The sequence below is a fragment of the Salvelinus alpinus genome, chromosome 31 (assembly GCF_045679555.1).
Source record: "Salvelinus alpinus chromosome 31, SLU_Salpinus.1, whole genome shotgun sequence".
NCBI classification, from domain to species: domain Eukaryota; kingdom Metazoa; phylum Chordata; class Actinopteri; order Salmoniformes; family Salmonidae; genus Salvelinus; species Salvelinus alpinus.
In genome coordinates, this window is record NC_092116.1 from 15,335,567 (window position 1) to 15,479,401 (window position 143,835).

Genomic DNA, 143,835 nt, shown 5'->3' on the forward strand with positions numbered 1-143,835 from the left:
TATTATTCTGACATTTCACATTCTTAAAATAAAGTGGTGATCCTGACCTAAGACTGGGAATTTTTATTAGGATTAAATGTCAGGAATTGTGAAATACTGAGTTTAAATGTATTTGGCAAAGGTGTATGTAAACTTCAACTGTATGTGTACATATAACTAGGAATTAAACAACAGATAAACAGTGGCAGCAGCGTATGTGATGAGTTGAAAAAAGTTACTGCAATGCAGATAGTCTGAGTAGCTATTTCATAAATTAGGTACTGTATTTAACTATTTAGGAGTCTTATGGCTTGGGGTAGAAGCTGTTCAGGGTCCGATTCGTTCCAGACTTGGTGCATCGGTACCGTTTGCCGTGGGAACAGTCTATGATTTGGGTGGCTGGAGTCCTTGACAATTTTTAGGTCCTTCCTCTTTCACAGCCTGGTATAGAGTTCCTGGATGGCAAGTAGCTCGGCCCCAGTGATGTACCGGGCCATACACACTACCCTCTGTTGCGCCTTGTGGTCTGGTCCTTAGTGATGCGCTTGGAGGGCACTATTGTGTTGAACGCTGAGCTGTATTCAATAAACAGCAGTCTCACATAGGTGTTCCGCAGCCCGTCTGGTGTTCAACCTTCCCAAGTTCTCTCACGTCACCCCGCTCCTCCGCTCTCTCCACTGGCTTCCAGTTGAAGCTCGCATCCGCTACAAGACCATGGTGCTTGCCTACGGAGCTGTGAGGGGAACGGCACCTCCGTACCTTCAGGCTCTGATCAGGCCCTACACCCAAACAAGGGCACTGCGTTCATCCACCTCTGGCCTGCTCGCCTCCCTACCTCTGAGGAAGTACAGTTCCCGCTCAGCCCAGTCAAAACTGTTCGCTGCTCTGGCACCCCAATGGTGGAACAAACTCCCTCACGACGCCAGGTCAGCGGAGTCAATCACCACCTTCCGGAGACACCTGAAACCCCACCTCTTTAAGGAATACCTAGGATAGGATAAAGTAATCCTCCTAACCCCCCCCTCCCCCTTAAAAGAGTTAGATGCACTATTGTAAAGTGGTTGTTCCACTGGATATCATAAGGTGAATGCACCAATTTGTAAGTCGCTCTGGATAAGAGCGTCTGCTAAATGACTTAAATGTAAATGTAAATGTGTTCCTTTTATCCAGGTGGGAAAGTACAATAGAGATTGCGTCATCTGTGGATCTGTTGGGGCAGTATGCAAATTGGTGTGGGTCCAGGATGATGGTGTTGATGTGAGCCATGACCAGTTTTTCAAAGCATTTCATAGCTACAGATGTGAGTGCTACGGGACGATCGTCATTTAGACAGGTTACCTTTGCGTTCTTGGGCACAAGGACTATGGTTGTCTGCTTGAAACATGTACAGTACATTGTGCATGTTCATTCATACTATAATTATTATCCATGTCCTCACCTGGGATTTGAACTCACAACCTCTTATGCCAATCTTCCTGCTACACCACCATATTTGTGCCAATGATCAGTTAATCTGACTATTCTCCATAATTGATTAGATTTTCTTATTTCAGCAATTTTCAATTTTTTTCTGTATAGTTGTCTAATGTGGGTGTGGCATATTACTTACTTTGTTTTAATGTTACACCTTAATCACTGTGATAAATACAATTGTTTTTCTTGAGTGTTCTTTTAACAGAGCTGATGTATTTCACAAACACATACTTCTATTTTTACATTCCACATAAAACCTCTGTAGGAGTATCACTTCTGCTTTCTGTAGACATTGTGGTCCAATGCCAACTACAACGCCCCCTACCACTGAGATCCCCCTTGACTCAGTCTGATCTCAGAGTGAATTAAGAGATATTCTCTGATTCACAGCCAGACGAGGCAGAACAGATCTAAACACATAATGGTGAGAACCTATATACCAGCTCTACTGGTCTATGGATTGAGTAAGTAAGCTACACATGTTAAAGATTTAATGCATCCGTCATAGAAGCTACATATCTTACCAGATGTTTAGCACAGCATGCACTGGTGCTCATTGTTTTTAAATGGACATGTAATATAAACTGTTGCAATCACTAACTTAGTTCTTATGTGTTTCACGTTTGGTAACTCAGTCTCGGACTATAGTGGTTCGTACTGGGGATACCATCACCTTGCAGTGCTCGAATATTTCAATGGTTGTGGGACACACAGCCTGGTTCAAACAAGTCAATGGATCAGAGCCTGTGTGCTTCCTCAAAATCACACACGTGGATTCATCGGAATGTTTCCACAAAGCTACATGGTCTTTGTCAATGCAACGTTTCTAAAGGTTCAAGGTATGTTTTCAACTATTTATCTGGATTTTGATATACACTGAGTGTACAAAACATTAACAATACCTTCCTAATACTGAGTTGCACCACCCCCTTTTGCCTTATGAATAGTTTCAATTCTTCGGGGCATGGACTCTACAAGGTGTCGAAAGCATTCCACAGGGATTCTGGCCCTGCTGACTCCAATGCTTTCCATAGTTGTATCAAGTTGGCTGGATGTCCTTTGGGTGGTGGACCATTCTTGATACACACGGGAACTGTGGAGCGTGAAAAACCCAGCAGCGTTGCAGTTCTTGACACAAACCGGTGCACCTGGCACCTACTACCATACCCCGTTCAAAGACACTTACATTTTTTGTCTTGCCCGTTCAACCTACGAATGGCACACATACACAATCCATGTCTCAATTGTCTCAAGGCTTTAAAATCCTTCTTTAACCTGTCTCCTCCCTTTCATCTACACTGACTGAAGGGGATTTAACAGGTGACATCAATAAGGGATCATAACTTTCAAATGGATTCACCTTGTCAGTCTATGTCATGGAAAGAGCAGGTGTTGATAATATTTTGGACACAGTGTATGTTAGGTATTTTGATGTAACGCTTAAAAATATGTATTAATCCAATCAGGAGTTAATGAAAGTGTAACCGGTTGTCACGCCCTGACCATAGAGAGCATTTGTTTCTCTATGGTGTAGTAGGTCAGGGTGTGACTGGGGGGTATTCTAGTTTATTATTTCTATGTGGGGTTCTAGTTTATTATTTCTATGTTGGTGATTTGTATGATTCCCAATTAGAGGCAGCTGGTAATTGTTGTCTCTAATTGGGGATCATATTTAAGTAGTTATTGTTCCCACCTGTGTTTGTGGGATATTATTTTGTGTTTTGTGCATGTGCACCACGTAGTCACGTTTCATTGTTAGTTTATTAATTTGTTTTGTTCTTGCTAAGTTTCACTTTATAATAAATATGTGGAACTCAACATCCGCTGTGCCTTGTCCGTCTCTCCTCACGTACGTGAAAGAATATCCCACCAACAAAGGACCAAGCAGCGTGAACATGAGTTGAGGAAGTTTTGGACTTGGGAGGACATGAAAGGATGCAAAACCCTTCCTTGGTGGCAGAGGGAAAGGAAAAAATGGAGGACAGCGACAAAGCCAGGGTTCGCGCCCACAGAAAGCCCAAGGACAACCCCAATAATTTTTATAGTTGTAAAAGTGTGTCAAATTAATTTCCCCCCGGGGGCCACGTACTGTTTTCACTGAGGTCCGGAGGGCAGCACTGAAAATGTGTTATATTTCCTCGCTGTCAAAATGTGCCCTCTATCCATCATTTTAAAAAATTCCGATGCTCCCTGACTGTCTAGCTTTCATTTCGGTGATAGTTAGTGAGATGAACAGATTTTCATGCATAGTTGCATCGCTTGGCCTTGTTTCCACGTCGGAGGTATGGCTTTTTGGCCGCAAGTCTTCCATGAAGAGACTGTATATACAGTGGGGAGAACAAGTATTTGATACACTGCCGATTTTGCAGGTTTTCCTACTTACAAAGCATGTAGAGGTCTGTAATTTTTATCATAGGTACACTTCAACTGTGAGAGACGGAATCTAAAACAAAAATCCAGAAAATCACATTGTATGATTTTTAAGTAATTAATTCGCATTTTATTGCATGACATAAGTATTTGATCACCTACCAACCAGTAAGAATTCCGGCTCTCACAGACCTGTTAGTTTTTCTTTAAGAAGCCCTCCTGTTCTCCACTCATTACCTGTATTAACTGCACCTGTTTGAACTCGTTACCTGTATAAAAGACACCTGTCCACCCACTTAATCAAACAGACTCCAACCTCTCCACAATGGCCAAGACCAGAGAGCTGTGTAAGGACATCAGGGATAAAATTATAGACCTGCACAAGGTTGGGATGGGCTACAGGACAATAGGTAAGCAGCTTGGTGAGAAGGCAACAACTGTTGGCGCAATTATTAGAAAATGGAAGAAGTTCAAGATGACGGTCAATCACCCTCGGTCTGGGGCTCCATGCAAGATCTCACCTCGTGGGGCATCAATGATCATGAGGAAGGTGAGGGATCAGCCCAGAACTACACGGCAGGACCTGGTCAATGACCTGAAGAGAGCTGGGACCACAGTCTCAAAGAAAACCATTAGTAACACACTACGCCGTCATGGATTAAAATCCTGCAGCGCACGCAAGGTCCCCCTGCTCAAGCCAGCGCATGTCCAGGCCCGTCTGAAGTTTGCCAATGACCATCTGGATGATCCAGAGGAGGAATTGGAGAAGGTCATGTGGTCTGATGAGACAAAAATAGAGCTTTTTGGTCTAAACTCCACTCGCCGTGTTTGGAGGAAGAAGAAGGATTAGTACAACCCCAAGAACACCATCCTAACCGTGAAGCTTGGAGGTGGAAACATCATTCTTTGGGGATGTTTTTCTGCAAAGGGGACAGGACGACTGCACCGTATTGAGGGGAGGATGGATGGGGCCATGTATCGCGAGATCTTGGCCAACAACCTTCTTCCCTCAGTAAGAGCATTGAAGATAGGTCGTGGCTGGGTCTTCCAGCATGACAACGACCCGAAACACACAGCCAGGGCAACTAAGGAGTGGCTCCGTAAGAAGCATCTCAAGGTCCTGGAGTGGCCTTGCCAGTCTCCAGACCTGAACCCAATAGAAAATCTTTGAAGGGAGCTGAAAGTCCGTATTGCCCAGCGACAGCCCCGAAACCTGAAGGATCTGGAGAAGGTCTGTATGGAGGAGTGGGCCAAAATCCCTGCTGCAGTGTGTGCAAACCTGGTCAAGAACTACAGGAAACGTATGATCTCTGTAATTGCAAACAAAGGTTTCTGTACCAAATATTAAGTTCTGCTTTTCTGATGTATCAAATACTTATGTCATGCAATAAAATGCAAATTAATTACTTAAAAATCATACAATGTGATTTTCTGGATTTTTGTTTTAGATTCCGTCTCTCACAGTTGAAGTGTACCTGTGATAAAAATTACAGACCTCTACATGCTTTGTAAGTAGGAAAACCTGCAAAATCGGCAGTGTATCAAATACTTGTTCTCCCCACTGTATGTACATCCATTATCATTCCTAGACAGCTTCAATTTAGTTTAAGAAATGTCCCACTGGGACAGACATCAGTTCAGTCTAGTTTTGATTTTCACTTGGTTGAATTGTCAACTAATGTGAATTCAACATGAAATCAACAAAACATTTTACCATGTCATTCTCTTAAGTTTGACTTCTTTCAAATCCAATAAGTTTTCCACGTCGATTCAACATCATCACTGAATTTTTGGCTTGAAATTACGTGGAAACAACGTTGAGTCAACCAGTTTGCCCAGTAGGTTAAATGTTTTCTTTTTCTTATTTAAACTCAAACCATCCACGGGCCGAATCCGGCCATATGTTTGACACCTCTGATCTAATAGGACATTGTAATGAAACTGTCTGTCTCTTAGGAAAGGTTGATGGAACCATGAGCCTCTTCCTATTGGTTGTGATCCTGGGTGTTGTAACTGCTGTTCTATTGATAATCATCCTCATCCTGGTCCTCAAGGTCAGACGAGATTCAAACAGACTAAACACAGGTACAGTAGAGGACCACAAGCCTTATACAGTCACCTCCAAAATTGTCACCCTTGATAACGATGAGCAAAGAAGATTGTTTAAAACAAATCATTCAAATACTGTGAAAATTACATTATTTTATACAAACACAATTGATCAGAGAAATAGATTTTGTGTAACAAGTCATAATTATTGGCACCCCTGTTTTCAATACTCCAGCATCCTCCCCTGGCGAGGATAACAACACTGAGCCTTTTTCTAAAATGTTTTATGAGATTGGAGGACATATAATGAGGGATCTAAGAACATTCCTCCAGACAGAATATTTCCAGAACCTTGATTCCTTTCATCTGCGCTTATGGACTGCCTTCTTCGATTAAAACTGCAGGTTTTCAATGGTGTTCAAGTCCAGAGACAATTATTATATATTTTTTGTGGTGAATTAACCATTTCTTTAATGCCTCCTGGCAGAGGCAGACTATGGCAGAGGCAACCTGGTTTTTGGCTAAAAATAGTCCTGGTACTTGATAACGTTCATGATGTTGACCTTAACACGGATCTGAGGACCAGTGGAGGCAAAATAGACCCAATAACATCAACGATACACAACGTAACATGAATGTTTGAATAACTGTTTGTGTACTGACTGAAATTACTCTTTCCTTATTCAGATATCGTGTCTCAACTGCAACCACAAAGTAGCCAGGTAATAGAAAATGTTATATTTACTTGATTTGTGTACATGACCTAAAGATAACAGTACTTGGACTAAGCTATTTTTTAGAAGTGTCTGTTTTGTTGATACAGTATTTGCATGTTTTGTGTAATATTACTATTTGTTTTCTACAGGATCCGGGTCAGGACCTAGACTCTCTAAACTACACAGCGTTGAGATTCCGTCAGATGAGAACAAGGAATATGAAAACAGCTAAAGGTCTAATAATGTAGATGGAACATGTTGTGTACACTGCCACAAGATCATGTCTAAATGTTTTCATGTTGATTTCAGTGTAGCACTGATGAAGAACTAATGCAGCTGCTTTTCCCATGACATAGACTGACCAGGTGAATCCAGGTGAAAGCTATGATCCCTTATTGATGTCACTTGTTAAATTCGCTTCAATCTGTGTAGCTAAAGGGGAAGAGAAAGGTTAACCCTTAGCCTACAATTTCCGGCCACTGCGGAAATCTAGTTTAACATAATACAAAAATCGCCATCAAAACCTGTGTTTAAGATAGAAATATCTTTGTTTTTGTTGCATGGGCTGCGAAACCTAAAAGGGCTCTTAAAATTTAAAATCAAATAGCTAAATTATCTTTGGTAAGACCATCTTAAAACTCTAGAGGGTTGAAGAAGGATTTTAAAGCCTTGGAGACATGGATTGTGTATGTGTGCCATTCAGCGGGTGAATGGGCAAGACAAAATATTTAAGTGTCTTGGAACGGGATACGGTAGTAGGTGCCAGGCGCACCGGTTTGTGTCAAGAACTGCAACACTGCTGGGTTTTTCAGACTCAACAGCTTCCTGTGTACATCAAGACCACCCAAAGGACATCCAGCCAACTCGATACAACTGTGGAAAGCATTGGCGTCAACATAGGCCAGCATCCCTGTGGAACATTTTCGACACCTTGTAGTCCATACCCCGACGAATAAATATACACTGAGTGTACAAAACATTAGGAACATGAGGATGTTCTGAGGGCAAAAGGGGGTTCAACTAAATATTAGGAAGGTGTTCTTAATGTTTTGATCACTCAGTGTATATTGAATAGTTATTTTAGAGTTGACTGTTGTTGTTGTGCTCTCCCCCCGCTATTCCAAGTAGTCAAAAATCCTCTTGTGACGGGCATCATGGTTGCGGCCCGAGGTAGAGTAGGAGGGAGCAGTGAGCAACGCATCACTTCCTGTAGTGTGGGAGACAGGAAGGAGCAGCTCAGTGTTGAGGGAGACCTGGGGAGAATCTCAATAGCATATTCCTCGCGTCCTCTCTCCTTCTCAAAACCCATTGGAGGACAAAGTCAGAGGGGAGGAACCTCTGGCTTTCTCATCCAAATGGCTTTGAGAAGGAGGTGAGGGGAGAGAACTTGAGGAGTATGCAATTGAGATTTTCTTATGCTGAGGTGAACAACACTGGACCTCTCATGATAACATTTGTCTGAGAGGCAGTGGAATCTTTTTTATTTTTAAGAACAACTGTAGAATTGATTCCCAGTATATCACCATCTCTTAAAATTAAAGATGACACAGGCCGGGACATAAATATCAAATTCTGTGTAAATAATATTAAAATAAGTATTAGGACACAAACTCCAACAAAACTACCACAAACTGGGCCCTTTAACCAAACTCTGAATAATTGTGGTAATGTACTGTACTGTATATTTAAGGGGAAATAACCAATAAATAAATAAAACTTTGTACAAAACACTTTTTTATAGTTTGTGTGTATAATGTTATCACTGATAGGCCTAGTTATATTCCATTATCTCTCTCTGCTGAAGACAAGCAACCTGAACCACAGGAAGACTGACCTGGAGCTCTCAACACTCACCACACTGATCTGTTGTTCTAGTCAACTATCTCTCGCTCTCGCTCTCGCTCCTCTCTCTAAACCACACAATCTCTTCTCACCAATCAGGCCCCACATCTCTTTCCATCCATACTACCAGACTATAAATACTTGACCAAAACCAAAATAAAACAGGCTCTAGACTAGATGTGTGCACAATGTGGGAGGAGTACAAATAAAGACAAACATTTATCTACTGTTGTTATTATAATACAGTTGAATTTAATTGAATGCATCATGTACAATGATACTGTATGTTGGACACCTGATGTTTGGGACACCTGCACACCACCATCTGCTTTTTATTACAATACTTTAGTGCCCGATGTTCAAAATACCATACCAAATACCAAAATACCATGCATACAACCATGTGTTGTATGCAACATCTTGAACACTTTGGAGCACTTGTAGGCCTACTTCAGTCATAGTGCATCCATTATGTAATTGCATGCAGAGTGAATGCATCCATAAACAATAGACCTACTACTGTAATGTTGAGTGTACAGAGGCAGGTGTCAATCCTCTCTGCAGACTCTCATCTGATGCGTTTGCTGCAGACGTTACATCCTCGGCCTGTGGTCAGTGTCACCTCGCTGCTATGAACAGGGATGGAAAACAACACACACCTCATACAAAGATTTATGTGGTCAGAAGTTTCCACTCAACAACTAAACAAACAGACATCATGCCTTTCCACATTTGGCATAAACGTTTCTTTCTTAGGTACTTTTGATTTCACACCTCATATTTCCTGTGACATTGTGTTTTATGTGTTATAGTTTGCTACCAATGCAGTTTGATTTGCATACAGATAATTTGACTCATTGTATTTCTAAGGCCTGTGATGAGCCTTGTAATGTCTTTGGTCATCATACACTTTTTCAATTTCTGTATTTGTTCTGAACAGAGGGATTCAGATGAAGTTGATAACAAAATGTCTCAGCTGTAATTTGACCTCTTACACTTCTAGCCTACTGTTTTCATGTCCTCATTGTTTATTAGGACAGGAGGGTGCAGTTAGGCCATGCACTTATCAAGGCTTAGTTTACTTTTACCAAAACCGTTATCTACCTAAAGCATCTACCAAATGACAAATGTGCTTCCAAAATGGCACCCTATGTGCCCTGGTCAAAAGAAGTGCACTATGTACTGTATCATCAACTAGGTTCAGCCACGGGCCAAATATTCTTGAGCGCATGGTCGGAGGGTGGAACATAATTACAAATAATTTGTAGACTACAAATTAACCGAAAGAAGCCATAACAGATATAATGTTTGACTAAAACATAATCATTTCAAACTTTGCTTATATTTTTATACTATCATGTCGTGTCCCTTTATTATGCATGGGAATACTTGGGAACAGATTTCATAAATGAAAATCACTTGGAGCTGATTTCCTGGCGTTTTTTTTACTGGTTTTTTGTCCAACAATGACAATTCCACACAGTTTTAATTATATTTTTTATTGCTCAGAAAACTTGGGGGGCCAAATAAAGCCAGATGGGGAACCCTGCTGTAGGGAATATGGTGCTCTTTCAGATGGAACCAAGGTCTCCACCCCCAGTTTCACCAAACCCTCCGTCTGAACAACACTCATCCCACATGTTTACAGAACACAACCTGTTGTTGTCATGACTTTCATCTTCAAGATGAAATAGTATGTTACAAATGGCATAACTGGAGAAAGTATTGGGAGTATAGAATAATTAAGGAGTACCTTTATAAGTGTAAGCTAAAGAGTAGATTTGAGGGAGCATAGAGCAAGATTCCCCCTGTTGGTGAGGGCCTACATTGGTCACTTTGAGATCAATGGAATGATAAATCATGTAAGGACAAGTGGAAACACTCCTCAATGTATGCATTCAATCATACAATATCACAAAAAAAGTGCATGAATAGTATTGTTTCTGTCTGATAGAAAATAATTTGCCGCAATGTCCAAGACTCTTGAATTAAAGTACTGGAGAAGGCATTCATAAGCAGTTGTCATTCTGATGAATAATGTTAATGCTACTGATACATCTATGAGTGAGTAGATAGGAGCTTGCCAATCATAATCATGTCGTATTACTGTAAAAAAGTGAAATTAAAGAACTGAAATGAGGACCAGGATGTTTCATATGGTCCATATGGTGTGTATATCTCGGTAGCATTTCTGAAGAAAATTGAAACTTGTTGTGTAACATGAGGACAGAAAAAGGTCAGAGGGGAGGGTAAAGTTGTCCTGTTACGTGTCTTTACAGTTCACAGAGCAGCCAATCAGGCCTGTGGACCATCACCCAAGCCAAGTATAAAAAGACACCTATAACCCTCTGATTCTCACTCTCATCTGACACACAGGATGACTAGTCTACACATGAGGTGCTATCATCAGAGAAGGAATTATACAATAACCCAACTGTTTCTCATACTTTTACTGATGTTTAAAACAGGTAAGGCTGATCTAACTTAGCGTGTAAGGTTAGGGTTCAAGTCTGATTAGAAACAGCTGAGACAAAACCTGTAAAAAGTTAGTAAGAAAAAGTAAGTCATGAATGTTTTATTATTTTTAAGGGTCTCTTGCTAAAATCAGCCAGAGCGATGTCTTAAAGACTTTCCTGCCTGGAGACAAAGTTAATTTGGAATGCCTCATGTCAGAAGAAGATGGCAACTACTACAACTGGATCAAGATAATAATAGGACAAGCCCCAGTATTGATGCTGTCTCTTTACACTCACTCTAACACTGCAAAGTTCTTTGGAGAGTTTAACAACAACACCCGGTATACGGCAATGAAGAGTGGAACCAGTTTTGTGCTGACTATTTCAGATGCTAGACCATCAGATATGGGGATGTATTACTGTGCTACACGCGATTACGATGCCATGATCTTCGGGAAGGGTGTGTTTCTGATGTATGGGGGTAAGTAACATATATACACTGAGTGTACAAAACATTAGGAACATCTTCCTAATATTGAGTTGCACCCCCTTTTGCCCTCAGAACAGCCTCAATTCATAGGGCATGGACTACAAGGTGTCGAAAGCGTTCCACAGGGATGCTGGCCCATGTTGACTCCAATGATTCCCACAGTTGTGTCAAGTTGGCTGGATGTCCTTTGGGTGGTGGACCATTCTTGATACACACGAGAAACTGTTGCGCATGAAAAACCCATCAGTGTTGCAGTTCTTGACACATTCAAACCGATGCGCCTGGCACCTACTATCATCACCTACTATCACCTACTGCCCATTTTGTCTTACCCCACAATCCATGTCTCAAAGCTTAAAAATCCTTCTTTAACCTGTCTCCTCACCTTCATCTACACTGTTTGAAGTGGATTTAACAGGTGAAATCAATAAGGGATCATAGCTTTCACCTGGTCGGTCTATGTCATGGAAAAAACAAGTGTTGATAATGTTTTGTACACTCAGTGTAAATTTATTAACATGTGACTATCAGGCTCTCCAAGCGGTTCTATTGTAATATAACAAACATTTACTAGAACCTTGGTTTTATTGTGTAAAAGATGTAGATTCCAGGAACCAGCATCTTACTCAACAGTCTGTGTCTGAGTCAGTCCAGCCAGGAGACTCTGTGACTCTGAACTGTACAATACACACTAAGACCTGTTCAGGAGATCACAGTGTCTATTGGTTCAGACATGGCTCAGGAGAATCCCATCCAGGAATCATTTACACCCATGGAGACAGGAGTGATCAGTGTCAGAAGAAGAGCCCTGAGGCTGGGTCTCCTACACAGAGCTGTGTCTACAACCTCCCCAAGAGGAACCTCAGCCTCTCTGATGCTGGGACTTACTACTGTGCTGTGGCCTCATGTGGGGAAATACTGTTTGGGAACGGGACCAAGCTGGATGTTGGAGGTATTTTGATTTTAAACTCTGAATTTAGATTTGTACCTGTCATAATTCAAGAGCAATCAAACTAAATAAATGTGCTGATGCAACTCTAAATTGTTAAAGGGTGTAAGGCTAAGCTTACAAATGTAACATGTACAGCACCAGTCAAAAGTTTGGACACACCTACTCATTCAAGGGTTTATCTTTATTTTACTATTTGCTGCAATGTAGAATAATAATGAAGACATCAAAACTATGAAATAACACATATGGAATCATAAAGTAAGAAAAAAAGTGTTAAACATAGTAGCCACCCGTTGCCTTGATGACAGCTTTGGACACTCTTGGCATTCTCTCAACCAGCTTCACAAGGAATGCTTTTCCAACAGTCTTGAAGGAGTTCCCACGTATGCTGAGCACTTGTTGGCTGCTTTTCCTTCATGCTGCGGTCCAACTCATCCCAAACCATCTCAATTGGGTTGAGATTGGGTGATTGTGGAGGCCAGGTCATCTGATGCAGCACTCCATCACTCTCCTTCTTGGTCAATAGCCCTTACACAGCTTGGAGGTGTGTTTTAGGTCATTGTCCTGTTGAAAAACAAATGATAGACCCACTAAGCCCAAAACAGATGGGATGACGTATCGCTGCAGAATGCTGTGGTATCCATGCTGGTTAAGTATGCCTTGAATTCTAAATAAATCACTGACAGTGTCACCAGCAAAGCACCCCCAAACCATCACACCTCCTCCTCCATGCTTCACGGTGGGAACCACACATGCAGAGATCATCCGTTCACCCACTCTCTCACAAAGACACGGCAGTTGGAACCAAAAATATAACATTTGGACTCATCAGAACAAAGGACCGATATCCACCGGTCTAATGTCCATTGCTTGTGTTTCTTGGCCCAAACAAGTTTCTTCTTCATATTGATGTCCTTTAGTAGTGGTTCTTTGCATCCATTTGACCATGAAGGTCTGATTCACACAGTTTCCTCTGAACAGTTGATGTTGAGATGTGTCTGTTACTTGAACTCTATTAAGCATTTATTTGGGCTGCAATCTGAGGTGGAGTTAACTCTAATGAACTTATCCTCTGCAGCAGAGGTAACTCTGGGTCTTCCTTTCCTGTGTCAGTCCTCAGGAGAGCCAGTTTCATTATGGTGCTTGATGGTTTTTGCGACTGCACTTGAAGAAACTTTCAAAGTTCTTGAAACTTTCCGCATTGACTGACCTTCATGTCTTAAATTAATGATGGACGGTCATTTCCTTTTGCTTATTTGAGTTGTTCTTGCCATAATATGGACTTGGCCATAATATGGACTTCTTGCCATAATATGGACCCTATTTACCAAATAGGGATATCTTCTCTACATCACCCCTACCTTATCACAACACAACTGATTGAAGGAAAGAAATTCCACAAATTAACTTTTAACAAGGAACTCCTGTTAATTGAAATGCATTCCAGGTGACTACCTCATGTAGCTGGTTGAGAGAATACCAACAGTATGCAAAGCTGTCATCAAGGCAAAGGGTGGCTACTTTGAATAAGCTCTTTTTTGGTTAATACGTGATTCCATGTTTTATTTCAGTGTTGATGTCTTCGCTGTTATACAATGTAGAAAATAGTAAAAATAAAGAAACTTTTGACTGGTAATGTATATCTGTTTAACTGAGAATTAATATCAACAGCTTAATTTAAACCACAGGCCCTGCTGATCTGGTGGACACCAAGCTCCTGGCTCTAATCGTATCCAACATCTTGAGCTTGATCGCCGTCGTTGTCCTCCTCATCTGTGTGAGAAGGAAGAAAGGTTCTGTATCATTAAGGCCATATTGTGTTTTCATTCACATACCTTTCCAATATGATTACATACAATGTGAGGATCATTACGGTAAAATGTTGCGGCAATAATAACCATGAAAGTGATTGAGGGGTGTTTTAAGAAAGAGTGTGAATGAATTAGTGGTTTTTATCTCAATATTCCTAATATTGAATTCCACCCCCTTTTGCCCTCAGAACGTCCTCAATTAATCGAGGCATGGACTATACAAGGTGTCGAAAGAGTTCCACAGGGATGCTGGCCCATGTTGACTCCAAAGATTCCCACAGTTGTGTCAAGTTGGCTGGATGTCCTTTGGGTGGTAGACCATTCTTGATGCACACAGGAAATTGTTGAGCGTGAAAAACCCAGCAGTGTTGCAGTTCTTGACACACACAAACCAGCGCACCTGGCACCTTCTACCATACCCTGTTGAAAGGCACTTAAATATTTTGTCTTGCCCATTCACCCTCTGAATGGCACACATACGCAATCCATGTCTCAATTGTCTCAAAGGCTTAAAAATCCTTATTTAACCTGCCTCCTCCCCTTCATCTACACTGATTGAAGTGGATTTAAGAACTGACATCAATAGCGGATCATAGCTTTCACCTGGATTCACATGGTCAGTCTATGTCATGGAAAGAGCAGGTGTTCCTAATGGTTTGTACACTCAGTGTATATAAAACAGAGGAAAATCATATTCTTGACAGCACTAGGCCTTTAATAAATCCACCGGGTATAGCTTCTAGGCTATAATTACATTTTTATAGAGAAGGCAGTGGCACTGGCACATCCTGTCCCCAAAATGCACACTGTTCTAATAATTCTCATTTTTGTCAAGCAGGTTTGCCTCAACAGCCTCAAAGTGGTGTTACAGCCCCTTCCTGTCCTGACAAGGAGGTAGATGATGTTACCTGTGTACCTAAACCTTTATGAACAATTTATCACACTAAAAATAACATTACATCTGAAAAGGATGTGACAACTTGTGTAAAGAACAAAATAATATATTTCCACAACATTGCATTGTATCGTTTAAATGAAAATGGCTAGCAGCCCAGTATTGTAATTCACTTTCACACATCTTTTTCAACTGTACACAGCACTCTACCTTGTGAGGTAGACTATCTGACTAATTCTCATCTACAGAGAGATGAGGGAGAGGAGATGAACTATGCTGCCATGAGTTTCTCCTCGAGGAAGACCAAGAGGAGAGCAGAACCAGAGAGACAGACCAGAGCGACGGACATGAATGTGGTTTACTCTGGGGTGAGAGGTCATCATGAGTGGAACTGGGATTCATGATTTATAATGCAATTTTATAATGCCATTTAGAGTGCATTGTAAAAGTAATATGCTGTGAACATAATTAACAGAAATTCTGCTAAATGTTTTAATAAACGTTAAAATATATCTATATTTAAGATGACTATTAGAGGGAGCATGTGATGTGTGTGTGTGTAAGGGGACTTTGATAAGGACGTGCCATCCTGTGCCAGAGCTGTCTCGACTTCTTTGATCTGTATGTACACAAACTATCCATCAGAGGGCAGTAGCCTTCCACAAAGGGAACAGACCACAGGCCCACCAAAAGGAACTCATCACCAGTCAGTCATATGATGATGGCTAGCTACATCTTAGTAATTTAGCATACACTCTTATCCAGAGCAACTTACAGTAGTGAGTGCATACATTTATCATACTATTTCATTCTGGTCCCCCCCATGGGAATCAAACCCACAACCAACCCTGACATTGCAAGCACCATGCTCTATCAACTGAGCCACATGGGACCTGCTACAATATAGTAGGATGGTATTTGCCATCTATATGGGTTTCTAGATACCCACAAAAGGAAATTATAAATTATCTCGACTCTTGTTTGGAAAGGACACTCAAACCAGCGTGAACAATCAAGATTGTGGTTTAAAATATGTTATTACAGTCTCACTTTTAAAACCAAGTTTTCAAAAGTACAGCCACAACTATTTACAGTATAGGTTTTAATACATATGAATGCTCAATTAATTATATACTGAACAAAAATATAAACGCAACATGTAAAGTGTTGGGCCCATGTATCATGAGCTGAAATAAAAGATCCTGGAATATTCCATAAGCACAAAAATATTATTTCTCTCAGATTTTTTGCACAAATTTGTTCACATCCCTTTTAATGAACATTTCTCCTTTGCTAAAATAATCCATCCACCTGACACGTGTGGCATATCAAGAATCTGATGAAACAGAATGATGATTACATAGGTGCACCTTGTGTTGCTACAATAAAAGGAATAAAATGTTTTGTCACACAACAAAATGCCACAGATGTCTCAAGTGTTGAGGGAGCATGCAATTGGCATGCTGTGACTGTAGGATTTGTCCACCAGAGCTGTTGCCAGAGAATTTAATGTTAATATCTATACCATCAGCCGCCTCCTACGTCGTTTTAGAGAATTTGGCAGTACATCCAACCAGCCTCACAACCGCAGACCACATGTAACCACGCCAGCCCAGGACCTCCACATCCAGGATCATGAGACCAGCCATCCGGACAGCTGATGAAACTGAGGAGTATTTCTGCCTGTAATAAAGCCCTTTTATGGGGCAAAGCTCATTCTGATTGGCTGGGCCTGGCTCCCCAGTGGGTGGGCCTGGCTCCGCCCCTGCCCAGTCATGTGAAATCCATAGATTAGGGCCTAATCTATTTTTAAATTGACTGATTTCTTTATTTCATTTGTAATTCAGTAAAATAGTTGAAATTGTTGCATGTATATTTTTGTTCAGTATACTTTTGTAACTTACCAAGGGCCTATAAAATCGAATCGGGTGCATTCACTAGGAACCAAATGTGCAGAAACACGAACCTGAACTTGTCTAATGACAAACGCTTGTTTTCGTTGCAAAATGTTTTGCTTCTGTGTACACTAATGAATACACCCCCACATCAATATGAATCTGCTGACCTGAAAATACTTGGTCCCTGCTTGCTTATGGATGGAATTATATCTAAAACACCTCTCACAATCACACCACACAAAATTTCAACCAAAATCATGTTTATTTAAAGGGCAATCTGGGATTCAAACAACAAAGATCCCACCACTTTTTTTTGGTTAACAGCTGAGGGATGGGGCTGGAGAAATGTAACCACTGAAATCCAAAGACAAGGGTTTTGACTGACCATCTCAGATCAACATTATAGTTTTGACCATATTTTGAAGCTATAGTTTGTTCACAATTACATTGTTTAAAAACAATGGGGTAAATATATTTGGCTCTGATTTGCTTATATTTTCAGTAGAACAGTAGAACTAAGGTCATGAGGTATTTCAGTTCTATTCCTCAAGAATCAATGGCTATATACAGCGCATTCTTAAAGTATTCAGACCCCTTGATTTTTTCCCACATTTTGTTACGTTACAGCCTTGTTCTAAAATTGATTCAATAAAAAAAATATTCCTCAAGCTACACACAATACCCCATAATGACAAGCAAAAACAGGTTTTTAGTAATTTTTTCAATTTTATTTTAACATAAAAAACAGAGATACTTTATTTACATAAGTATTCAGACCCTTTGCTATGAGACTGTTTACATTGATCATCCTTGAGATTTTTCTACAACTTGATTGGTGTCCACCTGTGGTCAATTCAATTGATTGGACATGATTTTAAAGGATCACGCCTGTCTATATAAGGTCCCACAGTGGACAGTGCATGTCAGAGCAAAAACCAAGCCATGAGGTTGAAGGAATTCTCCTTAGAGCTCCGAGACATGATTGTGTCAAGGCACAGATCTGGGGAAGTGTACCAAAAATGTCTGCAGCATTAAAGGTCCCCAAGAACACAGCCCGGCCAACCTCAGCAATCGGGGGAGGACCTTGGTCAGGGAGGTGACCAAGAACCCGATGGTCTCTGACAGTGCTCCAAAGTTCCTCTGTGGAGATGGGAGAACCTTCTAGAAGGACAACCATCTCTGCAGCCCTCCACCAATCAGGCCTTCATGGTAGAGTCGCCAGACAGAAGCCACTCCTCAGTAAAAGGCATATGACAACCCGCTTGGAGTTTGCAAAAAGACTCCAAAAGACTCTCAGACCATGAGAAACAAGATTCTCTGGTCTGATGAAAACAAGATTGAAGTCTTTGGCCTGAAAGCCAAGTGTCATGCCTGGAGGAAACCTGGCACCACCCCTATGGTGAAGTATGGTGGTGGCAGCATCATGCTGTGGGGATGTTTTTCAGCGGCACGGACTGAGAGACTAGTCAGTATCGGGAAAGATTAACAGAGCAAAGTACAGAGAGATCCTTGATGAAAACATGCTCCAGAGCACTCAGGACCTCAGACCAAATTTTGTTTTGTTGTTGCCTGTTTTGCATGTTATTTTGTCATTAATACGTGTCACATATCAGTTTGCAAACAATGTTAAAAACAACAACATTGACTTAATAAAGCCATATACCAACATGGTCTCTTTTTTCCTTTCTTGATTAAAGCAGCTGCAAAATGCAGATGTTTCAGCCTAGCTCAGTGCTTTCTGTGGTGGTGGGGCAGCCAGCGGAAAAAATAGAGCATAGGGGTTGGTAATGTTCTCTAGTTGCGCAGTGATTGGCTCAGTGTTCTGTCTCATGGGGACACTATGTCACCGCAAAATCTACGGCGGGAGCTTGAAAATTCAAGCCCCTTGGGTGCTGCCATAGATTTACATTAGAAGTGCCCATCCAAGAAGGCTCAAGCTCATTGGCTACAGATAAAATTGTCAAATCACGTTATATCTACCGTAGCTTTGATTGGACTGATCATGTCAACATCATACTTTCAAAATCTTAGCTAGCAAGCTAGACAACCAGTCATCATCATGAATCAAGTTGACAATCTACTGGCAAATCCTCGCCAATCCTTGTCATATGAAGACAACTTATAGATAAAACGTATCGGTGCTCATCGGCCATTGGACATAAACAAGTTGGAAATTGCAAATTTAACAATGAATGATTTGGAAGGAATCAGTGGCTAACTGCAAGCGTTGCAAAGCAATCACTAGCCTGCTATTCAGTGCATTGGATGTGTGGTCCAAGTCTGAGTTTAAGGGTCTCTTTCCAAGCTTAAAAGGATAAACATTCAACACCATGGGCCAGAAAAGGTTGAATACATTGGCCATGCTGTCAATCCAGCATGACTTCTGGCACATTCAAAACAACTGGAAACTTGGAACTGGGAAATCTCAGACTTCAGTGAGTTCAAGACAACTGGCAACTCTGAAAAAAACAAGACATCCAACTCGGAATTCCAAGTCGGTAACACTGGCCTCTTTCTAGAGCTCCGACCTGAAAATCACTGACATCATAATTTGACTTTGGTGTTTCCGAGTTCCCAGTTGTCTTGAAAGAACCATAAATCCAGAGAATGACAAACTTTGATGACAAAATTTGCCCACAAGAAGGACCGTCACACCATCTTCCTGTTCAAGTGAGCACAGCCCAACAAGGGGAGTCCAAAAATGTATTGTATAATGCTGCATAAATTATATAATATGCCAGATATGTATACTGTAGCTAAGCTAAAGTAATACTAAGTGTATGTTATGTAGTAAGCTGTTAGTAGCCCATGTGCCTCACCCTAATAATTAGTCTATTGTTTTGACTTGGTGGTGCACATGTAGCCTATAGCCTGTTTTAGAGAAATGTCATCATCAAATATTGTAAGAGCTTTCATTGTCTGCTTACGTGCCCCCATTATTTATCCTACGGTTCTGACTTGGTCTACAGGGAAAATACTGTAAGAACGGCCCATTTTCTGATTTCTGTTGCTGTACATTTTAAAAGTGCTGAACAAATAGTTATATTTTCTATGTCCGTCTTAGCTCGCTCATTAATGTCTTAATCGAAATGACAGATTTCCTCTTATTTGCTCATTGTTCCCTTATGCCATAGTTTGAGAACAATGCCTGGATTTCATCCTTGTCTGCCTCCTTGAAGCAGTGTTGTAGAAAGCATGAGGTGAGAGGGGGGAAAGATCAAATGATGAGACTAGGAGGCAAAACCCCCCTCCCCAGGGCCACTTATCCAGACAATGTTGTTGGCCCATTTACTAAAACCTTTAAATTACTTACTGACTATAGATAGCTAGCTAGCTAACCGGGCGAGAGGAGTAGGGGACAAAAGTGAGGGAGAGGCTGAAAGCTGTGGCTTGCGATCAATCGTTGATAAAACAGCAATCAAACTTTACTCGTGTGGCAGTGGTTTGGCACAGCTGTGCCGTGACTGGGTCAGAGATGGTAGGAGATAGTGATGGAGAAGAAAGTGAAGCAAGTATGGAGCATAGTGGTACAAATAAAGGGGGAGTAAGAAAGAGAAACAGAAGACGGGAAAGAAAGGGATTAGGAATTTGAAGGGGAGCGAGAGGTCTATGGAGGCAGAAAAGTTTGAGGAGAGCAACATAGTTTCCAATGCTAGCGGCAGTTCGGAGATAGAGTGTGCCGAGGAAGGGACAGATAAGTCGCAAGGGGAGCATGGAGGTGAGGAGGAGCATAAAGTGATTCTGAAGTTTAGGGAGGAAGTGGAGTTGGGGGCGATGAGTTCAATAAGGTTGACGGCTGTGATAAAATAGTTGATTTGGGAAGTTGTCAATGCTGAAGTGTTAAGAGATGGGAGCTTGTTGGTATTCTGTAAGGACATGAAGCAGAGGGAAAAAGCTCTCAGAGTGAAGCAAATAGGGAAGTGTAAGGTGGTGTGGAGCAGCTGGACTGATCAAGCGGTGAGGCAGTGGATTAAAGGGGTGATAACAGGTGTTCCTGTGAGTGTTAGCACTAAAGAGGTAAACAACAACTTGAGAGGTGTTCTTGTGAATGTTCAAAGATTGCAAGTAACAAGGGGTGGAGTTAGGGTAGATAGCACATCTATTCTGTTACACTTTAAGGACAGGGTACTGCCAAATAAAGTAACCATAGGATATATGAGTTATTAGGTGAGGGCTTATGTACCGAAGCCTTTAAGATGTTATACATGCCAGAGGTTTGGGCATGTGGCAACAGTCTGTAAAGAGAAAAAGAGGTGTGCCAGGTGTGGAGGGGAGCATGAGCTTGGGAAGTGTTGGGACGGTGTACAACCAAAGTGCTGCAGCTGTGGGGGTGCTCATAGTGTGACATATAGTGGGTGTGAGGCAATGAAGCAGGCAGTGGAGGTGCTACAAGTGAGAGTTGAGAGAAGGGTGTCATATGCTGAGGCAGTGAGGGTGGTCCAGGTCCAGGGAAATATAGGTTCAAGGGAGAGATGGGTAGGAGCATCTAGATCGGGGATTACGGAGCAGGTGGGCGGCGATATGGTATACATAGATAAGAGAAAGCAGGTGACGTTCATAGCAGGAGCTATCAATAGCACTGCTAAAGTAGAATCTAAAACAGAGAGGATTCAGCTCATAGTGAAAGCGGTTGGGAGACATCTGAGAATGACAGGATTGACATGGGAAGAGGTTCGAGATTACCTCAATCAGCCGAGGGTGGAGTCATGTATTATTGGATTTTAGTTATGATGGTAGTACGGGGGGCAAAGCCTTCCTTACAGTTATGGTCGTAGTAAGGGGGGGAAGCAAAGACTTCCTTACAGGATGCTAGGTAAAGGTATTGAACAGGAATGTGTGGTGGTGGAGGTGTGGTTGAGAGGAGGGGTGATAGTGGTAGTGAACTACTATAATCCGTATTGGACCTGGATGTTCTGGAAATGGTGGAGGGCCAGGATAGAAGTAAGGTAATGTTGTGTGGGGATTTGAATGCCCACAACAAGCTATGGGGGGAAACAGATGGATGGAAAAGGCCAAGTGATGGAAAATCTGATAGAGATGAAAGATCTGGTGAGCCTGAATGATGAAAATGGGGGGGGTGCTCGGTCTTCCTTTTCCTGTGGTCCACAATCATCTCCTTTGTCTTGATCACATTGAGGGAGAGGTTGTTATGCTGGCACCACACGGCCAGATCACTGACCTCCTCCACATTAGCTGTCTCATCGTTATCGGTGATCAGGTCTACCACTGTTGTGTCGTCGGCAAACTTAATGGTGGTGTTGGAGTTGTGCCTGGCCATGCAGTAATGAGTGAACAGGGCGTACAGGAGGGGACTGAGCATGCACCCGAGGGGCCTCCGTGTTGAGGATCAACATGGCAGATGTGTTGTTACCTACCCTTACCACCTGGGGGTGGCCCATCAGGAAGTCCAGGATCCAGTTGCAGAGGGAGGTGTTTACTCCCAGGGTCCTTAGCTTAGTGATGAGCTTTGAGGGCACTATGGTGTTGAACACTGAGCTGTAGTCAATCAATATCATTCTCACATAGGTGTTCCTTTTGTACAGGTGGGATAGGACAGTGTGGAGTGTCGACAGAGAAGTTGGTAATCAGTTTATAATCGCAATAAGGCACCTCAGGGTTTTGTGGTATATTATCAATATACTACCACTAAGGGCTGTATCCAGGCACTTTGCGTTGCGTTGTGCATAAGAACAGCCCTTAGTCGTGGTATATTGGCAATATACCACACCCCCTCGGGCCTTATTGCTTAAATATAGACTTCATGTTGATTTAAAACGTTAATGTACAGTTATTTACAACAAAATTTCGACTAAGAAAGATTGAATGGGACACTTGCCTCAATCAGCTAGCTGACTCACAGGCAAAGACAGTACAGTATGAAGATAAGCTAAAACTGCTTCTCCAATAGAAATCTCACACTTGTTGGCGATAGATTTGGTAAAGGGGTCAGTTGAACTCAACCAAAACAATGGAATTGCCATGGAAACGCATGGGGGATAGGCCTGATCCTGAGACACCTCATTGCCCCCCAGCTAAATTAGCCTAAATTTAGGCTATTGTTTATGTGTTTTTCACACTGTTGTGGTAAAAATAGTATAATGCCTGTATGGACGTCAACCCCAACATATGTTCATGTCATCGTTACCAATCAACTGCATTACAGTTAAAAACAAATTTGACCACCAATTTCTGTATGCTAGCTATGCTAACCAGCTTACACGAATGGGAGTTAGCGTTTAGCAGTAGGCTGGACAATAGAACGAGTCATAATTCACCCAAGGCTGAAAAATGGCAAAAGATCGTTGGCTAAACTGGAACACTAGTGCGAGGCAATAGCAAATGAATGGAATCGAACGTTCGCAGAGCCTGTTTTGACTGGAGTGACACTTAGAATTCCATTTAGCCTAAAAAAAAATATATATCTTTTTATTTTACCACTACAATAGGTTCTTTGGAAGAAACTGAAAAATATCAACTCGTGTAGAAAGTAAACATCCGCACCTCGATGGTGCCAAGTGTGCTTATGTCTGCATAACGAGGAAATAGGGAACTAAAATGGCAACTTTTGACCATTTCTGGTCTAGCGATCGATGATAGCAGAGTACGCTACCCAACCTTATGTAATTAGAAAGAGGAGACTATTATGATTAAAATGGTGTCCGACTTGAAAAAATCCAAATATACACATTGCGAGATATTTGGCAAAATAGACAGACATACCTATATTTCCCTATAGTAAACAATGGGACGACCTCAGAGTTCCATGAGTAATGTTTTGCTGTTGTTTACATTTGAACTACCAGCAACGTGGGCAGGTCTCATTGCCAACAATAGCAAAGCAGGCATTGTGATGTAGAACAATAAACTGGGAATAGAACGTTCGGGAAGGCAAGTTGGTGCCACGGTGCTCAATAGAACTAATAGGAGCTGGCAGGGTGAAAAAATGCCCTAATAAGGCCTGTTTTTCCGTGATTACTTCAAAACTATGGCAAGCAGCTGGGACATATGGTAATATTATGAAACTGGGCTCCAAGACGGATGCAATGAACTAGTTATCAGAAAAAAGCATTGTTAAAATTGACACGTTTAACGTGTCCAGCCTATTAGCAGTCACTTCTTAACCTGAAAAGGGACAACTTCTACATGTTATGCAGCGAAAACAGACAAATAACTCAAAATCAGACTTAAGTACCGACATTGTGTGCCCGTTACAGTAAATAAATTATGACGGATTTGACGAATATCCAGTTAGTTAGATCAGATTTGTTTAATGTGCGCCAATCTGGTTGATGTTTGCGTTCCATTGAGTCCTTCACCACATTTATGGCGACTTTGTATAGCAAAACTAATGTGTAGAAACACGTCATCAGGTCGAACGGGTCTTCTCGCCCGAACTGAGCAAGCCGTCAAATCAAAGGCACTACTTTGATATAAAGTTATTGACGAAAATGTAAACGTGTCAGTTCGTCACTTTCACGAGGTTGGAGTAATTTGATGTTCAACTAGTTAAGATATGGACCGAATCTAGGTTGTGCCTTTAGATTGAGAAATGTAAAGTAAGGAATAATTTTAACTTCTCTCATTGACCTCTCAAACCCCGGTCTGTTCTGTTTGTTTCGCAAGCGTTCCTTAAATCTTGCGATGGCCTCTGGGTTTAGATTATGTGAACATACTATAAGCGAAAGGACAATGAACGTGGTTTACTCTGGGTTGAGACGTCATTATGAGTGGGACTGAGATACTAATTTTAGTTTTATAAAGCAAATTATGTGAGTGCATTATAAAATATGCACGTCTGTAAATATTGTTCAAATATACAGCATGCGATAAAAAATAAAATGATCCTAACATTTTGAAATATATACGTTTTAGATTACTTTTTATTGGGTAAGAGTGGGAGCATGTGTTGGGGTGTAAGTAAGGGTATTTTGAGAAACATACCATCCAGTGCCAGCCACAGCTGTCTTTACTTCTTTGAACTTTATGTACACCATCTACCCAGCAGAGGGCAGTAGGCTTCAAAGGGAACCCGAGACCACAGGCACACCAAAATGATCTCATCACCAGTCAGTCATATGATAATGGATAAATATGGGTTTATAAAAAATGATAGGCTAATAACCAACAGAAATTATACATGACCTGTAACCACATCTGTAGTCTCGTGTGGCCAGCCCTCCCAAAATTGTATGTACAGTACCCTTGTTTGGAAAGGGCACTATCAACCCAGAGTGAACAAACAAGATCATGGTTTTAAGTATTTTATTTGGAAATGAAACAATCAGGGAGGGGGATTAAGGTCAGGGGTCCTTTCCTTAAAAACACAAAAATATAGATCTTGAAAGGGAATGTTACGCATTTTTATCACTTTTTTTCAGTGGATGTAGGCGTTTATGCCACCCCAGGTGTTATTCAACTTCTACGAGAAATATAAACTATTGAATTTAAAATTGTGTGCCCCGATACCACTTTTCACCCTTAGTATGTAGTAATTCTCCGTTAAGAAAACATGCCCTTCCCACAACCACGTTCAGGACATCCCGTTTTGTGGGGGAAAACAATTGTGCCAAATGTAAATAAATATAAACACTCGGTTTTATGCATTTTTCATTATGCTAGTCATACATTTCCTTTGTTAGGCTAAATGAGAGAAAGTTTATCAAATTTCTAAATCTTAAAAAAACATTTCATAAAGAATTTAAAATCCTTTAAGTGTTCACGATTATGCTATCTCAAATCACCCAGAGCTATGGCTAATTTATGCTCCAAATTGCCACCCTGTTAGGATTATGCGATGGACTGTATGGGATCATGAACACAACAGGGATTTTAGTGCCCGAGTTTGACCAATATTTTATGAAAGTCAAACGTGTGCTTTCTGATAAAATACATATACACACACAAACACGTTATTTAAAGTTATGAGGACCAAAAGGCACCGGATAGTAGGAATGAGTCTGTACAAACCAATATAACCATTTCCAGTATAGGTTTCACTACATACGAATGCTCAATTAATTATACATTTGTAATTTAACAGATGCCTAGAACATTGAACGCAGGTTCGCATTCACTAGAACCAATATGTCCAACACGGGGATACTCACTAACCTTTACTTGTCCAATAAACGTTCGTTTTCGTTTTTCTTATATGCACACAACAAAAAATACACCCACACATCACTAGGAACCTGCTGACCTGAAAATACTTGGTCCCTGCTTGCTTATGGAAGGGCAATCTTGGATTCAAATAACAAAGCCCCCGACAATTGTTTGGTTAACAGCTGAGGGATGGGCTGGAGAAATGTAACCACTGAAAATCATAAACTGAGCTATTGAAACGACTATCTATGAGCTCAAAATAATAGTTGACCAGGCTTTGAAGCTATAGTTTGTTTACAATTAAACATTGTTTACAAACAATGGAGTAACATGCTTACGTTTGGGGCTGTGAAACATTTTTTGGGTAGGACAGCTTAACTATGCTCATGAGGCATTAAAGCTATATTCTTTAAGAATCAATGGCTAGGCATATATCATTAATATAATTCCCAAGATGTTGACGAATCCCAGATTGCCCCTTTAAAAGACATTTGATTGACATACTGCTTTTTAGTTTGGAAAGGAATAACAAAACTATATTACCTGTCCACACCTGGCATAAATCAAGCGCACACATCAAAAGGTTGTTTGCCATTTCCCTGTACTAAATTCAGAAAACACCTCTTGGCCAAAACACCTCTACTCCTGTGTACCTAAATTCATCACATCTTTAACCCTTAGATTCATACAACCCACAACTGATCCCGATTCCCATCTTACCTGGTTAGGTTACTGCAGGCTGTGCCAAGAACATCTCTCCAAAGAGTCTTCCAGAGCAAGGGTGCTCAGAACAGTTATGCCAAGTGTAATATGGTGAGAACTGGGGACATGACAATAAAGCCCTATCAATCCAAACCATGACACCTAAATAAATTGATGGGGAGTGAAGGGGTTGATTTAGATAGTTCAATTGTGATTGAGCGCTTGAAGTCGAGGGGAGACATAAGCGATAACGTTATTTCACATTGGTAGAGGACGATTCTTAATTTATTATCAAGCATATATCCCCCGTTCACACGATCACGATTCAATGGTTTAAGTATATTGTGAAGCAACTGATCATCCGCCATTGAATCACTGATAGTGATATAAGAATGTGACACGACTTTGATTTAACAAGAGAAAAAAAATATCCAAATGACTATACAATTCAGTTTATTTTATTTACTAACATCATGTCCTCTGTGATGTCAAACAAGAACGTTACCCACCTTAGTAAAACTAGCTACCATCAGCAAATATTTGTCTAATTAAATTAACCAACTAGTCCATTGTTGTAGTCCGTCGTAGTGGTTTTATTACGCCGTTGTACATTGTCGCAGAGCGCAACCTTTTCATAATCCATAACTTGTCATAATTTCAGACGTAGATTGAACAAACGTGGTGGTTTAATTTCAAAGGAAACACATGATGGTTCGTATTCAAGTCGATATACAGTCACGATTATTTGATATTAATAACATCCTTTTCATAATAACGTGCTGCAGCTTCCATTCATCAAATTTCAGAAATTTGATTTAACAGCAAAAGTTTGTATAATGACACGTTACAGTATATCAAGGACGTAAAATAAAATAAAAACGACTGACTAAAAGGCTTCTGGGAGCCAGAGACTATAAATGTAGCTAAAGCACAATACTAAAATACAAAACAAAAAAGGCCAAAACAATACGAGTGTAATAAAAGTGTTTTAGATGACGAGGGGTCATGCATTACAATTCCTCCTGAGAGTGTTGCAGGAGAACGAAACGCGCTCAACCAGACGGGTGTAAATCGCTGCGTGCATCAGGAGACGACGGCGGTGACGAGGACGCAGATCTTGTTGAAATATTTAAACCTGGAAAGAGAGCAAACCAAACACACACAAGTCAAGCGCCTGTTACACCACTAGCGAACATGTTTCCATTTATAAGCGATCTACATTCATTGTTCAATCATCATCAGCAACTTGAAATATTTCCATCTAAATGGTGAAATTATTACTCTCAGTTCCTCACTTTTACCAATACATGATTTATGTTTAGCTCAATCATTGCCTACAAACCAGCAGTGCCAACGAGAGGATTAAGAATTACGATTTTTCGCAGAGCTCTCTTACACATGCTTTTTCTCCCAGTTCAAGCATTTCAGATAATCTGGAGGTTTAGCGAAGAGCGACTGTCAGACCATTCCTCTCAGAACTGAGGCATGAAGCCCCTCTAAAGAGCACATCAAGTGACCTTGGACCCTCCATATAGAGGATAGGTACTACTTCACCTCCCATTTCCCATTAGAATGTTTGTAGCGCAGGCCTATTCTCACCTTGAGTCAAACGCCGGTGTACGCTGCTTAGTAATAGCGGGCCGGTGGCGGCGGCGGCAACCTGTCGGCGTAGGGGTCCCTGGTACGTGGTAGGTTGTACATCGCGGGCCGAGAGACGGGGGAGAGTCGGGAACGCTCATAGGAGTAACCGTTACCGGCGGGGGGCATGGGGGGAGGAGGGGCCCTCCGAATGGGACTACGGTCCCTGGCGTAGTACGCAGACGGGGGAGGAGGGAGGGGGCGACGCTCATATGGATCGAGGCCAGAGGCCATGAAACGCTCCCTGACCATGGAAGAGGGGGGCGGGGGAGGAGGGGGTAAGGAGCCTACACGCCTCTCATCATAGGACATTATGCCGTAAGCGGCAGGGCGAGCCCTGTATTTCTCATAGTAATCCACCACGGCATAGCTCTCCCTCTCGCGCTCATAAGCACGCTCTGGGTAAGGGGCTCGTCTAGGGGGAGGGGGTGGTGGAGGGGGGGCAGGGTACCCGTGATGAGGGGGTGGGTGACGACCTCTTAGATAGCTAGGGGGTGGAGGATCATGCCTCTCCCCGGGGTAGCCACGGGGGGGCCAGTATCCCCCCCTTTGAGGTGGGGGGTAGTCTTCTTCCTCCTCGTACCTGGGACGGCTCTTTGATATCTGAACATGGATACGTTTCCCTATTAGGGAGAAAAATATCAAAAAACATGATTAGGTGGAAGAGCGGAAGTAGGCAAATGTTTTAATGTGTAACCTTTTAAACAGCATTTAAAAATAAATCTTACCCTGGAATTCAACGTTGTCTAATCCCTTGATGGCATCCAAAGCTTCGTCGGAGTTGTCCATGTGCACAAACGCGAAGTTTTTGACAATAGCACATTCAGAGACTGTGCCATACTCCTCGAACAAAGTGCGGAGCTCATCATCGTTGCCCTTCTCCACGTTTGTCACGTGGAGTTTGACAGCTCCCTGGTTCTTCCCGCGACTAGCCTCAACGTTTATCGCCGTGCCATGCAGCTTGTAGAGGTGCAGGCTGCGGATGGCTTTGGTGGCAGACTTACGGTCATCCATGTGGACGAATGCAAAATTCTTGACGATAGCGCATTCTGTGACGGCACCGTACTGTGAGAAGAGCGCCTGAATTTCATCCTTGTCTGCCTCCCGAGGGACATTCCCAATGAAGATCTTGACCATCCTTGAAGCAGTGTTGTAGAAAGCCTGAGGTGAGAGGGGGGGAAATATCAATGATGAGACAAGACCCCCCCCCCAGGCCACTTATCCAGGCAATGTTGTTGGTCCATTTACTAAAAATCTTTCAAATTACTAACTGACTGGATATGCATCTCAAATATGACTATATAGCTAACCACATTATCATCAAATTTCTTTACTACCTACTTGTAGATGCTAGCTAATTAATATTACAAAGTGCAGTACACTGGTTTTGGGCATTAACAATAGACAGAGCGGAAGTAATTTAGCGATTCATTGTATTCAATGCGATCTATTTCCCTGGGTTTCTTCGTGTCAAATAACTCATTATATTAAAAGTCTGATTTAAACAACAAATACCATTAGTTAGGTGAATTTTTTTTAAGGGTACATGACTGTGTCTATTGGCAAAATCACTACATATCTTAGTCGAGCCAGGCAGGGAGAGGCTGCCCGTTGCCACAGTACCAAGACCAGTCAGAAAAGTCCAGTCCAGCTAACCCTATGCCAATGGATCTCAAAACGTAACTTGGATCCGTGTTAAGTAGCAATGTAAATGATATCCTTCACCACTATCATCATACAACATCTCAAACCAGTCATGACTATTCAACAAAATACACCATTTAAGTTTCTTTCCATGGAATATCTTAGTTATATGAATGTATAACTAGTAAAGCCGTTTAAAAAAGTTGAGGGTGCAATATTTATGAAGTTTGACAATGTGGACGAAAACAAGCATAGTTCAGCTAGCTTAGACGGTAAAGGGTTAAACGAGCTCGGGCCTAGTGCGCATGTGCGCCAATTCAGGAGACCCTAAACCTAGTTGTAATGCCCTGATAGGGAAAGGGAAATACCTAGTCAGTTGTCCAACAATATATTCAACTGAAATGTGTCTTCCGCATTTAACCCAACTCCTCTGAATAAGGAACTGGCGGCAAAAAGACAAACGAATATATCAGATGGCATACTTGAGAGAAGAATCGATATACAACCTCAATATACAACCTCAATCAACTAACTGTTAATAGTAAAACAAAGCTTAAAATTATGTTTTGAGTGAACCCTGAATATAGAAAATGTATGATGAATTCGCGTCCAGACACGGTAGACTCCTCCTCCTCACCATTATGTGGCTAGCTGTCTAGCATGGTAACTAACTACTTTGTCCAGAAACCGGTCTTTTTTTCAAACTTCGAAAACGCAGATAAGCCGCGTATTATTTCCTCAACATGATAATGCCAAGGCAAAACAACTTTCATGCGACCGAAATCAGACATGCCTAGAAAACGGCGAAAAATATTGTACATCTTGTCTAGCTAGATAGCAGCTACGTAGCTTAGCAATTGCTCTAACGTTAGCTTGCCACCCAGCTCACACGTCGTCGTGTCCGTCCGAGAAGAGGGGCACTCTAAAAACAAATTTTGCTACTGCAAAACACTGAGAATATTATTTAGTACTGGTAGGCATTACATTAATATACACTTTGGATCGATTTCAAATGTTTTAGTATAGTTATTTACATTTTTGTTATCGACCAAGAAAGATTGAATGGGACTCTTACCTCAATCTGCCTTACAGTCACACAAGAAAAATGGCTACACCAGCGTTCTAAGAAGCGGATAAATCCCGCCTACTGAGATGCTTCGTCAAAGCTGATTGGTTAGACAAGCAGTGTTGGGCGGTAGGCATGAGTTTCGGTCGTCACTAGTTAACACAGCCACAAAGTCATATTTGTGTCTAAACACCGTACATTTCTACAATTTATGTGAGTGCATTGTAAAAATGTGTTTATATATGAGATAACCATAATTTACTAATACATTCTGCTACACAATAGCGGGCTACATTTGATCTACAGAGCCTGTACAATAATTTCTGTCATGAAAAAGGCCTAGACGTGGATGTCGATTATGGCAGCCCCGTATCTCTCTGATTCAGAGGGGTTGGGTTAAATGCGGAAGACACATTTCAGTTGAATGCATTCAGTTGTAAAACTGACAAGGTATCGCCCTTTCCCGTCGATGCACTGGGATATTACCAACAGGAACGTGAAATGTCACCACTGAGTGAATTAATCTGTGAATTGTCTTCTCTAGTTCTCAAGCTCAACTACTTTGCCTTTGTAAAATAATTTCCCCTTCAAGTTAGTGGAGTTGCGATGGCCTCCACCTTTGCCCCTAATTATTCCAATTTATGTGGGCTATTTTGAGCCAAAGTTTATCGAGGATGAGACCAGGAACCCTTCCTTCTCCAAGATCCTCAAATGGTTCAGGTATATTGATGATATTCTCTATGTGTGGATTGGCATTGAGCAAAAACATAAATCCACTTCCTTTTTTAATATTATGAACACTGACCTGAAGTTCTTTATTGAATACGACCATAAGCGTGTCCATTCTTGGGCATGTGAATGGGGAACTTATCACCACTCTGTATCAGGAAAAGACTGACAAACGCTTTTCTCCTAGCAAGTAGCACTCATCCTAGTGCCCTTAAAAAAGGTTTACCCAAGAGCCAGTTCTATAGGCTCAGTCGTGTGTCATTCGACAGAGGACTTTATTGATAAAGCTGTCAATATGAAACAATGTTTTCTGGACAGGGGTTACTCCACCCTGTGTGTGGAAGAGGCAGACCAAATTGAGCTCTCTAAACCTCGCCAGGATATACAAAAAAAAAGTGTTAAAACTTCAAAAGGAGGTCTCTGTTACTTGCATTACTACATTCACCCCCAAAGCTTTATCGCCCCTAGTGGCATCGGAGACGTGTTGATGGATGTTGAGCATCACGTGTCTTAGTGACGCGTAATTAAAGTTGCCGGAAACCAGAAAAGCAGCTTCTGGGTGTAGGTTTTATAGCCTTGTACAGTTTCTTAAGTGCCAGCTTGTTATTTTCTTATCCTGAGGTGGAATGTATACAAGATTCACGATAACAGCTGAAATCTCCCTCGGGAGGTAGAAAGGTCTGCATTTGACCACCAAGAGGAGTGAACAATAGGTCGACACTTCCACCGCGTTGGAGTTGAAGTAGAGGCAAACCACTTCTTTGACCCCATCTGCTCCTGCCCATACATACCAACAGCCTGGGAGGATGGGACACCACAACTCAACAAACCCTGTAACACTTCTGAAGTCAAATCTCATATACTTCTCAGCAGCTGCCACCACAACATCTATTTTCTGCGATTTACTTTCCATTTCTGCGGTACAGTTTATAACCATTGCTATGAGCGCTAAGAAGCCAACCTTACTGAAACATAACTCAATCGTTACTCTATCCCTCTATACCAGCACAAATCTACTACTCACTGTGATCCTCTCAGGATCCCTCACCCTTAACCCATCCTCCTCCACTTTTTTTCACTGCCCAAGACACTTTCACCAAAAATGTCACTCCTACTGGTCCAGATTCTTCCTCAACACACACTCAGCTCTTCTACCTTGCTGTCCATAGCCATGTCTATCCGTTCACCACTCTATTGCCCAGCTGCATGGCTTACAAAGCACACACTGAAGGCGTTTCTCCAAAACCCAACTTCTGTTCCTTAGCCGACTTTACAAGTCTGTCTATATCTGACTTCACCATACAGGCGCCGTCTCTTTCCAAACCAAAGTTCCTATGACATGCACTGTCAATTGTGGGACCTTATACAGACAGGTGTGTTTCTTTCTAAATCATGTCCAAACAATTGAATTGGCCACAAGTTTACTCCAATCAAGCTATAGCGACATCTCAGGGCAAATCAAAGGAAATTGGATGCACCGGAGCTCAATTTGGAGTATCATAGCAAAGGGGTGTGAATAAAAAAAATCAAATCCAACTGTCACATGTGCCAAATACAAGTCTAGGACCAAAAGGCTGCTTAACATCTTCTACCCCCAAGCCATAAGACTGCTGAACAATTAATCAAATGGCCACGGACACTTTACATTGCCCCCCCCCCCCCCTCCATTTGTTTTGTACACTGCTGCTACTCGCTGTTTATTTTCTATGCATAGTCACTTCACCCCTACCTACATGTACAAATTACCTTAACTAACCTGTACCCCCACACACTGACTCGGTACTGGTACCCCCTGTATATAGCCTCATTATTGTGTTAGTTATTTTATTTATTTTTTAGAAAATATTTTTACTCTTCATGAAAGGCAATGTTGGTTAAGGGCTTGTAAGTAAGCATTTCACTGTAAGGTCTACACTTGTTGTATTTGGCGCATGTGACAAAGTTCGATTTGAATACTTATGTAAATTAGATATTTTTGTATTTCATTTTCAATACATTTGATAACATTTCTAAAACAAGATGTTTTTGCTTTGTCATTATAGTGTGTAGATGGGTGAGAGAAAAAAATCCAGGTAATCCATTTTGAATTCAGGCTGTAACACAACAAAATGTGGAATTGCCAAGGTGTGTGACTACTTCCTGAAGGGACTATGTATAGTGTTCTATATGTGTTTTCCTTTGCTTTCTTTTTTGGGCGCTTTTCAGCTGTAATGCTCCCTTTTTGAGAGTATGGGTTCCTTATACTGACATTTAATTGTTCCATTTTATATGACATCTAGTGACCCTTTGGGATACTTTAGATTACCACACGTGTTGCGGTCATTATCTCTGGCTCACTGTGTGGCCTTACAGTGGCTTCGGAAGGTATTCAGAACACTTGACTTTTTCCACATTTGTTGGGTTACAGCCTTATTCTAAAATTGATTAAATTGTTTTTTTTCTCATCAATCTACACAACAATACCCCATAATGACAAAGAAAAAACAGGTTTGCAGAAAGTTATGCTAATTTATTAAAAATAAAACAGAAATATCACATTTACATAAGTATTCAGACCCTTTACTCAGTACTTTGTTGAAGCACCTCTGGCAGCAATTACAGCCTCGAGTGATCTTGGGTATGACGCTACAAGCTTGGCACACCTGTATTTGGGGAGTTTCTCCCATTCTTCTCTGCAGATCCTCTCAAGCTCTGTAAGGTTGGATGGGGAGCGTTGCTGTACAGCTATTTTCAGGTCTCTCCAGAGATGATCGATTGGGTTCAAGTCCGGGCTCTGGCTGGGCCACTCAAGGATATTCAGAGACTTGCCCCGAAGCCACTCCTGCGTTGTCTTGGCTGTGTGCTTAGGGTCGTTGTCCTGTTGGAAGGTGAACCTTTGCCCCAGTCTGAGGTCCTGAGCGCTCTGGAGCATCACCTACAGTGAAGCATCACCATGCTTCACCGTTAAGATGGTGGCAGGTTTCCTCCAGATGTGATGCTTGGCATTCAGGTCAACGAGTTTCAACAGACCAGAGAATCTTCTTTTTCATGGTCAAGAGTCTTTAGGTGCCTTTTGACAAACTCCAAGTGGGTGGTCATGGCCTTTTACTGAGGAGTGGCTTCCGTCTGGCCACTCTACCATAAAGGCCTGATTGGTGGAGTGCTGCAGAGATGGTTGCCCTTCTTAAAGGTTCTCCCATCTCCACATAGGAACTCTAGAGCAATGTCAGAGTGACCATCAGGTTCTTGGTCACCTCCCTGATAAAGGCCCTTCTCCCCCGATTGCTCAGTTTGGCCAGACAGCCAGCTCTAGGAAGTCTTGGTGGCTCCAGACTTATTCCAATTAAGAATGATGGAGGGCCACTGTGTTCTTGGGGATCTTCAACGCTGCATACATGTTTTGGTACCCTTCACCAGATCTGTGGCTCGACACAATCCTGTCTCGGAGCGCTATGGACAATTCCTTCGACCTCATGGCTTGGTTTTTGCTCTGACATGCACTGTCAACTTTGGGACCTTATATCGACAGTTGTGTGCCATTCCAAATCATGTCCAATCAATTGAATTTACCACAGGTGGACTCCAATCAAGTTGTAGAAACATCTCAAGGATGATCAATGGAAACAGGATGCACCTGAGCTCAATTTTGAGTCTCATAGCAAAGGGTCTGAATACTTGTGTAAATAAGGTATTTTTACCGAAAGCTCAGCGACAATTAAAGACATTTGCATCTGACTGGAAGTATGCTGAGACTTTTTCCCTTTGGCCTCCAGCACCTTCACTAATACATTCTGCTAACACTTGTAACAATCTTTTTAAATACATACAGATGTTTTAGATTACTTTTTATTGGGTAAGTGGGAGCATTGTGGTGCAAGGGGATTTTGAGAAGCACATACAGCTATGTTTTGACTTCTTTGATCGGTGTGTAGATCAACTATCCAGCAGAGGGCAGTAGGCTTCCATAAAGGGAACACACCACAGCCAAACCAAAAGGATCTCAGCTGGATATATATGGGTTTATAGAAAACAATAGATTATCTGTAGGCTACCCCCCAACGGAAATTATATATGATCTGTAAACACATCTGTAGTCTCGTGTGGCCAGCCTTCCAACATTATGTACAGTACCCTCATTTGGAAAGGGCACTAGTAACCCTGAGTGAACAAACAAGATCATGTTTTTTTTAAATATTTTATTAGGGGGGAGTGTACAGCTGTACAGACCAATACAACTATTTTACAGTATAGGTTACAATACATATGAATGCTTAATAAATCCTACTTTTCTAACTTACCAGGGGCCTAGAACTTCAAACAAAGGGGTGCATTCACTAGGAACCAAACGGGCCAAAACAGAGGGGGACTCAGTAGCATTAACTTGTACAATAAGAAACGCTTGTTTTCGTTGCTAAATGTTTCGCTTTGGTGTACACTAATGAATACATCCCCTAAATCAATATGTACCTGCTGACTTTAAGACTTTGTCCATGCTTGCTTATGGACGGAATTACACTGAACAAAAATATAAACAACATGTGAAGTGTTGGTCCCACGTTTCATGAGCTGAAACAAAAGACCAAGACATTTCCCATACACGCAAAAAAAGGCTTATTTCTCAAATTTTGGGCACAAATTTGTTTACATCCCTGTTAGTGATAATTTCTCCTTTGCCAATATAATCCATGCATCTGACAGGTGTGGCATATCAAGGAGCTGATTAAACAGCATTGTCATTACACAGGTACACCTTGTGCTGGAGAAAATAAAAGACCACTCTAAAATGTGCAGATTTGTTACACAACACAATGCCACAGATGTCTCTAGTTGAGGGACTGCGCAACTGGCATGCTGACTGCAGGAATGTCAACTAGAACTGTTGCCAGAGAACTGAATGTTCATTTCTCTACAATAAGCCACCTCCAACGTCGTTTTAGAGAATTTGGCAGTATGTCCAACCGGCCTCACAACCGCAGACCTTGTGTATGGCATCTTGTGGGCTAGCTGTTTGCTGATGTCAACGTTGTGAACAGTGTGCCCCATGGTTGCGGTGGGGTTATGGTATGGGCAGGCATAAGCCAGGGACAACAAACACAACTGCCTTTTATCTATGGCAATTTGAATGCAGAGAGAAACCGTGTCGAGCCCCTGAAGCCCATTGTCGTGCCATTCATCCACAGCCATCACCTCATGTTTCAGCATGATAATTCACGGCTCCATGTCGCAAAGATCTGTACACAATTCTTGGATGCTGAAAATTTCCCAGTTCTTTCATGGCCTGCACATTCAGACATGTCAACGATTGAGCATGTTTGGGATGCTCTGAAATCACGTGTACGACAGCGTGTTCCAGGTCCCGCCAATATCCAGCAACTTCGCACAGCCATTGAAGAGGAGTGGGACAACATTTCACAGACCACAATCAATAGCCTGATCAACTCACTGCGAAGGGGGATGTGTCACACTGCATGAGGCAAATGGTGGTCACACCAGAAACGGACTGGTTTTCTGATCCACGCACCTTTTTTCAAAGGTATCAGTGAACAACAGATGCATATCTGTATTCCCAGTTATGTTAAATTCATAGATTAGGGCCTAATTAATTTAATTTGAGTGATTCCCTTATATGAACTGTTAAACTGTTAAACTGAGTTTATATTTTTGTTCAGTATATATTTAAAACAAATCTGAATCCTTCACAACGACGTAAAACATTTCCACAACCAACATGTTCACAGAGCATTCGGAAAGAGTTCAGACCCCTTGACTTTTTCCACATTTTGTTACATTACAGCCTTATTCTAAAATTCATGAAGTTTTCCCCCCTCAATCTACACACAAAACCCCATAATGACAAAGCAAATACAGGTTTAGACTTTGTTGATGCACCTTTGGAAGCAATTACAGCCTTGAGTCTTAGGTATGACACAACAAGCTTGGCACACCTGTATTAGGGGAGTTTCTCCTATTCTTCTCTGCAGATCCTCTCAAGCTCTGTAAGGTTGGATGGGGAGCGTCGCTGCACAGCTATTTTTAGGTATCTCCAGAGATGTTCGATCGGGTTAAAAGACATTCAGAGACTTGTACCAAAGCCACTCCTGCGTTGTCTTGGCTGTGCGCGCTTAGGGTTGTTGTCCTGTTGGAATGTGAACCCTCACCCCAGTCTAAGGTCCTGAGCACGTTTTCATCAAGGATCTCTGTACTTTGCTTAGTTCGTTTTTCCTTTGATCCTGACTATTCTCCCAGTCCCTGCCGCTGAAAAACATCCCCAAAGCATGATGCTGCCACAACCTTGCTTCACTGTAGGGATGGTGCCAGGTTTCCTTCAAACGTGATGCTTGGCATTCAGGCTAAAGAATTCATTCTTGGTTTCATCAGACCAGAGAAACTTGTTTCTCATGGTCAGTCCTCTAGGTGCCTTTTACTGAAGAGTGGCGGCTTCCGTCTGGCCACTCTACCACAAAGGCTGCAGAGATGGGAGAACCTTCCAGAAGGACAACCATCTCCAGAGGAACTCTGGAGCTCTGTCAGAGTGCCCATCGGGTTCTTGGTCTCCTCCCTGACCAAGGCCTTCTCCTCCGATTGCTCAGTTTGGCCGGCAAGCCAGCTCTAGGAAGTCTTGGTGGTTCCAAACTTCTTCCATTTAAGAATGGAGGCCACTGTGTTCTTGGGGACCTTCAATGTCACAGAAAATGTTTGGTACTCTTCTCCTTTCTCGGCTTTCTACGGACAATTCCTTCAACCTTACAATTGGCTCATTCATCCCCCTCCTCTCCCCTGTAACTATTCCCCAGGTCGTTGCTGCAAATGAGAACGTGTTCTCAGTCAACTTACCTGGTAAAATAACGGTAAAATAAATAAATAAATAAAAACCTCATGGCTTGGTTTTTGCTCTGACATGCACTGTCAAATGTGGTACCTTATTGACAGATGTGTGCCTTTCCAAATTCTGTCCAATCAATTGAATTCACCACAGGTAGACTAATATCAAGTTGTAGAAACATCAAGGATGATAAATGGAAACAGGATGCACCTGATCTCAATTGCGAGTCTCATAGCAAAGGGTCTGAATACTTATGTAAATAAGGTATTCCTCTTGTTTATTCATTTGCAAAACTTTCCAAAAACCTGTTTTCGCTTGGTCATTATGGGGTATTGTGTGTAGATTGATAGAAAAAAATATATATTTTATCCAGTTTAGAATACGGCTACAATGTAACAAAATGTGAAAAAAGTCAAGGGGTCAGAATACTTTCCGAATGCACTGTATGTTTAAAGTGCAATCTGGGATTTTCTTTTAAAGACTCCCCCCCAGCTGTTAACCAAACAAGTGGTGATGAGGCTTGAGAAATCTAGGCTAACCACTCAAATTCATAGACGGAGCGATTGATACAAGGACCGACCATCTATGAGCTAAAAATTGCAGTTTTGAAGCTGCAGTTTGTTTACAAAGAATTGAGTAAGACAAGCTTATATTTGGGGCTCTGATGAACATATTTCTGGGTAGGGCAGTTGAAGGTCATGAGGCATTTAAGTTGTATTCTTCAAGAATCAATGGCTAGGCCTATACATCATTAACTTAAGTCCCAAAATGTTGATGAATCCCAGATTGACCCTTTAGACGTTTGGTTGACAATGGTTGCGTTTATGCACGCAGCCCATATCTGATATTATTTTTACTAAACTGGTCTTTTGACCAATCAGCTCAGCTCTGAAAATGATCAGATGTGCAAAGAACTGATGTGATTGGTCACAATACGAATTAGTGGGGAAAATATATAACATTTGGAATGCCCGTCTAAACGCAGCCATATTGCTTTTTAGTTTAGGAAGTAAAAAAAATAACTTACCTGTTCATGCCCGGCCTAAAATCAAGCAGAGGTAATTTGCCATTCTCCTGTACTAAATTGGAAAAGACCTTGACTCATGTGTACCTAAAATCATCACGTTTAACTCTTAGTTTCATACAACCCACAACTGATCTTGATTCACATCTTTTACCTGGTTAAGTTACTGCAGGCTGTACCAAGAACATCTCTCCAGAGATGCTCTAAGAGCGAGGGTGCTCATAACACCATCATGCCAAGTGTAATATGGTGAGAACTGGGGACATGACAATAAAGCCCTATCAATCCAAACCATGACACCTAAATAAATTGATGGGGAGTGAAGGGGTTGATTTAGATAGTTCAATTGTGATTGAGCGCTTGAAGTTCAGGGGAGACATAAGTGATAACGTTATTTCACATTGGTAGAGGACAATTCTTAATTTATCATCATCATCAGACACATAACCCCCTTCACATGATCACGATTCAATGATTAAAATGTAATGAGAAGCAACTGATCATCTGCCATCGAACCACAATCTGCGATAAGATGTTAAGAGATCAAAAAAGTAAAAAAATTATTATACAATTCAGTTTGTCCTCTGATGACAAAAAAAAGAATGTTATCCACATTGGGGTAACTAGCTACCATAAGCAAATATTTGATGATTTACAAATTAACCAACTGGTCAATTGTTGTAGTCCATCGTAGTGGTTTTATTATGCTGTTGTACATTGTCACATAACTTCAGATTGAACAAGGAAACACAAGATGGTTCGTATTTAAGTCGATATACAGTCACGATTATTTGCTAATAGTAACATCCTACTTGTAACATCCAAACGTGTTGATGCTTCCATTCATCAAATTTAAGAAATGTGACTTATCAGCAAAAGTTTATATCATGACACATTACAGTATATCAAGACTAAATATTGGAACATAAAATAAATATGCACGGCTCAAAGGCTTCTGGGAGCCAGAGACTAAAAAGGTAGCCAAAGCACAATACAAACCAAAAGAGGCCAAAACAATACAAGTATAATAAAAGTGTTTTCGATGACAAGAAGTTAAGCATTACAATTCCTCCTGAGAATGAAACGCGCCACAGATCAGCAACAGATGAACGCTGTGCGCATCAGGATACGATGGCTGTGACGAGGACGCAAATCTTGTTGAAATAAATAAACCTGGAAAGAGGGCGAACCACACACACAAGTCAACTGGCCATTACACCCGCAGGGAACACGTGTTTCATTTATAAACAATTTACATTCATCGTTCCATTCTCATCATCAGCAACGTCACTTGATGCGCTCTTTAGAGGGGCTTCATGCCTCAGTTCTGAGAGGAATGGTCTGACAGTCGCTCTTCGCTAAACCTAGGATACCCGTGATGAGGGGATGGTGACGACCTCTTAGATAGCTAGGGTGTGGAGGGTCATGCCTCTCCCTTGGCCAGTATCCCCCGCTTTGAGGGGGGGGGGGGGGAAGTCTTCTTCCTCCTCCTACCTGGGACAGCTCTTTGATATCTGAACATGGATACTGTAACGACCCTGGGGTTTCCCTATTAGGTAGGGAAATACCAAAGAACAAGATTAGGTGGAAGACCAGTAGTAGCCACATTTCTAAATGTGTAACCTTCTCAAAGAGCATAACCTTAAAAAAAATCTTACCCTGGAATTCAACCTTGTCTAATCCCTTGATGGCATAGCCTCGTCGGAGTTGTCAATGTGCACAAACGCATAGTTTTTAACAATAGCTCATTCAGAGACTGTGCCATACTCCTCGAACGAAGTGCGGAGTTAATCGTTGTTGCCTTTCTCCAAGTTTGACGGATACCTGGTTCTTCCCGCGACTAGCCTCGACGTTTATCGCCATGCAGCTTGTAGAGGTACAGGCTGCGGATGGCTTTGGTGGCAGACTTACGGTCATCCATGTGGACGAAAGCAAAATTCTTGACGATAGCGCATTCTGTGACCGCACCGTACTGGGAGAACAACACCTGAATTTCATCCTCGTCTGCCTCCCGAGGGAGGTTCCCAATGAAGATCTTGACCATCCTTGAAGCAGTGTTGTAGAAAGCCTTAGGTGAGAGGGGGGAAAGATCAATGATGTGACTGAGGCACAACCCCCACCCCCAGGGCCACTTAACCAGACAATGTTGTTGGCCCATTTACTCAAAACCTCTAAAATTACTTAATGACTGATTGGATATGCATGTCAAACTTGACAAGATAGCTAACTAACCATATTATGAAATAGCTAACATGTACAAGTAGCAAAACTCTGACTAGTTAGCGAGCTAGTTTACATGACAAAGTGCAGTGCACTTATGTCTGGCATCAAGTCGGCTAGCCATCTAGAATGCTAGCTAACCACTTTTGCCAGAAACAGGTCGTTTTCAAACTTCGAAAACGCAGATGAGGTTATTTCAGCAACATGATAACGCCAAAGCAAACCAGCTTTCATGCAACCAAAAACAAACATTAATATAAAACGCCTAGAATATTGTATATATTTTGTCTAGCTACATGCCTAACAGGCTGACTACACCGCTCGCATCGCGTGCGCAAGAGTCAATTTCAAATGTTTTAGTACAGCAGTTATTTAAAGATGTTCTCGACCAGAAATATTGAATAGTACACTTACCTCAATCGGTTAACGTTAGATACGTCACTTTCGTATAAAAAACGTCTACATCGCGTTATACAGAACGGGAAAAGCCCGCCTGCTGAGATGCGTTATGCTAGCTGATTGGTTAGACAACCATTGTTCTTTGATTAGCCTGTGAATTGACCAATGACATTTTAAATTGTTACAGCGTTACTAACGCCGAGAGTAGGCACGTAATACGGACCATCAGTCACATGAACAAACAGTGAATAGCTTGAAACTGCTTAGGCAAGTTGAGGTTGTTTATTAGCCTAGCTAGGTACATAATATTATGATTATGCTACTATTCGTACCAACTACTTCGAATGGCATGACTTATGATACTAGCTTGCTTGGTATACGTATTTTATTGAACACATATAGATACATTTTTCTTCACTTTATTATCACCATGATCTGTAGAGCTATGTGTCGCAGGCACCCAAAATTCGTTTTACTGCTTCAGGGTTTTGGCATGCTGATTACAGATGGCAGTTGATGATTGACAATAGCACCCCTTTCCCAGAACAGTTAATTTGGCATGCAATTTCATCACAGATAAGAAGCTAGTTGGTTTAATTGATACTGCTCCTTTGTCGACTGCACTCACATGGTCATAAAGTAGCCCTATAAACCTGCCTGTTACTGAAAATCGTAAGGAAGTTGTATAAAACCTGCCAAGGTGAAAGCATAATCAGACGTTCCCTAAACATCGAGCTATAACCGGATCATGACTAGCAGCAGTTCACTGCCACTGGTGGTGCTATGTATGGTGCTGCTGGTTCTGGCTGACGTCATGATCACCCCCTTCCTGTTTGTTTTTGTCCTGGCAGTATCCTCCGATACCCGTTATAGTTGGCGCAACACTTTGTGCGCCAATAGACAACAGTTGTACTGGTTCTAGTAAACAAAGCAAGTCAACCGTTGGAGACAGCCTACTGTATAATGTAGCCTGATCTTTCGAGACGCTACGAGCAAAATAAATTATCCTACAGCCTACCCAACTTTACAGGTAAAATATAGCAAGTTTGGAAGTGAACATTCAGAATGGTTTTGTTTGAACGAATGTCATGATATGTGATTCTCATTCAAATGTTATACAAGCCTAGTATTGTTATTAGTGCTTCAGAAAAACACAAGTGTGGAAGATATTTGCAGATTATATATCTAACATGTTCTTCACCTCTCTGATGACAATAGACTTTAACTTTTATGAAAAAGCAGTCTATCCTAAGCTGTTTCCCTGTGTATACTTGAAAAAGGCTACATTCATATCACAGTGGAATTACTTTAAGTCAGTGAACGTTTTAGAGGAAATGCTGACAGGCTGAGGGTGTGGAATGATGATGCAATTCTGACACAATTCTAAGAACTAAAAATGTTAGAACAAATATCGAAAGCACCTTGAGATTTTGTACTGCTTCATGGAAATACCCTGAACATTCTTCCTATCGATTAGAGCAATATAATTAAGTGTTTTCCATTCCATCACCCTCTATCTGAGCTGTTATTCTCTGTCTAGTAATGAGACTTATTTAGTGCCAGAATAACACAAGGTAATCATTTTGAATATTCCTCTCTGTTTTTCTCTTAGACCAAGTGAACCAGAAAGTGAAAGACAACATCCCTTCAATTGCATCAGCCATCATAAGATCCACCATGGAGGTGTCTCACACCGTGGAAACAGAGGAGCTGATGACATGCCTCCAGATCCAGCTCTACCACCCCCAGCAGGCTTCCAGGGCTCTGTACCGCATGTTGCCTCTGGACACCAGACACAAGCTCCAGGCCGAGGACCCAGTGAAGCTGGGCCGGGATGCCCAGGCCTGCACCTTCGTGCTGGCCGACCCCCGTGTCTCCCGCAAGCAGCTGTCCTTGCAGGCCTACCGCACCTCCAACAGCCCGGACATGCTATTTTCTGTGCAGAACCTGAGCCAGAAGGGACGTGTGACTGTCAATGGGTTTGAGTTGGGGTTCCTGGAGAGGGCAGAGCTGCCGGGTAAGGCCTTGATCCGGTTCGGGGAATACGAGATGCTGATACGCCGTGAGAATGGAGAGGCGAAGGGGAGCTTTGAGGTGGAGTTTCGGGTGCTGGCAGTACCCCCTTCCAGAGAGATGGGCATGGTCGTGCCAAATATGGTGCCCGTCATGGACACGGGCTCAGACCTTTCAACCAATGGCATCCCACCACTCATGAGCCAAGGGCCAATGGAGATGGATGAGACAATCATGTACCAATCAGGCAGTGCGTTTCTTTCATAAAATAGTTTTACTACAATAACAGCCATATTGTTTTGATTATATCGTATTGTTTTCTCTTTAACTAGAAGCAGTTTTCTTGACAAATGCTGATGTTAAACATTCTGAAAGCTTAAATCAAAATGTTGACTGTATGTGGCGCCAAGCTATCAGTACCTCAAATGTTTTTATATTCTACCTTATAACCCACTCCTCAAGTATTATTCAGAATGTTACGTTATTTTATAAAATGTGAAACTAAAGCTTGTGAATATGACCCTTTTTCATGATACCCAAATAAGAGCAAGTATCAGAATTCAATAAAGGACGAGGTTAGGGTGGGGGAAGGATATTGTTTTGTCACCGTTTTGTAAATGTTGATTTTAATAAACTGTTTTATTTGATGATCGCGTTAAAGGCTTTGGCAAGTACAAGCAACAAATGTTACCTGTGAGGAACAAAGGCACATTCTGAAAAACTGGCTATACCTGTATATGTTTTAGTCTACCTGCATGTGAGATAAGATATGAGCCCAATTTGCTCACTTTGACCCCATCTGCCTCACCATTGTCACCTGTGATGCCTCAGATGGAGCACTAGGAGCTGTCCTCTCACAGCTGCAGAGTGGCATTGAGAGGCCCGTCGCCTTCACCTCAAGAGCCCTGAGCCCCACTAAACAACGGTACTCTGTGGGTGAACGAGAAGCACTGGCCTGTGTCTGGACGTGCGAAATGTGGCACCTCTACTTATATGGCCGGCTGTTCACGTTTCGAACCAACCACCAGTCCCTCACTACGCTACTGTCGGCATTCAGAACTGGCCACAAGCCACTTCAGGTTTAACAGATGGGCCGACTGCCTCAGACAGTATGACTATCAGCTGAAGTTCACTCCGGGGAGGGATAACGTGGTGGCAGACCTCTCACGCTCCTCCGATCGTCTTGCCAGACGACAACGAAACAGAGCTCGAACAAATACTCTACGCTCCCCTTCAGTCAGCTGTCTCACTGGAGGAGCTGAAGCAAGCATCGTAACAGGATCCCACACTTTAACAGGATCAACCTGTAAGACAGCATGTTTCACTTATCGCCAATATAGTGGAGACCACGGTGCTCCTGGAAACTTTCAACACTAGAAATTGTTTTATACCCTTCCCCAGAAATATCTTGTAGATCTACGGACAATTCCTTGGACACCTTGGTATAGTTTCTGCTCAGATCTTCACTGTCAACTGTGGGACCTTATATAGACAGGTGTTTCTTTGTAAATTATGTCAAACAATTGTAATGGCCACAGGTGGACTCCAATCACGTTGTAACGATTACTCAAGGATGAGCAAAGGATGTTTTCTCTCTGTCATTATGGGCCATTGTGTGTAGATGGATGAGAAGAAATATATATTCAATCCATTTTGAATTCAGGCTGTAACACAACAAAATGTGGAATATGTCAAGGTGTGTGACTCCTTCCTGAAGGCACTGTATATAGTGTACATTTTCTTCATTTTTTGGGCACTTTTCCAGTGTATTGCTCTCTTTTTGAGAGTAAGGGTTCCTTACACTAACACTTGTTTTTCTACAAGAACAAAACTAGAAAATGATTTAATATTTTCTGTTCTATCTGATATATCATCTAGTGGCCCTATCAGGTACTTTAGATTACCTCAGGTGTCTGTCATTATCTCTGGCTCACTGTGTGTACTTATCTGTCCCACTATTGTTTGTGGAGATATGCGCTGATGAAGGTCGACTGACCGAAAGCTAAGCCACAACTAAAGGAATTTGCATCTGACTGGAAGTATGCTGAGACTTTTTCCTGTTTCTTCAGTTTTTCCTTTGGCCTCCAGCACCTTCACTAATACTTTCTGGCTATTATCTAATACATTCTGCTAACATTTTTTATAATCTTTTGAAATACACATATTTTAGATTACTTTTTATTGGGCAAGGGTGGGATCATTGTGGTGGTTTTGAGAAGCACATACTATCCTGTGCCACAGTGCCTTTAGAATGTATAGTATGTGCTTCTCAAGGGCTTTTTCCACATTTTGTTTTTAGTGCCTGAATTTAAAATGGAATAAATTGTAGATGTTGTCACTGGCCTGCACAGTTCCCCATAATGTCAGTTGATTTAGGTTTTTTAAATGTTTACAAATTCATTAAAAATTAAAAGCTGAAATGTCTTGAGTCAATAAGTATTTAACCCCATTGTTATCGCAAGCAAATAAGTTCAGGAGTATAAAATGTGCTTAACAAGTCACAATAAGTTGTATGGACTCCTAATAATAGTGTTTAACATGAATTTTGAATGACTACCTCATCTCTGTACCGCACACATAACATTATCTGTAAGGTCCGTAAGTCGAGCAGTGAATTTCAAACAGAGGTTTTCAAATGTCTCGCAAAGAGCACCTATTGGTAGATGGGCAAAAATTAAAAAAGCAGATAATGAATGTCCCTTTGAGCACGGTGAAGTTATTAATTAAATTTTGGACGGTGTATCAATACACCCAGTCAATACAAAGATACAGGCATCCTTCCTAACTCAGTTGCCAGAAAGGAAGGAAACCTATCAGGGATTTCACCATGAGGCCAATGGTGACTTTAAAACAGTTGATGGAGCAACATTGTAGTTACTCCATAATAATAACCTAATTGACAGAGTGAAAAGGGAGCCTGTACAGAATAAAAAGTATTCTAAAACGTGCATTAGTGAAGTAATACAGCAAAAAATGTGGCAAATCAATTAACTTTATATCCTAAATAGTCGTGTTTGGGGCATATCCAATACAGCACATTACTGAGTACCACTCTCCATATTTGAGCATAGTGGTGGCTGCATCATGTTATGGGTATGCTTGTAATTGTCAAGGACTGGGGAGTTTTTCCAGGATAAAAAGGAACAGAAGCTAAGCACAGGCAAAATCCTAGAAGAAAACCTGGTTTAGTCTGCTTTCAACCAGACACTGGGAGATTAATTAACCTTTCAGCAGGACAGTAACCTAAAACAAGGCCAAATTTACACTGGGGTGGCCGAGTTACAATTGTGACCTACATCTGCTTGAAAATCTATGGCAAGACCTGAAAATGGTTGTCTAGCAATGATCAACATCCAAATTGACAGAGCTTGAAGAATTTTGAAAAGAATAATGGGTAAATGTTGCAAAATCCAGGTGTGGAAAGTTCTTAGAGACTTACCCAGAAAGTTTCACAGCAGTTATCACTGCCAAATGTGATTTTAACATGTATAGATAAGTATTCAACCCTCAGACTAATCAAGATATTAGGGTTTTCGTTTTCAAATGCTAAAATATTTTGTCCAAGTGGAAGAAAATTGTAAGTAGATTGATGAAAAATGTAATTAATTTCAATCCCAATTTGTAACATCAAAAAGAGGAAAAAGTAAAGGGGTGTGAATAATTTAAGGCACTGTATGCCTAGACTTCTTTGATCTGTATGTACACACCAACTACCCAGCATAGGGCAGTAGGCGTCCACAAAAGGAACAGCCACACCCAAATGACCTCATCACCAGTCATATGATGGCTATATGTGGGTTTATAGAAAGAGTTAATCTACCCCCCCCCAAACAGAATTTATACGTGATCTGTAGTCTTAGGTGCACGGCCAGCTCCAGGCATAATCAGTCACTTAGGGGCCCCAGCAGCTAGGAACTGTCAGGGTCTCAATTTACTTATGAGCGTTAGAATACACAAGGTGTAAATTCAAACAGTTTTGTGCATCAGTCACTCAATTAGCCATGTCTGCTAATAATTAATCTAGCTAGTGATATTCAATTGTAATCATGGCCAAAATACTGATCGGGCACATGCCCAGGGGGCCCCTCGTTGATTGTATTAGTTGCTCTCACTCAGATATCAACATTGCAAAATGTGTAGAACTGCAGAAAACTCCTTAAAACTAACATTTTCTCTACACCCCATGCCAAAATGTGTAGTATAGCAGGAAATGAACTTTGTATGTTTTTAATCTCCACCCCAACCAAATCTCAGTTACAACGCCCAAAAGGCTAGAGCCAGCCTTCCAACATTACATGTACAAAAACCTTGTTTGGAAAGGACACTATCAACCCAGAGTGAACAAACAAGTTCAGTTTGAAATATTTTATTAGGAAATCACACAAAGACATTCGGGGGACTCTTATAAAACCAAGTATTTCAGTAGTACAGCTATACAAACTAATACAACCATTTACAGTATAGGTTACAATACATATGAATGCTTAATGAATTCTACTTTTCTAACTTACCAGTGGCCTAGACCTTCAAACAGGGGTGCATTCACTAGGAACCAAATGGCCAAAACAGAGGGGGACTGCATTAACGTGTCCATTAAGAAATGCTTGTTTTCACAGCAAAATGTTTTGCTTGTGCACACTAAATGAATAAACCCTACAACAATATGTATCTGCTGACCTTAAGACTGTGTCCCTACTTGCTTATGGATGGAATTATCTATAAAATAAATCTTCCCCCGACAATGACACCTAACAACATTTCCACAACCAAGATCATGTTTATATTTAAAAGGGCAATCTGGTATTCAAAACAAAGACCCAGCCAAATGTTTGGTTAAGAGCTGAGGCTGGAGAACTGTAGATGACTAACCACTCTGAAATTCATAGACTGAGCTTTTGATAGATGGACTGACCATCTATGAGCTCAAAATGATAGTTTTGACAATGTTTTAAAGCTATAGTTTGTTCACAATTAGATTACTTAAACAATGGAGTAACAGATTTATATTTGGAGCTCTGATGAACTTGTGTTTTTAGGTGGGACAGTTAAAGGTCATCAGGCATTTAACTTATATTCTTCGAGATTCAATGGTTAAGCCTATATCTAAATATCCCAAAATATTGCAGAATCCAAGACTGCCCCTTTAAAAGACGTTTGGCTGCATTTATACAGGCAGCACAATCGCATTTTTTTTTACACTATCATTCAGCGTAGAAAAAGATCTAAAAAAAAGAAAAAGTAAAATGACCAATTAGTGAGGGGGGGTAATTGGGCTGCCTGTCTAAACGCAGCCATATAGATTGTTAGTATGGAAAGGTTTAGCATTTATATTATGTGTCCATGCCAAGCAGAGACGTCTTGTCATTTTCCTGACTCCTGTGTACCTAAATTAATCACATCTTTAAACCCAAGATTCATACAACTGATCCCAACTCCCATCTTACCTGGTTAGGTTCCTGCAGGCGGCGCCAAGAACATCTCTCCAGAGACGCTTCCAGAGTGAGTGTATTATGGTGAGAACTGGGGATATGGCAAAAAAGCCCAATCAAACCCATGACACTGAAATAAATTGATGAGCAGTGACGGGGCAGATCAGTATAGTTCAATTGTGATTGAGCGCTTGAAGTCGAGGGGACACAGATAACGTTATTTGACATTTTATCATTATCAAGCATTTATCCCCCCTCAAAATGGTTAAAGTATATTGAGAAGCAACTGATCATTCGCCATTGAATCATAAGATTAAGAATCTGCGATTTGATTTAACAAGAGTTCCCCAAAAAATTATCGAAATTCCTGTACAATTCAGTTTTATTAAAATCATGTCCTGATTACAAATAAGAACGTTATCCACCTTAGTGTAACTCGCCACCATAAACAAATTAACCAACTAATCCATCGAAGTGGTTTATTATGCTGTTGTACATTGTCGCAGAGCGCTACCTTTTCATAATCCATAACTTTGCATCATTTCAGACGATAGATTTAAATTTAAACCAGCATGGTTGTTCAAAGGAAACACGTGTTGATATTCAAATCACGATTATTAACATCCTTTTCGTAATAACGTGTTGCAGCTTTCAATCATTAAATTTCAGAAATTAGATTTTAGAGCAAAAAGTTTGTATCATGACACGTTACAGTATATCAAGAGGACAAAAATAATGTTAACGTAAAATAAAAACGCACAACTAAATGGCTTCTGGGAGCCTGAGACTAAAAACATAGCTAAAGCACAATACTAAAACAATGCAAAAAAAAAAAAGAGTAAACAATACAATAAAAGGGTTTTAAATGACGAGAGGGCATGCATTACAATTCCTCCTGAGAACGAAACGCGCTCAGCCACAGACGAGGGGGGTAAATTGCTGTGTGCATCAGGAGACGACGACGCAGATCTTGTTGAAATATTTAAACCTGGAAAGAGAGCAAACCACACACACACACACGTCAACCGCCCGTTACACCCGCAGCGAACACGTGTTTCACTTATAAACAATCTACATTCATCGTTCTATTCTCATCAGCAACTTCAATCTACATGGTCAAATTAATACTCTACATGAGTTCCTCACTTTTACCAATACATGATTTATGTTTAGCTCAATCATTGCTTATATACCAACGAGATGATTAAGAATTACGATTTTTCGCAGAGCTCTCTTACACATGCTTTTTCTCCCAGTTCAAGCATTTCAGTTAATCTGGAGGTTTAGCGAAGAGCGACTGTCAGACCATTCCTCTCAGAATTGAGGCATGAAGCCCCTCTAAAGAGCGCATCAAGTGACCTTGGACCCTCCATATAGAGGATCGGTACTACTTCACCTCCCATTTCCCATTAGAATGTTTGTAGCGCAGGCCTATTCTCACCTTGAGTCAAACGCCGGTGTACGCTGCTTAGTAATAGCGAGCCGCTGGCGGCGGTGGCAACCTGTCGGCGTAGGGGTCTCTGGTACGTGGTAGGTTGTACATCGCGGGCCGAGAGATGGGAGAGAGTCGGGAACGCTCATAGGAGTAACCGTTACCGGCGGGGGGCATGGGGGGAGGAGGGGCCCTCCGAATGGGACTGCGGTCCCTGGCGTAGTACGCAGAGGGGGGAGGAGGGAGGGGGCGACGCTCATATGGATCGAGGCCAGAGGCCATGAAGCGCTCCCTGACCATGGAAGAGGGGGGCGGGGGAGGAGGGGGTAAGGAGCCTACACGCCTCTCATCATAGGACATTATGCCGTAAGGGGCAGGACGAGCCCTGTATTTCTCATAGTAATCCACAACGGCATAGCTCTGCCTCTCGCGCTCATAAGCACGCTCTGGGTAAGGGGCTCGTCGAGGGGGAGGGGGTGGTGGAGTGGGGGCAGGGTACCCGTGATGAGGGGGTGGCTGTCGACCTCTTAGATAGCTAGGGGGTGGAGGATCATGCCTCTCCCCGGGGTAGCCACGGGGGGGCCAGTAACCTCCCCTCTCAGGTGGGGGTGGTGGATAGTCTTCTTCCTCCTCGTACCTGGGACGGCTCTTGGATATCTGAACATGGATACGTTTCCCTATTAGGGAAAGAAATGCCAAAGAACATGATTAGGTGGAAGACCAGTAGTAGCCACATTTCTAAATGTGTAACCTTCTCAAAGAGCATAAGCTAAAAAAAAAAATCTTACCCTGGAATTCAACGTTGTCTAATCCCTTGATGGCATCCATAGCCTCATCGGAGTTGTCCATGTGCACAAACGCAAAGTTTTTGACAATAGCACATTCAGAGACCGTGCCATACTCCTCGAACAGAGTGCGGAGCTCATCATCGTTGCCTTTCTCCACGTTTGTCACGTGGAGTTTGACGGCTCCCTGGTTCTTCCCGCGACTAGCCTCGACATTTATCGCCGTGCCATGCAGCTTGTAGAGGTGCAGGCTGCGGATGGCTTTGGTGGCAGACTTACGGTCATCCATGTGGACGAAAGCAAAATTCTTGACGATGGCGCATTCTGTGACGGCACCGTACTGGGAGAACAACACCTGAATTTCATCTTTGTCTGCCTCCCGAGGGAGGTTCCCAATGAAGATCTTGACCATCCTTGAAGCAGTGTTGTAGAAAGCCTGACGTGAGGGGGGAAAGCTCAATGAGACTATGCGAACTAGCGAAATTGTCATGTAAACTAAGTACAGTGGTGCACTTGTTATCGGCATCAAGCATGGGGGCTAGTAATCTAGTAGAATGTTAGCTACTTAGTTACCACTTTCGACAGAAACCGATCGTTTTAAAACCTCGATACGTTTATTATTTCAGCAACAAGATCATGTCCAAATTTTATAGAAGCAAAAATGAAAATGTATAGAAAACGGCGTCGAATATTGTACATCTCGTTGTCTAACTACATTACCTAGCTAATTTAGCTAGCTTGCCACCCCAATACGTGCGTACCCGTTCGAGAAACGGTACTCCAAAAGATTTTATTGCATAACAGAATATTCCTCAATACGGGTAGACAGAGTTCATACCTCGCGTCAACTTCAAATATTCTAGCAGTAGCTATTTATTTTCTATTAACCAAGAAAGATTGAATGGAACACTTACCTCAAATCAGTTAGCTGCTTCACGGTCGTGAAAAAAATGGCTACACCGGCGTGCTAAAGAAGCGCGCCTACTGAGATGCGTCAACACAGCTGATTGGTTAGACAACCGTTCATTGATTAGCCTGGGAATGGACCAATGGAACAACTTCTACGTTTATTTGAGTAATTCAGACCACCAATGACACTTCAAGTTGTTACAATGTAGCCAACACACGAGTAGGCAAGCGATAGGGACAACCTACCTGTCTGTAACATGAATTAGTTAGCTACAATGTAACAAACTAAATAGTTTGTAGGGTTGTTTATTATCCTAGCTAGGTACATATGATTATACTACTCGAACCAACTAATTCAAATGGTATTACTTATATTAGCTTGCCTGTAATCCGTATTTTATTTAACACAAACACGTAAAAAAAATAAAAAATAAACTTTATCACCATTATCTGTCGGGCTATGTGTTGCATGCAACCGACAGTTTCACTGCTTCTGATTTTTTTGGCATGCTGATTAGATGGCAGTCGATTGAAGTAAACTCTCCTTTCCCAAAACAGATTATTTGACACACTTTTTAAAATCACAGAATTATTTGGTTTAATTGATACTGCGTCTTTAAAGACTGTACTCACACGGTCGTAAAATAGACATATGAGCCCGCCTGTTACGGAAAAGCGCAAGGAAGTTGCAGGGAGCCTTCAAAAGGTAAAAGCATAAAACAAACGTTCCCTAAGCATCTACTGCTATTAGGAAATTACATAATTTCCCATCACAGGATCAAGGCAAGCAGCAGTCACTGCCACTGGGGGTGCCATTTCGGGTGCTGCTGACGTAACGATCGTCCTCTTACCGTTGTTTTGCTGTCCAGTTTCCTCCAACACTCGTTATAGTTGGCACACAACTTGGCGTGTCAGTAGACAATTTGCTGTACCCGTTCAAGTAGACAAAGCAGGTCAATCGTCGGACACAATTTTACTGGAGCCTGACCTTTTGAGACGCTGCGGGCAAAACAATTATTCTTACCACCGAGATAAAGACCATTTCAAGTTGGATATTAGCGCTTTCAAACCTCAATCCACTTGAGCCACAGACACCAAGTAAGTGTCATGTTGGAAAACTTGCGCACAACATTGCACAGGTCTTATTTTCACAATTGACAAATTTTCTTTCCAAAGCTAATAAACGTGGAAATGTGAGCAGCATTTTGTATTCCTAGTTGAATTAGTTAGGGAGCGTAAACAAAAGGACACTTTTTTACATTCAAATTTCGATTGCTACTTGGTCATGTGACCTACTGACTTCAAACAAGGTTCCGAATGTCCACTGACTACCCTTATTGCACACCCTTTAGTTTGTCCATTTATCTCACATGATTTTACTAACTTTTAAATTTCAGAATGTCCATGGACTGGCGGAGATGAGCACCGCGAACGATCCAGTGCGGTAATGTGAACGATGCCGGAGAAGCTGGCGGGAGCCCTGGGGAGAGTTCTCTTTTCTTTGTGAAGGGCAGGGCACCCTGGAATGGGTTCGCCCCGAGAGAAGGGCCCTGGAAATCATAGCGGTTTCGGCATCGTCCGGTGAGGCCCTTAAATCCGGGGGGAGAGTGTGTAAATCGCATGCCGGGCCGTACCCATCTCCCAAGGTGAACAGCCTCTGGCACATAACAATGTAGAGGTATGGGAAGTTGGCAAAAAAGATCTGTAACTTCGGGATAAGGATTGGCTTTAATGGCAGGGTCGGTTGGGCCGGGGAATTTGTCTGGGGAGGGCGGCCTACATCTGATGTGGGTAGTACCATCCACGCCCATTGATTTGCTGCGGAACCATAAAACGGACAGAAGAAGCATAGGTTCCCACTGGGCACCGATCACTGAATGTCAACTTGATGAAATTCAAAAAAGGAGTGTACCCACCTGTCGCGGTCGCACTCAAATCACCCATGGGGTGACTGACCCCCTCATGTCAAAGTGAGGAATATCAATGAAGCGCTGGTAAAGGTGGTTCCTATGCCTCTGTCCCGGAGGGCTGACTGGGAAAGCAAATTATTGAAAGGGGATGATTATTTTCTGTTGCTTCTTCCGACACCCGGTCAATGGTGCCGAAAGATACTGCGAGGGGTATTTGGTTCTCAAGCCTATAAGTATTGCACTGGCTCTTGATGTCGATTGGGTGTAAAAACCCAGTTAAAGTCCGCTTAATTAAGGTTAGTAGCGGCGACTGTTGTCCAGTTTGTAAGACAAAAGCCTCTGATGATACCACCGGGCGTGACTCGAATGGATGTTAATTTGATGATATGACTGTAGCATGCTACCCTTCGCGGTCGCACTCAAACCACCTTTGGGGTGGCTGTGATCCCCTCATGTCAAAGTGAGAAAATTCGATGAAGCAGGGGTAAACGGCAGGACATATTTAAGAGTCGAGGTAGCCAAATGCCTCGTCATCTAATTAGTGACGCGCATGAATCAATGAACGAGATTCCCACAGTCCCTACCTACTATCTAGCGAAACCACAGCCAAGGGAACGGGCTTGACAGAATCAGCAGGGAAAGACCCTGTTGAGCTTAACTCTAGTCTGGCACTGAAGAGACATGAGGTGTAGAATAAGTGGGAGGCCTCGGCCACCGGGATAGCCTCTTCTGGCAGGTGAGTGCCTCCCAAGGCGGGGGGCACTCAGACTCCGAGCAGGGGCGGCCAGACTCAGGGGCTGGGGGCAGAACTCAGGCTGTGGAGGTTGGGTTGGATACTTAGTCTCTGAGCGGATAAAAGCGGGCGGGTCACCAGGTGCACAGAGCTTGTTTCAGGTGCACAAGGACACCTCCAAGGCGGGGGGCACTCCGAGTCCAAGCAGGGGAGGCCGGACTCGGGGGCGGCACTCAGGCCGGAGGTTGGAGTGGGGACTTGGTCTGTGAGCAGAAAAAAAGCGGGCGGGTTACCAAGTGCACAGAGCCTGTTTCAAATGAGATGTCTACAGTCCAGCTGTCAGGAACCACATGCAACTGGTAACCCTTTACAGGCTCTGTGCACGTGGTTCCTGACAGCGGGACTGGAGACATCTTAGTAATTCCAGGGAGTAAGCTACACTCTAAGGCCAAGTGAGAGGGGTGTTGACCGGGGAGGGAAAGTGGGTGTGGAGGCCTGGAGGTCTGTAGTTCCAGGGAGTAAGCTATATACTCTCAGGCCCAGGGAGAGGGCAGGCAGGGAGTGTAGGCCTAGAGGCCAGGAGTCAGAGGTCACCAGGTCAATGGGTGCCTGCCTGGAGGTCAGGAAGGCCCAGGGAAAAGGCCCAAGTTAATGTGTGAGTGACCAAAGATCTATTGAAATTAGAATGTTTATAAAATTAATGTAAAATCGTGTGAGATGAAAATGGACAAACTACAGAGTGTGCAATATATAAGGGTAGTCAGTGGACATTCTGAACCTTGTTTGAGGTCAGTAGGTCACATTACCAAGGAGAAATTGAAATTAGGAACATTGCATTTAAAAAAAAAAATGAATTTAAAAACGTGAGATAAATTTGACTAACTAAAGGATGTGCAATGTGTAGGGCTACTGAGTGTACATTCTCAACCCTGTTTGAAGTCAGTAGGTCACATGACCAAGGAGCTATTGAAATTCTATTTCTATAATTTAAAATAGTGTGAGATGTAAATCGACAAAACAACAGTGTGCACAATGTGCGTCCCTGCCATCGGGTTAGCGAGAACCAGTTTTGAACGTTTTATTAGTAATGGTTAGAGCTATTGAAATTTGAAAAATTTGACTTGTCACCATGTTGACGGTCCCCAACTGCTGTTGGTGGACGTAAGGAAAACTACAGGTGAATATCCGTCAAATATCCAACCTGAATCTGTCTTTACCTCAGTCAGCTTACACAACTTTACAGGTAAGATAGATATAGAAACTTTGGAAGTGAACATTCAGAATGGTTTAGTTATCAGTAAAATCTTAAATTAAGCTAGTCTTGTTAGTGCTTACGACATTTGCAGATTATGATATGTAACATGAACACCTCTATGAAAAAGGCTACATTCAAAGCACAGTGGAATGACTTTCAACCAATGGACGTCTGAAGAAATGCTGACCGAGGCGGAGTGTGTGGAATGATGCAATTCTGACATGTCTCATAAAATAACAAAAAATGTTAAAGCAAATTTCAAAAGCACCTTAATTTGGTACTGCTTTAAGGAAATACCCTGAACATTGTCCCTATGAAATAATTGTTTTTCATTCCATCACTGACATCCTATCTGCGCTGTTCTTGTCTAGTATTATTTTATTTAGTGCCAGAATAACGAAAAGTAATCAATTGAATATTCCTCAGTTTTTCTCTTAGACCAAGTGAACCAGAAAGTGGAAGACAACATCCCTTCAATTGCATCAGCCATCATAAGATCCACCATGGAGGTGTCTCACACTGTGGAAACAGAGGAGCTGATGACATGCCTCCAGATCCAGCTCTACCACCCCCAGCAGGCTTCCAGGGCTCGTTACCGCATGTTGCCTCTGGACACAAGCACCAGGCTGAGGACCCAGTGAGGCAATCGTGCATTGAGTTTGTCATAAAATAGTTTTACTACAATAACAGCCATATTGTTTTGATTATATTGTATTGTTTTCTCTTTAACTAGAAGCAGTTTTCTTGACAAATGCTGATGTTAAACATTCTGAAAGCTTAAATCAAAATGTTGACTGTATGTGGTGCCAAGCTATCAGTACCTCAAATGTTTTTATATTCTACCCTATAACCCACTCCTCAAGTATTATTCAGACTGTTACGTTATTTTATAAAATATGAAACTAAAGCTTGTGAATATGACCCTTTTTCATGATACCCAAATAAGAGCAAGTATCAGAATTCAATGAAGGACGAGGTTAGGGTGGGGGAAGGATATTGTTTTGTCACCGTTTTGTAAATGTTGATTTTAATAATTAAACTGTTTTATTTGATGATCGCGTTAAAGGCTTTGGCAAGTACAAGCAACAAATTTTACCTGTGAGGACCAAAGGCACATTCTGAAAAACTGTCTATACCTGTATATGTTTTAGTCTACCTGCATGTGAGATATGACCCCTAATTTCTCTATCTTGGAGCTGAAGTTAGTTAGCCAGTCAAACAATGTAAAATTAAATTGCTCATATCTTCTCACAATCATATTTATTCATTGTGTGCCTAGCTGAATCACAATAGGCCATAGTAACTTCAAATGAAAGGACTTGTAGTTGGTGAAGACATTGGCGAGGTCCCCTATCCCTAGGTGACTATCAACTCCTCTTCCACTCTTGCCTGGCAAATTTAACCAGAAATAGAACTATTAAGGCATAGAAGGAGAAGAGAGACAGGGCAACGAGCTCTGAAGCCAGTATGGCCCAGCACGACTTGGGCCTGGACCTGGACTTGAATGCGTTTGTGCTCATCTACCTGCAGGAAGTAACCCCCTCTCAGCCGCCCCTCCTGGAAACAGCGGTAGACTCCAGAGTCGGACAGAGAGGCCTGGTGGATGAGGTAGCCGTTTCTCCCATATGAGATATCCAGAGAGTGGGAGCTGTTCTTCTGGAGAGGGACCAGCTGGGTTAGAGGCAGTGCATCTCGTTCCCAGTATACAGGGCTGTGGGCAGGGAGGTCAATAGAAAGAATATAAAAGATATTAAAACCAATACTGCAATGTAGTAACATTGTTAGACTGGTAGTTGGATCTGAAATATCCAGTTATACTTTGATAACATACATGAATCATCCATAAATGTGTCGACTGATTGGTGTGTAGTAGGTCGCTTATTGTGAGCTTAAAGAGCCCCTGAAACGGGCATCAGCTCACCTGTACACAGAAACAGAGGGACACAGCAGCACCAGTATCCAAGGAAGCTGTGATGTCAACAGGCTTCAGGAGTGACTGATGGAGGATCCGTGGAGTGGGAATATCATCATAGTCATGCAGACGAGAGGTCGGACAGTCCTGGCGACATGTTTCTATGATGACCTCTTGGCCCAGGACAATGGAGAAACCTTGTCATTTCTCTAGACGTCTCTGAACCACCCCAGACTGAAGGGCCGCACCCGGGATCCCCTCTTCTGTGCTCACATTGAGGACGTGTACATAGCAAAACCTAAGTAGAACAAAGGAAGTTAGGAAACAGCACTTCTAGTGGCTGTAATGACACCACACCTCTCACTGTTACAGATAGAGAAATGTAAGGAAACTTAAACCTGTCTGCTGCTCTTGCATCTGAGGCAAATCTCTACTCCCACAGGTCAAACTTTCACTTTGTCATGCATTAATGGCAATGGGACAGTGTGAAAATGTTCCTTAAATAGAAGTAAGGATTTGTCTCCAATGTAACTACACTCACCCAATCCTCTCTCCAAGTTCCCCACAGCAATTTCAACCCTGCCACACACCCCATACTGTGAACACCTTCCCCAGCCTCATTTAAGTTCTCCCTGGGAAATTGCCCGTGGTGGGATATCTGCACTTCACTAAACATCCTGCACCTCAAACTGAGCCAGGGTCACATCCCCCACCTGGCAGGTATGGAGTCGAGTCATGAACCCAGGTGTCAGTGAAGACAAGGTTATGCTCTCCACCTCTGAGGCGTGACTGGAGGTCATTATCAGTCGAAAACTGCCAGACGGTCGCTGGCCTGATGTGGTCAGGGGTTAAGGGTTGCGCATGGGCAGAAAGAGAGGCAGGAGGTTCACTGGGGAGAATGCTGAGTTTAGATGCGAGGTAAGTCCGGTGTCTCAAAGGCGGAAACAGGAGCCTGAGGGCGAGTCTGGCTGGCCACCATAAGGGATGATTGAAAAACCTGTACACACCCCCTGGTTCTATCCTGACCAGAGCTCCGTATTGGATATTGGAGTATAGTCACAGAGCCCTCCATAGATTGATGTTCCTTCTTTGCCTGTTTGGAGCTCTCTGCAGACTCAAGCCAAACCTTTGCCTGTTGGTTTCGGAGTGCTCCAAGTCCACAGCAGGTAACACTAGGGGAGATCCACTCTTTCACAGTTGGTGGTGTCAGCAGACTGGTGGTGGCTCTACTGGTCTGGATCACTATTGGAGATGAGCTGTAGCCTGTGTCCTAGATTCCCTGGAAGGTCCACTTGATCAAAGGGTGTAGGGAAGAACCAGGGCAGACCAGAGTGGCAGGGTTAAGGCTGAGTAGGGCCACAGTACAAGTCTTCCCAGTGCCACACTCAACCAATGTGGCTTCAGAAGGAGAAACACTATGCCACACCCCAGACAGGAGCATGACCAATAAGCTCACAACAGCACAATCCATGGTCCCGTAGGGCTATCTTCAAGTATTTCTATGTCTGATATGTACAGAGTTGAAGTCGGAAGTTTACATACACCTTAGCCAAATACATTTAAACTCAGTTTCACAATTCCTGACATTTAATCCTAGTTAAAATTCCCTGTTTTAGGTCAGTTAGGATCACCATTTCATTTTAAGAATGTGAAATGTTTGAATAATATTTGAGAGAATTATATATTTCAGCTTTTATTTCTTTCATCACATTCCCAGTGGGTCAGAAGTTTACATACACTCAATTAGTATTTGGTAGCATTGCCTTTAAATTGGTCTAGAGGGGAAGAGATGGGAGAAATAGGATGGAGACAAGTTTAATTATAAAGGGTCTACTATGCAGGGGAAAATGTGTCCATACAATTAAAAATAAATTCTACATTTAGTATAAACGACAAGACACTTAATCTAATATTTCATTATCGACACCTACATAATTTCACAATTCCACTTAAAATAATTTCACAATACCTTTGAGCAGAATTCCACTTCAGTACCAACCTCTTGTGCAAGGAAAGAACACAAGGCCTAGAGGACGGGAGAAACAAGACTGGGATCAGTTGGATTGAAAAGGATACAAAAATAAGATACTAAGCATGGGCAAAGTATGTCAAATGGGATTTAAAGTAGGGGAGGAGGATTGGCAGAATGTTCTTAAAACATGTAATCCACTGTTACATTTGATAAATGATACTTCTGTATAAATTATCAATTAATGTAACATTACCTCCACATATCCTCATTGGACAGTATAAGACACCCAGGCTTACTTACCTCAGAACAGCAGTCTCCTACAGTACAGTATGTCCACAACACCTATCCACAGATCATGGTTCTAACAACCTACAAAAAGCAGGTGCTAAGAACACCAGGGCTAATATTGTCATAAATGCAAGAGCAAAAGCCAAAACATTAAATATATTTAAGAGAGTGACGGTGAAGAACATGGTAGGGCATCTAGTGGTTGAGAGATGGGACGCGTCATTGAGCAATTAAGCGCTTTCAGAGATCACAAGAGACTACATTTTGAACTTTGCGATGGCAAATGTATAAAGTAGGTAATTTCCCCCACTACTTTGAAAATAACTAAACACTAAAACGTATTTTCAGTAGAATGGACTGAAATGGCATAGATTAATTTAGTGCTGATGCATATTGGCTTCCCCTGACTACTAAGAGTATTGTCATGAAGGGTCTACAATAACGAGGAAAGATGGGGAAAGTTCAAAGTGCGATATAGTTCAAATCAGTTTATTTAAATGCTCTGAAATCAAAATGTCATCTGTAAAGAAAAGAAAATGATACATAAACGCAGCTTTGGGGTATCTTGGTATAAAAATCGGCATATCATTTAGCAAAAAATGTCCAACAAATCAAATCTACATTGGTAGTTAAGTTAAATCACTATGCCGACAGTTGCGTCGCAAAACGTCTTGAATACCGGTAAGTACCACCCACAGCCAAGACCAAACCAATTAAAGCGAAGTTATACTTAACAAGTTATTGTGTGGTTTATTTCTCAAACTGTAGCTAGACACAGCTTTAAGTATCTGAAAGACATCGACAAACTTCGCAACATTCAGGTTTACCAAAATTACATAAATTGCTTTAACTATTATTCAAATATTCCATTCATAAATGTCACAGTTTAGGTTTTCATCCATTAACATTACACTATGAAGGAAATAATTAGGCCTATACAGAGCCCTTAGCTGTAGGGCATCAAATAAAATAGACTAACACCTAAGAAATGCAAAAAAATAAATAATAGTAACTGCCTTCCTCCTATGCCCCAAACAGTTAATGAATGTCAAACAAAATCAAGCAGAAAAAAAAAAAAAGTTAAATTCAAGCAAGAGGACGAAACCGAAGACATAAAGCGTTTTTTTTTTTTAAGTATGGAGTGACCGCAAGCAATAGTGTCTTCCAGTAAGTCGCAGGTGAACGCAACGCAATCCGCCACAGGCGAAGGGGGGTATAGCGCCACATGCATCAGGAGACAACGACGATCTTGGCGGATAATTTAAACCTGGAAAGAGAGCAAACCACACAAGTCAAAGCGCATTGTACTCATGGATGAACGCGCTCAGGTTCAGAAAAATGTCCTGCATTCTTTATAAAGGCATATTACGATTTGACATTGTTCAATTCCCTGTCTCTGATATCTCACCTTCAGTCAAATACCAGTGTGCGTTCAGTAAGAGTAGCGTGCAGGAGGCAGTGGAGGGACCCTGTCAGCGTAGGGGTCCCTGGTACGTGATAGGTTGTACATTGCAGGCCTGGACAGAGGAGAGAGCCGGAAGCGCTCATAAGAGTAGCCGTTACCCATGCGGGGCATGGAGGGAGGAGAGGGTCTCCTGATGGGACTGCGGTCACGGGCGTAGGAGGAGGACAGAGGTGGGGGGAGGTGACGCTCATACCGGTCGAGAGAGGCCGCAAGGTGCGCCCTAACCATGGCAGAAGGGGGTGGTGGTGGGGGTATGGAGCCAACGCGTCTCTCATCTCCATAGCCTGAGAAGCCACCGTAAGGGGCAGGGCGAGCTCTGTACTTCTCATAGTAATCCACCACCGCGTAGCTTTCCCTCTCGCACTCATAAGCACGCTCTGGGGGGTATGGGGCTCGTCTAGGGGAAGGGGGTGAAGGGAGGCCAGGGTACCCCCCTGACATGCGACCTCTGTAATGAGGGGGTTCCGGCTGCCCCCTGTCTGCAGGGTAGCCATGAGGTGCTGGCCAGTATGCACCACTATTTGGTGGGGGGCCGTAATCCTCTTCCTCCCGTCTGGGACGTCTCTTTGATATCTGAACGTGAAGATGTCTGCCTAAAGAGGAAAACAATGATTACCAGTCAGACAGTGACACACAAAACTATAGTCCATATTTAACATTGGGACCTCCCAACAGTTTAATAGTGAATATTAAATGAGGGTCTTTGTTTCTAACCTTGGTATTCAGAGTTGTCTAATCCCTCTATGGCATCCATGGCCTCATCGGAGTTGGACATGTGGACAAAAGCAAAGTTTTTGACAACAGCACATTCTGTAACTATGCCATACTCCTCAAACAAGGTGCGGATTGCATCTTCATCGCCTTTCTCCACGTTAGTCACGTGAAGTTTCACCGGACCCTGGTTCTTTCCCCTGCTTGGCTCCACATTGATTGGCCTGCCGTGAAGCTTTAAGAGGTGCAGGCTGCGGATGGCTTTGGTGGCAGACTTACGGTCATCCATGTGGACGAAGGCATAGTTTTTGAACTTCGCACATTCTGTCACTGCGCCATGTTGAGTAAACAGAGCCTTGATCTCATCCTTCTCGACCTCGTTAGGGAGGTTTCCAATAAAGATCTTCACCATATTTGTGTCAACGCAGAGCCTGTGAGAGGAGAGGCATGTCAATATACCAGTTAGCTGCAAATTAAGTCATGATGGTGAGTGGGCAAAAGTGAAAGGAAATGATTAACGTTAGACGTTACCTAAAGTTAGCAAGCTAACGTAGTTTAAAAAAAAAGTTTATTAACACAAATACAAAAAAACTAATATACAAACAAGAGTACATAAACCTAACATGTGTATTACATATCAAGATTAATTTTCAATTTGTTAAATACTTTTATGGTGCGTATTTCTTTTACATTTACTGATCATTTCAAAATAATATTTCAATTCTATCTTAAATAATGTGAAGAGGGTTTTGTTCTCTGCCCACTTCATTTTATGGACAAAGAATCTTCCATAAAAGATAAACAAATTAACAATGAAAGTTAAATCAGGGTCCATATAATTTGGTTAAAAATAAAACATAATATCAGTCTTTCAAATTAACATTAAAAGTTGTTTATTTTAAAATAAAATCTTCTAACTCACACCAAAATCTTCGGACATAAGAGCAGTCCCAAAATAAATGGTCAAGAGTCTCTGGGTCACAATCACAAAATACACATATGTTATCAATAGCTATTTTAAATCTGTGTATAATAAATGTCTTTAAAGGGCAGATTCTATGAATGAGTTTGTATGATACTTCTTTCACCTTATTAGATATACAATATTTACCAGATAACAATGAAACTTTGTTCCAGTTCACTTGTCCTAGGGCTGCATTCCAGTTCACTTGTCCTAGGGCTGCATTCCAGTACATTTTACATTTACATTTTACATTTAAGTCATTTAGCAGACGCTCTTATCCAGAGCGACTTACAAATTGGAAGTTCATACATATTCATCCTGGTCCCCCCGTGGGGAATGAACCCACAACCCTGGCGTTGCAAGCGTCATGCTCTACCAACTGAGCCACACGGGACCAGAGGGAATAGTAACATATTGACAGTTTCCTTATATACATGTTATTACATTTTTTGTATAAAATGTCAATTCCTTTTAATTGTATTGAGGCTACAAAATCATCAACAGTTGCACTTGGAGTATTGTTATATTCTCCTAAAAGAAGAATAGCACCTTTAGGGACAGCTCTAACAACAATTTCATACTCCTCGGGAGTGAATGTAACATTGTGTGTTCTAATAAATTCTGGATAATCATATAGTTGTCCATCATTATTCAATAATTGTTTAACCCAAATAATGTTGTTGTCGTCAAACCAGTTCTGGTAAACCAAAGACTTGTTTTTGTATTTTATGTCTTTATTATTCCAGATTGTATACCTATGAGGGGAAAGTTGTGTTTGTACATGAGGTTCCAAGTTAGAAGTACTTGTTTATGAAAGTTTGCAAGCTTAATAGGGATTTTACCCATATCAAAGTTGCATTTGAGTAAGAATTGTAGACAACCAATTTATTGGAATATTAAATTAGGGATGATATTCCAGATGCAATCCTTATTTCTTAAATAGTTTTGTATCCATTTAATCTGAAATATTATATTAGAGGTCTTAAAATCCAGAGCATTCAACCCTCCCTCACCTTGGGTGCTACATATTACCGCTTTTCTTAAATAATGAGGTTTATTCCTCCATATGAAGTTAAATAATTTAGTATCAACCATTTTAGTTACTGACAGAGGAACATCCAAGGCAAGGGAGGTATAAACTAATCTGGACAGACCATCAGATTTTGATTAAAGTACACGTCCAGATAAAGAAATATCTCTTAATAACCAGAAGTTAAATCTCTCTCCAATTCTCTCTACAATAGGAGAGAAATTTAAGTTGGCCCTTTCTTTCTGATCTTTGATAACTGTAATACCAAGATATGTGATCACATCTTCTACAGGGATATTACATACTGAGTTTAAGTCACATCTTTTCAACGCAAATAATTCACATTTCCTAATATTCAGAGATGATACATGTGTGAAGGCATTAATACACTCAATAGCTTTGACTTCTTATGATCTTTTTAAAAAATGGTGTCGTCAGCCAATTGTGAACATTTTCTCTTTGTCTTGTATCTGAATACCCCTAAAACTATCCTTATTTATATGAAGTGCCATAACTTGTGACCAATAAAATAAGAAATTGGGCATCCTTGTTAAATTCTACATCTAATGTCGAATCTTTGTGAAGTTCCATGGGATAATTTAACAGAGCTGTTAATATTATTGTAGTGTCTTAATTACACTTTGAAAATATTGACCAAAACCAAAAAAATTCAAAGAGTCTCAAAAAGAAAATAATGTTAAACTGTATCAAAAGCCTTGTAAAAGTCAACAAATAAAATAAAGCCATCTTCCATAATGTGCTCATTGTAGTCTATCAAGACCAATACTAGTCGAATATTATTACATATATGTCTGCCCTTCATAAAACCAGACTGGGTATGGTCAATTATTTGGTCAAGACCTTTGAGTCTTTCTGCAAAGATGGATGCAAGTAGCTTTCCATCATTGTTCATTAATGTGATTGGTCTTTTCTAACATCATAGAATCTTTGTTTGGTTTGGGCATTACAGAAATTAGGCCTTGTGTCATAGAAACAGGCAGGACCCCTAAATCAATTGCCTCCTAAAAACATTAAATATAAATTCAATAATATCCTCCTGAAAATATTTATAGATTTCACTGATAATGCCATCATTCCCTGGAGAAATTATATATATTTTTTTACCTTCTGATACATTTTTTTTTGCAATCATAGAATTAATTTCATTAAGACTTTGGGAAGACTTCATCTATTAATTTTGCAGTCTTTGACAGAGTCTAGAAAGGCAGATATGTCACTAGTAGGACAGGTTACCATAGAATTCTGAAATCTCTTTGGGGTTTTCATTTTCTTAGCCATCTATATTGAGCTTATAAATAGATGTAAATTCAGAATTTTTTCTTTCTAAATTGTAAAAGTATTTTTTTCACCTTCCTCCAACCATCTCCTTCTTGATCTTACAAATGCCCCCTTTTCACTCTTCATACATTCGGTCCATTTCTAGTTGTAAAGAGAATAACTGACCCTTTCCTTCTTCATCAAGGTCCTCCATAGAGATAGGATAAATTATTTCCTTAACAAGTTTATCTTCCCTAAATCTTTTAAGTTCAGCATTTTTTTTTTTACCTCTCTTCATGGCTGTGTGTCTTAATTCATACTTCATTAATTCCCAATCTTTCCCATAAGACTTAAAATAGTTGGCCTTTCCTCCAATTGTCTTGTATAACATCTTTGGCATCCATCTTGAAATTATCATCTTCCAACAGTCTACTATTGAGTTTCCAATAACTCCGATTCGGTTTAACTTCAGATCCATTCATATTTAAAGATAAGAATATAACTTTATGATCAGTAAGAATAGATGGTTCAATTGATACCTTGACTACAGAATTATCTAATGAATTAGAAATCAACCAGAAGTCAATTCTTGACTGTCTGGACATGTCCTTGTTACTCCAAGTGAAGTCCTTTTTATCAGGATATTTGGATCTCCAAATAGAGACTAATCCAAGAACAAGACATAGATTATTAAACTCAGGACTAACTATGCTGGATCTGTTGGGAGGGGATAGGGAGGGGATATCTGTCTATCATCACATTAGATACAGAATTAAAATCTCCAGCTAAGAATTTTGATATGCTGAAATACACCTATAACTATTAATTTCTTCTTCAAATTCTTGAATTAATATCCTGTTTTGTTTGTTGTTGGATGTATAAATATTCCCTAATAAAAACATTTCACTGTGGAAATGTAATGTTAAAATTAACCAACGTCCAGAGTGGTGAGTCTTACGACTTATGACCTTCCCTTTAAATTCACCTCTTAAAATTGCTACACCAGCAGAGTGGTTGTTGCCATATGATAACCAGATATCATTACCCCATTGATTTTTCCAAAAAGATCGATCGGAAGAACAAGCATGAGTCTCTTGTAAAAAAGTAAGTCTGGTCTCCTGAGGGATCTCCTCCCAGACCTGGACTAAAGCATCCGCCAACTCTTGGACAGTCTGTGGTGCAACGTGGCGTTGGTGGATGGAGCGAGACATGATGTCCCAGATGTGCTAAATTGGATTCAGGTCTGGGGAACGGTCGGGCCAGTCCATAGCATCAATTCCTTCCTCTTGCAGGAACTGCTGACACACTCCAGCCACATGAGGTCTAGCATTGTCTTGCATTAGGAGGAACCCAGGGCCAACCGCACCAGCATATGGTCTCACAAGGGGTCTGAGGATCTCATCTCGGTACCTAATGGCAGTCAGGCTACCTCTGGCGAGCACATGGAGGGCTGTGCGCCCCCCCAAAGAAATGCCACCCCACACCATGACTGACCCACCGCCAAACCGGTCATGCTGGAGGATGTTGCAGGCAGCAGAACGTTCTCTACGGCGTCTCCAGACTCTGTCACATGTGCTCAGTATGAACCTGCTTTCATCTGTGAAGAGCACAGGGCGCCAGTGGCGAATTTGCCAATCTTGGTGTTCTCTGGCAAATGCCAAACATCCTGCACGTGTTGGGCTGTAAGCACAACCCCCACCTGTGGACGTCGGGCCCTCATACCACCCTCATGGAGTCTGTTTCTGACCATTTGAGCAGACACATGCACATTTGTGGCCTGCTGGAGGTCATTTTGCAGGGCTCTGGCAGTGCTCCACCTGCTCCTCCTTGCACAAAGGCAGAGGTAGCGGTCCTGGTGCTGGGTTGTTGCCCTCCTACGGCCTCCTCCACGTCTCCTGATGTACTGGCCTGTCTCCTGGTAGCGCCTCCATGCTCTGGACACTACGCTGACAGACACAGCAAACCTTCTTGCCACAGCTCGCATTGATGTGCCATCCTGGATGAGCTGCACTACCTGAGCCACTTGTGTGGGTTGTAGACTCCGTCTCATGCTACCACTAGAGTGAAAGCACCGCCAGCATTCAAAAGTGACCAAAACATCAGCCAGGAAGCATAGGAACTGAGAAGTGGTCTGTGGTCACCACAGAAGCACTCCTTTATTGGGGGTGTCTTGCTAAATGCCTATAATTTCCACCTGTTGTCTATTCCATTTGCACAACAGCATGTGAAATTTATTGTCAATCAGTGTTGCTTCCTAAGTGGACAGTTTGATTTCACAGAAGTGTCATTGACTTGGAGTTACATTGTGTTGTTTATGTGTTCCCTTTATTTTTTTGAGCAGTGTATATCTATTGGTCATAAAGTTACCAAAGTATTCTTGTGGGAGACATTGTGTAGATTTTACAATAAGCAGTTATTGACCTATAGTTAGTGTTTAGTTTACCAGTTCTCAGGTCAGCCTTTTCTCATTCAAGTGTGTGTGTACATTTTTATAATAAAAGGATGCTTTTCACCAGGTAATCAGTTTTTTGGCTTGACAGTACTGTCCGAGTTAAGACTCTGGCTCTCACTCAAATGTTCTGATTTGGCCGCATTTCTTTCCCAACGATGATCACTCTGGAGGGGCGCAAGTTGTGAGCATTGTTGTCCGTGCTCACCACATTTTCATCACCAATTGCAGTATTTTCCCCCAGTTACATTCTGAAGAGGAGTACCCAAAATCATACTATCTTTTGTGGTTAATTGTCCATCTGACGATCTCTCCCATTTCTTTCCTTCTGGTCGTGGCAGTTTCCATGTAAATTCGACAAGTAAGTTTTTGAGCTAGCTAGCTTATCAAGTGTTGTCGCAAACTTAATTTTAGAGGTGAGTAACTTGCAGAAAGTAATCAATTACTTTGGTAAATAAACTAAGCCATATTCATACGGGGTTTTATGACCGTAGAAATAATCCAATGGTCATAATTGGGTAAAGAAATCCAATAATTCCTTCAGCTACCAAAACAAATTATCTGCACTGACCGCCATCTTGTGCGCCAGATTAGCAAACTAACGTAGTCTAGCTGGCCCAACCGTTACCAAATGCTCCCTAGCCAACAAACTTTGTTCAATGTGCAAGTTCAACACATTTCTAAAGCCGGATAAGCTGTTGTCTAGCAAGCAAAGTAGTAAAGCCGGACGAAAGTGGAGCGGTTAGCTGGCTAGTTATGGAATACCGAAAAAAGTCAAGACTTCACTCCATGACAGCATCCACCGCTATGAGGCTAACATTAGCTAGCCATGCGATAGCTCAATAACGACACAAATACGAATGTCAAATTCATGTAAAGCAAATTCAACTAGTTATTTTTACATAAAACACTTCGAAATAACGAATACATTACCGTGGCAACATTCATTAGCTAACAAACTCACCTTACTACTAGGATGACGACGAAACAAAATATCCCCTCACGTCAGTTTTCTGACCGAATGCGACATGCCCACTAACAGGTTTGATTGAATGGCCTTGTCTGTATTCACTGGTAAACAAGTAGTTTGATTAGAGAAACTGGTAAAACGAAATGAATTTAACAAAATCACAACAAACTGGTTTTCAAATAAATCTTCAGGAAGCCAGGGCTGTGTTAACACAGACAGACCAATTCTGATATTTTTTACACTAATTGGTCTTTTGACCAGTCACATCAGATATTTTCACATCAGCTCTTTTTCCCAGAGCTGATCTGATTGGTCAACAGACCTATTAGCGAAAAAAATATCAGAATTGGGCCACCAGTGTTAACCTAAGTCACTGAATTTTGCTCTTCTTTTTAAACTCATGTTCTGCTCAGTGCTAACCAATATAAGTGCTCACACATCTCGGTATACGTACACACAAATAATACATTTTCAGACAATTGAAGTTAAAACATTGTATTATTTACACTCATATTATATAAAGCATAGGCAACACATGTCTCCCCCAATATTCAGAACAGGTCGATTCACCCCCCCCCAATTATTTCTTTATTGCCCCCCCCCCCCAGATAGCTAATGAACACATCAAAAGCGATGGCAAATTGTGTAGAATTGCAGGAAATTTGCTTTAATGGTAATCTTTGGGCACGAAAAACGGTCCAACTCCTCTTTCAAACATTTCAGGCAGAAATGGGGTTTGCCTTTTTGCAGCTAGTCAGTAACTTCTCCAGTATGTGTTGACATAATTTGATAGGATTTGTTTTTGGACGGAAGCTGTAGAGATCAGTAAGAAATATCTTATTCATCCCCAAAAATGTTAAGCATTAAATGACCTGTCCCCAGTTTCCCAAAAGCATCTTAAGGCTTAGTTCATTGTTAGAGCCTTCGTATGAGTGTCATTAAATCACTGAGCGGTTTCCCAAAATCATCATAATTAATGTTGCACTTGAAAACGCTCGTAATCTAACGCCTGCCTCAGACCACTTATAGAACATCTAAGTGCATCGTTATGTTTTTTTGCCCTCCTGTGTCACTTTAAACACAGAAGATCTCCGCTAAACATAGAATCACATGATTTATCCATCTCTCTGACCACAGATAACTTCAGAACAATGGTGACTACAACAAATACAGTTGCCAATATATTTGCAATTGATACAAACAAGCTAGGTATAAAAATATGCTTCAAATGAAGACCGAGATAACATCATGAAAATATAAATACAGTAGGCTATAGGCCTATTTCAATATTTAAATACATTTCATGTTCAATAAATGTAGTTATATGTCGTTTGTTGTAGGCTACTGTCTGTAATTTGTCTCAATATAGTTAATAAATGTGTAGCCTAACATGTACGCAACGATGTGCCAAATCCATGATTTTGTGCATTTTTATTGGGTAAGCGTTAGAATAAGCCGCCTCAATATTTGCAGCCGAAGGTGGTAATATCGCTCAAGGAGCTGATCCGTCGTCAGTATTGTGAAATAATTATACTAAGTTAAGATTTGAATTGAGAAAGCTGATCCGAGAGCAGCACTGCCTTTCTTTCAATTCAATCAGTACTACCGACACATGCTCCAAATCAAATCGATGCAAATAGTCTGAGTAGCCATTTGATAGCTGTTCAGCAGTCTTATGGCTTTGGGGTAGAAGCTGTTAAGAACCCTTTTGTCCCTAGACTTGGCGCTCCGGTACCGCTTGCTGTGCGGTAGCAGAAAGAACAGTCTATGACTAGGGTGGCTGGAGTCTTTGGCAATTTTTAGGATCTTCCTCTGACACCGCCTGGTATAGAGGTCCTGGATGGCACAAATCTTGGCCCCCTCTGCGGTCGGAGGCTGAGCAGTTGTCATACCAGGCGATGATGCAACCAGTCAGGATGCTCTCGATGGTGCCGCTGTATAGCTTTTTGAGGATCTGAGGACCCATGCCAAATCTTTTCAGTCTACTGAGGGAGAACAGGCATTGTCTTGCAACTCTTCACAACTGTCTTGGTGTGTTTGGACCATAATAGTTTGTTGGTGATGTGGACACCAAGGAACTTGAAGCTTTCAACCTGCTCCACTACAGCCCCATTGATGAGAATGAGCGCATGTTCGGCCCTCCTTTTCCTGTAGTCCACGATCATCTCCGTTGTCTTGATCACGTTGAGGGAGAGTTTGTTGTTCTGGCACCACACTGCCAGGTCTCTGACCTCCTCCTTATAGGCTGTCTCATCGTTGTCGGTGATCCGGCTTACCACCGTTAGGTCTTTGGCAAACTTAATGATAGTGTTGGAGTCGTGCTTGGCCATGCAGTCATGGGTGAATAGGGAGTACAGGAGGGGACTAAACACGCACCTGTGTTGAGGATCAGCATGGCAGATGTGTTGTTGCCTACCCTTGCCACCTGGGGGCGGCCAGTCAGGAAGTACAGGATCCAGTTACAGAGGTAGGTGCTTTGTCCCAGGGTCCTAACTTAGTAATGAGCTTTGACGGCACTATGGAGTTGAACACTGAGCTGCATTCTCACATAGGTGTTCCTTTTGTCCAAGTGGAAAGGGCAGTGTGGAGTGCAATAGAGATTGCGTCATCTGTGGATCTGTTGGGTTGGTTTGCGAATTGGAGTGGGTCTAGGGTTTCTGGGATGATGGTGTGGATGTGAGCCATGACCAGCCTTTCAAAGCATTTCATGGCTACAGACGTGAGTGCTACGGATCAGTAGTCATTTAGTCAGGTTACCTTGGTGTTGTTGGACACAGGGACTATGCTGTCCTACCAAGAAAAAAGGCAGTAACTGCTCATAGCGTGGAACTGAGAAAAAATGCTTTTATTTACCTTGGTTTCACAGTAACTTTATGCAGTTACTGCTAACATGACCCCCATTTTCTCCAAAACATAATACAATAGAGGCAGGATCCTTGTCCACATGATTAAGCATGTATTTAATGTAGCAAAAATAACATTAACTCATTGTCAACCAAATGAGCAGTTACTGCCTTTTTTCTTGGTAGGGAAGTATGGTGGTCTGCTTGAAACATGTAGGTATTACAGACCCGGTCAGTGACAGGTTGAAAATGTCAGTGAAGGCCTCCCGATTGGTTCAGCAGTCTAAGGCACTGCATCGCAGTTCTTGAGGCGTCACTACAGACCCGGGTTCGATCTCAGGCTGTGTCACAACCGGCCGTGACCGGGAGTCCCATAAGGCGGCGCAGGCTGACTTCGGTCGTCAGTTGAACGGTGTTTCCGCCAACACATTGGTGCAGCTGGCTTCCGGGTTAAGTGGGCGGTTGTTAAGGAGCGCGGTTTGCCGGGTCATGTTTCAGAGGACGTAAGACTCGACCTTCGCCTCTCCTGAGCCCGTTGGGAAGTTGTAGTGATGAGACAAGATTGTAGTTGATTCGCTATTGGTTATCACGAAATTGGGGAGAAAAGGTGGTAAAATACTATCAAAAAAGGTACTTTTTTTAGAGCATCTTGTATCACCGCTTAGTACAGCAACTGCACCGCCCGCAACCGCTGGGCTCTCCAGAGGATAGTGCGGTCTGCCCAACGCATCACCGGGGCAACACTGCCTGTGCTCCAGGACACCTACAGCACCAGATGTAACAGGAAGGCCAAAAAGATCATCAAGGACATCAACCACCCAATCCACGGCCTGTACACCCAGCTACCATCCAGTGGGCGTGGTCAGTACAGGTGCATCAAAGCTGGGACCGAAAGACTGAAAAACAGCTTCTGTCTCAAGGCCATCAGACAGTTAAATAGCCATCACTAGCTGGCTACCACCCGGTTACTCAACCCTGCACCTTAGAGGCTGCTGCCCTATATACATAGACATGGAATCACTGGTCACTTTAATAATGTTTACATACTGCTTTACTCCTTTCATATGTATATACTGTGGCAGACGGCTGGGAGAGGTGAGGGGAGTGGTGATTGAAGGAAGATATCTTGCAGCCCGCTGGCTCCACCCCGGAGCCTTCGATTGATCGATAAGCCATTGAGTGCTTGGGGATAAAAGAGGAAGCAGGCTGCACAAAGAGGGAGAGGACCAAGAGGGAAATGCGTGTTATGGAGAGTGTGAGAAGCAGGATAATTATCTCTACGATTACTCGTTGTGAACTGGTTGCTGGATTTCCCCCGTTCCCACCGTATGCAAATATCACTAATAAATTCCCCATTTGCATTCTAGTTGTGCTCCTTCTGCGTGTTTGGTTATTGAACTTGGTGACGTGGAAACCCCACACCCTTGAGCCTGCTACAATACTGTATTCTATTCTACTGTATTTTAGTCAATGGCACTGTGACATTGCTCATCCTAATATTTATATATTTCTTAATTCCATTCTTTTACTTTTAGATGTGTGTATTGTTTTGAATTGTTAGATACTACTGCACTGTTGGAGCTAGGAACACAAGCATTTCGCTACACCAGCAATAACATCTGCTAAATATGTGTATGTGACCAATACATTTTTATTTGATTAGCAAGCTAATAAGCCTGAACTAGGAAGCTAACAAGCTTGTGTGTGCAAAGCGGCAACAGAATTAAAAACACGTCTTACCTTTTTGTAGTTAATAAATTCAACGTAATAACTAGGTCTATATTATCCTTAACTATCATTGAAAAGGTTAATCCATTCTTCTCTAGCTAATTAAAAATCTTTCTCCCCATCTTCTCACGCTTTGGGCTCCCGAGTGGCGTAGTCATCTAAGGCACCACATTGCAGTGCTGGAGACGTCATTACAGACCCTGGTCCGATACCGGGCTGTGTCACAACCGGCCGTGATCGGGAGTCCCATAGGGCAGTGCACAATTGGCCCAACGTCGTCATTGTAGGAATTCATTGTAAATAAGAAAAATTCTTAACGGACTTTCGTAGTTAAATAAAGGTCAAACGTAAAAATAATTCTAACGTCAGCACAGTAGCCTATCCTCTGGAAGAGGGAGGGGCAGGTAGCCTAAACATGTACACACACAATGGTAAAGATTTTCAGCTTGCAGGCAGACACTAGTTAACATTAAAGGAATGCAGACCATGGGGGATAGAAAGATGCCGGATTGGCGCACATTCAAGAAATCTGATTTAACAAAGTGGATATTTGTCAAATCCATCATATGTGATGTATTGTAACAGGCCCACAACGTGGTTACTAAAGTCCGACTAAAATATCTTTGTCTGTTTTCGCTGCATAACATTCAGAAGTAGTCCCTTTTTTAGGTTTAGAAAAAGTGACTGCTAAATGCTAACCCCTGTTCCAATAAGCTGGTAGCATAGCTAGCATAGAGAAATTGGTGGTGGTAGTCAGTCGTTTTTTAACTCTGATGCAGTTGATTGGTGATGACATGAACATGTATTGGGGCTGACATCCATACAAGCATTAAACTCAGTTTTTCACAATTCCTGACATTTAATCCTAGTAAAAATTCCCTGTTTTAGGTCAGTTAGGATCACAACTTTATTTTAAGAATGTGAAATGTTAGAATAATAGTAGAGATAATTATTTCTTTCAGCTGTTATTTCTTTCATCACATTCCCAGTGGGTCAGAAGTTTACATACACTCAATTAGTATTTGGTAGCATTGCCTTTAAATTGTTTAACTTGGGTCAAACGTTTGGGGTAGCCTTCCGCAAGCTTCGCACAATAAGTTGGGTGAATTTTGGCCCATTCCTCCTGATAGAGCTGATGTAACTGAGTCAGGTTTGTAGGCCTCCTTGCTCGCACACACTTTTTCAGTTCTGCCCACATATTTTCTATGGGATTGAGGTCGAGGCTTTGTGATGGCCACTCCAAAACCTTGACTTTGTTGTCCTTAAGCCATTTTGCCACAACTTTGGAAGTATGGTCGGGGTCATTGTCCATTTGTAAGACCCATTTGCGACCTAGCATTAACTTCCTGACTGATGTCTTGAGATGTTGCTTCAATATATCCACATAATTCTCCTCCCTCATGATGCCATCTATTTTGTGATGTGCACCAGTCCCTCCTGCAGCAAAGCACCCTCACAACATGATGCTGCCACCCCTGTGCTTCATGGTTGGGATGGTGTTCTTCGGCTTGCAAGCCTCCCCCTTTTTCCTCCAAACATAACGATGGGAATTATGGCCAAGCAGCTCTATTTTTGTTTCATCAGACCAGAGGACATTTCTCCAAAAATTACGATCTTCGTCCCCATGTGCAGTTGTAAACCGTAGTCTGGCTTTTATGGCGGTTTTGGTGCAGTGGCTTCTTCCTTGCTGAGCGGCCTTTCAGGTTATGTCGATATAGGACTCATTTTACTGTGGATATAGATACCTTTGTACCTGTTTCCTCCAGCATCTTCACAAGGTCTTTTGCTGTTGTTCTGGGATTGATTTGCACTTTTCGCACCAAAGTACGTTAATCTCTAAGAGACAGAACGCTTCTCCTTCCTAAGCGTTATGACGGCTGCGTGGGTCTCATGGTGTTTATACTTGCGTACTATTGTTTGTACAGATGAACGTGGTACCTTTAGGCATTTGGAAATTGCTCCCACGGATGAACCAGACTTGTGGTCTACAATTTTTTTTCTAAGGTCTTGGCTGATTTCTTTTGACTTTCCCATGATGTCAAGCAAAGAGGCACTGAGTTTGAAGGTAGGCCTTGAAATTCATCCGCAGGTAGACCTCCAATTGACTCAAATGATGTCAATTAGCCTATCAGAAGCTTCTAAAGTAATGACATAATTTTCTGGAATTTCCCAAGCTGTTTAAAGGCACAGTCAACTTAGTGTATGTAAACTTCTGACCCACTGGAATTGTGATACAGTGAATTATAAGTGAAATAATCTGTCAGTAAACAATTGTTGGAAAAATTACTTGTGTCATGCACAAAGTAGATGTCCTAACCGACTTGTCAAAACTATAGTTTGTTAACAAGAAATTTGTGGAGTGGTTGAAAAACAAGTTTTAATGACTCCAACCTAAGTGTATGTAAACTTCCGACTTCAACTGTAGGCACATTTTGCTAGGGGGCAAGCAGCATCTTTACCCCACATGTTTCCATGGCATTTCCATTGTTTGGGTCGAGTTCCATTGACTTCTTTACTACATCTATGGCACGGGTGTACCCCAATAGAATGGTGTGGACGCATTCACCTTATTAACTCGGAAACAAAACAATGTCCGAATATTCTGTTTTGTGGAGGACTTCTATTGTGGTGTTCTTGCCATTTTGCGAACATTAGCTAGCTAGCTCAAAACGTTTTGGGATCATACGTGTAGCGAAGACACTGAGTTGAGAAGCAGGTGCAGGGGAAATGTTTAATAAAACAACAAACATGGAACGAGACAACAGAACAGTAGCATCTTTGCATTAACACAGGATCAATACTGACTGGGGAAGGAACCTAAGGGAGTGGCAGATATAGGAGAGGTAATAAGTGAGGTAATGGAGAACAGGTGTGCCTCATGATGACGTGCAGGTGTGCGTAATGATTGATGCTAGGTGTGCGTAATGATGGATCCCAGGACCGGTGGTTCGTATAATGGTGACGTCGAACGCCTGAGGGGAGGAGCGGGAGTAGACGTGACAGTACCCCCCCTCTGACACACGGCTCCAGCCGCAGGACGGCACTGACCAGAGGTGACGACCCAGAGGACAAGGTGCAGGCCGGTCGGCGAGGTGGAGATCACGTATGATGTTGGGATCCAGAATGTCCTCCACCGGAACCCAACATTGCTCCTCTGGGACATACCCCTCCCAGTCCACCAGGTACTGGAGCTGAGAGTCCAGTAGGGATCTGACGGCATAGGCCGTACTCCCCTCGATGTCCAGGGGAGGTGGAGGGGTGTCGGGGGACAGCATCAGCTAGGGGACCAGGAACCACCGGCCTAAGAAGGGAGACATGAAAAGATGAGATACGGTAGTCACTGGAAAGCTGTACGTCACCTCATTGACCCTCCGAAGAACCTTGAACGGCCCCACAAACCGGGGGCTGAGTTTCTTGCAGGGCAAGCGGAGTGGGAGGTTCCTGGTAGAAAGCCAGACACGATCCCTAGGGTGGAACACAAGGGTCACACTGCGGTGGCGGTGTACCTGCTCCTCTTGACGATGGACGGCATGATGTAGTCTCATGTGAGGCCGGTACCCGGAAGTGAGGCTGACCGTGACCCCGAGCTTCTCCATAAAGGCTCTCCATACCTATGATGTGAATTGGGGGCCACGGTCGGAGACAATGTCCTCCATAATGCCATAAGACCTGCTGGAATAGTGCCTCAGCGACCTGGAGAGCAGTAGGGAGAACAGAAATATGGATTAAACAACAGGACTTTGAAAATCTATCCACAACCACCAAAATGGTGGTAAAACCGTCAGAGGAGGGTTTTAAGTAACAAAGTCAATGGATGGATAGATGGGATCTGGGATGCTGAGGCACAGGAAGGGGAAGGAGTTTCCCTGCTGGAGCATTCTGAGGGGGATTTGGTTTGGGCACATACGGAACAGGAGTTGACGTAGCGAGTGACATCCTGTGCCAAGGTGGGCCACCAGTATTTCTTAGAGATGGATTGGGTAGTGCAAGAAATACCTGGATGTCCAGCGACGACAGTTGTGTGTGCCCAGGTCAGTAGCCGGTCCCTTATCCCCATAGGAATGTAGATGCGCTCGGGAGGACAGTTAGTGTGCTCCCTCTCCAGAGCCTGTCCACATATACGTCCCAGACCACAGGGGCTAGAACTCGGGAGGAAGAGATTATAGGTGCATTCTGGACAGGACCCTCTCCCGAATCAGAAATGGGACAGGGCATCAACCTTGGTGTTCTTTTAACCTGGGCAATAGGTCAGCGTGAAGTCAAACCTTGTGCAGAAAAGGGCCCACCTTGCTTGGCATGGATTCAGTCTCCTCGCTGTCTGTATGTCTCTAGGTTCCAATGGTCGGTGATGATGACAAATGGTTCCTTATGTACTGGGCCGTTCGCACTACCCTCTGTAGCGCCTTACGGTCAGATGCCGAGCAGTTGCCATATCAGGCGGTGATGCAACCGGTCAGGATGCTCTCAATGGTGCAGCTGTAGAAATGTTTGAGGATCTGGGGACCCATGCCAAATCTTTTCAGTCTACTAAAATGTTAATCATAGATTTACTGATCCCGATTATAAATGAAGTGGTGCAACAGATCTCTGCTTGATTATCAACCTAGATTTACAAAACCTAGATTAGCTCTGATCCTAGATTAATTTAAACCATGTTGGTGCACCCTTTGAGATAGAAGTTTTATTTTTTCTCATCAAACTGTAGAATTGCAGGAAATGCGTTTTAAAATGTAAACAACAGAAATCCAGGGGAGGACAGCCCTTCTACTGTTTGCCTGCCTCCTCACCATTGATCTAAAGTACAACATTTGTACAGAATCAGATACTGTCGTTACATGATTGTGTTAATCATGTGCAATTTCAAGTGGTAGGTGCATCAAACAAGCCTATACAAAACACTGAAGATTTTTATCTTTTGATTCATTCATTGCAACCAATGTCATTCAGATAGTGTTATGATTTCCTGAAATGTTATGATTTCTCTAAAAGTGGCTGCTTTCCTATGGTGATTTAAAACAGAGATCTTTGTAATGCACTGTTGACTGGCTGTGCTGCCACTCTCACATTCTAGGATAGCACTCGACATCCAAACCCCTCTTAATTTATCTCTTGCTTATGCTGGCTAATCTGTGGCACAGAGGGGTAGTGTCCAACAGGCATAGGCTGTAGAGGCGTAGAGGGGTGAGAGGGGCAAGAGGGATGAGACAAGGGGTAAGGGGGATGTATGTTGATCTGGACAAAGGAAGGGACATTGACAGGGAGGAGAGGGCGCTGATGTAACTTCAACTTGTGGGCCATCTGGCACAGGTGGGGCAGCAGGTGACCATGAGGCAGTCGATGCATATGGTCATCTACAGGTGGTGGTGGTGGGGAAGATATGAGATAGACGGGTGTCATGAGATAGTTTTTTAACACCCGTCTGTCTCTATTGTCTATTGTCTATTTTAACACCCGTCTGTCTCTACTGTCTCTGCTACTCTCTGTTTATCATATATGCATAGTCACTTTAACTATACATTCATGAACATACTACCTCAATTTTGGCCCTATTTTAACACCCGTCTGTCTCTACTGTCTCTGCTACTCTCTGTTTATCATATATGCATAGTCACTTTAACTATACATTCATGAACATACTACCTCAATTTTGGCCCGGCCAACCAGTGCCCCCGCACATTGGCTAACCGGGCTATCTGCATTGTGTCGCACCACCCGCCAACCCCTCTTCTACGGTACTGCTACTCTCTGTTAATCATATATGCATAGTCACTTTAACCATATCTACATGTACATACTACCTCAATCAGCCCAACTAACCGGTGCCTGTATGCAGCCTCACTACTGTTATAGCCTCGCTACTGTTATTTTTCACTGTCTTTTTACTGTTGTTTTTATTTCTTTACTTACCTATTGTTCACATAATACCTTTTTTTGCACTGTTGGTTAGAGCCTGTCAGTAAGCATTTCACTGTAAGGTCTACACCTGTTGTATTCGGCGCACGTGATTGGTCCTATTTAGTGATATAAGTCATTGGACCTATTTTGGCCCTCATTATGATTGAGTGTTTATTGATCTTGTCTAGCATCACCTGACAGCTCTGTGTGTATGATACACTGGTTAATTTAATTATTGGAGATGTTACGTTATCAGCCAAGAGTAACATCAAGGGTGTTTCACTCTACCTGGATGCGGTACCTCTCTCATGTTGCTCTTGAGGGCCAGAGAAGTAGATGGGATGCAGGCAGAGAAAATGTCCAGCAGGGGGAGACAGAGACACTCTCCGAAGTCTGTACTGACACCAATGCAACCACACACGCACACGCAGCTGCTCCATACCTCAGTTTTTGAGACTGCAGGGGACTGAAACGTGCCTGGCTGTATGGTCACTGCAGGCATCGGCTGGGGCTGGACTGCCATCACTATGGATATAAAGAGGACAATGCAAATCAAAGGGACTGCCAGAGATCTGCCCAGGTAAGATGGAGTTGAGTTATTTGACAAAGAAACTGAAAAATATGCTGATTCAACATACAATTATTACATTGTCTTTTGTCTTAGCTGAATAACGGAATAACCTTATAATAAATGTATTATTAGGTTATTCTGTTATTCAGCTAAGTTAACAGATTCAATTTACAAAAAGACCGGTGTGAAGGCCAACTTACAGAAGAGGAACTTTTTGAGGCAATTAAATCTTTTCAGTCTGGAACAACACCAGGTCTTGATGGTATACCAGGAGAGTTATATCAGACCTTTTTTGATGTACCCAAAGATCCATTATTGGCATGTTTTAGTTACTCTTATACAAATGGTAGACATTCAGGTACTCAACAAGGTCTGATTTCATTACTACTTAAACAGGACCCAGGTGGTAAGTATAGAGCCAGTTGTGATGCGACAATCCTGGCGAAATGCATAGCATATAGAATACAAAAAGGTTATACCAGATATTGTTCATCCTGATCACAGGTTTTTTACCTGGACGATATATTGGAGATAATATACGACAATTACTTGAAACAATTGAACATTATCAAACATTGAAGATACCAGGTCTGGTCTTCATAGCAGATTTTGAAAAGGCGTTTGATAAAGTACGATTAGAATTTATATTTAAGTGCCTGGAATACTTTAATTTTGGTGAATCTCTTATACAATGGGTTAAAGTTATGTACAGCAACCCCAGATGTAAAATAGAAGATAATGGTTACTTCTCAGAAAGTATTGAACTTTTAAGAGGAGTTAAACATGGCTGTTCGTTGTCTCCATATCTATGTATTATGGCCATTGAAATGCTAGCTATTAAAATTAGATCCAACAAGAACATCAAGGGGTTAAAAATCCAGGGGATAAAAACAAAAGTGTCAATGTATGCTAGTTTTTTATTAAGTCCGCAATCTGGATCCCTGCACAGTCTCATTGAAGATCTTGATCACTTTTCTAGCCTCTCTGGAGTTAAACCTAATTATGACAAGTGTACCATATTACGTATCGGATCGTTAAAAAAATACATTGTTTACGCTACCTTGTAGTTTACCAATAAAATGGGCAGATGGTGAAGTAGACATACAGTTGAAGTCCGAAAATGATTTCACTTATAATGGAAACAGGTACAAAAGTATCTATATCCACAGTAAAACGATTTCTATTTCGACATAACCTGAAAGGAAAGCAAGGAAGAAGCCGCTGCTCAATAACCGCCATAAACAAGCCAGACTACAGTTTGCAACTGCACATGGGGACAAAGATCTTACTTTTTGGAGAAATGTCCTCTGGTCTGATCAAACAAAAATAGAACTGTTTGGCCATAATGACCATTGTTATGTTTGGAGGAAAAAGGGGGAGGTTTGCAAGCCGAAGAACACCATCCCAACCGCGAAGCACGGGGGTGGCAGCATCATGTTGTGGCGGTGCTTTGCTGCAGGAGGGACTGGTGCACATCACAAAATAGATGGCATCATGAGGTAGGAAAATTATGTGGATATATTGAAGCAACATCTCAAGACATCAGTCAGGAAGTTAAAGCTTGGTCGCAAATGAGGCTTCAAATGGACAATGACCCCAAGCATACTTCCAAAGTTGTGCCAAATTGGCTTAAGGACAACAAAGTCAAGGTGTTGGAGTGGCCATCACAAAGCTCTGACCTCAAGCCTATAGAACATGTGTGGGCAAAACTGAAAAAGCGTGTGCGAACAAGGAGGCCTACAAACCTGACTCAGTTACACCAGCTCTGTCAGGAGGAATGGGCCAAAATTCACCCAACTTATTGTGGGAAGCTTGTGGAAGGCTACCTGAAACGTTTGACCCAAGTTATACAATTTAAAGGCAATGCTACCAAATACTAATTCAGTGTATGTAAACTTCTGATCCCCTGGGAATCTGGGAGCTGGAATTGCATAGCATTCAATTGTAAGTGCATGGGATCTCAAAAAAGATCTGGTTGGTTTTTCTTTGGATTTTCTCCTACCATATCAATTGTGTTATAGTCTCATACATTATTTTAACATTTCTACAAACTTCAAAGTTTTTTCTATCCAATGTTACCAATTATATGCATATCCTGGTTTCTGGGCCTGGGTAACAGGCAGTTTACTTTGGGCACATCAGTCAGGCGGAAATGAAGAAAAATAGACCCTAGCCTGAAGAACCGCTCACTAAAAGCTTCACTCATACACAAATTATACGTAAACCCAAAATGGTTCTCCAGTAGATTATTAACTTCTCTAGGGTATGTGGGACGGTAGCGTCCCACCTCGTCAACAGCCAGTGAAACTGCAGGGCGCCAAATTCAAAACAACAGAAATCCCATAATTTAAATTCCTCAAACATACAAGTATTTTACACCATTTTAAAGCTACCCTTGTTGTAAATCTAGCCAAAGTGTCCGATTTCAAAAAGGTTTTACGACGAAAGCACACCAAACAATTATGTTAGGTATGAGCCAAGTCACAGAAAAAGACAATCATTTTTCCAGCCAAAGAGTGCAGTAACAAAAAGCAGAAATAGAGATAAAATTAATCACTAACCTTTGATGATCTTCATCAGATGACACTCATAGGACTTCATGTTACACAATACATGTATGTTTTGTTCGGTAAAGTTCATATTTATATCAAAAAATCTGAGTTTAGGCGGGACGCTACTGTCTCACTTGGCAAAAAGCCTGAGAAAATGCAGAGCGCCATATTCAAATTAATTACTATGAAAATTACTATAAAATCAAACTTTCATTAAATCACACATGAAAGATACCAAATTAAAGCTACACTGGTTGTGAATCCAGCCAACATGTCAGAATTCAAATAGGCTTTTCGGCGAAAGCATACGATGCTATTTTCTGAGGATAGCACCATTGTAAACCAAGAGAGATGAGCATATTCCAACCCTGCAGGCACGACACAAAACGCAGAAATAAATATATAATTCATGCCTTACCTTTGACGAGCTTCTGCTGTTGGCACTCCAATATGTTCCATAAACATCACAAATAGTCCTTTTGTTCGATTAACTCCGTCGATATATATCCAAAATGTCCATTTATTTGGCACGTTTGATCCAGAAAAACACAGGTTCCAACTTGCTCAAATGTGACGACAAAATATCTCAAATGTTACCTGTAAACTTTGCCCAGACATTTCAAAGTACTTTTGTAATACAACTTTAGGTATTTTTTAATGTTAATAATCGATAAAATTGAAGACGGGGTGATCTGTGTTCAATACAGGATTAAAACCAACCGTAGCATGCCTTCTGGTCCTGCGCTTCTATCTCACAGCACACCTAGAGTGACTCGACTTCAAGATGGCCGTATTTCTTCATTACACAAAGGAATAACCTCAACCAATTTCTCTAGACTGTTGACATCCAGTGGAAGCCGTAGGAACTGCAGCAAGTCGCTTAGAAATCTGGTTTCCCAATGAAAACACATTGAAAAGAGAGTGACCTCAATTTTCTTTAATTCTGAATGATTTGTCCTCGGGGTTTCGCCTGCTAAATAAGTTCTGTTATACTCACAGACATGATTCAAACAGTTTTATAAACTTCCGAGTGTTTTCTATCCAAATCTACTAATAATATGCATATCTTATCTTCTGCGGATGAGTAGCTGGCAGTTTAATTTGGATATGCTTTTCATCCAAACATGAAAATGCTGCCCCCTACGCTTTAAGAAAAAATCATCCTTTGTTCAAAAATAGCTTTTTTCCTTCTACAGATTACAATTGATCATTTCCGACTAATTGAAAATGAAATTTTGTTTAAAGTAACGCCCTTTCTTAAAAAAGCCATACAAAGCTGGTTAGAATTTCAGTTTTATCCTCCAGAAAAGATAGAACAAATATTACAACAAATGTTATGGTTAAACTCAAATATATTGACTCATAAAAAAACATTCTTTATGGAAATAAATGTTTAAAAATTGTATTTATTAATGATATTATGAAAAGAAATGGAGGAGTTATGTCACATATGCAGTTATCGACAATATATGGGAATATCTGCTCAATACAAATTTACAACCACCTGATTGCAGCACTACCACAAAAATGGAGGAGGCAAGTGGAAAAGGGAGAAGGTAGGGAACTTGTTTGCCTGCCATATATTGAAGATACAAATTGGCTGAAAGGAACTGGCATAAATAGAAAAATATACCAGTTTCATCTGAGGACAAAAATGTTGACAGCTGCACCATACAGGTTGCAAAGTAAATTGGAGGAGATTTTCAATGTACCAATTCCATGGCACATGGTTTATGAACTGGTACAAAGAAAAACTACACTTGACTCAACAATGACTTTTTCAATTTAAATGATTATATAAAATTCGTGCCACCAACAGAATGCTATATGTATGGGACATACACCAATCTCAGCTCTGTAGATTTTGTTGCGAAGAGACAGAATCAATAGATCACTTATTTTGGTATTTCCCCAATATAGCTTGTTTCTGGTCACAGGTTCAGGAATGTGTGAAAGGCCGTATCTATTCACTGACGAAATCCTGGGCGGGACAGCATGAGACGAAATGAGACTCAGAGACGTGACTTCAACAAAAATAAGGAAACTGTATTGGGAGTTCTTCTTTCAACTCTCTCAGGGACCGTACAAACAAAGGCCAGGGTAATGGCTATCCAAACAAAGAAATTAACTAACAGTTGGTACCCAACGCCACTCCAACAGCTTGAGCGGAACCTATAACAGGGCAGCCTGTTGTCCTGGAATTCAACATAGTCTCCAGCTCATAATCACTCTCTCCCTTCTGCCCCTTCAGTCAGGTCCTTAATAAGAGAACACAACCAATAATCAGTCAATTGGCCTCAGGTGAGCTCATCAGTAGCGGCTGTACTGCGGAGCAGCTCCAGGAGGGGGCGCAGTCGGACCACTTGATCCGGCTGATCCCTCACAAATGGTTAAAAAATCACTACGTGCACTTAAAATTAACCTTACAAATAGCAATGTTGGGCGATCTGGAAAGCCATAGCCAGTAAATAAATAATATAATAATACTCGTAGGAAAGGTTTTCATCTTTAGCTCACAATCTGTTGATAATATACGATTAGAAAGATTCAATTATTTTGTAAAACATCACAGCACAATTGAAAAATATATGGCACATGGAAACCAAACAAGGGCGGTCTATGGAGACAGGTGGGATGGGTTGAGAGTGGCTGAGGGTTTGCGATTAAAGAGTTTGTTTGGTATGTATTGTTGTTATATATAAAAGTACCATGTATGTAAAATGTATATGTAAAATGTATATATTTTTTATATGTAAAATGTACAGGTAAAATGTATGTATATGTAGCAAAAAAGCTGTAAAAAAACCTAAGATATTTGTCCTCCGAAGAGGGGGGGGTGGTAGAGGGGTTAAAAAAAAAAAAAAAAATCAAAGTTAACAGATTCAACATCATCACTACTGGCCTTTCAACTTCTGAGGTCACAAAGAATACATCTTATTTCACTACTGCCAGAGGGACTAGGTCAGTAGCTAATACCACAGTGTTTATTGGTTGCTATCACAAGTCCCATCTGAAACTCTAATAGCAGGCTGGTTTTTATATGTCTGCTCAGATCAGAGGGGCTGGTCTGGTCTTTTCACAGTAAACAGAATAAGAAAGGACATCTCCTCCCCTTCGATTCATCTCTAGGTTACTGGTAGTCTCCCTAGGCAGACGGGTTGCCTCCCACATGAACAATGTGGCAAGGGAGATGACCCAGTGATGTTGCTTATGTGTTGCTTTAAGTCTGGGATTAAAGAGACTAGGGAACTGAGCTCTTAGAGCACTCAAAACACTGAAGTTGTGGTTCAAGGGTTTAGGTACTTACAGAATCGGTCAACGACGGTTCATGTTCCGATCTATTGTAACTGTTGTATGAAATTCATGTCAGTAACATTTTCTGCTACGATAACTTTGGCAGTTACTTAGATGTATTATTATATGAAATGACAGCTTTTATTCTCTTATTAATAACTTATCATCTGCTCTAGAGCTGAATATAAAGTTATTATTTAAAAAGCAAGCACACAATTCATGATTTTATTTCACGTACAAATTCCAGGATGCACTGTATTGATTGTGATATAAAAGCATTAATGGTAATGATAGTGATTTTAACCCACACAATGTTTAGAACTTTTTGCGCCTTTATTGCTTGAACGGTTCCACATAACCATTTTAATTTTCTGTTTCCTGGTATGACATAAAAATAGCATACAGCATAAAAAAGAACGACTTCTCATCGAAGAACCACAAAAGACATCTCACAGTCTACCTGCTTCTGAAGGTGATGGTGATGGTCAGGTCTACTCCGTGTCTAGAAGGGGTGGAGATGCAGAAAACAAGACTGGATACACAGAGTCAAATTCACACACGGATGGATGGGTCAGCACACAGCTAATGAGAGTGTGTACCTTAGGTTCTCTCTGGCAACCAAATGTGTCTGTGTGGAGGGAGGAACCTGTGTGTGTGTGTGTGTGTGTGTGTGTGTGTGTGTGTGTGTGTGTGTGTGTGTGTGTGTGTGTGTGTGTGTGTGTGTGTGTGTGTGTGTGTGTGTGTGTGTGTGTGTGTGTGTGTGTGTGTGTGTGTGTGTGTGAGTGCGTGTCACTCATGACATTGTCATACTGTCATAGAGTGACCTGGATCTGGGTCATCTCCCTAAACACCTGCCTGCAGCCCACTGGGCACCTTGGATATAATATCATTGGTGTGTGTGCGCTTGTCAATGCATTAATGTATGTGTGTGTGGAGATAATATCAATGGTCACAGCTGTGGTGTGTGTGTGTGTCACTGTCACTCGTGACAATGTCATTGTATATTTCTTTGAGTGACCTGGATCTCGGTAAACTTCTGCCTGCAGCCCTCTGGGCATCGTGTGTGTATGATGGATGAAATGAGACACTTGAAAATAAGTTGTTCATATCATTGCAGAGTTTTGATGAGCCAGAGGACTATTATGTGTTGTATTGTTTGTTGACAGGGAGTTTTATATATACAGTGCTTTCGGAAAGTATTCAGACCCCTTGACTTTTTCCACATTTTGTTACATTATTCTAACATGGATTCAATTAATTGTTTTCTCATCAATCTACACACAATACCCCATAATGACAAATTGAAACCAGGTTTTTAGAAATTTTAGCAAATGTATTAAAAATAATATTTACATAAATATTCAGATCCTTTGCTATGAGACTTGTTGAGACCTGTTTCCATTGATCATCCTTGAGATGTTTCTACAACTTGACTGGAATCCACCTGTGGTAAATTAAATTGATTGAACATGATTTGGAAAGGCACACACCTGTCTATATAAGGTCCCACAGTTGACAGTGCATGTCAGAACAAAAACCAAGCCATGAGGTCGAAGGAATTGTCCGTAGAGCTCCGAGACAGGAGTGTGTCTAGACACATCTGGGGAAGCGTACCAAAACATTTCTGCAACATTGAAGGTCCCCAAGAACACAGTGGCCTCCATTCTTAAATGGAAAATGTTTGGAACCACCAAGTCTCTTCCTAGAGCTGGCCGCCCGGCCAAACTGAGCAATCGGAGGAGAAGGGCCTTGGTCAGGGAGGGGACCAAGAACCCGATGGTAACTCTGACATTGCTCTAGAGTTCCTCTGTGGAGATGGGAGAACCTTCCAGAAGGACAACCATCTCTGCAGGAACTACACCAATCAGGCCTTTATGGTTGAGTGGCCAGATGGAAGCCACTCCTCAGTAAAAGGCCATGACAGCTCGTTTCTAGTTTGCCAAAAGGCACCTAAAGATTCTCAGACCATGAGAAACAAGATTGTCTGGTCTGATGAAACCAAGATTGAACTCTTTGGTCTGAATGCCAAGCGACACATCTGGAGGAAACCTGGCACCATCCCTACGGTGAAGCATGGTGGTGGCAGCCTCATGCTTTTTAGCAGCATCATGTTTTTTAGCAGCATGGACTGGGAGACTTGTCAGGATTGAGGCAAAGATGAACAGAGCAAAGTACAGAGAAATCCTTGATGAAAACCTGCTCCAGAACACTCAGGACCTCTGACTGGGGCGAAGGTTCACCTTTCAACAGGACAACGACCCTAAGCACACAGGCAAGACAACGCAGGAGTTGCTTCAGGACAAGTCTCTGAATGTCCTTGAGTAGCCCAGCCAGAGCCTGGACTTGAACCCGATCAAACATCTCTGGAGAGACCTGAAAATAGCTGTGCAGCAATGCTCCCCATCCAATCTGACAGAGCTTGAGAGGATCTGCAGAGAAGAATGGGAGAAACTCCCCAAATCCAAGTGTGCCATCGACAGAGCAGTCACAACATTCAGCCAGCATGATAGATGTTAACAAAGAGCAAGATCAACCAATGACATTCCCATTTTTGCTCTTTTTCAACTAAATGGTTTATGTCACCATAGGTCTGTCAGATCCATGTGGCAAAGTCATTATAGCTGTCACTATTCTTGACCTGTGAAACCTAGTGTCTAGTCACCACAGCTGACCCCTCAGGCCGGGATGACATTCCCCCTGGTCCTCCAGATCACGCTTAAAGGGGAAACCTGCAGTTCAAAATAACAAAAAGGCCACCAGACTGCTCTTTTTGGTAAAAAGCTGAGGGATAGCACTAGAGAAATGTAACTACTCTCAAATTCATAGAAAGAGCTATGGATGCAAGGACAGAAGTTTTAACCATGTTTTAAAGCTATACAATGTTTGTTTACAATTGGATTGTTTACAAACAATGGAGTAAAGCAGGCTTATATTTTGTGTTCTGATGGAGTGCGACAGTTGAACTAAGCTCCTGCTGCATTAATAAGTGATATTCTTCAAGATTCAATTGATATAGCGTTATAGCATTCATTTCAAAGTCCAAAGATGGATGTAGCAATTGCTGATTAACCCCTTTAAATGAATCAGATCAGCACTACCACTCTGAGACACTTTTTGAATAGGCGCCCTGGTCCATAATAGTTATTCATGGTCCCTCAGATGGGGTTTTGTAACTTAGGGTCCTTGCATAATGTAACAACTGACTGGGCACTGATTGGTAGAGGGCTCAGTCAGCTGTTACAAGCTCTCCTTTACAGGTTTGGCAGGGGTAGGCCGTCATTGTGTAAAAAATACCTCTTAACTAGAACTGGACATTGAGGCCATTTCTCTGAAAGTATGTCACTTCACTTGCAAATGTGAATACCTGCATTTTCAAATGTCTATATACCCGGTAGCCTACTAATGGATCTAAAAGAAAAACCATGCAAAGTGTACATTGTTTTTCTTCCACAAATATTTATTTTAGATGAATAGGAATATGAATGTGGTCTGCACATTTATGAACGTGATTTGATAATTTTTCATAGACTACCCGTGGACTCAATTAAATCACACTAAGGATGGGAATGTAGAGGTCCACAAAATTAACTTTCCATAGAGCCAGTAATTTGGGTAACATAACTGACAGGCAGTATCTCCAATAGAGATGCCTAAAATAGATATTTTGCAAAATGATTGGATGAAACACAGACCGGCCTCTAACTGTCAAACCAATGAAAAATATCTATATTTGATTTGCGGTCAGGTTGACCAATGATAAGTCAGTATGCTATTTTGGGTGTATCTTTCAAGAATGAGGGTGGGATTATCGAGATCATTCAGTACCTCACTGATGTACTCTGTCGGCGTGCGTTTGAGGGACGGGCGGTTGGAGTATAAGGAGTTGTAGGGCTATAGTGCACCACAAACGCTTAGTTCGGGAGGAGACTTTTTTGCTAAATTATACTTAAAAAACAACAAAAGGAATCAGCGATGACTTAATACAGTAACTTCTCCGACTGCTGCATGTATACGCCTGTTTTGGCATCCCGCAAGTGACGGAATCAAGGTGTCGATGATAGCTAGCTGCTTGCTAACATCTCCCTTTCACATAGCATCATTAGCTTTGAAGCACATTGCAACTAGACCGCCGCGGGCCCCCTCAACGCAGGACAGCACCTTGCTAGTGCCGTTGCACGCTAGCTAACAAAGGTATCGTCGATAGTTTGCTAACGTTAGCTAGGTAGTGAGCTAACGTCAAGTTGACCGCTGGAGACGCTAACGTTAGCTATTCGTTGATCCCATAATCAACACCCAACTCCCCGATCCCTTCACCCCTCTCCCTCCACCTCCCGAAACACTGGAAATCCACAAGCGGCCGGAGAGCGGCGACGGGCCAGCGGCAGAGAAGCTGGGGGTGGTACCGGAACCGCACGGAGTCGTAGCGGCTCAATCAGAGAAGCCCAGTCGTGGGGACCTACCGACGACTATGGACGGGCTGGCGGTGGAGGTTCGCGGTTCGAACGGGGCCTTCTACAAGGTAAATGAAATAGTGCAGTCATTAACGTTAGCTAAGGATGCACAACTGGTAAACAATTGCAAATATGGATGTCGACAGAGTTTTGTTCTAACTAGTTAGCAAATACCAAGCTAGCGTTGGTAACGTTAACTAACTAGCTGGCAGATTTGGTTAGCAGCATCATTCATTGAGAGTAGGCCCAAATGTTAAGATCGCTATTCCTAGATTTTTTTTTTCTTCATCAGGTCACGGTTGGCCGTTGTGGAGCACGCTTGTTTTGGCCTGGTTTTGGTCAATTCCAAATGTCTATTTTTACACTTTGTTGGCTGTCTTGAGCTAGTCAGCTAACCATCTTCTCGGGGCACTCCTTTCTTTGGTAGGAGTTGCTAGCTAATCACTCACATTTGCTAGCGAGAATAAGGGCGGTGGAAGGATGGCAAATCTAAAATGTTATGAGATCTCGACCTGTTTGTTTACTGGCCCGGGTGAGACATAACAAAGTAAGTAGCCTAACTGACGTAATGTATTTGATTAGTCTTTCTAAGCAGGTACCTACCATAAAGCTGTCAAATTATTTCCACTTTCGCACATTGTTTCCTAACAAGTTTTTTTTCTTCCAATTTCTCATTCAAAGGAGGAGGCTGAGTCAGCCTACGTTATTACAGTGAATCAAATTATTTACATTGATAGTCAGTCATATCATGGCTGTTTCCAAACATCACACTACAGTGACATAACCAAATTAGGTGACTCAACATAAGGTAGTCAATGCATTTATTTTCATTATGAGGATGTCAGTTATTTTATTCAGTGACTCAAGTTGAGTCAAATGACTACATTTAATGTCAGCAAGGCAGAAGTCCCCGTGCAAATGCTTGCTGTAGTTTAGTAAAACAGACAGTTTGTGTACTGGCAGACAGTTGAATAGGCCCTAGTAATTTGCTATGGGTTGAATGGCTCAGTTGAGCCTGCCTGACAGTAACTAAAGAACTGAAGCAGGTGTTGGTGGAACAGGTGATCCTAATCTCAGCACTCTGCCAGTCCAAATGATCATTCACTCTGTCCTGTTTTTTCTCTAGCTCTGCTCTCCCCTTGTGGTTTAGACCCCTCAAATTCAACTCTGGACCTCGAAGCCAGTTCCACTGCATTTTTAGATTGTTTCCATATATTTAGGGATGGATTTAGACCTTGGACACCAGGTGGGTGCAATTAATTATCAGGTAGAACAGAACCAACTGGCTCAGGATCTCATAGGGTAAGAGTTTAATACCCCTGGTTTGGACTATGTTTACTCTCCTCCCTCACACGTGTTCTGTTAACTTTGTGACATTTTGGCTCTACGGCCTGAAAGTATACAATCCATTCACCTTTACAGTACCTTTAATTTTTACATTTTGTTGCCTTACAGCCTTCATTTAAAATATATTAAATTGAGATTTTTTGGGTTAACTGGCCTACACACTACCCCGTGATGTCAAAGTGGAATTATGTTTTTGAAAATGTTTACCAATTCATTCAAACGAAAAGCTGAAGTGTCAATACGTGTTCAATCCCTTTGTTATGCTAGCCTAAATAAGGAGTGAAAATATGCATAACAAGTCACATAATAAGTTGCATGGACTCACTCTGTGTGCAATAAGTGTTTAACATAATTTTTGAATTACCCCATCTCTGTACCCCACACATACAATTATCTGTAAGATCCCTCAGTGGAGTAGTGAATTTCAAACACAGATTCAACCACAAAGACTGGGAAGGTTTTCCAATGCCTTGCAAAGAAGGGCACCATTGGTAGATAGGTACAAAAAAACCACATTGAGTATACCTTCGAGCATGGTGAAGTTCATTACGCTTTGGATGGTGTATCAATACACCCAGTCACTGCAAAGATACAGGCGTCGTTCCTAACTGTTGCCGGAGAGGAATGAGCGGTTGTGCCGGGATTTCACCATGAGGCCAATGGTGACTTTAAAACAGTTACAGAGTTGAATGGCTGTGATAGGAGAGCACTGAGGATAGATCAACAACAGTGTAGTTACTCTACAATACTAACTTAATTGACAGAGTGAAAAGGAAGCCTGTATAGAATAAAGTAATATGGCAAAGAAATTCACTTTTTGGCCTGAATACAAAGTGTTATGTTTGGGGCATATCCAACACATTACTGAGTATCACTCTACTAATTTCCAGCATAGTGCTGGCTGCATCATGTTGTGGGCATGCTTGTAATTGTTAAAGACTGGAGTTTTTCAGGATATAAAAATGAAATGGAGCTAAGCACAGGGAAAATCCTATTGGGAAAACCTGTGTCTGCTTTCCACCAGACACTGGGAGATTAATTCACATTTCAGCAGGACAATAGCCTAAAAAACAAGGCCAAATCTACACTGAAGTTGATTATCAAGAAGACAGTGAATGTTACTGAGTGGTCAAGTTAGATTTGACTTAAATCTACATGAAAACCTACTGCAAGACCTGAACATGGTTGTCTAGGAATGATTAAAAAAAACAAAAAAACAATGGGAAAATATTTGCATAATCCAGGTATGGAAAGCTCTTAGACTTAACCAGTCTCAACTGTAATCACTGCCAAAGGTGCTTCAAAGTATTGACTCGGTTGTAAATAAGATTTATGTGTTTCGTTTGAAACAATTTTGGTGCGAAAAAAAAATCTAATTTTGTCATTATGGGTTATTTTGTGTAGATGACTGAAAGTCGATTTTTATCCATTTTGAATTCAGGCTGTAACACAGACATGTTGATTTAAAGTCAAGGGGTATGAATACTTTCTGAAGGCACTGTACTAATCTCCTCTCACTATTCTTCATATCAAGCACACGAGTGCGATTTCGACATCCCGTAATTTATCTAGGAATCCTGTGAGAGCAGCACCTTTGACTTCTTTATATACAGTATCAGTCAAAGGTTTGGACACCCCTACTCTTTCCATAGTTTATTTGTTTTTACTGTTCTCTACATTGTAGAATAATAGTGAAGACATCAAAACTATGAAATAAAACATTTGGAATCATGTATTAACCCAAAAAGTTTTAAACAAATTTATTTGAACTTGTTCAAAGTAGCCACCCTTTGCCTTGATGACAGCTTTGCACACTTGGCATTCTCTCAACCAGCTTCATGAGGTAGTCACCTGGAATTGCATTTCAATTAACAGGTGTGCCTCGTTAAAAGTTTGTGGAATTTCTTTCGTTAATGCATTTGAGCCAATCAGTTGTGTTGTGACAAGGTGGGGGGGTAGTAGTACAGAAGATAGCCCTATTTGGTAAAAGACCAAGTCCATATTATGGCAAGAACAGCACAAATAATCAGAGAAATGACAGTCCATCGTTACTATGAGACATGAAGGTCAGCCAATCCGGAAAACCTCAAGAACTTTGAAAGTTTCTAAAAGTGCAGTCGCAAAAACCAACAAGCGCTATGATGAAACTGTCTCTCATGAGGACTGCCACAGGAATGGAAGACCCAAAGTTAACTCTGCTGCAGAGGATACGTTTATTAGTTACGAGTTTCAGAAATTTCAGCCCAAATAAATGCTTTGGATTTCAAGTAACAGTCATCCCAACATCAACTGTTCAGAGGAGATTGTGTGAATCAGGCATTCATGGTTGAATTGCTGCAAAGAAACCACTACTAAAGGACACCAATAAGAAGAGACTTGCTTGGGCTAAGAAACACGAGTTATGGACATTAGACCGGTGGAAATCTGTCCTTTGGTCTGTGTCCAAATTTAAGATTTTTGGTTACAACAGCTTTGTCTTCGTGAGATGCAGGTTAGGTGGACGGATGCTCTCCGCACATGTAGTTCCCACCGTGAAGCATGGAGGAGGTTGTGTTATCGTGTGTGGCTGCTTTGCTGGTGACGCAGAAGGTGATTTATTTCAAATTCAAGGCTCACTTAACCAGTATGGCTACCACAGCATTCTGCCGTGATATGCCATCCCATCTGGTTTTTCAACAGGATAATGACCCAAAACACCTCTAGGTTGGGTAGGGGCTATTTTACAGAGAGAGAGAGTGATGGAGTGCTGCATCAGATGACCTGGCCTCCCCAATCCCCCGACCTCAACCAAATTGAAATGGTTCGGGGTGAGTTGGACCGCAGCATGAAGGAAAAGCAGCCAACAGGTGCTCAGCATATGTGGGAACTCCTTCAAGACTGTTGGAAAAGCATTCCTCAGGAAGCTGGTTGAGAGTTCCAAGAGTGTGCAAAGCTGTCATCAAGGCAAAGGGTGGCTACTGTGAATAATATAACATCAAAATATATTTTGATTTAACATTTTGTTTACTACCTGATTCCATATGTGTTATTTCATAGTTATGGCTTCACTTATTCTACAATGTAGAAAATAGTAAAATTAAAGATAAACCCTTGAATGAGCAGGCATGTCCAAGCTTTTGACTGGTTATGTATGTGTTTATTGGGGTGGCGGGTAGCCTAGTGGTTAGCGCGTTGGGCCAGTAGCCGAAAGGTTGCTAGATCGAATCCCCGAGCTGACAAGGTCAAAATCTGTTGTTCTGCCCCTGAACAAGGTAGTTAACCCACTGTTTCTAGGCCGTCATTGTAAATAATAATTTGTTCCTAACTGACTTGCCTAGTTAAATAAAAAAAGTATATACAGTGGGGAGAACAAGTATTTGATACACTGCCGATTTTGCAGGTTTTCCTACTTACAAAGCATGTAGAGGTCTGTAATTTTTATCATAGGTACACTTCAACTGTGAGAGACGGAATCTAAAACAAAAATCCAGAAAATCACATTGTATGATTTTTAAATAATTAATTTGCATTTTATTGCATGACATAAGTATTTGATCACCTACCAACCAGTAAGAATTCCGGCTCTCACAGACCTGTTAGTTTCTCTTTAAGAAGCCCTCCTGTTCTCCACTCATTACCTGTATTAACTGCACCTGTTTGAACTCGTTACCTGTATAAAAGACACCTGTCCACACACTCAATCAAACAGATTCCAACCTCTCCACAATGGCCAAGACCAGAGAGCTGTGTAAGGACATCAGGGATAAAATTGTAGACCTGCACAAGGCTGGGATGGGCTACAGGACAATAGGCAAGCAGCTTGGTGAGAAGGAAACAACTGTTGGCGCAATTATTAGAAAATGGAAGAAGTTCAAGATGACGGTCAATCACCCTCGGTCTGGGGCTCCATGCAAGATTTCACCTCGTGGGGCATCAATGATCATGAGGAAGGTGAGGGATCAGCCCAGAACTACACGGCAGGACCTGGTCAATGACCTGAAGAGAGCTGGGACCACAGTCTCAAAGAAAACCATTAGTAACACACTACGCCGTCATGGATTAAAATCCTGCAGCGCACGCAAGGTCCCCCTGCTTAAGCCAGTGCATGTCCAGGCCTGTCTGAAGTTTGCCAATGACCATCTGGATGATCCAGAGGAGGAATGGGAGAAGGTCATGTGGTCTGATGAGACAAAAATAGAGCTTTTTGGTCTAACTCCACTCGCCGTGTTTGGAGGAAGAAGAAGTATGAGTACAACCCCAAGAACACCATCCCAACCGTGAAGCATGGAGGTGGAAACATCATTCTTTGGGGATGCTTTTCTGCAAAGGGGACAGGACGACTGCACCGTATTGAGGGGAGGATGGATGGGGCCATGTATCGCGAGATCTTGGCCAACAACCTCCTTCCCTCAGTAAGAGCATTGAAGATGGGTCGTGGCTGGGTCTTCCAGCATGACAACGACACGAAACACACAGCCATGGCAACTAAGGAGTGGCTCCGTAAGAAGCATCTCAAGGTCCTGGAGTGGCCTAGCCAGTCTCCAGACCTGAACCCAATAGAAAATCTTTGGAGGGAGCTGAAAGTCCGTATTGCCCAGCGACAGCCCCGAAACCTGAAGGATCTGGAGAAGATCTGTAGGGAGGAGTGGGCCAAAATCCCTGCTGCAGTGTGTGCAAACCTAGTCAAGAACTACAGGAAACGTATGATCTCTGTAATTGCAAACAAAGGTTTCTGTACCAAATATTAAGTTCTGCTTTTCTGATGTATCAAATACTTATGTCATGCAATAAAATGCAAATTAATTACTTAAAAATCATACAATGTGATTTTCTGGATTTTTGTTTTAGATTCCGTCTCTCATAGTTGAAGTGTACCTATGATAAAAATTACAGACCTCTACATGCTTTGTAAGTAGGAAAACCTGCAAAATCGGCAGTGTATCAAATACTTGTTCTCCCCACTGTATATACATATACTATAGTTCAAAAGTTTGGGGTGACTTGGAAATGTCCCTTTTTTTTTTTAAAGAAAGGCACTTTTGTCCGTAAAAATAACACCAAATTGATCAGAAATACAGTGTGGACATGGTTCATGTTGTAAATGACTATTGTAGCTGTAAACCGCCCATTTATCATTTATCAGCAACTATCACTCCTGTGGTCCAGTGACACATTGATTTAGTTAATCCAAGTTTGTCATTTTAAATGGCTAATTGATCATTAGAAAACCCTTTTGCAATTATGTTAGCGCAGCTCTAAACTGTTCTGATTTAAAGAAGAAATAAAACTGACCTTTAGACTAGTTGAGTGTCTGGAGCATCAGCATTTGTGGGTTCGATTACAGGCTCAAAATGGCCAGAAACAAAGAACTTTCTTCAAAAACTCATCAGTCTATTGTTCTGAGAAATGAAGGCTATTCCATGCGAGAAATGTATGAGATCTTCAGTTTCTTGGCCAACGTCGTGTACTACTCCCTTCACAGAACAGCTCAAACTGGCTCTAAGCAGAATAGAGTGGGAGGCCCCGGTGCACAATTGAGCAAGAGGACAAGTACATAAGTGTCTAGTTTGAGAAACAGACGCCTCACAAGTCCTTAACTGGCAGCTTCATTAAATGGTACCCGCACAACACCAGTTTCAAAGTCAGCAGTGAAGAGGTGAATTCGGGATGCTGTCCTTCTCAATTAACTTCTCAATATTGTTTAGTCCATTTTGAGAGAGCGTGAAAAAATATATAATAATTAGGGGCGGGAATAGGCTTCCATACTCTCTCCCTGTGTATTCCTAAATTTAGGGATGCATGATATATCGGTGAACATATCGGTATCGGCCGATATTCGCTAAAAATGCCAACATCTGTGTCGGCCGATGTGCAAAAGCTGACTTGCATACCTAAATAATGTAGGTACATGACGTAATGACGCCACGTAAAATGTTGTACTACAGTGCAACACAGCATTCCTAACCTACCCCACAATGTCTGCTGTGTGGATCAAGCAGTCATTTGAAAGAGTAACAATTTAAGCGAGACAACTCAAAGGCTAAGTCCATTAAAGCCAAGAAAATGGATTTCATTGCCCTTGACAATCAACCGTTCTGTCGTGGGTGATGTTGGCTTTCGCCAACTGGTCGAGCACCGGTTAACACTACCAAGTGCGCTATTTTTCCGATGTTGTCCTACTTGAGTTACACAGTAATAGCGTCACTGCTATTAGCTGCATGACATGCATACCATGGAATGCTGTTTAGGTATTTGCGTGTCAAAAAAGATACAGTAGCACTGTCAAAGTTGTACAAAAAGTCAGCAAACATGAACGATGTGTTTACAATACCGCGTTGGTAATAAAGCATAATTTGTTCGACCGCTACTGCTGGGGTAGCTAGCTTTAGCTTGGTACCTAGCTAGCACCAATACAACCAGCCTGAAAACAATGACCAGTAAAAACTGCAGTCATTTTAATTATTCTTAGCAATGATTTGTATCATCAATCCTTGTAAGTATTGGCTAGGTTGCCACTTGTTGTTCGCCTATTGAAATTGTAACTTCAGTTCATGAAAATAAATAGCTACCCAGCTACCTAACCCTGTTGCCCAAAGCTAATGTTATAAGTCGCCAGCTAGCTTCATCTGGCTAGTGTACTTGAGGCTCGATCAGGTTGTGTTGTGAAGCTAGCCAAATTAAGGCATAGGCACAATAGTGGAATTTGCAGTTTGTCAATGACTGATGCAAATGAATAAAAAATAGTAGAATTATGCCATTTTTATTTTGAAGGCTAACCGCAAAGTCCATTATTGTGGCTAATCCTTATTGTGCCTAGCTTCACATAGATGGGTCCAGCCATCATTAATCAAATAAGAATTCTCTTATAAATTAGGGTTATTTTAGATGACAGCTATATAGTTAGCTAGATTGTCGTTTGGCTATGTTTTTGGGGAAGAACATTGTTTGCACAAGTTCCACAGACGTGTGACTAACAGAAATGTGTCCCTGAACAAAAGGGGTCAAAATCAAAGTCATTATCTGGTGTGGCCACCAGTTGCATTAAGCACTGCAGTGCATCTCCTCATGTACTGCACCAGATTTGCCAGTTCTTGCTGTGAGATGTTACCCCACTTTTCCACCAAGGCACCTGCAAGTTCCTGGACGTTTCTGGGGGGAATGTTCCTAGCCCTCACCCTCGGATCCAACAGGTCCCAGATGTGCTCAATGGGATTGAGATCAGGGCTCTTTGCTGGACATGGCAGAACACTGACATTCCTGTCTTGCAGGACATCACGCACAGAACTAGCAGTGTGGCATTGTCATGCTGGAGGGTCATGTCAGGATGAGCCTGCAGGATGGGTACCACATGAGGGAGGAGGATGTCTTCCCTGTAACGCACAGCGTTGAGATTGCCTGAAATGACGTCAAGTTCAGTCGGATGATGATGTTAAACACCACCCCAGACCATGATGCACCCTCCACCTCCAAATCGATCCCACTCCAGAGTACAGGCCTCGGTGTAATGCTCGTTCTTTCGACGATAAACACGAATCCGACCATCACCCCTGGTGAAACAAAACCGCGACTCGTCAGTGAAGAGCACTTTTTGCCAGTCCTGTCTGGTCCAGTGACGGTGGGTTTGTGCCCATAGGTGACGTTGTTGCCAGTGATGTCTGGTGAGAACCTGCCTTACAATATGCCTACAAGCCCTCAGTCCAACCACTCTCAGCCTATTGCGGACAGTCTTAGCACTGATGAAGGGATTGTGCGTTCCTGGTGTAACTCGGGCAGTTGTTGTTGCGGAGGTAGCGGTCCTGCTGCTGGGTTGTTGCCCTCCTACGGCCTCCTCCACGTCTCCTGATGTACTGGCCTGTCTCCTGGTAGCACGTCCATGCTCTGGACACTACGCTGACAGACACAGCAAACCTTCTTGCCACAGCTCGCATTGATGTGCCATCCTGGATGAGCTGCACTACCTGAGCCACCTGTGTGGGTTGTAGACTCCGTCTCATGCTACCACTAGAGTGAAAGCACCGCCAGCATTCAAAAGTGACCAAAACATCAGCCAGGAAGCATAGGAACTGAGAAGTGGTCTGTGGTCACCACCTGCAGAACCACGCCTTTATTGGGGGTGTCTTGCTAATTGCCTATAATTTCCACCTGTTGTCTATTCCATTTGCACAACAGCATGTGAAATTTATTGTCAATCAGTGTTGCTTCCTAAGTGGACAGTTTGATTTCACGGAAGTGTGGTTGACTTGGAGTTACATTGTGTTGTTTAAGTGTTCCTTTAATTTTTTTGAGCAGTGTACTAATAATATGCTTATATTAGCATCTGGGACAGAGGAGGCAGTTCAGTTTGGGCACGCAATTCATCCAAAAGTGAAAATGCTGCCCCCTATCCCTAAAAAGTTAACAACCGTTCCACAGGTGCATGTTCATTAATTGTTTATGGTTCATTGAACAAGCATGGGAAACAGTGTTTAACTTCTACCGAGTCAGAAACCCGGATCCGGGAGCACCCCCCACCCCCCACCAGTAAAAAAGCTGAATAGCATAGCTAGCATAGCGTCACAAGTAAATAGTAGCATCTAAATATCATTCAATCACAAGTCCAAGATACCAGATGAAAGATCCACTTCTTGTGAATCCAGCAATCATTTCTGATTTTTTAAATGTTTTACAGGGAAGACACAATATGTAAATCTATTAGCTAACCACGTTAGCAAAAGACACCATTTTTCTTTGTCCACCATTTTTTCTCTCCACCAGTAGCTATCACCAATTCGGCCAAATAAAGATATTGATAGCCACTAACCAAGAAAAAACCTCATCAGATGACAGTCTGATAACATTTATTGTATAGGATAGTTTTTTAGAAAAATGTGCATATTTCAGGTAGAAATCATAGTTTACAATTGCACCCACCATCACAACTCGACTAGAATAAATACAGAGAGCAACGTGTATTACCAATTTACTCATCATAAAACATTTCATAAAAATAGACAAAGCATAGCAATGGAAAGACACAGATCTTGTGAATTCAGACAATATTTCAGATTTTCTAAGCGTTTTACAGCGAAAACACAATAAATCGTTATATTAGCATACCACATGTGCAAACGTTACCCCAGCATGAATCCAAGGCAAGGGGAGCGATAACGTTATGATCACCAAAATATATTAATTTTTTCACTAACCTTCTCAGAATTCTTCCGATGACACTCCTGTAACATCATATTACAACATACATATAGAGTTTGTTCGAAAATGTGCATATTTAGCCACAAAAAAACGTGGTTATACAATGACAATAGTAGCAAAACTGGCCTGAATGTCGGGCGCTATCTTTGAGAGTGATCTAGTCTAATCGATAGCTAATCATAAACTTGACAAAAAAATACAGGGTTGACAGGAATCGAAAGACAAATTAGTTCTTAATGCAATCGCTGACTTACATTTCTAAAATTATCCTTACTGTGCAATACCGGGTCCGCCAAGCGAAGCTACACATAACAAAATGGCGATATATGCGTTTAAATTTTTTCAACAGAACAGCGATTTATCATCATAAATAGTTCTTACTGTGAGCTGTTCTTCCATCAGTATCTTGGGCAATGTATCCTTACTGTGAGCTGTTCTTCCATCAGTATCTTGGGCAATGTATCCTTTCTTGGGTCTAATCTTCTTTTGGTCGAAAGATGTCCTCTTGCCCGTCGAAATGCCCACTAACGTTCGACCGGGACCCCGAAACGTGCCCGGCGCTTCAGTGCATCACAAAGCAATGCCTCAAAATCGCACTAAACGGATATAAATTGCTATAAAACGGTTTAAATTAACTACCTTATGATGTTTTTAACACCTATAACGAGTAAAAACATGACCGGCGATATATAAGTGGCTAAACCAACGCTTGGAAAGAGAGCCAGTCCGACGTCCATCTTGCGTCAGGCGCAGCAGGAAAAGAACGGTACATCCGGTCTTTCGCGTTTTATACAGGCCCTGATTGCGCAATCGACTCCATTCAAATTGTCACCTCTTACTGACATATAGAGGAAGGCATGGGCAGTGTTTGTATCATCATAGGATTTACAGGGACTTTAAAACTGACCTGGGACCAGAGGCCAAAATTTCTGAAATCTCACTCCATATCAGGAAAAGTGCTGTAGAATGAGTTCTGTTTCACTCAGAGACATAATTCAAACTGCTATAGAAACTAGAGTGTTTTCTATCCAATAATAACAATAATATGCATATTGTACGAGCAAGAATTGAGTATGAGGCAGTTTAATTTGGAGACGATAAATGCTAACGTTGAAACAGCACCCCCTATATTGAGAAAAGGTTAACCTCTCTAGGGTACGTGAGACGGTAGCGTCCCACCTCTTCAACAGCCAGTGAAACTGCAGGGCGCCAAATTCAAAACAAAAGAAATCCCATAATTGAAATTCCTCAAACATACATGTATTTTACACCATTTTAAAGATACATTTGTTGTAAATCCAGCCACAGTGTCCGATTTTCAAAAAGGCTTTATGACGAAAGCAAACCAAACGATTATGTTAGGTGAGTGCCTATTCACAGAAAACCACAGCCATTTTTCCAGCCAAAGAGAGGAGTCACAAAAAGCAGAAATATAGATAAAATTAATCACTAACCTTTGATCTTCATCAGATGACACTCATAGGACTTCATGTTACACAATCCATGTATATTTTGTTTGGTAAAGTTCATATTTATATCCAAAAATCTCAGTTTACCATGGCGTGTTATGTTCAGTAGTTCCAGAACATCCGGTGATTTTTCAGAGAGCCACATCAATTTACAGGAATACTCATAATAAACATTGCTAATAGATACAACTGTTATGCATGGAATTTTAGATGCACTTCTCCTTAATGCAACGGCTGTGTCAGATTTTGAAAAAGCTTTACGGAAAAAGCAAACCATGCAATAATCTGAGTCAGCACTCCGGAGCCCAATCAAGAAACAAATATATCCGCCATATTGTGCAGTCAACATAAGTCAGAAAAAACATAAACATTCACTTACCTTTGATGATCTTCATCAGAATGCACTCCCAGGAATCCCAGTTCCACAATAAATGTTTGTTTTGATCGATAATGTCCATTTATGTCAATTCCTCCTTGTTGTTCTAGCGTTCAGTACACTTTACAAACTCACGACGCGCGGTCAAGTCCAGCGGAAAGTACGGATAATAAGTTAAAGGTATATTTTACTGTCCGTAAAAACATGACAAACAAATTATTTGTTTGTTTTTAACATAATTCTTCAATAATGTTCCAACTGGAGAATTAATTTGTCTTCAGAAGTGCGATGGAACAGAGCTCGGTCTCACATGAACGCGCATGGTCAGCTCATGTTCAGGTCATGATAGACCCTACTCAATCCTCTCTCATTCGCCCCCACTTTACAGTAGAAGCAATAGACAAGGTTCTAAAGACTGTTGACATCTAGTGGAAGCCTTAGGAAGTGCAACATTACCAATATCCCACTGTATCTTCAATAGGAGCCGAGTTGAAAATTGACCAACCTCAGATTTCCCTCTTCCTGGTTGGATTTTTTACTCATGTTTTTGCCAGCCATATGAGTTCTGTTATACTCACAGACATCATTCAAACAGTTTTAGAAACTTCTGAGTTTTCTAGCCAAATATAATAATAATATGCATTTTCTAGCTTTTATGGCTTTGTAGCAGGCCGTTTACTCTGGGAATGCTTTTCATCCGGACGTGAAAATACTGCCCCCTACCCCAAAGAAGTTAAACCATTTACAATAAAGACCTGTGAAGTTATTTGGATTTTTACAAATGTTCTTTGAAAGACCGGGTACTGAAAAAGGGATGTTTCTTTTTAAAAATATATATTTTTTGAGTTTAGATATATAGAGATCTGTTTTTCTTGAGCGGATGGTCATGGAGCCAAATAAATTGTGGACAGCAACTTAATTAAAGATATACTTCTCCTTAATGCAACCACTGTCAGATTTCAAAAAAGTTTTGCGGAAAAAGCACACCATGCAATAATCTGAGTACAGCGCTCAGGCACCAAAACAAGCTATACAGATACCCGCCATGTTGTGGAGTCAACAGAAGTCAGAAATAGCATTATAAATATTCACTTACCTTTGATCTTCTTCGGAATGCACTCCCAGGAATCCCAGATACCACAAATGTTTGTTTTATCCGATAAAGTCCATAATATATGTCCAAATACCTCCTTTTTATTCGCGTTTAGTTCACAAATTCACGAGGCGCAGGCACTTAGTCCAGACAAAGTAAAAAAATTCCATTACAGTTTGTAGAAACACGAGAAACAAAGTATTGAATCAACCTTTAGGATGTTTTTATCATAAATCTTTAATAATTTTCCAACCGGACAATTCCTTTGTCTTTAGAAATGAAAAGGAACGCAGCTCACTCTCACGGCCGCGCGCATTACTTAGCTCATGGCATTCTGCCAGACCCCTTAGTCAAACAGCTCTTATTTGCTCCCCCTCACAGTAGAAGCCTGAAACAAGGTTCTAAAGACTGTTGACATCCAGTGGATGCCTTAGGAAGTGCAATCGGGTCAACTTTTACACTGTGTATTCGATAGGCCAAGAGTTGAAAACCTATACACCTCAGATTTCCCACTTCCTGTTTGGATTTTTTCTCAAGTTTTTGTCTGCCAAATGAGTTCTGTTATACTCACAGACATCATTTAAACAGTTTTAGAAACTTCAGAGTGTTTTCTATCCAAATCTTCTAATAATATGCATAGCTTAGCTTCTGGGCCTGAGTAGCAAGCAGTTTGCTCTGGGCACCTTATTCATCCAAGCTACTCAATACTGCCCCCCAGCCATAAGAAGTTAACCACAAGAAACCCAAATGGATATATTTGACTAAAACATAATAATTTCAAACCTTGCTTACATTTTGTTAACGATCACATGTACACTTTATATACAAAATAATGTGGACACCCCTTCAAATGAATGGATTTGGCTATTTCAGCCACACCCGTTGTTGACAGGTGCATAAAATTGAGCACACAGCCATGCAATCGCCATAAACAAACTGAAGAGCTCAGTGACTTTCACCGTGCCACCTTTACAACAAGTCTATCAACTTTTTGCCCTGCTAGAGCTTCCCCGGTAAGTGCTGTTATTGTGAAGTGTAAACATCTAGGATCAAAAACGGCTCAGCCGCCAAGTGGTAGGTCACAAGCTCACAGTACGTGACCATGGAGTGCTGGAGCGCTTAGCGTGTAAAAATCATCTGTCCTCGGTTGCAACACTCGCTACCGAGCTCTTGAAGCAATGTCAGCACAAGAACTGTTCGTCGGGAGCTTAATGAAATGGGTTTCCATGGCCGAGCAGCCACACACAAGCCTAAGATCCCCATACGCAATGCCAAGCATTGGCTGGAGTGACGTAAAGCTCGCTGCCATTGGACTCTGGATCATTGGAAACACGTTCTCCTGGAGTGATGAATCATGCTTCACCATATGGCAGTCCGATGGACAGATCTGACCTGCCTCGATGCATAGTGCCAACTAAAGTTTGGTGACGGAAGAATGTCTCGGGCTGTTTTCCATGGTTCGGGCTTGGCCCCTTAGTTTCAGTGAAGGGTAATCTAAACGATACAGCATACAATGACATTGTACACTATTCTGTGCGTCCAACTTTGTGGCAACAGTTTGGGGAAGGCCCTTTACGGTTTCAGCATGAGCGGATTTGCTGGAGCGGATTTGCTGGTATTTGTAGTCTTATGTCCAACAATATTAAAACAGAAGAAAAAAAACCTTCCTTACACAGGTGCTTACAGGGACGTCGTCCTATACCAGGGTTGTGTAGAGTAGACCTGGCACCCCCACGCCAGAGTGGTCCGTCTTTGGGCATGTGGGGAGTTATCCTAGTGCAGCACATGGCTGGAGAAGGAGTGACCTCACTGTACCACCGGGAATGACACTCTAACCTCTGCTCTCATGCCAAAAGGCTTGCCTGACCTTTGACCTGGTAGTAAAATGAACACCATTCATTAGAACTACTTCAGTAAGCCATGTATTGGAATATACTATGTCTGTCTCCTTTCATCAAACAAGGTAGCTATCCAAAGTGGGGTTTTCTTCTCTTTCCCCCTTCTGGTAACTACTAGCTAGCTAGTCTCTGTGGTACTAGCCTGCAGTTTGAGTGACAGCAACACAGACAGTGGCAGTTTGAATTGCACTGTCACAACACAATCTGGCGTCCCTCTGGCTCATTGGCCGTCTCTCTGGGGCCGTCTCTCTCTGCCTAAAAGTGGCAGCAGTAGAACTGAAGTTATTGTTAGATTGTGTAGTATAAGGGAATCTTGATGCTATCACTTGTAAGGGCTTTCAGTATATATAATGCCTGCGCTGCCTCTCGAAACCTTAGGTTTCCTTTCCAGCAGGTGAAGCTCTGACAATCACTCTCCCTCTCAGGCCCTAGTGCCACTGCCAGCGACCTCTTGCCCCCATATAAGGCAGTGTAACACTGAGCACCATGGCAACCTCCCTCCACTACTCCCAACTCCCACCCTCATGGGGAGTTAATGGCACAGTGTGACAGATCTGTAGAGGGCTGACTGATGGATGGGGGACAGATTTGGAGGAGGAGTCTCTCTTGTAATGGCTGTTGATCCAGTATCACCTAACTTTCTCCAGTGGGGAGGGTCGTCTTGTGCACTTTTGTCAACATTTGAATAAACATTCTACATTTTTGCAAAGCACAACGTTTCATCACATTGAGTCCATGTTACTGTAGAAAAGGACTCAACTGCACGAATGCCCCGCCGTCCCCTCTTCAGTCAGCTGTTTGTTCCACAATTTATTATTTTTAAACAGTTATGCAGGTTATTTTATTTTCAGGACTCTTCATCCATAACCGTGCCAGCCCTAGAGACCTGTTTTTACCCTCTGACACGCATACGCATCAACCTTTTCTCCTCTTTTTCAGGGGTTCATCAAAGACGTCCACGAAGACTCACTCACAATAGTATTTGAAAACAAGTAAGTTGTTATTTACACTCATGTGTACGTGTAGTAGCCCCTCTATTTGTGAGTTACTGAGTCACAGGTTTATCCTAGTTAGAAACACACACCAGTCTACCCACGCTGCTCAAATCATCGCTCTCCCCCATTCCCTTGGGTTTGTTTTACTCTCTCTTCCTGAAATCCCCATTTCAGCACCACTTGTGCTCGGGACACGGCTGTCCTCAAAACCCTTTATAGTAACTCCTAACCCCCTCCCCGTTCCTCTTTCTCTAGTTGACTCTGTCTGTCGTCTGTGGTGTCCCTAAATATAGTCCTCTGAGGTGTACAGGCAGGCGCACTGGACAGTGGCCCCTGACATTCTTGAGATGGTTCTGCTGTTCCAACACCCCCCCCCCCCCCCCCCCCCCCCCTGCCTTGTGGAGGAGTAGCTGTTTGTGTGAGATACTGCAATACTGAGTGAAACCTGTGATTTCTATGAGTGTCTGCTTCGGCACTATTTTAAGAATGTCTTGTCCATATTTTCACCACTGTCCTCAACCTGTATACAGTTCAACCCTATTTTATGAGGGCTAGCCTATATTAAAATGATCATGAACCCCCTCAGTGAGCATAAGTATCTTTCTGTGAATTTGATGCCAGTAGGTTGAAATAAGCTGCAGTCCATTGAGCTGTTTTTAGACCGAGCTCTCGTTTTTAGTATTTTAGATAAATGCACACACTACCTCCCCGATATACTAGTTCTGTAATCTACTGACGTTTCTGATGATTTTAATCGTCTCTCTCACTTTGCCTTTATACACAGTCTATATGTAGATAATTTATCTACTGTAGATTATAGGTGCCATCTTAGGTTCATTACCAAATGTAATTGAGTTACACTCAGTAAGTTTATGGCTTTTCCCATTGCAAACAGAGTTGAAGTCGGAAGTTTACATACACTTAGGTTGGAGTCATTAACTTGTTTTTCAACCACTCCTCAAATTTCTTGTTAACAAACTATAGTTTTGGAAAGTCGGTTAGGACATCTACTTTGTGCATGACACAAGTAATTTTTCCAACAATAGTTTACAGACAGATTATTTCACTTATAATTCACTGTATCACAATTCCAGTGGGTCAGAGGTTTACATACACTAAGTTGACTGTGCCTTTAAACAGCTTGGACAATTCCAGAAAATGTCATGGCTTTAGAAGCTTCTGATATGCTAATTGGCAGCATTTGAGTTAATTGGAGGTGTACTTGTGGATGTATTTCAAGGCCTACCTTCAAACTCAGGACCTACCTTCAAACTCAGGACCTACCTTCAAACTCAGTGCCTCTTTGCTTGACATCATGGGAAAATCAAAATAAATCAGCCAAGACCTCAGAAAAAAATTGTAGACCTCCAAGTCTGGTTCATCCTTGGGAGCAATTTCCAAATGCCTGAAGTTACCATGTTCATCTGTACAAACAAAGTACGCAAGTATAAACACCATGGGACCACGCAGCCGTCATACCGCTCAGGAAGGAGATGCGTTCTGTCTCCTAGATATGAACGTACTTTGGTATGAAAAGTGCAAATCAATCCCAGAACAACAGCAAAGGACCTTGTGAAGATGTTGGAGGAAACCGGTACAAAAGTATCTATACACAGTAAAACGAGTCCTATATCGACACAACCTGAAAGACCGCTCAGCAAGGAAGAAGACACTGCTCCAAATACGCCATATAAAGGTCAAGCTACGGTTTGCAACTGCACATGGGGACGAAGATCATACTGTTTGGGGAAATGTCCTCTGGTCTGATGAAACAAGAATAGAACTGTTTGGCCATAATGACCATTGTTATGTTTGGAGGAGAAAGGGGGAGGCTTGCAAGCTGAAGAACACCATCCCAACCATGAAGAACCCCCGGGTGCCAGCATCATGTTGTGGGGGTGCTTTGCTGCAGGACGGACTGGTGCACTTCACAAAATAGATGGCACCATGAGGCAGGAAAAGTATGTGGATATATTGAAGCAACATCTCAAGACATCAGTCAGGTTGTTAAAGCTTGGTCGCAAATTGGTCTTCCAAATGGACATTGACCCCAAGCATCCTTCCAAAGTTGGAAAATTTGTGGGCAGAACTGAAAAAGCGCTTGCGAGCAAGGAGGCCTACAAACCTGACTCGGTTAAACCAGCTCTGTCTGGAGGAATGGGCCAAAATTTACCCAACTTATTGTTGAAAGCTTGTGGAAGGCTACCCGAAACGTTTGACCCAAGTTCAACAATTTAAAGGCAATGCTACCAAATACTAATTGAGTGCATGTAAACTTCTGACCCATTGGGAATGTGATGAAAGAAATAAAAGCTGAAATAAATAATTCTCTACTATTATTCTGACATTTCACATTCTTAAAATAAAGTGGTGATCCTAACTGACCTAAAACAGATTTTTTTTACTAGGATTAAATGTCAGGAATTGTGAAACTGAGTTTAAATGTATTTGGCTAAGATGTATGTAAACTTCTGACTTCAACTGTACATTACTTCCTTTCTCTTTCCCTGGCCTTCACTGACTGTCACCATGATATTTGTCTGTCAGCTAGAGAACACCGCCTCAGGCAGCAGGACTATTAAGCCTTATGTTAGGGGTTGACACTCTTTTGGGTGTTGTCTCCTGTGTTTTGCTGTGTTTCTTAGTAGTTCTTTCATTAGGTTCTATGTTCTGGAAGCGCGCACACACACACTGACCTTTTTTTACAAGGAGCATGTGCGTCCCTAAGTTAAAATGTAGGCGCGCGCAGATATTTAGGAGCACAATGAAAAATATGAAACTCCTGGTCTCACAGCAAAATATTTCGCACTATAGAGCCCTGCACGCACGTGCATGCAGAGGCAAGAGAAAGTGTTTAGGTTAGTGGACTTGTTTCCTGTTATAAATCACATGACGGGAGGAGGGAGTCAGCCGATGTTGTAGTCTTTCAGGTTTCTCCTGTTTGTAAGATGGCTGACCGGTGTGTGTTTGATTGTTTGTCTTCTCTCCCTGTCCCCTTAAAAAGCTGGCAACCAGAGAGACAGCTGCCCTTCAGTGACGTGCGGCTGCCGCCCCCAGCCGACTACCAAAAGGACATCGGCGAGGGAGATGAGGTTGAGGTACGCCAGGCTGTTCATGTCATGTCGCAGACCCCACTATCTCCCTCTAGGGTTGGAAAACTGATTCTAGAGAAGTTCCAGGAATCTTCCAACCGGGATTTCTGGGGAGGGGGGAATCACGGTTTCCCCCCAGTGAACTGTGATGTCATACAGAGTCCCGTACCATACATTAATCCATATCACTATCAACGGTTTAGTTTGCTTCCTCCGCCATGATTGCAGTCATAGCTGGAGATTACTACCCATGCGGCAGTTCCCTGCTAGTCCAGAGATTACCCGGAGTCCTGTTCACCACGGCAGCGTGATATATAGAGAGAGATTAACCACGTGATTAGCCAGCTAGGATTTCATTCATCACAGCAGCACTCATTATCGCCATGAGACAAACTCATCTCATTGTCCATATCATTTATTTATATCTCATACATTCACAATTATCACTTTCCTATAGGTTTTTCACACCTGAAAGTGATGGTTTATGCTACTTAGATTTCCGAAGAAATATTCCCTCTTTTTGTAATTTTCCAGATATTTTCCTCTCGTACCATCCTTGCTGTATGCGTCCCTAAGCAGGTATTAGGGTTGCAAAATGATGGTAACTTTCCCAGAAATCTTGTTTGGAAGATTCCTGTATACAGGAGGAAATGGGCCTAAAGAGGAAATCCAGATTTTTTTTTTAACCAGGGACATGGTGGAATTTTGCATCCCTTGCAGGTATAAACTCTCTCCAGTTTTAAATATCTCTCTACCCCTCCCCAGGTGTACTCCAGGGCCAACGAGCAGGAGCCATGTGGCTGGTGGCTGGCCCGGGTGAGAATGATGAAGGGAGAGGTGAGTCAGGGACTGGTGAGTTAGGGGTTGGGTGCACGCTGGGGCCGGCATGGGGTCGGTGGGGGGGGGGGGGGGCACGGTGTGTGTTCGTAAGGGGTTGAGTTTCACTCTAATGTGAACAGAGGCATGAAGAATATCTCGATCTCATCCAATACTTTAGCTATTTAGTCCTCTTTTCAAGATCAGTCCAGGTTGTCATTTGGTGCACCCTCATGTGCATGGTGTGTGATGAATCAGCGTTTTACACACCCTCCTCATCCACTATGGGATATCCCTCAGTCATTCCTTGGCTAGACTGACCGGCAGCAGTCTAATGTAGGTTAATAGGGTCAGCTAAGGCAGCAGGAAGCGCATGGTGTGTTTAATCCCATACTGTAGGGCCACCCAGACTACACAGATTCTAGATTCCATATTGACCCCTACACTTGACGCACTTCTGTAGATCAGAAAGCATTGGTTAGGTGGAAATATGGGGGAAGTTTCACCTAGTCTATGAGAAGGAACACTGAAGCAACTACCATTGTTTTATACCTATTCAATCCTCTCAGATCTTCAGGAGTGGCTAGGCGTTTTCTTCCCGAATCGGCCCCCTATTCCCTATATAGTGCACTACTTTTGACCAGAGCTCTATGGGAATCAAACAGGCAGACTGACTATGGGTCAGTAGGGTGAGACTGAGGAGGCGTTAGTTATTTGAGGCCTCGTGCTGTGTGACGCTAGATACGACAATTGTATTTGGATCTGTGATAAAGCCCTGTTGGAACGTCTGCTTTGTTTAGTGATGGTTTTAATACTGGCCTTAGAGCATGGCGTGTGGTGTGTTCCATCTCTCTCTCGCTCTCTCGGGCTCTCTCTCTCTCCTCCCTCTTTCTCGCTCTCATTCTGAGCCAGAGGGGACTAGAAAAGGGACTTGGTTCATCAATCAAATGAATAAAACCTAAGCTGGATGAAATATTAAAGAGAAGTGCCATTTTTGATTTACTTTCCCTAAAAACCCTATTAATCTTCAATGCGATGGAGAAATAAGTTGTCTGTGGTATGAATGCAGTCTTGGTCTGTTTTAGATTTGTTGCGGTGTTTGCTCACTAGGTAGTTGGGTAGTATTAACGTGTCTAGCCTGACCGAATATAGCCCCTCGTTATTTGGCCCATATATTCATATGGGTCTGTTTCTATTGATTAAATTCTCTTCAGCACTACTTTTATTTCTCTTGCCATTTCTCTCTCTGAGAACCCTTGTCTCTATTTGAACCCTTCAGTTCTACGTCATCGAGTACGCAGCCTGCGACGCCACATACAACGAGATCGTCACGCACGAACGCATCCGGCCCGTCAACCCCAACAGCCCCTCCTCCCGAAACTCCTTCCACAAGGTCCTCATCGCTGTCCCAGAAGACCTCCGGGACATGTGAGTCTGACCCTGGCACTGCACTACACCAGCCTCACCGCGCTGCACTCAGTCTGACTGTCTACGGGTGTTACTCCAATAGTCATTGGAGTATATTGCTTTGACATGAAATGGCAAACCTATTTCCTATTTAGTGCACTACTTTTGACCGTTCCTTCTCGTAGTGCACTATGTAGGTTATAGGGTGCTATTTGTGAGGGGGGTTCTTGTTACAGTTAAATACATTGAAATGTCATCTGAGCTTAGTCGTGTTTGGCCAGGCCAATGGCGCCTCTCTCAGTAGCTACATAGTGCGTTGTTATTGTTGTGAGTAACTGTGGATTCACCCAGAGTTTATTGTTGGACCAACAGCTGTGCAAACGACAACATCCACAAAGACTTCAGGAAAGCCATCGGAGCCAACTGTATCTTCTACAGTGCAGCCTCACACGAGCTCACCGTGCTGGTCAGTATCACAACATCTACTGCTTCCAGGTCCTGTGTTCACTAAGCTTCTCAGAGTAGGAGTGCTGATCTAGGATCAATTTAGCCTTTTTAGGTAACTCATAAGGTTATATGGACTGGGGGCTTGATCCTATATCAACACAACTACTCCGACATGTTTTTAATACGGACCCTAGTTTTGTCCTTTTTTTCTGTGAAAGTAGCTTTCTCACGCTAATTCTCTCTTTCTCTAGTCAACGAACGAGACGTCAGTAAAGCGTGCTGCTCTCCTGAGCGACATGCACTTCCGCAGCATCCGTACCAAGCTCATGCTCATGTCCCGCAACGAAGAAGCCACTAAACACCTTGAGGTACAAATGTATATCCTGTTCATTCAATTAAAATGTAACTTGGAGACCGGCTATCAAAATGTTGAGACATACACACATTTCTCCTTGCCCCCCAGACCAGTAAGCAGCTGGCGTCAGCATACCAGGAGGAGGTGAAGGTAAGGGAAGACCTGATGGGTCTGGCCATCGGCTCCCACGGTGCCAACATCCAGCAGGCCAGGAAGGTGCCCGGCGTCACCGCCATCGAACTGGAGGAGGAGAGCTGCACCTTCAGGATCTACGGAGAGGTGTGTGGGCGTGTCGTGTTTGTGCGTGTGTTTAGGTGAGAGAGGGGTCTTGGTCTGTGTGGCAGTCTTTGTCTCTGTGTATAATGGCTTGTTTGCATTGCAGACTCCAGAAGCAGTGAAACTGGCCAGGGTTTTCCTGGAGTTCAAAGAAGACTACTTCCAGGTGCCCAGGAACCTCGTAGGTGAGTTAAAGCACATACCCATGATTTAGTCAATCACAAAATGTCCTGTACAATGCATGTATTGAGAAACAATGATACAATCTCAATTGTTCCATCATTTTCTATTTTAATATAAACCTGACTCGGCCAACTATTCCTTAGTCTCCAAATGTCCACCTTTCCCCCCCCCCCTCTCCCAGGGAAAGTGATCGGCAAGAATGGAAAAGTCATCCAGGAGATCGTAGACAAGTCGGGTGTGGTTCGGGTCCGGATCGAGGGGGACAACGACAAAAAGCTTCCCCGGGAGGAGGTAGGCAGGCAGGGGGCTGGCAGAGAAGACACTGCCCCTAAACAAGAGGTGAATGGAGCGCTGCGGCCGCTCTAACAATAACCGTACCACGGTGTTAATTACCGCTTCTATGTTTTCACCGTCACCACCATCGTCTTTGTCAAAATTCTGATAGCTTTCCCAACATTTCCAGAGATTCTGGTTGGAAGATTTCTGGAATTAGGAGAGAATAAGCAGGAAATCCAGCAGTCCTTCAACTGGGATTTCTGTAAAATCATAAGCTCTGTCTATAGGCTGCCAGTTGTGCCATTTCAGTTTCCACAGCATGTCTGTACTGTACGTCGCCCGTTCTAGGGGGGTTGGCTGGGGTTTCATCGGTTGGTGTTTATCTGTTGTTCAGTGTGCTTTCTTGTGATTGTGAGCGTACACGTAAGTTTTCTAACATGTTTCCTTCAAAGAGAACCCTCTTTCATTCAGCGTATTTCTACATCAACGTAAATACATCGGTTCTTTGGCCCTTGCGAAAATGTACAAATGTCCATGACTAAACAGCAGGACTCGCCCTCCTCAAATTCATGACGCGCTCTCCACTAGTAAGTCTGCTCCACCAGTCTACTGTCTTACATTCTCCTCTCCTCCTCTCCAGGGTATGGTCCCCTTCGTCTTTGTGGGAACTAAGGAGAACATCAGCAATGCCCAGGCCCTGCTGGAGTACCATGTGGCCTACCTACAGGTGAGACACAGGCAGAAACCCGTACAGAGACCACCAGACAAATAATAGCCCTCTGCTCATGTCAATCAAACCTCGGATCCCTCTTTTACGGTATCACTGTGGCCTGACAGACCCTTTAGGTTCCGTACTGTCAGCTACAGTGCCTTCAAAGTTTTCACTCGTCTTTTTCCACGTTTTGTTACAGGCTGAACTGTATTTAATTGAGATTTAATGTCAGTGGAATTGTTTTTGGAAATGTTTAGAAATTCATTGAAAATGGAAAGCTGAGATGTTTTGAGTCAATATGTATTAAACCCCGTTTGTTATGGCTTAATACGTTAAATGGCCTCTTTGCAATAGTGTTTAACATTTTTAGTACCTCATCTCTGTACCGCACACACACTTATCTGTAAGGTCCCTCAGTCAAGCAGTGAATTTGAAACAGATTCAACCAAAGACCAGAGAGTTTTTCAAATGTCTCGCAAAGGGCACCTATTGGTAGATGGGTAAACATTAAAAAAGCAGATAATGAATGTCCCTTTGAGCATGGTGAAGTTATTAAATACATTTTGGATGGTGTATCAATACACCGTCACTACAAAGATACAGACATCCTTCCTAACTCAGTTGCCGGAAAGGAAGGAAACTGCGCAGGGATTTCACCATGAGGCCAATGTTGACTTTAAAACAGGGAGTTTAATGGCTGTAATGTGGGAGAACTGAGGTTTGGTCCACATTATAGTCACTCCACAATACTAACCTAAATGACAGAGTGAAAAGGAAGACTGTACAGAATAAAATGTTCCAAAACATGCATCCTTTTGCAAAATTGCACTAATTAAAACTCAATGTCCTGGATACAAAGCTTTATATTTGGGGCAAACACAACACATCACTGTGTACCACTCTTCATATTTTCAAGCATGGTGGTGGCTGCGATGTTATGGGTATGCTACACAAGGACTACACTTTTTTTTTTGGGGGGGGGGGGGGGTAAAAAAGAAACAAAATAATGCTAAGCACAGGCAAAAACCTGGTTGTCTGCTTTCCAACAGACACTGGGAAACAAATGAACCTTTCAGGAGAACAATAACCTGAAACACAAGGCCAGTGTACACTGGGGTTACTTACCAAGACCACATTATGTTCCTGAGTGGCATAGTTTTCATGTAAATCACTTAAACCCAAGACTTCAAAATGGCTGTCAAGCTATGTTCAATAACCAACTTCACAGAGCTTGAATAATTTAGAAGAACAATGTGCAAATATTGTACAGTCCAGGTGTGCAAAGCTCTTAGACTTTCCCAGAAAGTCTCTCAGCTGTAATCGCTGCCAAAGGTGATTCTAATCTGTATTGATTTAGGGGTTTGAATAGTTATGTAAATTTTATTTCTCTATTTCATTTTCAATAAATTTGCAGGAATGTCTCAACACGTTTTCACTTTGTTATTATGGGGTATTGTGTGTAGCTCGAATTCAGGCTGTAACAGAACAATGGAGTAAGTCGATGGGTATGAATACTTTCTCAAGGCACTGTATATGTTGACCCTATATGCCTCTGAATATCTAGAGTAAGCCTAGGCACTGAATGACTGGGCCAATGGCCTGAATATACACGCATGGTAGGAGTTCCCCTTACCCACAGTTCTAGGATCAAATTACCCTCCCCCATCATAACCTTAACCATAGAAGGCAATTAATATCTGACCCTGAATCAGGAGCAAGTTCTAATCTACCTACTTGTGAACATGTGGAAACTAGTGTCTTTCAATAGGTGTTCTGTGTACTGTACACTGTATGGGGACTTGTGGGGGTTCCAGATCATTTCAGCTTGGTCACCTGTCCCCCCTCCATCCACCCTTCACCTCGTGTGAAAGCTGCTGAGAGTAGCTCCGTTTTACCCTTACCCTGTGTGCTTTTATAAATAGTCCCCTGCTCAGGGTTGGGAAGAGGGGGTAGCGGTGTAGATTACAGGTTATCTGGACCCTAGCCTCCCAAAATAACGCCTCTACCCATCCTTGCACCCCCTTGCTCCTGGTCAGCCACCTCCCTCAAGGGTCAGCTGTTCAGCAGCTGTTGCATTCTGAAGTGACACCCTCAGCCACCTCACCTAACCAAAAGGCCCCAGTGAACTGCTGTCAGTGTACTTGATCCCCAGCCCGTACACTCCTAAACTGATCCGGCTACCCACAGTCTTGCCCACACTGCAGAACTGAAAAAGAGAGATGTCAGTCTAGAAAAGGCTTTTTTCCTTCTCTCCAGATACTGAAATTTCACGTCAAACTGTTGCAGTATGGCCCATAGAGCTCCCGTCAAAAGTAGTCCACAATATAGGGAATATGATGCCATTTTGGGATGGGTCCTGTATGTTTCAAAATAAATGTTTGTCAGCCCACAGAGGTCCAGGCTCTTTGCCCACACAAGATATTCTTTCTGTCTGTTGTAATGAAAGAAGACAAGTAGTACTTTCCAATAAACTTCAGTGGACTATTAACAGAATATATTTACATAAGAATACATATGGGAGCAGTCAGCATAGTGCATCAGGACCCACAACTGCAACGCGTTTCAACTAGTCTTCCTCAGGCAGCGTATGTCAATTAGATTTTTTTTATGGACCAAAAAAAGTGCTTTTCTTTCAAACGCAAGGGAATTTCTAAATGACCCCACACTTTTGAACGGTAGTGTGTTCCAACATGTACTCTGCCCAATAGGAATGAGTCTAGGATGTAAGTTCTAACATGTACTTCTGTCTCTCTAACAGGAAGTGGAGCAGCTGCGTCTGGAGCGGCTGCAGATTGATGAGCAACTCCGTCAGATCGGGGTGGGTTATCGTGCTCCCCCTAGTCGGGTCGGGGGCACCGTCCCCGGGGACAGGGAGAAGGGCTACCTGACGGACGAGAGCAGCAACTCCACCAACCTCCACACCTCCCGCATCTACGGAGGCCGCGGCCGAGGACGCAGGCCCTCCAACAGCCAGTACTCTGGATATGGTGACTAGACAACTCCTTTGATCCCTCCCTGTTTATGACAGATTCTGACCTAACAAACCTGGCATGCTTCTTATCTGAATAATTCAATTGCCTTTCTGGGTTGTTAGTTGTTGGTTCTGTGTGATATTAGTTGTTTGCAGGTTACACTCTGTCAATAGTCTTCAGGGACGATGATCTGGTTCAATTTTGAGCTTTGCTACAGTGATCACCAACCAGTCTGACTCTACTAGGAGAACACCCTCTCATGGGTTTGCTGATGAGTTGACTGGTACATACTTAGACTACCAGTAGAACATCCCACATATGGTGGCAGGTAACTTGGCGTTCAGAGCGTTGGACTAGTAATCCCCGAGCCGACTAGGATGAAAAATCGGTCGATCTGCCCTTGAGCAAGGATCTTAAACCTAATTGCTCCAGGGTCGCTTTTAGTAATGACTGATCCCTGGCAGTGAGTGGGATATAACATTATAAAAAGTCAATTTTACACCACACACTGTACAGGTTACACACTTGTACATGTGTGAACAGGACAAATATAAGCACCCTCTATTTGACGTAGACCCCACCCCCCCCTGCATCTTCCTCTTTCCTCATGCACACCCTCTCTTTATCCTCTGTTTTTGCTCATCCCTTGTTCCATACCATTTTTTTAATGCTGTATGTTTCTGTCTATGTGTTACAGGTACCAACTCTGAGCAGTCCAACGCCTCTGAGTCTGAGGACCTCAATGAGCGTGACCAGCGGCCTCGGGGCGTGGGTGGAGATGAGCGGGGCTCCCGCCGGGGTGGCAGGGGCCGTGGATCCAACACCGGACGGGGCCGCGGAGGACCAGCCTCACGACCTTCCAACTCAATCAGCTCCGGTACAACACGGGGGGCTAATAGTCCAAGCTAGGGTACTGGGTTGTGTTCATTAAGCACCAAATGGAAGATAACTGACAGAATTAGGGAAGTACTGCCTGAACTTGTCCAATGAGAAACGCAAATTTGCGTATTCTGTAGCAAATCGTTTTTCTACAGTTAGCCCTAATGAATAGGACCTGGGTGATATTGGCATCTTCCAGGTCAAACCCCATGGTCTAGTTGTTTCTCATAACTGGAAGGTGGTGCAGTTTGATACTAAGGCATTATCTTGCCATCTCTCACGTTCCCTCTTTCTCTCCCCTGTCCAGTGCTGAGGGACCCGGACAGCAACCCGTTCTCCCTGCTGGAGGGTGAGAGTGAGCAGGGTGACACAGATGCCAGCGAGGGGGTGGGAGAGGTAGACCTCAGGAGACGCTCTCGCCGTCGCCGCAATGACCAGGAGCCCAGTGTGATGGACGCCGCTGCCACAGAGTCAGACAGCCAGGCCGGACCCAACGAGAATGGACTGGGTAGGAAGCCTGGAGGCTTAATTTTGTAGAACGCCAGATGGTTATGCTGTGAGACTATGTTGAAGTATAATGTTTATTTTCTGACTTCCTATCTCTTATAAAAATCATTTTTACCAGATGAGCAGGGCAGACCCCAGCGCCGCAACAGGAGCCGCCGTCGCCGTAACCGTGGCAACCATCCAGAGGGAGGATCTGCCAGCTGTGACAGACTGCCAGTTGAGGGTGAGTAGTGTGTCAGACCGTCCCTCCATGTTGTCAGTCTGGACCTGGGATAGTTTTCTATTCTCTACCCTAACCTTCCTTAGTCTGATCCCCTCACTGTGTAGTGCTGGGGTTGTCATTATACTGGATCTCCTGGTTACATCACTGTTCTCTGGGTTGTTTGGTTCTGCAGTGACCGTGGCAGACTACATCTCCCGCGCCGAGTCCCAGAGCCGACAGACCCTTCCCCAGGAAACACTCGCTGCTCCCGAGCTCAAGGTATGTGCGCGCACGCACACACACACACACACGGAGATGTCAGCTTTTAGTGAAACTGTTAAACTGACCGTTTCCCTCCCCTGCTCTCCTTCCTCAGGAGAACGGGAGCAGTGCCAAGAGGGACGAGCACATGGTCCCCTCCAAGCGTTCCCCTAGCAACGGCATGGCCACAGCCAGCGAGACCCTTGTCAACGGCGTCTCGTAGAGGACTAGGCCTCGCCCCCTAAAAACCCACGTCTAGAGCAAGACTTCATGGCAAACTCTGTCCCTGCTTGCATTTACTTAAACATTAAAACAGATGAGTGAAAAACGACAAAATACCAGAATCATACTACTACGAGAGAGAGGGGGGAGAGAAAGTACATAAAAACGACAAAAGCATCTTTAAAACACACGTAATGGTGTATGTTATCCTATCTATCAGTACTTAGTGCTTATTTAAATAAAAAAACAACTAGCTTGCCAGAAAATAGCTGGTGGATACGACTTGATTTTTAAAGAAATAACAAACACAGGACGGGACTTTATTTTTTATTTTTTTTTGCAAGTTTTTGTTTTATTTTGATGTTATCACTGGTTTGGACTTTTGGCCGCTCTCCCATTCAAACAGACATGTCTTTTACCAGTCTTAAAGTCCGGAGGGTAGATGAGGCTAGCTGGAGGATAGGAGGGATGGGCGGACGAGTCCAAGAGGTGAAGAACAAGCGTCAGGAGTGTTATGTTACGTACCCTGGCCTAAACGTCAGTTGGTGATGATGGACAAAGTCAAACAGATGTGATTATTGATAGACATTGTGCCTTGAATTTGAAAAAAAAAAAAAAAACGAGTTTGTTTTTGTTTCACAGGAAAGAGTTTTTTCTTTGAGAAGAGAACAGACCAGTAGCGAGGGAAGGGGGAGTTAAATGATTGCAGAAGTATTAACTGTGGTAATACAGAAAAGAACGAGGGAACGAATGACTGGCCAGAGTCTGGTGCCAAACAAGAAATTCAAGGCGGTTGTCCTCCCTAAGAGTGGACTGGACAGCGTTTGGGCTGTGTGTGTGTATGTACGTGTGCACAGTAGAGAGCTGGCAACCCTGGGTCAGTGGTGAGTTCACAATGCCAGGTGAGGCCACTATTGGCTGGGAGGATAGGAAGAGGTTTTGCGTCACTTCCCCTCTCCCTTGCTTGACGCTCGTGTCCAGGGCTGGTCCTACACACAGCCTTTCAGACTGACAGACAAGGAAATAGGTTGAGTACTTGATAAGTCGATGGATTTAGACTGTAAACAAAACTTCACAGTGCCTCTTTCTCCGGGCCTACTGGCTGTGTGGAATAGGGAGGTAGGGTAACATGGCGCTGTAGCTCCCAGCCACACTAACAAACGCCTGGGTGATCCGCACCATGGGAGTCCCAACGCACACGCCACGGTGACCACGAGATGGAGGGAGGTAGACGGTAGAAGGCTGGCCACGTTATTTCACCCTTCTAGAGGGTCTGTGTGGCGTGGGGGGGGGAGAGGAGACTGACTGTGTGACTAGCGCAGCTTCAAAAGAGATAAGTAGAGCCATACACACGCACTGTTACACACAGATGCACAAACTGCAACCGCAACACGACACTGTTGCAATTCAGTCACGGGCGGTGGGGTGCAGTCAATGTGGTCGCCCCACGTTATGGTCGGAGGAGACGTGAGTGTTTTTGAGATTAACTAACTATAAGCAAGGTGGTTGTCCTGTTCTTAAAAGGTGGCGGGCGAGGGGCGTGAGGGAGGAGACTCAAACTCTTATTGGCTTGTGGGCTCATGTTGTTACTGTCGTCTTGGTTACCTCTCAACTACTTTTGTTCTTTCCACATCATAGAAAATGTGAAATAAAATGGAAGTGAAATCAACAACTGTCTGAGATGAACTGATTGATTTCTTCTGTCTGAGTTTGCGCTCTATTTTTCTAAATCAATAAACACGCCAATTTGCATGATCATTTAGCAGTAGCTTTGCATGAGGGAGAGGGTCACGTTTCAGTTTCACCATTACTTCATCCACTACTAGAACTGCTGCTAATGTCCACATCGAATGTGTTTAAGAATCCATACCTTGGAGCAGGGCTTGCCAACATTGTTCCTGGAGAACTACAATCCTGTAGGCCGGCTTTTGCTCCTACCAGACTGTAGCTCTCCAGAACCAGGGTTGGAGAGCCCTGCCTTAGACACTTTAGTACTGTAGTGGCTTCTCTGACTACCTTTACACCACTCATTGACCCACAAGATGGCTGCCTTTTTACTGGTATGACTAAGAATAGAATAAGCCCCATTTCTTACTCTTAAGTATTACAATACGTTTTTAACACAAACCTGGAACATCAGTGTTCTCACAGCCACAAGTATTGAGTGCGTTAAATTGGGTTGAGGTGTCTACTGGATTGTGTTGCCCCCTTTTGGTCAAACTGTCTGTTTCTGTGTAATGGAATGAGAGCAGAGCACTGATTATTTCAAATAATGAATTCAGTTGTGCATGCCTGCATGTGGGATTAAGAGACCGATTGAGCACTTAATGTATTGTTTGTGTGAAACGTATACCTCACTCGTGTCTACTGTATCTCCCTCTTTTGGCTCCCTGTATCCCTATGTCTTTCTGGTTGGGGAGAATGTTGACGTGTGTTTGTGTATGCTAGTAGTACTGTTTAGGTACTGTCAACTCTTCACTCTGTCAGGTTGTCTCTGGTCTTCTCACTCATGTTCTGATGGCAATAAAGGACTTTTCATTGTTTGATACATTTTTACGTATTTGTCCCTTTGGCTAAATCAGGAGTCGCTGAAATACAAAAACCTCCCCTACTGATAACCAAGTATTAACTGTTATCACTCATCTGATGACAGTAACATAGATTGCATAGTCTAGATTAAATGCAACCTTTTAAAATTCTACATTTCTCTATTACAGCAGCCTACGCTGATAATGTTTCTACAAACACAGAGCTAAACCCTCATTTCAGTCCTCCTAATATCGTCACAGAGCATTTAGCTCTAGTTCAGTGTTCTCCAACCTTGTTCCTGAGGGGCTACTGTCCGGAGATTAGGCTGAAACCCTAATCTAGCGCACTTCATTCTAATAATTAGCTTGTTGATAAGCGGAACCTAGTTAGTTCCAACTGGGTTCGGATTGAAAACCTACAGAAGGATAGTGCTCCAGGAACAGGGTTGGCGAGCCCTGTTCTAGAGTGACTCATGGCTGATCCAGAGGCAGCAGGGCACCCTGGGTCAAATTGCACCTTATCCCCTATATGCCTCAAACTCCGCTCTGGACCTTGAAGCCAGTTCCACTGCATATTTTTGTAACCCCTCTTATCAGGGACTGATTTACACCTGGTCCAGGTGTGTGCAGTTAATTGTCAGGTATAATTATTCATGAAAATTTGTCTAGCCCGAAGGTTGAAAAACGTCTGACGTCCCAGATATGAGTAAAGTAGGTTGTGTGTTACACACTACCTCCTATACGTTTTGATTTATAGCATTTAGGTTGGAGACCGTCATTAGTCCACCAGGGGGCAAGTGTACTAGAGTGAGTTGACAGTTTATCTGAGGCTCTCAGAGGAAGGAAGAGGTACACCACTGTCTCAACATATTTTGCAATCAGTCCGTACACCCGTTTGAAAAACATTGGCTGCTAGTCTTTGACATTTTAATGTAGTTGTCGTTAATATGTGTATAAATTGTGAATCAAAACTGATAAAAATTTAAACAAATGGGTGGCACAGGATCTGATGGACAGGACTGAAAGTACGCTGTTGTAACTCACACATCAGTGTGGACTAGTGCTACATTCCAAATGTCACCCTATTGCTCTGGTCAAAACTAGTGCACTTTGTAGTGAATAGGGTGCCATTTGGGACAGAACCTGGGAGAACCTCTCAACCCAACTTCTGTGTTCTCTGTTCAGTTTAGCATGAAACCAGTGTTCTCAGCAAGGTCTCATAGACTAGACGTAACATAGTAAATGTAAATCCTTGACACAAGTTAGTATGAATTTTTATTAAACATTTGGTACGTTTGGTATAAGATCTATGGTTACTTCAGGCAAAAATGGAAGTTGGGTGGTTGGCTGGGCGTATAACATGAATGTCTAGCAACCCAAAGGTTGTGAGTTCGAATGTTGTCACGGACAACTTTAACATTTCAGCTAATTTTCAACTATAACTTTTTTAGCTACTTTGCAACTACTTAGTGTGTTAGCTAATCCTTCCCCTAACCTTAACCCTGTAACATATCATACTAAATAGTGTTTGGGATTTACATACAGAATAATACGAATTGCTCTTTGACCAGGTTGGTGTTCTTCAATACCCAGGTATGGATTGGGATCCCCAGAGAAATAGCCTCAGGCATTACTAACACCCCAGCCCATTTTTCTCCTTGAGGTTCCCAGACTGGCCCATTATTAGCACTATGGCCAGTCTGTTTCTGGAAACACCCAAATAGTATTCTAACTAGACCCTTATCAATCTATAAGAACAGAATATATTTTCCACAGTCACTAAATTAGATTTCTTTTGAGATATCATTTGAAATGTTTTATGTTGCTGTGCCTTAGTACCAAAAGCCTATGTTGAGTGGAATCATTTGCATTCCCTATGCAAAGATAGGCTACCTTTTTTTTTTTGAACTGCAGGCAATAAACCGCAGATGGACAATGGCACATCACATATCTTGCCCGAGAGAACTTTGAATTTCCTGTTCTACAGAACCTGTCACTGACGCAAGTCTAATTAGTGATGCAATTGTTGTGCTTGGATTATTGTTTTACTGTCAGTGATGCTTTGCCATACATACCATGCATGCAAGTGGAAACGGGTTGAGAAAAGAGTAGTTATTTTGTGTGAATTGACGCTTTCTCACTCGTTGAAGCAAACAATGGGTGACTCACGTCTGAAGTTTCCCCATCGACACCACAGCTGAGTGTGGTATTCAAGCATATTTTTTGTGGTCGTCAGTAATCTCTTAATCAGCACGGCAAAGAAACAGCTTGTGTGTGAGAGAGAAATATAATGCATCAATAGAGTCGCAGAGCATATCAAAACCATAAGATTGCATTAAGGAATGATGATATGAACTGCTTTATCCCCAGGTCCACTTAATTTTTTTTTTTGATTTTACACATTTTGGGTTAGGTTGAGGTCCTTTTAATTTGTTTCTTCTGAAACTTCTTCCTCGGCCATATCACCAATAATCAGTAGTCAGTGTATTAACAAGGCCAGATAAACTTATCTTTAATCTGTCAAATGCTTTTCATCCCCAGTTCAACTGACTAGTGGGTGTAACTCCAGGCGTGTCAGTGTGCTTGAATACCCACCAATCGTAACTACACTGATCACAACCAGGGCAGCAAGTCTCTCAACGTGGACTCAGCAGTGGAGAGAAAATTCTCAGCTAAGGTGCGTTTTTATTTGTAATCCATTCAAAACTATTTTGGAATTTAGAATCATTTTGTATGTGGACTACAAAGAGATAAGATCCAGAATAAATTACTCTAAGTTTTGGCTCTATTTTTCACTTTAACTGAGAAATGTAGGCGTACAAAAAAGCTTTCATGTAATTTTAGATAGGAGAGGAGGGATAGTTGAGCCCCCCTTGTTTCTCAGAAACCAAAATGTGTCGTTTGACCAAATATTTAGAAAGAGGTTATCATTTCACGGAGTCTGTGAAGGAAGAAACCACATGGAAAAAGCAGTAAGCTAGTTAGGTCCAAAAAACGGATTTTCAAAAGTCAAATGAATTTATTAGAAGTTATGTGATGCTTGTATCTAACCAAAGTAGATACTTTTATGATTGTTCTATAGATCCGTTGGGGTCTCTATAAGCTTCAATATGAAGTCCTAAACCTAGCATCCTTGTAGCTGTGTTTAAGTGCCTTAAAGTATCAGACCCCTTGACTTTTTCCACATTTTTGTTAGGTTACAGCTTTACTCGAAAATTGAAGAAAAAAAAAAAATACTCCTCAATCTACACACAATACCCCACAATGATAAAGCAAAACCCTTTTTTTTTTTTTTTTTGTAAATTAAAAAATAAAATAACACTGAAATATCACATTTACATAAGTATTCAGACTCTTTACTCAGTACTTTGTTGAAGCACCTCTGGCAGTTATTACAGCATCAAGTCTTCATGGGTATGATGCTACAAGCTTGTCACACCAGGCTGTAACGTAACAAAATGTGGAACACGTCAAGGGATCTGAATACTTTCCGAAGGCACTAAAGTCCAAATGTTTGCCTTGGGGTAAGTTGAGCCAATGGTTGAGCAATTTTTTTCTTCCCAGGCGTAATGCAATTAATTATCGCTGGGATATGAGGTAACAACATTGCCTAGTCTATGTTAGAAGTGTAAAAAAATTAAAATAAGTACAAAGTGTTTGTTAGGTGTTAAGCCTGTGTTTAAAAATGCTTAAAATATGTTGTATGTTGAAGGCATACTGCAAACCGCATGCGTATCTGCGAGCAACTTCATACTGGACATGGAGACATGAGAATGGTATCCATGAGTTAAATGGCCTCATTGCCAAAATGTCAAAGTATCCCTTTAAAAGACAAAGTGATTGTGTTGAACTGTGTTTGGGAAAAAAAGATAGACAGGGTTTTAAAAGGATTTTGTAGGTGGCTTAACTTACCCTGTCCCGCAGCTCAATTTACCCCATACCCGGGATAAGTTGTGCCAAAAGACCACCTTTTTTGGACAAGCTATGTTTTCAAAACTGTTATGTTTACATAAATTCAGAGTTTTTTTCCATGGATACACAACATCCTGAAATATATGTAGATATCTTTATTTCCCCTGACAGAGTGATGCTGAATGTAAAAACTGGCTCAACTTACCCCACTCTCCCCTACTATGGGGTACATTTCCATCAACAAACACAACGTTCTGTACTAGGAGACTAGCAAAGAGCTAGAACAGAAGTTGCCTATTTGTACAATGGCTTTCACATATATAGACAAGGCAAACTTGCACAGAGGATGTGGAGAGAGTGAGAGAGTGAGACAGAGAGATAAGCCATCTCTCGCTCTTAACCATTTGAGATGGTAGTGGCAGTTGAACAGTTTCAGGCAAACTTGACACTTCAGTCGTGTTAGACAGAAACCACCATGGCTAATAATCGGAAACAATTGCCAGTTTGGAGATGGCTTTTACGATTTATTAAAGCGTCAGGAAGCGAGGCAGAGAAGTAGAGGCATGCTAAGAACGTTCTCTGAAGGTTTTTGCTAACGTATATTCAGTAGAATGTTCCCCAAACTGGGTCCTGGGGTCCCCCCTGGGTGCACGTTTTGTTTTTTGCCCTAGCACTACACAGCTAATTCAAATAATCAAAGCTTGATGATCAGCCGATCTCCTGACAACTGATACAAAGGAATGTTCTTGCAACATTCTCATGAAACATGTCTAGAACATTAATATTTTATATTCTGCGAACACGGCAACCATGTTCTGTGTATGTTTGGTGTAACGTTGATGGAATATTCTCCTAAATTTCAATCATGCTGTAACTCTGAATTTCCAAGATACGGAATGAATAGAGTCCTAATTCGTAATGCCTCTTTGCCTTGTTTCTTTGCAGTGTTGTACACAGGAATTCAGAGCCAAAGTGGATAAAGTGTCAGAAGCAGAATCTCAACTGTCAAGATGACCAATTCTAGCAGCAGGCCCGGCTACTGCCCTCTCATCCAGGCCATGGTGAACGCCAGCGTACCCTCCAACTCCTCGGCTGAGGTGGGGGCTCTGAGCCTGGCCACGGTGTGTCTCCACGGCCTGGTCTCCTCCTTCGGCATCCTGGAGAACATCCTCATCTTGGGGGTCGTGGGTTTCCGTGTCCGCCGTACCGTCATCAGCGTGTGGATCCTCAACCTGGCTGCCTCGGACCTCCTGGCCACGGCGTCACTCCCCTTCTTCACCATCTTCCTGGCCCGCGGAGCCACCTGGACCCTGGGCACCACCTTCTGCAAACTCCACTCCTCCGTCTTCTTCCTCAACATGTTCGTCAGTGCCTTCCTGCTTGCGGCCATCTCTCTGGACCGCTGTCTGGTGGTTCACAAGCCCGTCTGGGTCCACAACCGGAGGAACGTGCGGCTGGTCGGCAGGGTATGTGGAATCATCTGGGCCCTGGCTGTGCTCTGTACGGTACCGTACTACCTATTCCGGGATACTATTCATCGGCATGACGGGCGGATCATGTGTTACTATAACTACGCCCAGTATCTCCCTGTTAGGGAGTTTGACCTAAAAGAGCTGTGTGAGGCACGCCAGGATGCCCTGGCCTTCTCTAAGCTCCTCCTGGCCTTCATTCTTCCCCTGGTGGTCATTGTGTGGAGCTATGTCTCAGTGACCATTAGTATCGCGCGGCGTGGCCGCAACCGGCACCCTTTCCGCTTCGTTAGACTAGTGGTAGCGGTGTTGATGAGCTTTGTGGTCTGTTGGGCTCCATACCACGTCTTCAGTGTCCTGGAGGCTGTAGCTCAGTATCGACCCTCCCTCCGGGGCCTCGTGGCCAGCGGCCTGCCCCCCACCGCCAGCCTAGCCTTCCTCAACAGTGTGCTAAACCCCATCCTCTATGTGTTCAGCTGCCCGGACCTGTGCCATAAGATCAGACAGTCCCTTGCGGCAGTAATGGAGAGCGTGCTGGCGGAGGACCTAGGGGAGTGGTCACGGCGACAAAGCACGCAGAGATCTTCCATCAGTACCTCAGAGCTACTGCTGAGGGGGAGGCGGTCCCTCAACAATGCCCCCAGCCTGAGAGGAAGAGACTCCAGGGCGGAGGAGGAGGTGGCACAGAAGACGAAGGAACCACACCCTGCTAACTGAGGTGGTGTTGTGTCAATGACGGTTCCGGTGCCAAAGCCAGGTTCGCGTCTAGGTTCTGCAACAGTGGGATACATAATGATCCATTTATAAATCATTGCATTTTGAATCTGTGTTATGTACAGCATACACTCAGAAGGATTAAGGGATATATCTTGTGTGTTTTGCAATGGTTTCAGTAGTGTTAAACCAAAGGCTCAGCAATGTGCTAGTATGCTTTTATATTTGCTTGTTGCTTTTTTACGGTACCCATTCCAAGTAGGCTCTGATGCACCCCTGTTCAATTGCAGACTTGCCTGCTAATGTAAATGGTGACCCACTGGTCTCGCTCTTAGTTATTGATGGGAAAAGTCCACTGGGGCAGACATGCTTGACCCATGTCTTCTACGACTTGCTGTACATATGATTGTGGAATCCTTGACACATATATTTTTAATCTATCCATTCTCTTGGGTATTATTCCTAAGGTGTGGAAGGTGGCCCTTGATCTCCTGCTCCACAAAGGTGGTGATCCCTGCTATCTTTGTAATTATCACCCAATCTCAAAACTTTCATGTCTAGCGAAGATATTAGAAGTCTCTGTAAATTCTCAGCTGCTGTCCTTTTTTAGATGGAAAATCTATTCCGAATGCTCACCAGTCAGGCTTTAGGCCAGGACAGAGCACCATCTTGGCTGCTTTATATGGTTAACGCACTAGACAGGAAACTGCACTGCACTGCCCTTTATATTGATCTGTTGAAAGCATTCGATATGGTTGATCATGCACTCCTGCTACGGAGGCTATCCGAAATTTGTATAGACCAACTGGCCTGTAGCTGGTTCAAAAATGATCTGCACGACAGAAGTAAACACCTTCCTAATATTGATTTGCACGCTCTTTTGCCCTCAGAACAGCCTCAATTCGTTGGGGGATGGATTCTACAAGGTGTCAAAGCGTACCACAGGGATGCTGGCCCATGTTGACTCCAATGCTTCCCACAGTTGTGTCAAGTTGGCTGGATGTCCTTTGGGTGGTGGACTATTCTTGATACACACAGGAAACGGTTGAGCATGGAAAAACCCATCAGTGTTGCAGTTCTTGACACAAACCGGTGTGCCTGGCACCTACTACGATACTCCGTTCAAAGGCACTTAAATCTTTTGCTTTGCCCATTCACCCTTTGATTGGCACATATACACAATCCATGTTTCAATTGTGTCAAGGCTTAAAGATCTTTCTTTAACCTGTCTCCTCCTCTTCATCTACACTGATTGAAGTGGGTTTAACAAGTGACAGCAATAAGGGATCATAGCATTCACCTGGTCAGTCTGTCATGGAAAGAGCCGGTGTTTGTAATGTCTTGTACACTCAGTGTCTGTCTGCTGATGTAGTTCAGTCAAATTTTTTTTTTACATAACCAAGGAGTGCCACAAGGCTCAATACTATGCCTTTTACTGTTCACTATTTACATTAATGTTTGTCCCTGAATAATAATAATAACGGGCTTACATCTCTATGCGGATTCGTTATTTAATCATGTGCCCCATCAGTGCAGCAGGCCGTTCGCGACCCTCGGCTTTGATTCAATTCAAGAATCGCTCACCGATCTTAAATTAGTGCTAAATGTTGATAAAACCAAGTTTTTTTTCTTCAGGTATTGTGAAATTGATCCTAAAGACCTGCGTATCTGTACCTTGAGAGGAGCACAAATTGAGCTAGTTCCCCATTGTAAGTCTCTACGGTGCCTTCGGAAAGTATTCAGACACCTTGACTTTTTCCACATTTTGTTACATTACAGCCTTATTCTAAAATGGATTAAATAAAACAAATCCTCTGCAATCTACACACAATACCTCATAATGACAAGGCAAGAACAAGTTTGTAGAATTTTGGGCAAATGTATTGAATAAAAAAACAGAACTTGTTTACATAAGTATTGAGACCCTTTCCTATGAAACTTGAAATTGAGCTCAGTTGCATCCTGTTTCCATTGATCATCCTTGAGATGTTTCTACCACTTGATTGGTGTCCATTGTGGTAAATTCAATTGATTGGACATGATTTTGAAAGGCACACGCCTGTCTATATAAGGTCCCACAATTGACAGTGCATGTCAGAGCAAAAACCAAGCCATGAGGTTGAAGGAATTCCCTATGGGGGGGCTGAGACAGGATTGTGTCAAGGCACAGATCTGGGGAATCGTACCAGAAAATGTCTGCACCATTAAAGGTCCCCAAGAACACAGCCTGGCCACATTGAGCAATTGGGGGAAAAGGGCCTTGGTCAGGGAGGTGACCAAGAACCCAATGGTCACTCTGACAGAGCTCCAGAGTTCCTCTGTAGAGATGGGACAACCTTCCAGAAGGACAGCCATCTCTGCAGCACTCAACCAATCAGGCCTTTATGGTAGAGTGGCCGACGGAAGCCACTCCTCAGTAAAAGGCACATAAAGACTCTGACTCTCAGACTGTCTGTTTTAGTCTCTGGAGTATGTGTTTGTAAATATGTTTTGGTGTCTGGTGTATGTTTAGTTTGTCTGGTTATGATAAGCTCTTTTGGAAAGATATTTTGGAGTTTCTCATACAACTTAATAAATAAGGTATTTAAAATGACTTTATTTACTGCAATAAGCAAGTAATCAAGACATATTTGACATTATTATTGATATCCACTGATAGTCATTCATATGGCTGTATACTCTGAGGCAGCTATTGCAGTGCATTAAAAGTTAGAGATGACTGTCAGCAGAAAGGTGAAGCAGATGGAACACCGTTTCCAATGTCAGCCAACAGCATACATAATCTCCCCACTAGGTGGCACAATCGCTGCTTTTTTCCATCACCAATTCTCAGCAGCCAAACCAGTGGAGTCAGTTCCTTGAGCAAGTCTATGAAAACACTGCATTGTAGTGTATGGCTGGTGTCACCACAAAATGTTTCCTCTCCTCTCGACTTCAAGACCATCAAAGAACAAGAAACGGGTAACATAATACAGTTTATCCAGATTCTTCTTCCTTAGAATCAAAGGAACAGGAAACTCAAAAACGTGTCCAATCCAGTCTCTCTACACACTGTCACTCTGATCAGGATGCCCCCGGAGACTGAGTCTGACCTGTTTGGGGGCTGTGTGCCCCTGTCCCAGACAGGGCGTCAGTGACTTGCGGAGCTCCAGACGGGCGTCATGACACAGGAAGATGTAGAACAGAGGGTCCAGCAGGGTGTTGAGGCTCGTCAGGCCGTAGCACAGCCGGTAACATAGGAAAATGGACCGCTCCAACTCACAGGGGTCATCTGTGAGGAGCAAGGAGACAAAACGGTACCCCCCGACGAGGTGGTAGGGTCCGAAGACGACGATGAAGATGACAGTGATGACAATGAGGATGCCTGTGATTTTGTGACGGCCCTGGTTGGAGACGGATGGCGAGTGTTGGAGAGTCACGCCTATACGGGCGGAAGTGTAGCTGTAAGGGGAGGGTGCGGGAGAGAGATACAGAGGCCAAGGTCAAAGGTCATGTCAGGTAAATATGTTAGATGTGACTTTTTAACAAGACTCCTCTCATTGACACATCCTTTTGCATGTAATGTGACATGTTAATATAAAGGTGTTTATAGTGTTCACTTCATATTTATCAAAGCATTATCGACGGACACATGTAGATGCAGAGTGCAGGCCATACTCCTCCATTTCTTTATGCAATCACACATAACATGTCAGCCAAGCATACTTCATACTCAGTTTCCCACTCACCCCAGTATACCACAGGGCAGCAGGAACCCCATGACAACCGTAGCAATCTTAAAGTGAGCATATCTGAGGCTGACGGGGTACTGCTCCAGACACAACAGCCTCTCCGCATCAAACACTGACGGAAGAAGCCCGCCCAAACAGAACAGAAAGGTCAGTGTCCAGACCGCCACCCCCAATACCGCCGCCACCCGCACGGTCCGAACGCCACGACTACTCAACGGGTGTACTATCGCCAGGCAACGGTCCAGTGCGATGATACAGAGGAACACCACGCTAGCGTAGACGTTGACGTAGAAGACATAGCCCACAAACTCGCAGGCGGGGCGGCCGTAGGGCCAGCGGTGCGCCCCCTGGAGATAGAGGATCCAGAGAGGGAGGGTGAGGAGCTGGAGGAGGTCAGAGAGCAGCAGGTTGAGGATGTAGACCAGCTGACAGCCACCCCCACCGGACCGGCCCAGTTGGTACAGTCCCCAGAGGGACAGCAGGTTGCAAGGGAGACCCAGTGAGAAGGCCAGGCTGTAGATGTAGGTGAGACCAAGTGTGTCGGTGTTCAGGGGGAGGTTGCAGCTGTCATTGCTGTTGGACATGATCTCTGACAGTCTCTGGGTGAGGAGGGATACCCTCAAAGTCCTTTGACAAGAAACCAGGTACTACAGTACACAGGTGCTTATTTCACCCTCTGGTGCAAATGTATATTCCCAGAGAGAGACAGTGGTGTGACAGTCTCTGGATTTATATCCATTCAATTCATTCATAAATGCAATACTTCTGATAGAAAATGTGGAAATAGATGCACTTGACAGAGGAAGTATTCTAATCCAAATCATTCATAAAATCTATAAATTCATATGCATGTGATCTGTCCGTATTGTTTCTATTGGCTCCCAGAGTCAGGTGTCCATCACGCAAATTTCATTCTGCTAGGATCCAGTGATCTCAAATCCTGGTGGAAAACCTGAGGAGGACAAGGATGAAGATGATAGGAGGATCATGACAACATTAGTACAACATTTCTACAACATTAAATCAGAACATTACACAAGCATGTACAGTATTGTTACACAAACATTATGCCAACAGTTGCATTGGAGCATGAGATTAAAGTGAAACCCATACAACTAAAGCATAAAAAAGAGAATTTAAAAAAAATTGCCCAAGAAAACTCACCTCACCCATACAGCTCTAAAATCCATGCAGTAGAAATTGTTCCACAAACCTCTTCTTCCCTCCAGCTGCTTGGTGTACAACACAAAGTGACTGTGTCTGCTGCTGAAGGAACACAGCGTCTTAATCCTCAGGGCCTTGTCTATTCTCTGATTGTTACCCTGGACAGGAAGCCCACTTTTCCAGGCTTTAAGGGCAACATCCTGAGAACCGCAGGAGAACCCCTTTCTTTTCCTGAACAAAAACACTCACTCCTCTCCCCACTCTTTCTCCCTCTTCCCTCGTTCTCTCACCGTTAGAGGAGGAAAAAAAGTGAGTGAGAAGGAGACTGGTTTTATGAGTGTAGGGAAGGAAGGGAAAAATTCTAAGTGCTTTATGGATAGTGTTCTTGTAACAATCTATGAATGTGTGACCATTTCATGGTTGGGGAAACTAAGGCAAAACATTTTAAGAAACAAATATTCTGTAACATAACATATTTCCCCTTTGTCTTCTCTTAAACAATGGATGCCTCTCACTGCGTGTGTGTGTGTTTCTGTGTCAGAAAGCAGAGATAACAGGCCACAGAGGCTATGTGATGAGAGGATCAGCCTCTGCGCCGGAGGAGGAAGCAACTGACAGGTTGAGATAACAGCCTCACAAAGAGACAGTGTAAATGCAACACACAACGCGCACCGCACACCACTCAACACTCAACAGAAAAAGGAGAGTGTGTAATGTTAATTGACTCTATTCGGATGACAATAATTACATCTTTATTGAGACTTCTTACTGGGGCTTTTAGGTGGAAAAGTATGAGTATGACATATATTTTTCCTTTGAACAAACATATTTGTTGACTGTGTACGACTGTGGTATACAGTATAGTCATAATTTACCCTAAGTTTACTTTGTAGCTCAGGCACAGGGAAAAGCTACAACTACACAATTCAAATTGTTTGAGGAGAATGGGAGTGTGAGACAATGTTGGCTAGGCTGTATTTTTAACACATGATATCATAGAGAGGAGAGTGTTATCTTTGTCATCTTGTACTTTCCCTCACCAGACTGAAATCCAATACGTAATCTGACAGTTCCAGGGCACCACATTCCCTAAGGCCAGTCTGAATATAAATAACTTTTCCTCAGTTTTTATTGAGTCATGTACTTCCCTTTTAATGTTATTATGTATTTATGGTGGATTTTTTGAATGTGTAAAAATTTTCTCAAGATTCGTTTGAGCAATTTTTAAAATCGTTGACGGAAAAGTGCCAATTGATGGTCAAATACGTACAACATCTAAAATAGCCATCTTGGCCCATCTTTAGATTCATGTCTCACTCCAGCTTGGTCTTCCTCCTGGAGCTCCTGCAGCACAGCCTGCTGCAGACATAGACTGATGCCCAGAGAGAGGCCCCGCTGAGGGCCAGGAGCAGCGCCGCCACGTCCAGGCTGTGGTAGGAGTACCAGGGCAGGCTGTAGGCTTCGGTGCGCAGGTGGGACGCTCCACCGTTCCTCATCACGTACTCAATCCAGAAGGTGGCACTGGCGAGCGGGGACAGGGGCGTGTCGCGGTGCAGGCCAGAGAGCTTCTGCATGTTGTGGCGGTAGGACTTATTCTCCAGCACATCCCTTAGGGCCTCCAGAAAGTCCTCTGTGGTGAGAGTGGCGGCCTCCAGCACCCGTGCCACCCCGCGCACCTGCAGTCGCAGGACGTTGTCAAACTGGTCGAAGAGGAGCGGCAGGCCCAGCACAGGGACCCCGTGGTAGATGGCCTCATACAGGCCGTTGGTGCCTCCGTGAGCCACGAAGGCGCGGGTTTTGGGGTGGCCCAGGAGGTCGTTCTGGGGGAGCCAGTCCAGTAGCAGGGTGTTGTTCCCCAGGGAAGAGGGTCTTTCTCCCAGGAACCTCCACACCACCTTGTGGGGCAGCAGGGCAAAGGCTTGGGCCACCGCCTCGGTCACCTCCTTAGGCAGGGCGGACACCAGCGTTCCCAGAGACATGACCACCACCCCGTGCTCTCCAGAGCTCTGCATGAAGGCCTCCAGGTCAGCAGGAAGTGGCTCAGCTGGACGGCACTGGAAGCCCCCCACATAGACCACATTGGGCATGGTAGGCCGCGGGAACTCAAAGACAAAGTCCACCCGCATCAGCCACACGTCTGCTGAGCGCTGCATGGAGAGCAGGTCAGCACCAGGGGGGAAGTGACGTTGGAGCAGGTTGACGTAGAGTGGCAGGATGACCAGGTGCTCCTGGAGGAGGATGACCAGGTAACGCAGGAAGTTCTCTGTCCTCTGAAGGAGGTCCATATTATCGCTGAACAGGGAGTTGTACATCGGAACATAGGAGGGCAGCGTGGGGGCAACAGTCATGTGGGCCTCGCCTGCGTTGAGCCAGCGGACATTATAAACCATGGGCATGCCCAGGTATTGGGCCAGGAGCACTCCAGCAGGGAAGGCAGGGTCGGTGAGCATCAGGTCAAATCTGGACACCCTCAGTTTGGCGACGAGGACGGAGTCATCCAAGATGGTGGAGATCATGCAGAGTGCCTCGCTGTGAAACATCATCAACATGGCCGCCGTGTCCTTCTGCTGCTCCAGGAAACGGAGGACCGGTAACATCCTGCGGAGTTTCAGTGAGCGCTGCATCAGGATGGTGTAGAAGTCAGGACCCAGGTCCTCGCCCGCCGGAGGAGGAGCAGGGTTCACGGTGATAGAGGTGTAGACAGGGGAATTCTGGGGAATGTACCAGCTCTTGGCAGAGCGCAGCACGGTGAGGTTGTGACCTCTGGAGTGGAGCTCTCGGAGGATGACCTCCATGTTGAGCCAGTGGCTGCCATCCTCTGGGAAGACCAGGATTCTACCTCCCCGAATGCCGTTACTGTGGCAACCCCGAATGAAGACGAGGAGGAGGAGGAGGCAGAGGATTCGTCGAAGGACCACCGCTGTTCCACCGCACATGCCCATTACGTCATTGGAGCTGGGAACAAACAACAAGAAAATAACAACATGTTTGTTTACGATCTCAGGAAAATGTTCTCTCTTCTCTTCTCTACGATAGTATATGTTATATTTAGAAAAAGTATACAATAGAAATTGTTTGATTTTCATGAGCAGTTTTAGCATACAGAATGCAAGGACTGAGAAAGAGATTACAGGGTCTGACTATAAAGTAGCTTTATCGAGGTATTGTCTTTTCTGTACAAAATAAATTCCATAGTCGACATGTCAGCCTCTGCAATTGGCAGATGTCCAAATGTCCACTGGGTTATTATCTAAAGCTGTACATGCTGAATCCCTAGATAAAACTGTTATGAAGGAAGGGAGGGGGACATTTTCTGACATTGTGTGGAAACAGTATTCCCATGTTATGCTACTGTGAGAATGAAGCTTCAAGCCACACAGTAGATGCACGATATGATGTAATCTCAACGGAGTTGTCACCACTTCGTAACACTATGGACAGATTGGTTCCCTAAATTACATATAACTGTATGGTTTTTCAATCTGGATGAAATACAGAGATGAACTCAGTACAGTGCACCTTATCAGTCAATTTCCTCCACTCCCACGATATAGACCCTCTCCATTCACTGATACATCAGTACTGAATCAGTACAGGCATTACAAATACTACATGCTCAGTAGACACAGATACAGTGGGGCAAAAAAGTATTTAGTCAGCCACCAATTGTGCAAGTTCTCCCACTTAAAAAGATGAGAGAGGCCTGTAATTTTCATCATAGGTACACTTCAACTTTGACAGACAAAATGAGAAAAAGAAATCCAGAAAATCACATTGTAGGATTGTTAATGAATTTATTTCCAAATTATGGTGGAAAATAAGTATTTGGTCACCTACAAACAAGCATTGTTAATGAATTTATTTCCAAATTATGGTGGAAAATAAGTATTTGGTCACCTACAAACAAGCAAGATTTCTGGCTCTCACAGACCTGTAACTTCTTCTTTAAGAGGCTCCTCTGTCCTCCACTCGTTACCTGTATTAATGGCACATGTTTGAACCTGTTATCAGTATAAAAGACACTTGTCCACAACCTCAAACAGTCACACTCCAAACTCCACTATGGCCAAGACCAAAGAGCTGTCAAAGGACACCAGAAACAAAATTGTAGACCTGCACCAGGCTGGGAAGACTGAATCTGCAATAGGTAAGCAGCTTGGTTTGAAGAAATCAACTGTGGTAGCAATTATTAGGAAATGGAAGACATACAAGATCACTGATAATCTCCCTCGATCTGGGGCTCCACGCAAGATCTCACCCCGTGGGGTCAAAATGATCACAAGAACGGTGAGCAAAAATCCCAGAACCACACAGGGGGACCTAGTGAATGACCTGCAGAGAGCTGGGACCAAAGTAACAAAGCCTACCATCAGTAACACACTACGCCGCCAGGGACTCAAATCCTGCAGTGCCAGAAGTGTCCCCCTGCTTAAGCCAGTACATGTCCAGGCCCGTCTGAAGTTTGCTAGAGAGCATTTGGATGATCCAGAATAAGATTGAGAATGTCATATGGTCATATGGTCAGATGAAACCAAAATAGAACTTTTTGGTAAAAACTCAACTCGTCGTGTTTGGAGGACAAAGAATGCTGAGTTGCATCCAAAGAACACCATACCTACTGTGAAGCATGGGGGTGGAAACATCATGCTTTGGGGCTGTTTTTCTGCAAAGGGACCAGGACGACTGACCCGTGTAAAGGAAAGAATGAATGGGGCCATGTATCGTGAGATTTTGAGTGAAAACCTCCTTCCATCAGCAAGGGCATTGAAGATGAAACGTGGCTGGGTCTTTCAGCATGACAATGATCACAAACACACCGCCCGGGCAACGAAGGAGTGGCTTCGTAAGAAGCATTTCAAGGTCCTGGAGTGGCCTAGCCAGTCTCCAGATCTCAACCCCATAGAAAATCTTTGGAGGGAGTTGAAAGTCCGTGTTGCCCAGCAACAGCCCCAAAACATCACTGCTCTAGAGGAGATCTGCATGGAGGAATGGGCCAAAATACCAGCAACAGTGTGTGAAAACCTTGTGAAGACTTACAGAAAACGTTTGACCTCTGTCATTGCCAACAAAGGGTATAGAACAAAGTATTGAGATAAACTTTTGTTATTGACCAAATACTTATTTTCCACCATAATTTGCAAATAAATTCATTAAAAATCCTACAATGTGATTATCTGGATTTTTTTCTTCTCATTTTGTCTGTCATAGTTGAAGTGTACCCATGATGAAAATTACAGGCCTCTATCATCTTTTTAAGTGGGAGAACTTGCACAATTGGTGGCTGACTAAATACTTTTTTGCCCCACTGTACTACACAGTACACACCACAGGAGGTTGGTGGCACCTTAATTGCTGAGGGTGGGCTTGTGGTAATGGCTGGAGCGGAATAGGCAGAATGGTATCCAATACATCAATATGCCATTCCATTCACTCCGTTCCAGCCATTATTATTAGCCGTCCTCCCCTCAGCAGCCTCTACTGGTCCACACACCCTTTAGCTTTGGCCATTTAGCTAGATCTGGGTTGCATTAATTAGGGCACACACTGCAGCAAAACGTTTTGCAAAGGAAAACGAAAACAAGCGTTTCTAATTGAGCAAGTCCAGATAGTGCCTCCTTGTTTGAGGCTGTTTTGTTGCATTTGGTGCCTAATGAAAAGGACATTGGTGCAATGGCATCACATCTCAGGGGCTGAAACCCTAGATAGAGCCTGACTCTACACTGTGCTCCCACCAGGATCTGCAGAACCCGTCCTGTCTGGACGGGTGCAGCAGACACTGGACATGGGTGACCTGACCTGGAATGTTTATTACAGCGATGTGCAATCAGTTTATTCAGGGTAGGCATTGGTTCCCTTGTGATAATCTAATGATTATGATTCTGGGGATTTTATGCTAAAAATCTAAACATTTGCTAAACCTGCAACAAAACTTCAGGAAAGGCCCCAAGGTATTCATGTCTTTCTTTCTATCCATTCAAATCCTTGACACACACAGCCATTCCTGACTCCAGTCACTGCCTTGCATGCTTTTGCTTAAACATGTTGTGTGGGTATTGACTGGGCTGTGCATATTTGGGCGTGTCTACATATTTTGGCGCTCGCATCCCTTGAATTGAACAAAGTTAGCTACAGTTGAAGTCGGAAGTTTACATACACTTAGGTTGGAGTCATTAAAACGCATTTTTCAACCACTCCACAAATTTCTTGTTAACAAACTATAGTTTTGGCAAGACGGTTGGGACATCTACTTTGTGCATGACACAAGTAATTTTTCCAAAAATTGTTTACAGACAGATTATTTCACTTATAATTCACTGTATTGCAATTCCAGTGCGTCAGAAGTTTACATACACTAAGTTGACTGTGCCTTTAAACAACTTGGACAATTCCATGAAATGATGTCATGGCTTTAGAAGTTTCTGATAGGCTAATTGACATCATTTGAGTCAGTTGGAGGTGTACCTGTGGATGTATTTCAAGGCCTACCTTCAAACTCAGTGCCTCTTGACATCATGGGAAAATCAGCAAAGACCTCAGAAAAAAAATGTAGACCTCCACAAGTCTGGTTCATCCTTGGGAGCAATTTCCAAATGCCTGAAGGTACCACGTTCATCTGTACAAACAAATGTACGCAAGTATAAACACCATGGGACCACGCAGCCGTCATACCGCTTAGGAAGGAGACGCAATCTGTCTCCTAGAGATGAATGTACTTTGGTGCGAAAAGTGCAAATCAATCCCAGAACAACAGCAAAGGACCTTGTGAAGAAGCTGGAGGAAACAGGTACAAAGTTTCTATATTGTGATTATTATTATTTGACCATGCTGGTCATTTATGAACATTTGTACATCTTGGCCATGTTCTGTTATAATCTCCACCCGGCACAACCAGAAGAGGACTGGCCAGCCCTCATAGCCTGGTTCCTCTCTAGGTTTCTTCCTAGGTTTTGGCCTTTCTAGGGAGTTTTTCCTAGCCACCGTGCTTCTACACCTGCATTGCTTGCTGTTTGGGGTTTTAGGCTGGGTTTCTGTACAGCACTTTGATATATCAGCTGATGTAAGAAGAGCTATATAAATAAATTTGATTTGATTTCCAAAGTTGTGGCGAAATGGCTTAAGAGACAAAAGGAAAATGGGGTGCCCCTCTCTCGCGCGCAGGAAATATTCAGAGGACACCTGACTACTTTTGAAAAAAATCGCTCATTTTTCAAAATAAAAGCCTGAAACTATGTCTAAAGCTTGGTCACAGCCTGAGGAAGCCATTGGAAAAGGAATCTGGTTGATACCCCTTTAAATGGAGGTTAGACGGGCCAGGGAACACAGATTTAAAAACAGAAATATCACTTCCGGGTTACATTTTCTCAGGTTTTCGCCTGCAGAATAAGTATTGTTATACTCAGAAAATATTTTGACAGTTTTGGAAACTTTGGAGTGTTTTCTATCCTAATCTGTAAATTATATGCATATTCTACGATCTGGGCCAGAGAAAATGTCCGTTTACGTTTTGGCACGTTATTTAAAAAAATATATATATATTCTGACCCCTAGCTCTAAGAAGTTAACGACAACAAAGTAAAGGTATTGGAGTGGCCATCACAAAGCCCTGACCTCAATCCTATAGAAAAGTTGCGGGCAGAACTGAAAAAGCATGTGCGAGCAAGGAGTCCTACAATCCCGACTCAGTTACACCAGCTTTGTCAGGAGGAATGGGCCAAAATTCACCCAACTTATTGTGGGAAGCTTGTGGAAGGCTACCCAAAACGTTTGACCCAAGTTAAACAATTTAAAGGCAATGCTACCAAATGCTAATTGAGTGTATGTAAACTTCTGACCCACTGGGAATGTGATGAAAGAAATAAAAGCTGAAAGAAATAATTCTCTCTACTATTATTCTGACATTTCACATTCTTAAAACAAAGTGGTGATCCTAACTGACTTAAGACAGGGATTTTTTACTTGGATTAAATGTCAGGAATTGTGAAAGCCAAATACATATAAACTTAGATAACGTGTATGTAAACTTCCGACTTCAACTGTAGCTAGCAGAAACAACCTGACAAATGGATGCCTCAAATCATTTTCAACGTTGGAATCATCATGTAATGTGCCCTTTGCAGGGTTCGAAGAGTGGAACATCAAATATAATGAAAGTTAAGACCAGACAGAGGCAGCATACAACACGTAGCTTATTTCATGACAGTCAAGGCAACCACCATCTCCCTCATTGCTAGCTGTCGGGCAGACGAACAGTGAGTACTGCACTGTAGACTTGTTTGAAATATCATAACAAATTCACAGTTTTTACCCTGACTTTTAGACATCTTGGGCATGTACTTTTGCTTTGTATATACAGTGGGAATGGGACTTCTCCAGCCACTTTATGGGTGCCTGAGCCTTGGCTTCTACAAAATGGATGTGACTAACTGCAGTACACCCATTCTACATGTGTGGCTTCCCTGCTGTGTGCATGCAGAATAAAATAATGGACATTTGCTTCTGTTGTCACTGAGAGGGAAGGACTGACAAATGGACTTCATTTAAAGGTAAAGGTAGACGTAAATCCATGTTCCTTTGCAATTTGTGGATTATGCTTCTGTTGAATCATGAGAATAGACAACATCCCTTTGAATGCATTTGATTTATCAAGCTAGAATTTCATTTTAATGGAACAGTTTTTTGACGCTTTGACCTGCATTTTTTTATCATTTAAACATTTTGACATGGAATATTTGTTCAAACCTTATTTATGATATAAAGTCCACTTGAAAAGTATTCATTTAGGTCTACCCTTCACTTTTTCCACATTTTGTTACGTTACAGCCTTGTTCTAAAATTGATTAAATAGATAAAAAATCCTCATCAATCTACACACAATACCCCATGACAAAGCAAAAAGAGGTTTTTAGAAATGTTTAAAAAAAAGATGTATAAAAGAAAATACATAATTTACATAAATATTCAGACCCTTTGCTATGAGACTCGAAATTGAGCTGAGGTGCATCCTGTTTCCATTTATCATCCTTGAGATATTTTTACAACTTGATTGGATTCCACCTGTGGTAAATTCCATTGATTGGACATGATTTGAAAGGCACACACCTGTCTATATTAGGTCCCAAAGTTGACAGTGCATGTCAGAGCAAAAACAAAGCCATGAGGTCAAAGGAATTGTCCGGTTGCCAAAAATGTCTGCAGCATTGAAGGTCCCCAAGAACACAGTGGCCTCCATCATTCATAATTGGAAGAAGTTTGGAACCACCAAGACTCTTCCTAGAGTTGGCCGCCCGGCCAAACTGAGCAATTGGAGGAGAAGGGCCTTGGTCAGGGAGGTGACAAAGAACCCGATTGTCACTCTGACAGAGCTCTAGAGTTCCTTTGTGGAGATGGGAGAACCTTCCAGAAGGACAACCATCTCTGCAGTACTCCACCAATCAGGCCTTTAAGGTAGAGTGGCCAGACGGAAGCCACTCCTCAGTAAAATGAACATGGCAGCCCGCTTAGAGATTGCAAAAAGGCACCTAAAGGACTCTCAGACCATGAGAAACAAGATTCTTTGGTCTGATGAAAACAAGATTGAACTCTTTGGCCTGAATTCTAAGCGTCACATCTGGAGGAAACCTGGCACCATCCCTACGGTTAAGCATGGTGGTGGCAGCATCATGCTGTGGGGATGTTTTTCAGTGGCAGGGGGAGACTAGTCAGGATCGAGGGAAAGATGAATGGAGCAAAGTACAGAGAGATCCTTGATGAAAACTTGCTCCAGAGCGCTCAGGACCTCAGGCTGGGGCAAAGGTTCACCTTCCAACAGGACAACGACCCTAAGCAGACAGCAGGAGTGGCTTTGGGACAAGTCTCTAAATGTCCTTGAGAGGCCCAGTCAGAGCCAGGACTTGAACCCGATCGAACATCTCTGGAGAGACCTGAAAATAGCTGTGCAGCTGACGTTCCCGATCCAACCTGACAGAGCTTGAGAGGATCTGCAGAGAAGAATGGGAGAAACTCCCCAAATACAGGTGTGCCAAGCTTGTAGTGTCATACCTAAGAAGACTCAAGGCTATAATCGCTGCCAAATGTGCTTCAATAAAGTACTGAGTAAAGGGTCTGAATACTTATGTACATTTTATATTTAAGTTTTTAATTTTAAATACATTTGCAAAAATGTCTAGAAACTAGTTTTTGATTTGTCATTATATTGTGTGTAGATTGAGGTGCAAAAAAATATTGAATCAATTTTAGAATAAGGCTGTAACAACAAAAATGTGGAAAAA

General features: G+C 42.6%; 9 protein-coding genes, 1 long non-coding RNA gene and 1 pseudogene across 25 annotated transcripts in view; 5 read left to right on the forward strand and 6 right to left on the reverse strand.

Annotated features, from left to right (window-relative positions):
- The first annotated feature begins 10,792 nt into the window (after positions 1–10,792).
- LOC139561490 (uncharacterized) lies at positions 10,793–15,542 on the forward strand. The gene is made up of 6 exons (XM_071378628.1): positions 10,793–10,897; positions 11,019–11,366; positions 11,974–12,327; positions 14,016–14,120; positions 14,977–15,032; positions 15,282–15,542. Exons 1-6 carry the CDS (start codon positions 10,807–10,809, stop codon positions 15,435–15,437), a joined length of 1,110 nt encoding a protein of 369 aa, XP_071234729.1. The 5' UTR covers positions 10,793–10,806; the 3' UTR covers positions 15,438–15,542.
- An 11,629-nt stretch (positions 15,543–27,171) lies between these two features.
- LOC139561127 (RNA-binding protein 4.1-like) lies at positions 27,172–31,205 on the reverse strand. The gene is made up of 4 exons (XM_071378010.1): positions 31,093–31,205; positions 29,102–29,534; positions 28,335–28,996; positions 27,172–27,870 (listed from the first exon to the last, which is right to left on the reverse strand). The coding sequence occupies exons 2-3, from the start codon at positions 29,508–29,510 to the stop codon at positions 28,362–28,364; spliced, it is 1,044 nt and encodes a 347-aa protein (XP_071234111.1). The 5' UTR covers positions 29,511–29,534; positions 31,093–31,205; the 3' UTR covers positions 27,172–27,870; positions 28,335–28,361.
- Positions 31,206–41,128: 9,923 nt separating this feature from the next.
- LOC139561038 (RNA-binding protein 4B-like) lies at positions 41,129–42,482 on the reverse strand (annotated as a pseudogene).
- On the forward strand, positions 42,475–44,917 carry LOC139561128 (TRAF-interacting protein with FHA domain-containing protein A-like). The gene is made up of 2 exons (XM_071378011.1): positions 42,475–43,287; positions 43,870–44,917. The coding sequence occupies exon 2, from the start codon at positions 43,935–43,937 to the stop codon at positions 44,535–44,537; it is 603 nt and encodes a 200-aa protein (XP_071234112.1). The 5' UTR covers positions 42,475–43,287; positions 43,870–43,934; the 3' UTR covers positions 44,538–44,917.
- A 3,703-nt stretch (positions 44,918–48,620) lies between these two features.
- On the reverse strand, positions 48,621–53,230 carry LOC139561125 (RNA-binding protein 4.1-like). The gene is made up of 4 exons (XM_071378009.1): positions 52,831–53,230; positions 51,920–52,352; positions 51,141–51,808; positions 48,621–50,687 (listed from the first exon to the last, which is right to left on the reverse strand). Exons 2-3 carry the CDS (start codon positions 52,326–52,328, stop codon positions 51,168–51,170), a joined length of 1,050 nt encoding a protein of 349 aa, XP_071234110.1. The 5' UTR covers positions 52,329–52,352; positions 52,831–53,230; the 3' UTR covers positions 48,621–50,687; positions 51,141–51,167.
- Positions 53,231–53,319: 89 nt separating this feature from the next.
- LOC139561129 (uncharacterized) lies at positions 53,320–57,775 on the forward strand. Its single transcript, XR_011672069.1, has 3 exons — positions 53,320–53,923; positions 54,223–54,471; positions 57,150–57,775. It is a non-coding gene; the product is annotated as an uncharacterized lncRNA (long non-coding RNA).
- A 191-nt stretch (positions 57,776–57,966) lies between these two features.
- LOC139561124 (RNA-binding protein 4.1-like) lies at positions 57,967–70,009 on the reverse strand. 10 transcript variants are annotated; one of them, XR_011672065.1, is made up of 7 exons: positions 69,757–70,009; positions 63,075–63,502; positions 62,304–62,949; positions 60,605–60,661; positions 59,762–59,926; positions 58,645–58,933; positions 57,967–58,434 (listed from the first exon to the last, which is right to left on the reverse strand). XR_011672065.1 is itself a non-coding variant. In XM_071378007.1 (5 exons), exons 3-4 carry the CDS (start codon positions 63,481–63,483, stop codon positions 62,306–62,308), a joined length of 1,053 nt encoding a protein of 350 aa, XP_071234108.1. In that variant the 5' UTR covers positions 63,484–63,502; positions 64,183–64,239; positions 69,757–70,009; the 3' UTR covers positions 61,369–62,162; positions 62,304–62,305. The 10 variants fall into 10 exon arrangements, 4 of the variants coding, with proteins under 4 accessions (XP_071234108.1, XP_071234106.1, XP_071234109.1 ...); XR_011672064.1 differs by having other exon boundaries at positions 59,762–60,410; XR_011672068.1 differs by having other exon boundaries at positions 62,304–62,953; positions 69,757–70,004.
- Positions 70,010–90,468: 20,459 nt separating this feature from the next.
- LOC139561384 (RNA-binding protein FXR1-like) lies at positions 90,469–121,718 on the forward strand. 4 transcript variants are annotated; one of them, XM_071378433.1, is made up of 17 exons: positions 90,469–91,164; positions 107,387–107,439; positions 110,447–110,540; positions 111,300–111,386; positions 112,630–112,778; positions 113,130–113,223; positions 113,456–113,572; positions 113,668–113,838; positions 113,942–114,020; positions 114,200–114,357; positions 114,935–115,021; positions 117,765–117,993; positions 118,676–118,855; positions 119,165–119,365; positions 119,483–119,587; positions 119,760–119,845; positions 119,943–121,718. In XM_071378433.1, exons 1-17 carry the CDS (start codon positions 91,114–91,116, stop codon positions 120,048–120,050), a joined length of 2,049 nt encoding a protein of 682 aa, XP_071234534.1. In that variant the 5' UTR covers positions 90,469–91,113; the 3' UTR covers positions 120,051–121,718. The 4 variants fall into 4 exon arrangements, with proteins under 4 accessions (XP_071234534.1, XP_071234536.1, XP_071234535.1 ...); XM_071378435.1 differs by having other exon boundaries at positions 114,200–114,309; XM_071378434.1 differs by having other exon boundaries at positions 111,300–111,371.
- A 3,399-nt stretch (positions 121,719–125,117) lies between these two features.
- Positions 125,118–131,265, forward strand: LOC139561387 (prostaglandin D2 receptor 2-like). 2 transcript variants are annotated; one of them, XM_071378441.1, is made up of 3 exons: positions 125,118–125,254; positions 127,435–128,715; positions 129,563–129,698. In XM_071378441.1, the coding sequence occupies exon 2, from the start codon at positions 127,500–127,502 to the stop codon at positions 128,673–128,675; it is 1,176 nt and encodes a 391-aa protein (XP_071234542.1). In that variant the 5' UTR covers positions 125,118–125,254; positions 127,435–127,499; the 3' UTR covers positions 128,676–128,715; positions 129,563–129,698. The 2 variants fall into 2 exon arrangements, with proteins under 2 accessions (XP_071234542.1, XP_071234541.1); XM_071378440.1 differs by having other exon boundaries at positions 127,435–131,265.
- On the reverse strand, positions 131,249–133,134 carry LOC139561388 (G-protein coupled receptor 4-like). Its single transcript, XM_071378442.1, has 2 exons — positions 132,401–133,134; positions 131,249–132,113 (listed from the first exon to the last, which is right to left on the reverse strand). The coding sequence occupies exons 1-2, from the start codon at positions 132,985–132,987 to the stop codon at positions 131,717–131,719; spliced, it is 984 nt and encodes a 327-aa protein (XP_071234543.1). The 5' UTR covers positions 132,988–133,134; the 3' UTR covers positions 131,249–131,716.
- A 1,168-nt stretch (positions 133,135–134,302) lies between these two features.
- ugt5g1 (UDP glucuronosyltransferase 5 family, polypeptide G1) overlaps positions 134,303–143,835 on the reverse strand; it is a 12,531-nt gene continuing 2,998 nt past the window's right edge. For all 3 annotated transcript variants that reach the window (XM_071378437.1, XM_071378439.1, XM_071378438.1), the window contains exon 2: positions 134,303–136,522. In XM_071378437.1, coding sequence (XP_071234538.1) covers positions 134,881–136,522 — 1,642 coding nt within the window. In that variant the 3' untranslated portion in view covers positions 134,303–134,880. The remainder of the gene's footprint in view (positions 136,523–143,835) is intronic.

Bases quoted from the DNA above. Each gene is read 5' to 3' on its own strand.
- LOC139561128 (XM_071378011.1), top strand. From the start codon at position 43,935: ATGGAGGTGTCTCACACCGTGGAAACAGAGGAGCTGATGACATGCCTC.
- LOC139561127 (XM_071378010.1), bottom strand. From the start codon at position 29,510: ATGGTCAAGATCTTCATTGGGAATGTCCCTCGGGAGGCAGACAAGGAT. The intron at 28,997-29,101 runs GTAAGATTTATT...TCTCCCTAATAG, and splicing joins AGACAACGTTGAATTCCAGG to GGAAACGTATCCATGTTCAG.
- LOC139561125 (XM_071378009.1), bottom strand. From the start codon at position 52,328: ATGGTCAAGATCTTCATTGGGAACCTCCCTCGGGAGGCAGACAAAGAT. The intron at 51,809-51,919 runs GTAAGATTTTTT...TTTCCCTAATAG, and splicing joins AGACAACGTTGAATTCCAGG to GGAAACGTATCCATGTTCAG.
- LOC139561124 (XM_071378007.1), bottom strand. From the start codon at position 63,483: ATGGTGAAGATCTTTATTGGAAACCTCCCTAACGAGGTCGAGAAGGAT. The intron at 62,950-63,074 runs GTTAGAAACAAA...CTCTTTAGGCAG, and splicing joins AGACAACTCTGAATACCAAG to ACATCTTCACGTTCAGATAT.
- LOC139561387 (XM_071378440.1), top strand. From the start codon at position 127,500: ATGACCAATTCTAGCAGCAGGCCCGGCTACTGCCCTCTCATCCAGGCC.
- LOC139561490 (XM_071378628.1), top strand. From the start codon at position 10,807: ATGACTAGTCTACACATGAGGTGCTATCATCAGAGAAGGAATTATACA. The intron at 12,328-14,015 runs GTATTTTGATTT...TTTAAACCACAG, and splicing joins GACCAAGCTGGATGTTGGAG to GCCCTGCTGATCTGGTGGAC. The intron at 15,033-15,281 runs GTAGATGATGTT...TCTCATCTACAG, and splicing joins CTTCCTGTCCTGACAAGGAG to AGAGATGAGGGAGAGGAGAT.
- LOC139561384 (XM_071378433.1), top strand. From the start codon at position 91,114: ATGGACGGGCTGGCGGTGGAGGTTCGCGGTTCGAACGGGGCCTTCTAC. The intron at 111,387-112,629 runs GTGAGTTAGGGG...TGAACCCTTCAG, and splicing joins GAGAGGTGAGTCAGGGACTG to TTCTACGTCATCGAGTACGC. The intron at 114,021-114,199 runs GTGAGTTAAAGC...CCCCTCTCCCAG, and splicing joins GGTGCCCAGGAACCTCGTAG to GGAAAGTGATCGGCAAGAAT.
- LOC139561388 (XM_071378442.1), bottom strand. From the start codon at position 132,987: ATGTCCAACAGCAATGACAGCTGCAACCTCCCCCTGAACACCGACACA. The intron at 132,114-132,400 runs GTGAGTGGGAAA...CTCCCCTTACAG, and splicing joins CTGCCCTGTGGTATACTGGG to CTACACTTCCGCCCGTATAG.